Raw genomic sequence first — 144,179 nt, 5'->3', positions numbered from 1 at the left:
TTCTACTCTTACAAACCCTAGGAACTACAAGTAAGCCTGCAGTCTGAGAGCGAAGCGCTCTATTGGGGTGATATGGTACTATGAGGTCCCTAAGATAAGATGGGACCTGATTATTCAAAACCTTATAAGTAAGAAGAAGAATTTTAAATTCTATTCTAGAATTAACAGGAAGCCAATGAAGAGAGGCCAATATGGGTGAGATATGCTCTCTCCTTCTAGTCCCCATCAGTACTCTAGCTGCAGCATTTTAAATTAACTGAAGGCTTTTCAGGCAACTTTTAGGACAACCTGATAATAATGAATTACAATAGTCCAGCCTAGAGGAAATAAATGCATGAATTAGTTTTTCAGCATCACTCTGAGACAAGACCTTTCTAATTTTAGAGATATTGCGCAAATGCAAAAAAGCAGTCCAGTCCTACATATTTGCTTAATATGCGCATTGAAGGACATATCCTGATCAAAAATGACTCCAAGATTTCTCACAGTATTACTAGAGGTCAGGGTAATGCCATCCAGAGTAAGGATCTGGTTAGACACCATGTTTCTAATATTTGTGGGGCCAAGTACAATAACTTCAGTTTTATCTGAATTTAAAAGCAGGAAATTAGAGGTCATCCATGTCTTTATGTCTGTAAGACATTCCTGCAGTTTAACTAATTGGTGTGTGTCCTCTGGCTTCATGGATAGATAAAGCTGGGTATCATCTGCGTAACAATGAAAATTTAAGCAATGCTTTCTAATAATATTGCCTAAGGGAAGCATGTATAAAGTGAATAAAATTGGTCCTAGCACAGAACCTTGTGGAACTCCATAATTAACCTTAGTCTGTGAAGAAGACTCCCCATTTACATGAACAAATTGTACTCTATTAGATAAATATGCTTCAAACCACCGCAGCGCAGTGCCTTTAATACCTATGGCATGCTCTAATCTCTGTAATAAAATTTTATGGTCAACAGTATCAAAAGCAGCACTGAGGTCTAACAGGACAAGGACAGAGATGAGTCCACTGTCTGAGGCCATGAGAATATCATTGGTAACCTTCACTAATGCTGTTTCTGTACTATGATGAATTCTAAAACCTGACTGAAACTCTTCAAATGCATAAGATACTGACATCTGGTGGTTTGTATGTGCACCACAAGTATCTCATTGTATACGATGGGTTTTTTGGGGAGAAAATATCCCCAAATATCAAATATGATACACTTGGCGTTATAGGGTTAAAGCAGGGTACATTGCCAAGAATGCACTGAGTTCAGTAGTCTTTATTTTTTCAAGCATGCTCACATTTACACCTGGAAGCTGTCCAGTTTGATAGTGAAGCATTTTTTCTTCATAGACAGGGTTACCAACTGTCACGCATCTGGTGTGACACTCGCGCTTTCAGCATCAATCTCACACTCTCACACACAAGCAAGAAATGTCACACATTAAAAATTTCTCTTGTAAATTTTTTGTTGATGACTAGATTAGACTAGACCAGACCACAGCCCATTGTTTCTTAATGAAAGGAGAGGATCTGTTTACAACATTCTCACTGCGGTATTCTGTGATCGTTGATTCGCTGAAAATTTGTCACCTGATACATCAGCAGTGTGTGAAGAGTTCAGAGACAGTTCAAGAATAGCTTAGGAGCTTATGGTTCTGAGTCAGCCACTGATGATGGATAGAACATTTTGGATGCCAAAGTAAGATAATAAATAGCCTAACAGTAGCCTAATCAGTCTAATTGTGTGTTGAGATAGTAGGCTACAGACTTTAACTAGTTGCAAACTAGGTAATTTAAAGGACATTATTTACTGTCCTGGTTAGCAAGTATTCATGATTGTAAGTCTATCTGTGCACATGCTCTGAAAATGTGTGGTCGCTGATGCAAATTATTGATAATTATTACTGATGGAGAAACCAAAGCATTTTGAACCACTGAATCAATATGAAGCATTTGTGTTGAAATGGTTCAGTGTTTGAACCATTTGATACAGTTAAATATGGAGCCATCTGCTGGCCAGTCTTTAACATAGCACTTTAACAGTCAGGTGTTTACAGACATTAATAATATGCTTGTGTTATAATGTGATTGTGCCATCATAAACAACTGTATGTAATAGAAATATAAATTGTGAAATGTTTGTTCAACTACGGACTGTTATGACCATTGCTGTACAAAATGAAGGGGATTTGGGGGCTTCAAAGGATTTTATTTAAAAACAAGATCATTTCAGCGGTGTTAGGCTCGAGTCTGTTCCTCCTCTCCACTTCTGGACTCGGGAACACAAGAAGTTGGCATGTGAAGATAGATTTTCTCCAGCTTGTAAAGAGTTGGATGAACTGCTGCATCCATTCTCCCTAACTCTCCTTGCAAATTCACTGCAGAAAATGGTTCTGGGGAGCATTAGTATGACTAAAACCCTTCAGCTTCTGGGACTCTTCGCCACCCAGACCCTCCAACCAGGGCTCGCTTAACCTCCAGCCATTTTAAGCATTTTTCTTTATTTGCCTCTCACATGCCTGTAGATGAGCTTGCTGAAATAAAAAAGAAGGATCATGCACATGGAGAGGAGAAGGATCAAACAGAGTTTCCTTTCTATTATTATTTTTATTAGTAAGCAAGGACAGTTTTTTTTTATGTAAAAATTAGGGTCAGGGTTACAAAAAATTCTGGTGCACGCTATGCGCATGCAGAGTCTCACTCCAGCCATGGTCACAAAGTTAGGAACCCTACATAGCACGCCTGGAGCCATTGCAAGTACTACAGGCAGAGCATCTCTGTCCCATGCGGAAGAGGTTTTGCAGTGGTAAGTCCAGTACCCTGTGGCCCCAGGAGGTGTGGAGTGACCACAGAGGATACAGATGTTCCACCCCACAATAAGGTGTACCCAGTCAACCTGCACGTAGAATGCAAACCAGCCCTGTGATCATGAGATAGGACATCATCCCTATGTGGTGGATTTCTGAGGGCATGATCCAACAAACAGATGCTTCAGTGTTGAAGACCATCAGGGTGAGAGGCGTGGAAGTCCCGAATGAGGTCTTTGTCCAAAACAAAATGAGACGAGATCCAGAAGTGCTCCTTCAGACCATACACTTCCCAGTCAACCAAACACTGGATCCCCCAGCCCCTACAATGAACAGAAAGGAGCCGCCACACAGTGAACACTGGACCACTGTCGACAAACCTGGTGGATGGAGGGGCCTCAGAACAGAGCATGCTGGACTTCACTGGCTTCACCTAACTGACGTGGAATGAGGGTGAACTCACACAGCCATGGGGCGTTAAAGCCTGACAGCCACTGGATGAACAATCTTGGAGATAGGAAAGGGTCCAACAAACCAGGGAGCGACTTTTCTGCAGTCCAACCATAGCAGCAAGTTCTTGATTGATAACCAGACCTTCTGGCCTGGAAGATGGAGTGGGAGTCCTCTTGCAATTCACAGCCGTCTTCTAGATTGCCGACAATCTGACAAGAGACTGGCGGGCCTGCTCCCAGGTTCTCCTGTACCTCCTCACCAAAGCCAAAGTGGACGGGACCGGGGGAGTCATAATATGTCTTTTTTTTTTTTTTTTGTCTTTTAATTCAATTAATTCCATTTATATAGTGCCAAATCACAACAAAGTTGCCCCAAGGTGCTTCATGCAAGTAAGGTCTAACTTTACCAACCCCTAGAGCAATCACACAGGTGAAAGTGGTAAGGAAAAACTCCCTCTGATGATTTGAGGAAGAAACCTCAAGCAGACCAGACTCAAAGGGGTGACCCTCTGCTTGGGCCATGCTACCGACACAATTGACAATACGAATACAGAGGAAATTTGGGAGTCAATGCTAATGCACAGGATGGGAAGCTTGCAGAAGAAGACATCCACTCCCATCTCTAGATGGAGCCACACCTCAGACAGAGAGAGGGAAAAAAACAGAATCAGGTGGCAGAAAGACAACAAATACAGTACAATTTGTCAGCATTAAACAACAACAAAACAAAAGAAATGCTAAGGCCACTAGCCCTAAGCTTCACTAAAAGACCCAGTCTTCAGATAAGTTGAGGCCACGGTCCACTCTGTTTACTAATAAAATGAAATTAAAAGGTCAGAAAGCATAGTAACATACTATGCCAGTATGCTAGCCATACAAAAGGGAAAATAAGTGCGTCTTAACTGGACTCATTCCACAAAGCAGATGCACGACAAGAGAAAGCTTTGTGACCCACAGACTTTTATTCGCCCTAGGGACACAAAGTAGTCCTGCACCCTGAGAACACAGAGCCCTGGTTGGTATGTAGGGTTTAATTAGGTCAGCTAAGTAGGGATGTACTAGTCCATGAATAATTTTATTGGTTAATAATAGAACATTAAAATCTTTTAAATTTGTTTTATGTCACATTCAAACATGGTACTTGATGCTCAGCATCACAGTGACAGCCCATTCAGCCATGTGTGGTGCAGCGCAGCTCTGAGATGCACTGACTCACTGCATAGCTCACCTGAATGGGCTGTTACAGACACATGGTCTTGCCATAACATCACGTGCAGCTGCGCTGAGCCCTGCCCCTTGGCAGGTTAAGCACTCTGAGTGGTGCGCAACTTATGCCCATAATGTGCATGATATTACAGATCCATTTTGAATCCACCTCATGTGTCAGAGGTTGTATCTGTAATATCATGTTAACATGGCTATTAGACCCAATCCAGATGGTTGCAGTGCATGTCAGCGCATCACGGAGATGCACAGTGCCTGTGATCATGGTGTAACGACCAGAATGTGCATGATATCACACATCCATTGTCAGTCATCCAATCTACACGTGCAACAAATGCAGCAGATTGTCACTCGTGCATCGGACTGATAAGTCATTCCCGCAGGTACAGATAGAAACAAAAGACAAAAATTTGCTGTATATTTGTATTGTATATTTGTAGTGACCCTGCTTTGTTTTTTACTTTGATTTAGTCTTTACCACTGAACTTCACTACATCATGTATTTTTGAATTGTGCCTGTTTCTTGGACCATGCCTCAGTCTCTCGTCTACTAACTCCACTTCGCTGCTTGACCACCCATGTACCAAATCTCTACTTGTTTTGCCACATTAAACCTTTTTTCTTACTCCATCAGTGTGTTAGAGTTTGGATTTGTGTCCTACCCGGTTTGAGCCATGCCTTTGACAAGCCTTTGAATGAAACTTTGAAGAAAAGGGAGGAAAAACAACAAACAAACCAAGCCTGTGGCGCCAATGAGTGCATGCTGACTTCAAAAATGCACTTTGTTTTTGATGCTATTTGGGGTTTTCTGTTTCCTGTTTTTTCAGCTTGGCAATTCTTTGTAAGAGCCTTGTAACTGTTAGAAGGGCCGAAGCAGTGGGTCACCCTTCTGAGGCTGATCTACTTGAGGTTTCTTCCTCAAATCATCAGAGGGAGTTTTTCCTTACCAGTATTGCCTGTGTGCTTGCTCTAGGGGCTGGTAAGCTTAGACCTTACGTGTGTGAAGCGCCTTGAGGCAGCTTTGTTGTGATTTGGTGCTATATAAATGAAATAAATTGAAATGGAATTGAAAGTGTAAAAAATACAACAAACAAATAAAAAAGAAAAAAAAAAACTGGGCAGATGGACGGACACCAGGATGAGGATTGTCAGTCCACCTCATTTGTCAGAGGATGTTATCTGTATCATCATGTTACCATGGCTGTTAGACTCCGTCCGGATGGCTGCAGTGCATGTCAGCATGTCACAGAGGTGCACTGACTCGCTGTTACACATGGTGTATTCGGTGTGATTATGCAATGTTCACATCTAGTGCACATAATGATTGTGTGCCATAAACTTTGCATATTAAAATATTCCTTTTGCGTGCCCTGAACAGGATACAAGGGTGAGTGGGGAGGGGGAGTTGGGCTCATCAGGGGCACAATCTGGATTTGGCATGTCTGATGCATTTCGAGGTTCCCTCGAATGTGAACAGAATGCTCCACATGCAGCATGAATGTGGTACGACTGCCGTTTGAATATTCCCCAGTTTGAATGCAGCATGACAGTTGTGTGCATGTTCTATACATCTGTGCTGGCTGTGTGAATAGGGCAGATTTTGTAAAGTGCCACATGAATGTTGTACGATGAGTTCAAATGCAGCTCAAATCGCACGACTGTTGTTCAAATGTCCATTTGTATGGAATTCATACTCATTCGTGCTCTAGTGTGGCGGTGAGGATGATCAAGACATTTGGCGAAAATTCGACATCCTCAAACAATTCATACAGCCCCTCAAACACAGTATGTATTTCAATTTATTTAGTTTATATAGCACTAAATGACAACAAAGCTGCCTCAAGGCACTTCACACAAGTAAGGTCTATCCCTAGCGCAAACACACAGGCGACAGTGGGAAGGAAAATGGTTTGAATGGTTCAAAATGAGTACGAATTGCCAAACGAATCTCGTACAGCATTCACACAGCAGTCAGAATGTGGTACGACTGCAACTCGACCGCCGTTTAAATGTTTGCCAGTATGGGCACAACACGAATGTAGAGTGCATGTGCTCTGGCTGCACAAATGTCTCGAATGCTGTACGAGGCGTTCGAGTGCACCTTGAATTTGCACAACTGTTGCATGAATCCTCATTCGTATGGCATTTGGGCTCATTCATGCTCAAGTGTGATGGGGGTATAACCAATGGCATCACTCCTCCAGGGACACTTTGACAGTCAGCAGTTCACGGTCACCAATGTTATAATTTCACTCAGCAGTGGATAATGTCTTGGCCATGGGTGCAGTTTACCATCAGTGGGGCTAATCTGAGAAAGGACTGCCCCAATCCCAATGTCTGAGGCGTCTACGAACTGCCGACTGGGATCCAGGAGGAGCAGCAGCAGAGCTGACATGAAATGCTGCTTTAATTCCAGCTGCATTGCATTCCAGAGACCAAACAAAAGACGTATGGGCAGAGCTGAGATTATGTAAAGGTGAGGCTAAAGTACTAAAATTACAAATGGGCTTTCTAAAAAATGAACAAACCCTAGGAACCTCTGCACCTCCTGGCTAATACGTGGCGTGGTCCAGTCAGCCACAGGCGCTACCTTGGCCGGGTCCATCCTGACCTCCTCCTCAGTCAGCACAAACCCTAGAAAAGATACCAAGTTTGTGAAATTTGCATTTGTCCGCTTTCTTGTACAGCTGGTTCTGGATTAACCACTCAGCTACAGAATGGACATGCTGTCCATGGATCTCATTTGGGGAGAAAATCAGGATGTTGTCCAAATATACAAAATGTACAGCTGTGCTCAAATGTGTACATACACTGGCAGAATTTTAGATATCTTTGACATTTTTCTGAGAATATGAATGGTAACACAAAAATATTTTTTCTCACTCATGGTTAATGATTGTGTGAAGCAGTTTATTGTCAAACAACTGTGTTTCCTCCTTTTAAATCATAATGACAACAGAAACTAACCAAATAATCCTGATCAAAAATTTACTTACCGCTGTTCTTAATACCGTGTATTGACACCTTTAACATCAATGACAGCTTGGAGTCTTTTGTGGTAGTTGTGGATGAGGCTCTTTATTTTCTCTTATGGTTAATAGGGTTCTAAAAATAAATAGTTTGCACCATCTGTCATGCTTAGTTATCATGTTACAGGGTAACATATGTCACATGTCATAGAATCCAATGGTCTTTGACCTTGTTTGACCTTTACTTTGGCGACCAAACATTCAACACAGTCAAAACTATTCCATTTATTAATCCTTTTGCTTCAATCAAGATTTTGTATTTTTATTTTTTTTTACTGAAATTGGAGCAACTTTAACTTTTGACCCCTCCTGTAGAAACTGAAACTGATGTTTGTCACTATTTTTGCCATTTTTACCCCATAACTTCAGACCATTCAGTCATAGATAATCCAGCAATCCCTTTTTGGAATTGTTATGATCAAACAAGTAATGTGGTATAGTTTTCAACATGATTAGGGGATTTTTACATTTCAACCTCTGTGACCTCATTGACCTTCATTGACCTCTACCTGGCTACAGCTGCCACCCTGGGATGGCTGGACTACATTTTTGTGTAGGCCATGGTACACTGAGGCTGGATTCTAAGTATCGTTTCGTCACCTTAAGTGATGCTTATTAGGTCAAAATTGATTATTGGCTCATGGACTAAATTTAGAAACTATGACTTTAGTTTGCCATTCCAGAGGCATGTTCCCAGATGTCCATGTAACATTGTGTCAACCATGACAGACTTCAGCATTTCAGGACAAATCTCATCCACTCCCAGAAACATGCCACTGAAAAGTTTAATGCCTCATTGAATTTTGCCAGGGAGATAGCACCCCTCAAGGTTTCACTTGGGCTCAGGATGCCCTGTTTTTTGTTGTTGTTGTTGTTTGTTTGTTTTTAATTAGCTCACAGTTTGCTGGAATATGCATGGTTTATTATTAAAAACAGCAGACAAAAAGAAAATTCTGAAATAAAAACACAATTGTCTGGACACACTTTCAGTCAGTCATAAAGTCATAAAATCTGGAGTCACCCTGTATGTGTTAAGCAACAGAGCTTGAAAACATTTTCATTTGATTAACCAAAGTGAACTATTTTTTGAATACTTTGTTTGAAAACTCAAATGTCTTTAATATTTCCCAGTATTTGGTGAAACCTTGTCTGAACTCTTTCAAATAATATAAGCTGTACTTTGAATCCCTTTTCTTTTAACCCCCTACCACCTGCCTCATTTTGGCTTAAGTAGCTCACAGATAAAAAGTAAAATTTCCCATCGATAGGATATACAGGCTTAGAAGGGGTTAAACCCTCAGGGGTCCAGAAGCCATGGGTTTAGATTTGCTGGTGAGTCCACAGAGCAGTTGAGAGTTAATAAAATCTAAAAGTGTAGTCGTCTCTCCAGGCATTATTTATTTATTTATTTATTGGAAGATTGCTGCAGCTGAAAATTTGATTTGACAGCAGCTTTCCTAAAATGTTGCAAGGCATACAGCAATGCTTTTGATGGGTTTTGCTTGTTTCAATAAAATCATGGCAAAAAGTGCAAATTGCAAAAATAGTTGTTTTGTTATTTTTTTATTATGGACTTATTAGAAGAATTTTTTGCAATATGCAAGCATAAAATCCAATTTCCCCGTTAACAGTGAATGCAGCATAAACTTCAAATCTTGCACGTCTGGGCTGGGTGTGGCATGACCAGAGGTGTAAAACTCCGACTTCAGAAAGTAAAAGTCCAGCCACATATTTGTTCAATCGTCCTAATAAACCAGCTGATTGTAATTAGTTCAGTTCTTCAGGCAGAGTGGGTGAACTAATTATTGAGATCACCTGTTTTAGGTGCACAGGTAGAAGCAACACATGGGAGGGTTTTTGCTTTCTGAAGCTGGAGTTTTACACCTCTGGGCATGACACAGGTTGTAGTTGGACACGCTTTGCAGACTTGCAGGCAGAGACCCAGACAGCAAATAGATCCGGGCCGGATGTAGTCCAACATCTGGTACCAATCCTTAAAACAGATCCGGTCCAGACAGTTTTTGCACCCTGGCCCAGATCCAGCATGGCTCCGCTTTACAGTTCTGGAACAGATCCAGACCAGATCTGAACTGGATCTGCAAAAGACCAGCCGTTTACAGACCATATCTGGCACGGATCTGGGGCAGATGTGGACCGCATCACAGCACCGTGGCAGGAACAAGTTTTACAGGGGTAAGTTCCGTGGATCCGAGGAAACTGATTTGTATCTATAACACACAGATCAGTGTCCCTGGACTTATAAAACTTGATTGTCGTAAAGAAACAAACCGCTTTGCAATAAAATTTAAAAAAGCCTCAGTGACGATCACGATTACAGAGTACAGAGTTTACAACCGCTAATGGATAGTTTCTACCGAGTGCAGATAAAATTGCTTATCGTTATGCCCCATGTTCCTGCCACGGTGCTGTGATGCGGACCACATCTGTCCCAGATCCATGCCAGATATGGTCTGTAAACGGTTGGTGTTTTGCGGATCCAGTTCAGATCTGGTCCGGATCTGCTCCAGAACTGTAAAGCGGAGCCATGCCGGATCTGGGCCAGGGTGCAAAAACTGTCTGGACTGGATCTGTTTTCAGGATTGGTACCAGATGTTGGACTACATCTGGCCCGAATCTATTTGCTGTCTGGGGAGATAAGGAAAAAAAAGGGCTTAATCAAAAAACACAAGCAATGGTATGGTACACAGAGAGCAGTCAGCGGGGCGGTGGTACAGACAGTTGAGAGGCAGGCTCGTAGTTGAACAAACAAGCATGGGTCAGGTTCACGGAGTAGCAGAGATCTGAGAAAAGGTCAAAAAACATGAGGAAAACTGGACTGAGAACAAGGATGCGAGGTTGTGAAAGAATTTCGACAAGCTTGCAGGGAAGTGAGGGACTGTGAGGGCTTAAATGCAAGGGAAGTAATCAGGGTGTGATGTGAAGCAGGTGTGGGGAAGGTTCTGGAAGGGATGTGACCAGATAAGACAGGTGGGCATGACAGACAAAACAAAGTGCAAGTGACACCACCCACAACCAGCAGAGATAAAAAGAACTGAAAAACCACAAACTGAAGTGCACATGTGACAGGACCCAGAAAATAAAAAGCAGAGACTTAACTAAAAACAGAACTCACCATGTGGCTAAATTTTAAAGGGAAATACAACAAATGACTATATTGACATACAGAATGCAAACACAATGAGAAAATAAAAAGCAAAGACTAAACTAGAACAACAGATGATATATCATATGATCAAAACAAAACAGATATGTGATACACTAATGATAAAGTGGCAAACAGGCTATTGACTAGATAATAAATGATAACAAAAAACAGGGGTAATAAAATAATGCAATAAATAAAACAAACTAACAGAAAAACAGAAAATTCAATAAATAACAAACACAATTTAATCAGATAAGAAACACAAGAAAATAAATAATAACCAAAACCTCTGACTAAAGCATAATACAATCAATGTGATAAACAGAACAAAACTAAGGCTAAAGCAACTTAAGGGACCAGAGAATGAAAGAACACAATAAATAATAAAGCAAAACTAAATAAGTGTGGCAAGCAGATGATACACAGAGTAAATGAAACAAAACCAATTAAAACCGAAGCAAGACCAAGAAAACCTGACATGACATGAGAAAAGACACAGAAGGCTCAGATCCTGGAAGTGGACCAGAGTCCAGAAGCAAAACAACTGACCCTATGACAGCACATTAATTTCCTTAATGTCCTTCATGTGCTGCTGCCTTTCTTGGCCAGCTCACCCTTGCAAAAGAGATTTCGGTCTCAATGGGTTTTCTACCTGGTTAAATAAAGGTCATATATGTCATTTATAAGATCTCACCCTGCCGAGAGCCGTGTTGAGAGTCCACTCCCACAGTATAACCCACTGCTGAGGGTTTGGGGTGGACAGATGCGTGATGGCCATGGACACAGACCCCCTCCACCCGCCTCCCCAGTTACATGATTGAGGGTCTTCTGTCAGCCATCAAATGCCCCTGTGCTCTGCTTCCCCCACTTCTTGCCACAACCACACACAAATTTAACATACATTTCCATATTTTTTTCTGTTTTATGGTTGAAATCAGTGATGCTGGTAATGTGTTACTTAGTCACACATTACCAGCATCACTTGCCCAAGTCCACTATGGTAGTATTCAGTAGAAATTGTGTCACTGTCCAAATACTAATGAATCTGACTGAATATTTGGCAACATAATTAGTGGTGTTTCATGCATATCAGTGTCTCTCTTCACATAAAAAATCAGACTAGAGTAATGCTTTACTTAGTAACGCATTACTCTAGTCTGATTGTTTTTTTTTTCCAGTAACGAGTAATCTAACACGTTAATCTTTCCAAATCAGTAATCGGATTCAAGTTACTTCTCCATGTCACTGTGTATTACTATATGTTTGCATTGTGGGTCAATCGCAGCAGTAAATTTAGCTCGTGGGCAGGATATCGGGGTTTGACTGAACTGCCCGCTTTCAGCGAGCTGCGAGCTTTTCCTCAACAGTGCCCATCTCTCAAAGCATGGTGACGACAGCCCACCTGCACTGAGCTCTGAGCTTTACAAAGATATTTTTATGTTTTTTCTCCTTTATTTAAAACTTTGAGCCACTCTGTGGGTCCTCGCTAAAAACAGCTGATCCGTGACACATGAACAACTAACACTTTTTCTTCCACCCAAATATGTCTAAACTCTCTTTCTGATGACGACATGACATAAAAATGCTGATATAACTTTCTTACCTCTCAATCTGGTTGTGTTTTCTGCATAAATAAACGTTATTCATTCCTGAAATGCTAAAGCAGGGGCAAATCCAGATGGAAAGGGGGCGTGGGGTGGGCGCGGCCCCCCACAACACCCGTAGATTAAAGGTCCACCTTTGAAGCCATTTTTTTACTACTACTAATACTATTCATAATAATAATAATAATAATAATAATAATTTCAACAACTAAAATATGTAGAGAGAATTATAAACAATGTAGCTTTACTGTTACATTGATGTCAACAGTTAAATATGAGGTCAAGAAAGACTAACATTTATTTTATTAAACAAGTATTTATGTTCATTGAAGTCAAGAAAGGGTGACTATAAAGTGAGTATTTGTTGTGTGGGCCGCCAGAAGAGGAGGTACTGCTGGCCCACCACCAGAGGGCGCCCTGCCTGAAGTGCGGGCTTCAGGCACGAGAGGGCGCTGCCGCCATGGACACAGCCGGGGGTGACAGCTGTCGCTCATTACCTCTTGACAGCTGTCACCCATCTACTCAACATCATCTCACTCCATAAAGACCAGACGCCATCTCCACCTCGTTGCCGAGATATCATACTTCATAGGAGGTACTACTCTCAGCCTTTTTTTGAGATTTATAAATCTGTGATTGTGAGTGTTTGCAGGAGAACCGGTCGTTTTGGTGGAGGCTGTGCATGACGGCGCTCCTTTTCCTCTGAGACCACTGCAACGTGTTGAGTGAGAGGTGGAGGTGGCATTCCCACCGTTGTTGTTACTGGGTGTACACACACCCACACTTGACTGTCTTTGTTCTTCGCCAGCAGTACCAGATCCGACAGTCGGGGACGGTGATCACCTGGGAATTCGGGACTTGGCGGCTCCAGTATTCACCAGGTTCTGGGGCGGCAGAAATCGTGTGGTTCCGGCTCTTCTCAGGACAGACGTCTTCTATCCTCGAGCCTGCCCACACGTCACCTCTGTGTATTGACTGTGATGATATTCTGTGATTGTCTGTATGTTTGTTGTGCACATTCACAACATTAAATTGTTATATTTTGGCTCATCTATTGACCATTCATTTGCGCCCCCTGTTGTGGGTCCGTGTCACTACACTTTCCCAACAGGATATCTCGGCCAGCGTCATGGACTCCGAGGGGCGTCACCCGGCTGTTGAACGACCAATGGGAGAGCAGGGAGCGCAGGCGTCTGCAGGAGACGTGATTGGTGAGCTGCAGCACATTCTCACCACCTTTACGGCTCGGTTGGATCAAATGACTGAGCAAAACATCCTCCTGAACCGCAGGGTGGAGGCTCTCTCTGCACAGATGGCGGCGAGTGCTCAGGGCGCTGCTGCGGCTCGTCCTCCTGCCGACCCTGTGCAGGATATAAACGTTCCACTGGTGGTTCAACAACCCCTCCCACCATCCCCTGAAGCATACATAAGCCCTCCTGAGCCGTACGGAGGTTGTGAGGAGATGTGCGCAGACTTTCTTATGCAGTGTTCGCTCGTCTTCGCACAACGTCCCGTCATGTACGCGTCAGACGCTAGTAAAATAGCTTATGTGATTGCTCTGCTTTGGGGTAAAGCACGCGCCTGGGCTACGGCGCTCTGGGAACAGAACTCACGGTTGTTATCAGCATACACTGGGTTTGTGGGGGAGTTCAGAACAGTGTTTGATCACCCTAACAGAGGAGAGACCGCTTCAACTGTGCTGCTGTCAATGAGACAGGGATGCGAGAGCGCAGCCGCTTATGCAGTCAACTTCCGCATCGCGGCTGCGAGGTCCGGCTGGAATAACGTTGCGCTCCGCGCCGCCTTCGTAAACGGACTGTCGTTGGTTCTGAAGGAGCTCCTGGTAGCTAAGGAGGAACCGCGGGATTTAGATGGGCTTATCGATCTCGTTATACGGTTAGACAATCGGTTGGAGGAACGCCGTCGGGAGCAAGGCGAAGGACGTGACCGGATATGCGCCGCCCCTCTCCCTTCCGGTTTCGATAAGGCGCCGCCCTCCCCACGCTCCACAGCCGCAGCGCTTTGTGGGGCAACAGCTCCCCCTGCTGACGTTGTTAGGGAAACGCACAGGGCCAAAATGGGGAGGCTGATCCGTGGAGAGTGTTTTCTCTGCAGCTCAACTGAGCACACACAGAGAAACTGCCCCAAACGGCCAAAACGACAACAACCGCCCTTAGAGACTGGGCTAAGGAGGGGTCAAACCATTCAAGTGAGACACACACAAATTGCCACACGACTCCCAGTCACAATCCTGAGCGGGGATTTAACCCTTCAAGCCCGAACACTGGTGGACACGGGGTCAGAAGGGAATCTGCTAGACAGCAGATGGGCAAGGGAGGTAGGGCTCCCTCTGGTGGCGCTTCCTTCGCCATTGCAGGTGCGGGCACTAGATGGCACCCTCCTCCCTTTACTCACACACAAGACACAACCAGTAACTCTGGTAGTGTCTGGAAACCATCGGGAGGAGATTGAGTTTTTTGTGACTCCTTCTACCTCCCGCGTGATTTTGGGCATCCCATGGATGTTGAAGCACAATCCCCGGATTGATTGGCCGTCTGGGGTGGTGGTTCAGTGGAGCGAAACCTGCCATCGGGGGTGTTTAGGATCCTCGGTTCCTCCTGGTTCACAGGCTAAGGAGGAGGTCAAAGTCCCTCCCAATCTGACGGCAGTGCCGGTTGAGTACCACGATCTTGCTGACGTCTTCAGCAAGGATCTGGCACTCACCCTTCCCCCGCACCGTCCGTACGATTGTGCCATTGATTTGGTTCCAGGCGCTGAGTTCCCGTCCAGCAGGCTGTACAACCTCTCACGACCTGAGCGCGAATCAATGGAGACCTACATCCGGGACTCATTAGCTGCCGGGTTGATCCGGAACTCCACCTCCCCGATGGTGGCAGGTTTCTTTTTTGTGGGCAAGAAAGATGGCGGACTTCGTCCATGTATTGATTACAGGGGGCTGAATGAGATTACGGTTCGCAACCGATACCCGTTGCCATTGTTAGATTCCGTGTTCACCCCCCTGCATGGAGCCAAAATCTTTACTAAGCTGGATCTTAGGAATGCGTATCACCTGGTTCGGATCCGGAAGGGAGACGAATGGAAGACGGCATTTAACACCCCGTTAGGTCACTTTGAGTACCTGGTCATGCCGTTCGGGCTCACCAACACCCCCGCGACGTTCCAAGCCTTGGTTAACGACGTCTTGCGGGACTTCCTGCACCGATTCATCTTCGTATATCTGGACGATATTCTCATCTTTTCTCCGGATCCTGAGACCCATGTCCAGCATGTACGTCAGGTCCTGCAGCGGTTGTTAGAGAACCGACTGTTTGTGAAGGGCGAGAAGTGCGAGTTTCACGGCGCGTCTTTGTCCTTCCTGGGGTTTATAATCTCCTCCAACTCCATCGCCCCTGATCCGGCCAAGGTTGCGGCGGTGAGAGATTGGCCCCAACCAACAAGCCGTAGGAAGCTGCAACAGTTCCTCGGCTTTGCTAATTTCTATAGGAGGTTCATTAAGGGCTACAGTCAGGTAGTTAGCCCCCTGACAGCCCTGACCTCTCCAAAAGTCCCCTTCACCTGGTCGGATTGGTGCGAAGCCGCGTTCAAGGAGTTGAAACGACGGTTCTCTACTGCGCCAGTTTTGGTGCAGCCCAACCCTAGCCGCCAGTTCATGGTTGAAGTGGATGCCTCTGACTCAGGGATAGGAGCCGTGCTGTCCCAGAGCGGAGAGACCGATAAGGTTCTTCACCCGTGTGCCTACTTTTCCCGCAGGTTGACCCCGGCTGAACGGAACTATGACGTCGGCAATCGAGAACTCCTTGCGGTGAAAGAGGCTCTTGAGGAGTGGAGACACCTGTTGGAGGGAGCGTCTGTGCCATTCACAGTTTTCACTGACCATCGGAACCTGGAGTATATCAGGACCGCCAAGCGGCTGAACCCCAGGCAAGCCCGCTGGTCACTGTTCTTCGGGCGTTTCGACTTCCGGATCACCTATCGCCCCGGGACCAAGAACCAGAGATCGGATGCCTTGTCCCGGGTACACGAAGACGAAGTCAAAACAGAGCTGTCAGATCCACCGGAGCCCATCATTCCGGAGTCCACTATCGTGGCCATCCTCACCTGGGACGTGGAGAAGACTGTCCGGGAGGCCCTGGCACGGAGCCCGGACCCTGGAACCGGTCCGAAGAACCGTCAGTACATCCCACCAGAGGCCAGAGCTGCAGTCTTGGACTTCTGTCATGGTTCCAAGCTCTCCTGTCATCCAGGGGTGCGAAGGACCGTGGCAGTTGTCCGGCAGCGCTTCTGGTGGGCGTCTATGGAGGCCGACGTCCGGGAATATATCCAGGCCTGCACCACCTGTGCCATGGGCAAGGCAGTACATAAGAAGGCCCAAGGGCTCCTCCAGCCGCTGCCGGTGCCTCATCGCTCCTGGTCCCACATCGGCCTGGATTTCGTCACGGGCCTCCCGCCGTCCCAGGGCAACACCACCATCTTCACGATAGTGGACCGATTCTCCAAGGCGGCCCACTTCGTGGTCCTCCCGAAGCTCCCAACAGCCCAGGAGACAGCAGACCTCCTGGTCCACCACGTCGTCCGTCTGCATGGGATACCCTCCGACATCGTCTCTGATCGTGGTCCCCAGTTCTCCTCACACGTCTGGAGGAGCTTCTGCAGGGAACTGGGGGCCGCCATGAGCCTCTCGTCCGGGCACCATCCACAGACGAAAGGACAGACAGAGCGGGCCAACCAGGACTTGGAACAGACCCTCTGCTGCGTCACATCCGCGCACCCGACGGCCTGGAGTAACCATCTGGCCTGGATCGAGTATGCGCATAACAGCCAGGTGTCTTCTGCCACCGGCCTCTCCCCATTTGAGGTGTGTTTGGGGTATCAGCCCCCGTTGTTTCCCGTGGTGGAGGGAGAGGTCGGTGTGCCCTCGGTCCAGGCCCACCTGCGGAAGTGCCGTCGGGTGTGGCGCTCCGCCCGTTCTGCCTTGTTGAAGGCCCGGACGAGGGCGAAGACCCATGCAGACCGCCGGTGATCCCCGGCCCCTGCTTACCAGCCCGGGCAGGAGGTGTGGCTTTCCACGAAGGACATCCCCCTCCAGGTGGACTCCCCAAAACTTCAGGACAGGTACATTGGCCCCTTCAGGATCCTCAAAGTCCTCAGTCCTGCCACAGTGAAGCTCCAACTCCCGGCTTCACTGCGGATCCATCCGGTTTTCCACGTGTCCCGCATCAAACCTCACCACACCTCACCCCTCTGTGCTCCCGGACCGGCGCCGCCTCCTGCTCGGATCATCGACGGGGAGCCAGCTTGGACGGTGCGCCGGCTCCTGGACGTCCGTCGGATGGGTCGGGGGTTCCAGTACTTGGTGGACTGGGAGGGGTATGGACCCGAAGAACGCTCCTGGGTGAAGAGGAGCTTCATCCTGGATCCAGCCCTCCTGGCCGACTTCTACCGCCGACACCCCGACAAACCTGGTCAGGCGCCAGGAGGCGCCCATTGAGGGGGGGGTCCTGTTGTGTGGGCCGCCAGAAGAGGAGGTACTGCTGGCCCACCACCAGAGGGCGCCCTGCCTGAAGTGCGGGCTTCAGGCACGAGAGGGCGCTGCCGCCATGGACACAGCCGGGGGTGACAGCTGTCGCTCATTACCTCTTGACAGCTGTCACCCATCTACGCAACATCATCTCACTCCATAAAGACCAGACGTCATCTCCACCTCGTTGCCGAGATATCATACTTCATAGGAGGTACTACTCTCAGCCTTTTTTTGAGATTTATAAATCTGTGATTGTGAGTGTTTGCAGGAGAACCGGTCATTTTGGTGGAGGCTGTGCATGACGGCGCTCCTTTTCCTCTGAGACCACTGCAACGTGTTGAGTGAGAGGTGGAGGTGGCATTCCCACCGTTGTTGTTACTGGGTGTACACACACCCACACTTGACTGTCTTTGTTCTTCGCCAGCAGTACCAGATCCGACAGTCGGGGACGGTGATCACCTGGGAATTCGGGACTTGGCGGCTCCAGTATTCACCAGGTTCTGTGGCGGCGGAAATCGTGTGGTTCCGGCTCTTCTCAGGACAGACGTCTTCTATCCTCGAGCCTGCCCACACGTCACCTCTGTGTATTGACTGTTATGATATTCTGTGATTGTCTGTATGTTCGTTGTGCACATTCACAACATTAAATTGTTATATTTTGGCTCATCTATTGACCATTCATTTGCACCCCCTGTTGTGGGTCCATGTCACTACACTTTCCCAACAGTATTGGCAAAATGGGTTATCATTTTCATGTTGTGGTGGCAGGGAGTTGTCGGCAGCTGCTAAAAGTAAATAATAAAGTAACTAACAATCTAAAAGAGAAAAATTACTGGTGCAACACAGAAATAAGTGCCGGAAAGTTTAATAAGGTGCTGAAAACAAAAATATACAACGGCACTAACGTTTCGACGTGAGAGTCACATCTTCCTCAGAGTTCTGCAAAGACAATGATGGTACAGCTTAAATACTAATAAGAAGCAGGTGTCCTAATTCTTCCAAAGGGGCATGACCCTCCGTTAGACACAACATTCACTCAATTAGTAATCAGTTCATGATTGGAAACACACTGTCCCAAAACAAACATGACTAAAACCAGAATAAAAATCAGTTATTAGAGAAAAAAGTAAATTTTAGTTCTTCATTCAGACCAAAAGGTTCCAAGGTGCCTAGGTGTATATTTTTGTTTTCAGCACTTTATTAAACGTTCCGGCACTTATTTCTGTGTTGCACCAGTTATTTTTCTCTTTTACAAATTAGTCCTATCTGGTTGCACCAGATTTGTTTGTGCTATACAGAAGCACGGTGAACTCTTCTCTTTTTTGTTCTAACTAACAATCTAACTTTGTTACTTTTAAAACTGAGTAATCGGTAAAGTAACTAAGTTACTTTTTCAAGGAGTAATCAGTATTCAGTATTTAAATTACTTTTTCAAAGTAACTGTGGCAACACTGGTTGAAGTACATGGCGTTCAAGACTGACTTGGAAATCCATCACCTGATGTGGCTGAAAAAGCGATTATTCCTATTCAAAATAATACATAAATTTAATTTGCCAAATTATTTACAGGCAATGAAAACACCAATGGTCACAAATCCTAAATGATTTAAGCAACATTTGTAAATCCTGTTGATTTTTCCACTGAAATCTGGTTGGCTCTCACTGCGGTATTGTATCACTTCCTTTTCCGGAGCACAGCGGTGTTTTTCTGTATCTGTTAGCTGTTTAATCTGCGCAGTTAGATTGATCTAGTTATCTAGATTACGATTTGTTTCCCAGTGTAATCTTTACGTGCCTTAACTAAAGCACTCCTTCTGCTGAATCACCTCTAAATTATTTACACATTATTCACTTTGCGTGTTTTTAGGAATCCGCTAGCTTAGCGTAGCTACTAGCTCTTAGCCGATTTAGCATGGCGGCTTCTCCTGTCTCTCCCGCACTTTTCTGCTCTGGGTGTGAAATGTTTAGTTATTCCTCGGCCTCCTTTAGCAGTAACGGTACTTGTAATAAGTGTAGCTTATTCGTAGCTTTGGAGGCCAGGCTGGGCGAATTGGAGACTCGGCTCTGCATCGTGGAAAATTCTACAGCTAGCCAGGCCCCTGTAGTCGGTGTGGACCAAGGTAGCTTAGCCGCCGTTAGTTACCCCCTGGCAGATCCCGAGCAGCCGGGAAGGCAGGCTGACTGGGTGACTGTGAGGAGGAAGCATAGCCCTAAACAGAAGCCCCGTGTACACCGCCAACCCGTTCACATCTCTAACCGTTTTTCCCCACTCGACGACACAAATGCCGAGGATCAAACTCTGGTTATTGACGACTCTGTTTTGCGAAATGTGAAGTTAGCGACACCAGCAACCATAGTCCATTGTCTTCCGGGGGCCAGAGCAGGCAACATTGAAGGAAATTTGAAACTGCTGGCTAAGGCTAAGCGTAAATTTGGTAAGATTGTAATTCACGTCGGCAGTAATGACACCCGGTTACGCCAATCGGAGGTCACTAAAATTAACATTAAATCGGTGTGTAACTTTGCAAAAACAATGTCGGACTCTGTAGTTTTCTCTGGGCCCCTCCCCAATCAGACCGGGAGTGACATGTTTAGCCACATGTTCTCCTTGAATTGCTGGCTGTCTGAGTGGTGTCCAAAAAATGAGGTGGGCTTCATAGATAATTGGCAAAGCTTCTGGGGAAAACCTGGTCTTGTTAGGAGAGACGGCATCCATCCCACTTTGGATGGAGCAGCTCTCATTTCTAGAAATCTGGCCAATTTTCTTAAATCCTCCAAACTGTGACTATCCAGGGTTGGGACCAGGAAGCAGAGTTGTAGTCTTACACACCTCTCTGCAGCTTCTCTCCCCCTGCCATCCCCTCATTACCCCATCCCCGTAGAGACGGTGCCTGCTCCCAGACTACCAATAACCAGCAAAAATCTATTTAAGCATAAAAATTCAAAAAGAAAAAATAATATAGCACCTTCAACTGCACCACAGACTAAAACAGTTAAATGTGGTCTATTAAACATTAGGTCTCTCTCTTCTAAGTCCCTGTTGGTAAATGATATAATAATTGATCAACATATTGATTTATTCTGCCTTACAGAAACCTGGTTACAGCAGGATGAATATGTTAGTTTAAATGAGTCAACACCCCCGAGTCACACTAACTGTCAGAATGCTCGTAGCACGGGCCGGGGCGGAGGATTAGCAGCAATCTTCCATTCCAGCTTATTAATTAATCAAAAACCCAGACAGAGCTTTAATTCATTTGAAAGCTTGACTCTTAGTCTTGTCCATCCAAATTGGAAGTCCCAAAAACAGTTTTATTTGTTATTATCTATCGTCCACCTGGTCGTTACTGTGAGTTTCTCTGTGAATTTTCAGACCTTTTGTCTGACTTAATGCTTAGCTCAGATAAGATAATTATAGTGGGCGATTTTAACATCCACACAGATGCTGAGAATGACAGCCTCAACACTGCATTTAATCTATTATTAGACTCTATTGGCTTTGCTCAAAAAGTAAATGAGTCCACCCACCACTTTAATCATATCTTAGATCTTGTTCTGACTTATGGTATGGAAATAGAAGACTTAACAGTATTCCCTGAAAACTCCCTTCTGTCTGATCATTTCTTAATAACATTTACATTTACTCTGATGGACTACCCAGCAGTGGGGAATAAGTTTCATTACACTAGAAGTCTTTCAGAAAGCGCTGTAACTAGGTTTAAGGATATGATTCCTTCTTTATGTTCTCTAATGCCATATACCAACACAGTGCAGAGTAGCTACCTAAACTCTGTAAGTGAGATAGAGTATCTCGTCAATAGTTTTACATCCTCATTGAAGACAACTTTGGATGCTGTAGCTCCTCTAAAAAAGAGAGCTTTAAATCAGAAGTGCCTGACTCCGTGGTATAACTCACAAACTCGTAGCTTAAAGCAGATAACCCGTAAGTTGGAGAGGAAATGGCATCTCACTAATTTAGAAGATCTTCACTTAGCCTGGAAAAAGAGTCTGTTGCTCTATAAAAAAGCCCTCCGTAAAGCTAGGACATCTTTCTACTCATCACTAATTGAAGAAAATAAGAACAACCCCAGGTTTCTTTTCAGCACTGTAGCCAGGCTGACAAAGAGTCAGAGCTCTATTGAGCTGAGTATTCCATTAACTTTAACTAGTAATGACTTCATGACTTTCTTTGCTAACAAAATTTTAACTATTAGAGAAAAAAATACTCATAACCATCCCAAAGACGTATCGTTATCTTTGGCTGCTTTCAGTGATGCCGGTATTTGGTTAGACTCTTTCTCTCCGATTGTTCTGTCTGAGTTATTTTCATTAGTTACTTCATCTAAACCATCAACATGTTTATTAGACCCCATTCCTACCAGGCTGCTCAAGGAAGCCCTACCATTATTTAATGCTTCGATCTTAAATATGATCAATCTATCTTTGTTAGTTGGCTATGTACCACAGGCTTTTAAGGTGGCAGTAATTAAACCATTACTTAAAAAGCCATCACTTGACCCAGCTATCTTAGCTAATTATAGGCCAATCTCCAACCTTCCTTTTCTCTCAAAAATTCTTGAAAGGGTAGTTGTAAAACAGCTAACTGATCATCTGCAGAGGAATGGTCTATTTGAAGAGTTTCAGTCAGGTTTTAGAATTCATCATAGTACAGAAACAGCATTAGTGAAGGTTACAAATGATCTTCTTATGGCCTCGGACAGTGGACTCATCTCTGTGCTTGTTCTGTTAGACCTCAGTGCTGCTTTTGATACTGTTGACCATAAAATTTTATTACAGAGATTAGAGCATGCCATAGGTATTAAAGGCACTGCGCTGCGGTGGTTTGAATCATATTTGTCTAATAGATTACAATTTGTTCATGTAAATGGGGAATCTTCTTCACAGACTAAAGTTAATTATGGAGTTCCACAAGGTTCTGTGCTAGGACCAATTTTATTCACTTTATACATGCTTCCCTTAGGCAGTATTATTAGACGGTATTGCTTAAATTTTCATTGTTACGCAGATGATACCCAGCTTTATCTATCCATGAAGCCAGAGGACACACACCAATTAGCTAAACTGCAGGATTGTCTTACAGACATAAAGATATGGATGACCTCTAATTTCCTGCTTTTAAACTCAGATAAAACTGAAGTTATTGTACTTGGCCCCACAAATCTTAGAAACATGGTGTCTAACCAGATCCTTACTCTGGATGGCATTACCTTGACCTTTAGTAATACTGTGAGAAATCGTGGAGTCATTTTTGATCAGGATATGTCATTCAAAGTGCATATTAAACAAATATGTAGGACTGCTTTTTTGCATTTACGCAATATCTCTAAAATTAGAAAGGTCTTGTCTCAGAGTGATGCTGAAAAACTAATTCATGCATTTATTTCCTTTAGGCTGGACTATTGTAATTCATTATTATCAGGTTGTCCTAAAAGTTCCCTAAAAAGCCTTCAGTTAATTCAAAATGCTGCAGCTAGAGTACTGACGGGGACTAGAAGGAGAGAGCATATCTCACCCATATTGGCCTCTCTTCATTGGCTTCCTGTTAATTCTAGAATAGAATTTAAAATTCTTCTTCTTACTTATAAGGTTTTGAATAATCAGGTCCCATCTTATCTTAGAGACCTCGTAGTACCATATCACCCCAATAGAGCGCTTCGCTCTCAGACTGCAGGCTTACTTGTAGTTCCTAGGGTTTGTAAGAGTAGAATGGGAGGCAGAGCCTTCAGCTTTCAGGCTCCTCTCCTGTGGAACCAGCTCCCAATTCAGATCAGGGAGACAGACACCCTCTCTACTTTTAAGATTAGGCTTAAAACGTTCCTTTTTGCTAAAGCTTATAGTTAGGGCTGGATCAGGTGACCCTGAACCATCCCTTAGTTATGCTGCTATAGACGTAGACTGCTGGGGGGTTCCCATGATGCACTGTTTCTTTCTCTTTTTGCTCTGTATGCACCACTCTGCATTTAATCATTAGTGATCGATCTCTGCTCCCCTCCACAGCATGTCTTTTTCCTGGTTCTCTCCCTCAGCCCCAACCAGTCCCAGCAGAAGACTGCCCCTCACTGAGCCTGGTTCTGCTGGAGGTTTCTTCCTGTTAAAAGGGAGTTTTTCCTTCCAACTGTAGCCAAGTGCTTGCTCACAGGGGGTCGTTTTGACCGTTGGGGTTTTACATAATTATTGTATGGCCTTGCCTTACAATATAAAGCGCCTTGGGGCAACTGTTTATTGTGATTTGGCGCTATATAAAAAAATTGATTGATTGATTGAACTCCACTATGGTGATATTCAGTAGAAATTGTGTCACTGTCCAAATACTAATGAACCTGACTGAACATTTGGCAACATAATTAGTGGTGTTTCATGCATGTCAGTGTCTCTCTTCACAGAGGCTTGAAGGCACTGAAGGAATATTTTTGTTCATATGTGAATTAGCAGGTGTTATTTTCTCTGTAATGTCATATAAGTGATTCCTGTTTATCTTAGGTGAAACCGAGCATGTCTGCTCTGCAGGAATTCATGATGCGTGGCCACAGCCAGCAGTGTTCCTTTGTCTTTTTGAAAACAATGTGACATCTGGTGTTGCATCTGCTGTGCACTGCCAACATGTGAATGCAACATTGCACCTTGTGAAAACAAGTCAAAAGGCCTGATTTTTTTTCAGGGCTTTTGTTGCAGAAATGCATGAATGTGTCTCCTGGCTGTGGGTTGAGGGTAGGCTATCTGAATATATACTTACATATTTTCACTCCTAAATTTCTTTATAATAATATAACTTACTGTTCAAACATTCATGCGTATAAAACTTGAGGAGCAAATAGTGGTCGGATTATGTTACCCTTACCTAAGTCTGACTCTGTGACAAGGGCAGTATTTTATACATCAATTGCATATTGGCGCACTCTTCCAGGAGAGATTAGTGCCATTAAAAGTAAGGCTGGTTTTAAATTGAGACTAAAAACATATTTGTCATATTTGATTGATTGAGATTACCACATCAAATTGTGTAATTTGTATGATGTTTTCTTTATTTTTTATTTGTAAATTTTTATTAAAAAGACGTATTTCATGAACTGATAATGTAATGTTTGATTTTGTATTTTATTGTCTGGACCCCAGGAAGACTAGCTGACATTTTGGCGTCAGCTAATGGAGATCCTTTTAAATAAACAAATAACATTTGTGAAAGGTTAGTATTTATGTGAGCAGACACCACTTCACTCAAATACACCGGCTTGCTGAGCTACTGTGACAATTGTAGCACGCCCCAATATCCCTTCGCAGAGTAAACACAGGTATGTGGACAAAAATGTTCTTTAATCAGAGTTTTAAGCCACTCACGATTACAGACAAAGAACAGTCCAATAGTAGTCAAATCCAAAAATGGTTAAGCAAATCAAGGTCGGTTACCAGCACAGGGCCGGGGCACACAGAACAGTCAAACCTTCCACCAGCATTCGAGGGAGCAGGCGAGAAGACAAAGTCGAGTTCAGGCAGCAAAAGGTCGGCAACACAACACAAGGCTTGGCAACACAACATAATCTGACACAGGCGGGGAGGGGAGAAAGTAATGTAATTAAACACTGGGAATGAATGAGGGAAATTAGAGACAGTTTGGCAAAACATACAGGAAGAAGTACACCAAGAAAATGTGGTCACCAAAATAAAATAGGAAGTGCACATGCATGTCAGAACTGTGACAGTTACTAACAGTGCACAACAAAGATAACATCTGTCAAATGCGCAAAATGCCATGTATTGTCCATTATGCATTTTTCTCTTCATGAATATACAGTTCCGGTTTTGTCCACTCGAGTGCATGAAACTGTGGGATGGAGCATTTAAATTGGTGATGTCAAAAGGAAATTATTTTGTACTGATAGCATATGTATTTTTGGCATTAACTTACTGCACGAGACAGAAGATTCTTTCAGCACAGAGGCTGCATGGATTAAAAAAATACCATTAAAAACAACAATCCCCTATTTCAAACATTTATCTATTGTTCCAGCCAGTGGTGCCAAAAAGGGGACAATAAGGAGAAGGATTCTAGGGGCCCATGATTGACAGGGGCCCAAAGAGGCCCGTAATGCAATTATAATACTGATAAAGTGGTGGCCCAGTACGATTTCTCTTGATAGGGCCCAAAATCCCTGGTCCCACCCATGGCATGTTAGCAAACAGGTGAAGAACTATGTTATGTCCCACCAGTGGAAAACACAGAACTATGCATAAAGATGTCCGCATACATTCCACGGGCAGAACACACCATAATTATTCACCAGTTTGCTAAAGTGCCATGGATGGAACAAGAATTAAATGTTTGAAATAGAAGATTGTTGTTGTTTTGTTTGTTGTTTTTTAAGAGTGCATGAACACGCTTAGTTCATGTGTAACAAATGTGCATACCTGCAAGTCACTGATTTAAGTTCATTTTGCGCTTACAGCTATTAACATGCAAAATCCTTATATACATACTGCTGCCTATGTCATGCTACCACACACTACCAGTTGTACATTTATTTGTAGTAAATCACTTGCAAAATTGTGCCCAACCCAATATACAAAAGTTTGGATATACAAAAGACCTGGCACCATCACTGACAGGACTTAGTTTTCTTCTTAAGACAAGCAACATAAAGTTTCTTTTCTGTTGCAAAAGTCCAATGCACAAACTATATAGAATCAAAACAATTTATTAATAAAGTGACAAGCTCAGCTTGGCCACTTTCTGCAGCGTGTGAAGATCATTCTAATGAAGTCAAGTGCAGAAATCCACTTTCCCATCAGCTGGAGTTTTAATGTGCAGTCAGCATCTTCACACACACCTTTTACACACTTGCTCTCCTTCACCCTCTCTCCTTCTGCCTCAGCACATGCTGAACCCATTCAGCGCTCTTTCTCTGTCTCTCCCATTTTACCTTTTTTCTTCCTCTCTCTGCCAATCTTTTGTTTGTTTTTTTTTTTGGATTGCTACCTCAGCTGCCCGTGCAGGGTGACTTGCTGTTTTAGCTACCGGCTCACTTCACCTCGTCATCCATTTTCTAGATTTCTTCACTTTCATATTTATTAAGCCCGCTGAGTGGCTGTAAATGTGTTGTAAAATGGGGAGCAATCAAAGAGATGAAGATTCATTATAGGACACAATTGCAGGACTCAAATAAGGTTTACTATCAAATAAGTTTTAATCCAAAACCAGGTGGATGTCAGTACATAGAAAGGCAGATGAGAAACAGCAGTGGCTTCCAAAACATGTGACAAAAGTGAGCTCTAATAACAGGCAAGAGCTTCAAAACATGGCATGGCAAAATGACAAATAACGACTGTCGGAAAAGGCTGGTAGCAAAGACACAAAGGTACAACAAACTGGCGAAGACATAAGTGAAACAGGAGGCTTAAATACAGCAGGTAGTGAAGAGGGAAAATGAGGAACAGGTGTGCAGAAACATTCAGGAAATGAGGCGTGGCAACCAGAAGAGAAACACATGCAAAATGAAACCTCAGACACAAGACAAGAGAATTCAGTGAGCACAAACACAAACAAAAAGGCAAGCAGATTACAAAACAAAACATATACACAGTCTCAAATGACATATATACAGGTTAACCTCGTTAACTCACGTTTGCGTAAGTGGTGCTTAGGTTTTACTCACGGTTCTATTTGTGGACCTTGAAAATTTAGTCTATTGTATAAAAGTCAATTTTGATTTGATCATTTTTGGGAGGGATCGTCAGTGTGGATGATTCTGGATGATCATTTTTTTCTTCCTCCTCAACTGATGCAGGTCAGCGATGACAGGGAATGATTCTGTGTGGACAATTCCTGATGATTCAGAGTTTTAGGATGTGACCTTCTTCTTTAGATCCTTACTGCCGGTTCAGACTGGGCTGAAATTTATACACATGCTGGCCACACGCACGTGCCACACTCGCATCCAAAAACTTTGAAACATCCAGAATCGTCCACAATGACAAAACCCTCATCGCTGACATATAGCAGTCAGGAGTCACTTTTGATCAGGATATGTCATTCAATGCGCATATTAAACAAATATGTAGGACTGCTTTTTTGCATTTGCGCAATATCTCTAAAATTAGAAAGGTCTTGTCTCAGAGTGATGCTGAAAAACTAATTCATGCATTTATTTCCTCTAGGCTGGACTATTGTAATTCATTATTATCAGGTTGTCCTAAAAGTTCCCTGAAAAGCCTTCAGTTAATTCAAAATGCTGCAGCTAGAGTACTGACAGGGACTAGAAGGAGAGAGCATATCTCACCCATATTGGCCTCTCTTCATTGGCTTCCTGTTAATTCTAGAATAGAATTTAAAATTCTTCTTCTTACTTTTAAGGTTTTGAATAATCAGGTCCCATCTTATCTTAGGGACCTCATAGTACCATATCACCCCAATAGAGCGCTTCGCTCTCAGACTGCAGGCTTACTTGTAGTTCCTAGGGTTTGTAAGAGTAGAATGGGAGGCAGAGCCTTCAGCTTTCAGGCTCCTCTCCTGTGGAACCAGCTCCCAATTCAGATCAGGGAGACAGACACCCTCTCTGCTTTTAAGATTAGCTTAAAACTTTCCTTTTTGCTAAAGCTTATAGTTAGGGCTGGATCAGGTGACCCTGAACCATCCCTTAGTTATGCTGCTATAGACTTAGACTGCTGGGGGGTTCCCATGATGCACTGAGTGTTTCTTTCTCTTTTTGCTCTGTATGCACCACTCTGCATTTACTCATTAGTGATTGATCTCTGCTCCCCTCCACATCATGTCTTTTTCCTGGTTCTCTCCCTCAGCCCCAACCAGTCCCAGCAGAAGACTGCCCCTCCCTGAGCCTGGTTCTGCTGGCGGTTTCTTCCTGTTAAAAGGGAGTTTTTCCTTCCCACTGTCGCCAAGTGCTTGCTCACAGGGGGTCGTTTTGACCGTTGGGGTTTTTCAGTAATTATTGTATGGCCTTGCCTTACAATATAAAGCGCCTTGGGGCAACTGTTTGTTGTGATTTGGCGCTATGTAAATAAAATTGATTTGATTTGATAGCAGCCGGAGGAGGAAGAAAAAAAATCCCAAAACCACTCCAGATGAAGAAATCATCATCTAGATTCATCTGCACTGATGAAGCCCTCATTGATGATGTGCAACAGCAGGAGTAGGAAGAAAAAGATCCCGAACACACTCCAGATGAAGAAATCACCATCCAGGAAGGACTCATGCTTCAGATGGTCAAAACTACTGTAATATGGCAAGGGAAGCTGATTTTAAGTTTTTAGGTCAACCTCAATAACTTGCGATTTTCATATATATATATATATATATATATATATATATATATACGAGGTCTATTAGAAAAGTATCCGACCTTATTATTTTTTCAAAAACCATATGGACCTGTTAACATTTTTGTAATAGACTCATAGTTATAATCTTTGTAAACAGAAAAAAACTGCTTGTACAAAAAGCATCTCAATCCTCTACAAACAAAGGAAAAACAGCCCCAAAAGGAAAAAGAAAAAAAAAAACATTTTCTTTAACACCATACCAATATGTGGGCAATATGACCTAAGTCATCCAGAGGCATACATTTTTAACTTCAAATTTTAACCAAACTAATTTTGGACAAGTTATTTAAAATTACTGTCATGTCTGAAGTTTCATAAAGTAAAAATATCAGATATACGTTTTAGTTTTAAAGTAATGTGCTAACTTTTAAGGTTTTGTGAGCACATGCTCTGCCCCGCAGTGCATTTTGGGTAGGATGATGTAATCTCAGTACGTCACGACAGGACAAATGCATTTCAGACACTCTGTTCAGGCTCCACGGACAACAGCATTAAACTCTAGTGCCTAAAACTCTATTGAATATATTCTCTGCGTTTAGACGTTGATTTTTTTTAATTGCGTTTGTTAAATTCCACGCATTTTAAATGTGAGCAGACAGGGATTATCTAGATTTTGTTTTGAAAGCCTCTACTGCCATCTAGCATCTACTGGCCAGTAGTGTTCATGGCAGTGTCTGGGAACCAGTAGATGGCAATGTTCTATTTATTTTGACCCCGGTTATGTCAGATGATTGTCAAATCAACTTTTTTGCTTTGCAAATGGCTTTTTTTTTTTTTACAAATGAAGTTTAAAAACAAAACAACTGCAAAATGATGATAATAATAATAATAATAATAACATTATTACAAGACAGCTCTGCAGTGTTTGCACAGGCACAGTGCGAACGTTTGGATGCTGCTTGTAGCTTTCAGCAGCAGGATAACCTCACGATGGCCGACCACAATAATATATCAAACAGGTTTGATTCTCATTCGACCATACGATCGGCAATCAGGAGGTGGTCATCAGATGTTGACTGCAGCTTGATACTCCATGAACACTACACGATGCAGGACGCATGATTAACCTGAAACTTAGTCCAAAAAATTCCTGCATGAAAAATCATCTTGCACACTGTAAAGCACGTTTTACAACATCAAATGAATGTTGTAAAGAGAGAATGTGGAGAGAATGTGCGCATGTTTGCGATGACACTTCCAGGGCTCCGTAAAAATGCCTGTTTTTACAAATAAAAAAATGAAATATTTTACAAAAGCACATTTAAACACCAACACATGACAGACGTCACATTAACGTGTTGGTTTACATAATGAATGACTGAACCAATCAGTGTTTAGCAGAGGCACTTTTACCCATCACCACATCAGAATTAGTGCATTATTCAACATTAAAAGATATATGTTATATTTTAACTTTGTACAAATGACAGAATTGACATTAATGGAGTTATTCTCTCGGTATTAATGTTATTTATAAATAAACACCATAACTCAACATGACTTTATTTTTCAAGACCTCCGCATGACTGGAGCTTTGTCACTGATAGAGAGTTGGCTTTATGGCTGCTCTTAGGGTGCTTCTGTGTTGAGAGGGCTATAATAAACAAGAGCTTCCAGTAGGAGCCAAATGTTGAAAGTAAAAAGTGTGGTCTCATTGTTTGGGTTTTGGGGTGCTTCTGTGCTAGGAGCGCTGTAATAAACAAGAGCTTCCAGCAGGGACAGACTGTTGAAAGAAAAAAGTGTGGTCTTATTGTTTGGGTCTGTTATTTTTACTATTATTAGTCGTGGTGGGCACAGATAACCAACCAAAAAATTAACTTTGATAACAGATAATCAGATAACTGAAAAGTTATCTTGAATAAAGATAAAACAATAAACCACCCAAAAATGTATCGGAAGTTACAGATAACTGATAAATACCAATATTACCGCTGACACATCTACTAGTAGTACAAATTTAATAGCTTACAATAATAAAAACAGACCCCAAAAATAAAACCACACTTTTCTTTCTACATTCTGCTCCTGGTGGAAGTTCTTGTTTATTACAGAATTCCCAACAGAGAGACACTCCAAGAGCAGTCATAAAGCCAACTCTCTATCAATTATAACGCTCCGGTCAGGCGCAGGTCTTGAAAAATAAAGTCATGCTGACTTATGGTTTTGATTATAAATAACATTAATACCGATAGAATAACTCCATTAATGTCAATTATGTCATTTGTACAAAGTTAAAATAAAACATATATCTTTTAATGTTGAGTAATGCACTAATTCTGAGGTTTTGTAACAAACAGACAGATCGCAAAGGATTCTGGGTAAAAGTGCCTCTTTTTGGAGCGAGGCGGAGGGGTAGGCGAAGGGCTACAAATCCCTCCGTTTGGAGGGGTAGGAGAAGCTTACTGCTGTCTCTGAAAAAACAAACATGACGCCAAAAGAGCCGCACAAATGAAGCGGCTTTCATTACAAATTACGCTGTTTAGAAAGTTATAACTTGCCAAAAAACTTTACAGGCAGTTGTCTATGACAGCAGCGTGTCTGCTGCTGGATGCATGTTGCATATGTTGTCGTTCTGACGAATATCGTAACGTCGCTCGTGCACTGCGTTATAATGCATATACACACGAACGCTACAATAAGACACTTTTATATCTCACAACGGAGAAAATCATGATAAAGTGTAAGCACGTTAATTTGTATGTTCATAAATCTTTGTATAATATCAATCCCTGCTGTTGGATTTCAAGGTCTGTAACGTGTGTGTATTTTGTAAACAAACGGAGCCCTGAACACACTCATCTAATAAGCTTTCAGGCAGAAAATGAAAAGTTTCATCAAGGGGAATAAGTTGGAAAATATATACACACACACATGTATATGTGTAACACATAACCTGACGTCCTAATAGACTGATATTATTTGTCAAGGAAATTTATAAAGGAAATAAGGCTGGATGCAAAAAATGGGAGAATTTGAAAAAGAAATAAGGTTGTAATTCCATTAAAAAAGTGAAACTTGTATAATGTATACATTCATTGCTCACACAAAAAAACCATTTGCAAAGCCAAAAAGATGATTTGACAATCATCTGACATAACCGGGGTCAAAATAAATAGAACACTGCTATCTACTGGTTCCCACACGCTTAGTGAACACTACTGACCAGTAGATGGCAGTAGAGGCCTTGAAAACAAAATTCCAGATACAGTAATCCCTGTCTGCTACATTTAAAATGCGTGGAATTTAACAAACGCAAATAAAACCAACATCTATAAACGCAGAGAATATATTCCAGAGAGTTTTAGGCACTAGAGTTTAATGCTGTTGTCTGTGGAGCCTGAACAGAGTGTCTGAAATGCATTTGTCCTGTCGTGATGTACTGAGATTACATCATCCTACCCAAAATGCATTGCGGGTCACAGGATGTGCTCACAAAACCTTAAAAATTAGCACATTACTTTAAAACTAAAACATATATCTGATATTTTCACTTAATAAAACTCAGACATGACAGTAATTTTAAATAACTTGTCCAAAATTTGTTTGGTTAAAATTTCAACCATAAGTTAAAAACATATGCCTCTGGATGACTTAGGTGATATCGGCATCCTTTTGGTATGATGTAAAAGGAAATGTTTTAATTTTTTCTTTTGGGGCTGTTTTTTTTTGGTCTGCATACGATTGAGATGCTTTTTATACAAGCGGCTCTCTTCTATTTGCAAAGGTTATGGCTGTGTCTGTTATATAACTTTTAACAGATGAATGCTAAATTAATTTTAAAAATGCTTGTTGTTGCTGTTCAGCTTTGTTTATTTTGTTTATCGGTTTAAAAGTTATCGGACAAAGATTAATTGGAAGATAATTGGTCCGATAATGGTTTTTAAAGTTTTCTAAAAAGATAATCCGATAAAGAAAACATAATTATCTGTTATTGGATTATCGGAAGTGTGCCCACCACTGATTATTAGAAGCGATTAAATTTGTTTTACTAGTAGTTGTAAATGTGCCAGAGATAATATTGGAATTTATCTGTTATCTGTAACTTCCGATACATTTTTGGGTGGTTTATTGTTTTATCTTTATTGAAGATAACTTTTCGGTTATCTGATTATCTGTTATTGAAGTTAATTTTTTGGTTATCTGTGCCCACCACTGGCGCGAAGCCTCCGCTCGGCTTTCCATGACAAAATCTCTTGTTAAAAGTGAAATTTGCTGGAAAATGGTTGATGTCCAGCTCTTGTGATAACCAGAGAAATTGCACACGATGGTCACAGATCCATACAGCCATCCATTTAGAAATGAAATGGTCGCTCAGCCTGTCGATGGCGGCTTCGGAGCGTGGCGCACCACCAGTCGCTCTGGGCCATCCTTAAAGCGACAGTAACACTCCGTAATCTCTTTGAAGCCCATAAAATTTTCACCAAAAACCATCTGAATTTCTCGAATGGTGTCCACTTCAATGTCCCTCACAGTTTCTGAAAAATTTTTGATCAAGCAAAGCGGCAGTCTCTGAGCCATTCCTAAACAATGAAAAAACGACGAGAGGGGTGGACCACTCCTCACTCAAAGCCTGCTCACAGGCGAATGACACAACACATGCACACGAAGGTTCAAGCTTGGCTGACGCAACCACACGCAGTGTTGCCACAGTTACTTTGAAAAAGTAATCCAATTACTGATTACTGATTACTCCTTAAAAAAGTAACTTAGTTACTTTACTGATTACTCAATTGTAAAAGTAACTAAGTTAGATTACTAGTTACTTTTTTAGTTACTTTCCCCAGCTGCCGACAACAACCCACGTCAACATGACAATACCTGTTTTACCAAAACTCACTTTATAGTCACCCTTTCTTGACTTCAATGAAAATAAATACTTGTTTTATAAAAAGTAAAATAAAGACCTCTTTCTTGACCTCATATTTAACTGTTGACAGCACTGTAACAGTAAAACTTGCAATTTCAAACCCACATTGTTTATAAATGTAACTATTAAATTCTAACATTTTTCTAACATTTAAATTCTCTCTAAACATTTTACTTGTCAAAATTATTATTATTTTAAGCAATATTAGTAGTTGTAGTAAAAAAACGGCTTCAAAACTGGACCTTTAATCTAGGGGTGTTGTGGGGGGCACATCCTTGCCCCACGCCCCCATTCCATCTAGATTCGCCCCTGCTTTGGCGTTTGAGCACAAAGAATGGATAACATTTATTTATGCAGAAAACATGACCAGATTTACAGGTAAGAAAGTTTTATTGCGTTTTCACATCATGTGGTCCTCAGAAAGAGAGTTTAGGTGCATTTGAGTGGAAAATAGTGTTAGTTGTTGACGCGTTGCAGAGGATCAGCTGTTTTTAACGAGACGATACAGAGCGGCTCAGCTCAGAATTCTAAATAAAGGAGGGAAAAAAGTATAAAAATGTCTTTGTAAAGCTCAGTGCAGGTGTGCTGATCACCGCGCTTTAAGAGGTGAGGACGAGTCGAGCAGCTGCAAAAAAACGCGGATGAAAAGCTCACAGCTCACTTAAAGTGTGCAGTTCAGTCGAACCCCGACCTCCTGCCCACAGACCAAGTTTAATGCTGCTATCGACCCACAATGAAAAATAATAGTAACGCACAGTGACATGGAGAAGTAACTTTAATCTGATTACTGATTTGGAAAGATTAACGCGTTAGATTACTCGTTACTAAAAAAAGTGGTCAGATTAGAGTAACGCGTTACTAAGTAACGCGTTACCGGCATCACTGACCACACGTGATTCAAATCCATATGGTTTTTGAAAAAAATAATAAGGTCGGATACTTTTCTAATAGACCTCGTGTATATATATATATATATATATATATATATATATATATATATATATATATATATATATATATATATATATATATATATATACTCAACAAAAATATAAACGCAACACTTTTGGTTTTGCTCCCATTTTGTATGATATGAACTCAAAGATCTAAAACTTTTTCCACATACACAATATCACCATTTCCCTCAAATATTGTTCACAAACTAGTCTAAATCTGTGATAGTGAGCACTTCGCCTTTGCTGAAATAATCCATCCCACCTCACAGGTGTGCCATACCAAGATGCTGATTAGACACCATGATTAGTGCACAGGTGTGCCTTAGACTGCCCACAATAAAAGGCCACTCTGAAAGGTGCAGTTTTATCACACAGCACAATGCCACAGATGTCGCAAGATTTGAGGGAGCGTGCAATTGGCATGCTGACAGCAGGAATGTCAACCAGAGCTGTTGCTCGTGTATTGAATGTTCATTTCTCTACCATAAGCCGTCTCCAAAGGTGTTTCAGAGAATTTGGCAGTACATCCAACCAGCCTCACAACCGCAGACCACATGTAACCACACCAGCCCAGGACCTCCACATCCAGCATGTTCACTTCCAAGATCGTCTGAGACCAGCCACTCGGACAGCTGCTGAATCAATAGGTTTGCATAACCAAAGAATTTCTGCACAAACTGTCAGAAACCGTCTCAGCGAAGCTCATCTGCATGCTCGTCGTCCTCATCCGGGTCTCGACCTGACTCCAGTTCGTCGTTGTATCCGACTTGAGTGGGCAAATGCTCACATTCGCTGGCGTTTGGCACGTTGGAGAGGTGTTCGCTTCACGGATGATGCAAAGGAGATGTGTTGCACTACATGAGGCAAATGGTGGTCACACCAGATACTGACTGGTATCCCCCCCCAATGAAACAAAACTGCACCTTTCAGAGTGGCCTTTTATTGTGGACAGTCTAAGGCAGTGTTTTTCAACCTTTTTTGAGTCGTGGCACCCTTTTTATATTTACAAAATCCTGCGGCACACCACCAACTAAAATAATATTATAATGCTATTACCTCTGGTTTTGCGCAAAACCCAATTATCGCAATAGAAAATCGATACAGAAAACATCGCATTTCGAAAATCCTCAAGCATTTTGTGCTCTGATCTCAAGTAGGGCTGTCACGATTAGAAATTTCTGGAGACGATTAATTGTCAGACAAATAATTGCGATTGACGAATATATTGTCTATTTTTTTTTCTTTTTTTCCCCTTCTTTATATTCTACTGTTGTAGTATAATTACACAACTCTGGAAGAACGTTTGGCTTCTGTGAGTGGAGAAACTGGGAATGGTGCAACATTTTTATTTTTTATCTTCATTTTACATACAGTCCCAACGTTTTCTGATTTGTGGTTGTTTCTGTTGCATTTCTGAAATTGTTTCTCCTCATCAGTCACATTTTGTGCTTAAACACTACATTAAGCTCAAGACTGAACAAATAAATACCTTTGGAAAATAACAGCTGTTAAAGTTCAGAGTTCTCACCTGCTTTTTGTGATCTGTGCGTCTGAACATTTTTTTTTGTGTGTGTGTATCTCAGTTCATTCATATATTCTCATTTTTTAAATATGTTTTTAAAGATATTTGACCGTTTATTTCATCTCATGATCTCATAAATTCAGCATACGACGCGCACATGGTGTGAACAGGACGGTAACGGTAGAATCAGACCTTTAGAGAAAGTTCAGAGAGAAGTAAAAGCTTCACGTTTTCGTTTTGTCAACGTTCACTCCATTTAAAATCCTCTCTCTGCTCCGCGCTCGCTGCGCACTGAACGTGTCCCTCACCCACCCCCTCCCTCGCAGTCTGCAGCCTGTTAACTCCGCGCGCGTGCACACACAGGCACAGACACACACACCAACAGCTCCGCATTTTAGACGGCTTTTGAAGGAGACGGCACTGTTTTAATCGGCCGTCAGCCTCCTTGTTATTGTCCCGCCTTAAGACGAGAGCGAGGCTGCAGCACAATGACGTCAGATTCTGAGTCGTTTTATGCTTTGTGGATAAAATAAATAATTCACGGTAATCGCGAATATGAAAAATAATCGCGAATATGAAAAATACCCACGGCACCCCTGACGATCGATCACGGCACCCTAGGGTGCCGCGGCACCCCGGTTGAGAATCACTGGTCTAAGGCACACCTGTGCACTAATCACGGTGTCTAATCAGCATCTTGGTATGGCACACCTGTGAGGTGGGATGGATTATCTCAGCAAAGGAGAAGAGCTCACTATCACAGATTTAGACTGGTTTGCGAACAATATTTGAGGGAAATGGTGATATTGTGTATGTGGAAAAAGTTTTAGATCTTTGAGTTCATCTCATACAAAATGGGAGCAAAACCAAAAGTGTTGCGTTTATATTTTTGTTGAGTGTATATATATATATATATATATAGGAAGCTCCAAAGTAAGCTCGTTCCTGATTAAGTCAACCACAAACATTATCCCTGTACCATCAAGCCAGTAGCATGTTACTGAATCACGGCCATTCAACATACAGATAATATATCTCCTTTCTCTTTGTCTTTTCTATAATCACTTCTGTTTAAGACAGTCTTAAGGTCCGTTCCGGTCACACGACACTTAACAAAGGGCAACTAAGCCCAAACAAAACAAGAAATCTGGACTTTAGTTGACTTTCGTTGACATTATTGAACCTTTTTGCAGCTTCGTTCCTGCAGCTGGTGCTTCATCAGGATTTTTAAACTGTTGAAAAATTTGAACGAATGCCACTGAGAACCTCAATTTCATTTTCTGTAGTTCCTGACATTTTTTTTCGTTTGCTTTGTTTTTGTAACAGCATTTAGTTTGACTTTGTTCAACCAGCTGAATGTTTTCACACAGTACAGAAGCCTGTTTGTGAGCACTTTGTGGAGGAGAGATGCATCTGCTTTCTCTGCGGCAGTGCTAGTGTGAAGTGTGGGGCTTCTGCTGCTGCATGTGAGGTGACGAGTCCTGCCGTGGTCATGCCGTGGTGCTGGCCGGCCAGGAAGAATTTGTCATCCTCCTCTGCCAGTGCACGGCAGTCCATGATTGTGGTATTGTTCCAGCATTGTGCAGACCTGAGGAGAGAGTTGCTGCACAAAAAGTCTGGCCGGAGCTGCAGCATTCTGTCCATGAACTCTGAAGGGCTTGCTGTCCTCGAGCCCATGCAGAGAGAAGAGCCTGCTGGCGCTTTCAGTCTGACAGTTCAGAATTTTCAAGGAAGTGATCCTTGATCACTGCGTATTTTGTTCGCAGCGAGGGTGGGGAGCTTTGTAGGAGCACGATCAGCCTTGTTTCTGTGGAGTTGCAGACGGCCGACACGATCATTGATGGCTGTGTATTTGTTCACAGCAGGGGGCTTTGCAGGAGCGCGATCAGCCTCATTTGTTTCCGTGATGTTGCTGACAGCCAACACGATCATTGATGCTGTGTATTTGTTAGCAGCAGGGGGGCTTTGCAGGAGCGCAATCAGCCTTGTTTGTTTCCGTGCCACTGAGGTCCAACATGACGTTAGAATATTTTGTGTCATCTGCTGTGATCTCTGAGTGAATTGCGCCTTCGTTTGTGCAAACCAGGTGGCAGTTTACAGAAGCAGGACGTTGAGCCATCAAGTGTGGAAAAAGTTCCAGCAGCAGTGGACATTCGCGTGTGAACAGCTTTGACCCACAGAGGTGTGACATGAAAACAGAAAACCCAGTATGATCAGCTGGAGAGAAGGTGAAGCACGTGCATGTGTGTGAGTGTCTGATCCATGTACACAGCGCCCGTGCATGCGTGACCAGAACTGGTAATCGACAGCGCTATCTCTCTCCCCCAGCTCCCCTCTTTCTCTCTCTCCCTCTGTCTCGTATGCGCACATTTCAGGTGTACAGACAGTGATTAGAGTTTTGGTATTTGAGAGATTTGAGAAATATTTGCTGTGTTTGCAGTGTGTATAATTTTGGTGGAGTATTTAGTGTGTGTGGTTAGTGAGGTGGTGTTTTTGTTTTGCAGAAGTGAGGCATCTTATGAATGTTGAGCAAGAGCTTCAGTTTTTTTTTTTTTTTTTAATTGGAGCAAGACGGAGCATGCAGTGTATTGTCAGAGTCTGAACCAGACAGTGAGGATTTTGATAATAAAGGAGATGATCCCTCTTTTGTTCTGGACAAGCAACCAGAGCAGGTGGATCCACTGACGTGTGCACAGATCTCCACAGTGGGTCAGATCACGCTGCTGCTTGCAGTTGAGCTCCATCCCAGCACAGAGTCCTGGAATGCAGAGATGCAGACACACACTGCTCCAGCTGTGGCTCCAGGTGCGTTTCGTCTAAAGCGTTGAGATCACCGTTAGCTTCGGTTTCATTTTGTTCCTCTTTTGTCCCTTTTGCACTCCTGATTCGCAGGCTATTACTTGATACAGCTCATTTGTCCACCTTTTCTCAATGATTTGTGACCTTTGTACTTTTTTCCCTTTGTTCATGAATCGTCGTATGCTGTGTGACTGGGCCATGAGTCTTCTTAAAACCCCTCCTCCCTCCTCTTAACAGTTTGGCCCCATAGGAGCTCTCTTAAGCCCTAAGATGCTTTGTGAACAAGATTTATCTTACCAAAGGAAAATTCTAATTGTCCTTTCACACATAACATGATTAAGGCCAAATGGCGCACGAAGGAGGATTTGAATGCCACTCGTGAAAATTCTGCCTCAAACCCCTCATACAGCAGTCGTCACCATTCAGCCACAGCACATGCACTCTCCATTTGTGTGTTGTTCATGCTGGAAACCCATTCGAATGGCGGGCAAGATGAGGTCACACTGCCATCTGATCTGCTCGCAACATTCGGACAGCATGTCGAGCAAAGATTGGACAAATTGTGCTGCGGCCAAGGGGCTGCACAAAATCATCGACCACATTGAACCCTGACTGAATGGGGCGATCAAACCAGCTTTTACACCAGCGGCCAAATGACGGAGAATGGCGGGTGGATACCAATTCAACCCACTCTTGGCCGGAGACCAAGTGCCTCCCACGAACATCCAACGCTACTCGCGTGGCACTTAGAAAATGCATAGCCATTTGTGTGCCCAACATGAAAATAGAGCGCAGGTGACCGCTTTTATGCTGCAGTCAAGGTGGCAAAAGCTCAAAGAGCAGTAAGTGTTTTGTACCCACCCCCAAGCAACACAAATGTGTGCAAGTGTGCCCCTCCCCCCCGAGCAACATGAATGGTGTGTCAGTGTGTTGTTCCCCTTCCCCTCACACACCACGTTCCAACATTGTTGAGGTGCAGCTGAGGTGGTGATGGCTCAAATAGTGACCAGAGTGTGATCACTGTCCAGCACAGCGTGCACATCTGGACAGCTGTCATGTGCATGATGGAACAACTGACAGCTGTGGAGGTAGCTGACCACATCCCATGGCCAGTGACTGTGTTCCTGAGGCTTGCGAAAGCTGGCGAACACATACTGTCACATGTGCTCAAATCACCCATGTGCAAGGCACGGTAGTGCACCTGTGTCTGCAAATGATGATGACATGGGGAAAAATAAAAACATATATCATGTTTGGAACACAATTCAGCTGTGCCTCAGTGTGCACTGTAGACACCATCAGCCAGGCTGCCCCATGTGAAAATATCCATCTGATCTTGTGAATGGCCAGCTGGGGAAGCAAATGTCACGTCCATCATTCATTCATGTCAGTTCATTAATTCCTTCTTTATGTCCATGGCCATAGTACATGAACATAAAGGAACAAAAGGGTGCTAATTCTTGTATTGTCTGCTATTTATAACATAAACGAAATATTTTAACGGATGAAATCCATTTGTTTACTCACTTCCAACACAGACCATCAAGTCATCAAGAATCAATTTCACATCATTACTAGTAACATGGTTGTCTTACATTTAAACAGTATATTCATTGTTCTTATAATGTTTTGTGCTCTCTCATTAATTTGCCATCACACATTTTCTTCACTTTATGTACATTTATATGACATTTAATTGATTCCGCTGCTATGTGAGCGCAATGTGGTATCACATCTCTCACCTGGTCGCACTGTGTTTGTGCGCGTGCACATGAGCATGTAAGAAACCATTCCCACCGGATTATATGGCATCCATGCACAGCTGTCCAACCATCTGACCCTCCTGACAGCGGCTGGAATTTTTTGAAGTTTGCCAATTCGGGGGTTTTTAGGCTTTTTTCGGCAAGTTCCGGCCTCATTCGCCCAACTTCATGTTATGTGTGAAGGGGCTATAACAAATGTCTATGAATTCAGGGAATTCTACGATTTTTCTTAGAATAACGTCACCAGGAGCTACTTTTAGGTGCTTTGTGGATATGGGCCCAGGTGTGTAAATTGTTAAAGGAAGTCACTGTCAATATGGCTACAGGTCTAGATAATCTCACTGTAATATTCATGAAAGACAGTGCAGAGGCTATTGCTTTACCCATCTCTCACATTATAAATATGTCTATACAATATGGTGAAATTCCTGATGATCTGTAAATGGTGTGAATCGTACCACTTTATAAGAAAAAGTAAAACTGAGGTAGGTAAATAGACCAGTATCAGTACTTAGTATTATATCAAAGATTGTCGAGAGGGTTGTTCATGAAAATTCAGTAAGGTATGTCTTCTATAATACATTCCAATTCTAAGGTAGACCTATACTAGTGTATATTCAAGTATATCTAAATATCTAAAATAAAGAAGAGTAGAACAGAGTAGAGTAGAGCCACTTAGATGCCTGATCTTGAGAACCAGGGATGGTAAGTTGAAAAGCTTTTTTATCCCATGGGAACTCTCCCTTCCCACCTATGATTATATATATATATATATATATATATATATATATATATATATATATATATATATATATATATATATATATATATATATATATATATATTACAACCTAAGATTTTATTCAAGTTCCAGTTTTTAGATTGTCTTATTATAGTGGCATCTGTTCTGTTTAATGCATCTGCTTGATCATGTAAAAGCTGATTTTAATAAAGATAATTATACTGCCATTATTGTGTTGGACTTGCAAAAAGCATTTGGTATGGTAACCTGTTGGGAAAGTGTAGGAACACGGACCCACAACAGGGGGCGCAAATGAACGGACAATGGAGTAAGTCAAAATAACAACGCTTTACTGTTGTGAATGTGCACAACGAATACAACCAATTACAGAAATGGACAAAAGTCAATACACAAAGGTGTCGTGTGGGCAGGCTCGAAGATAGGAGACGCCTCTCCAAGGTAAGACCGGAACCACACGGCTTCCTCCGCCACAGGACCCCGGGAATACTGGAGCCGCCAAGTCCCGAACTCCCAGGTGGCCACTGCCTCCGCGTGTCGGACCTGGTACTCCACCTCTCGTTGGAACAGTAAACCAATAACTAGCTCAGTCAAAACTGTGTACTCAGTAGGCTTTGATATGTTACCTCTCTGGTAGAAACGATATCTCGGCAATGAGGTGGAGATGCCGTCCTGCTGATATACCCCACTGATGATTGCCGTCAGCTGTCTCAGGTGATGGGTGACAGCTGTCACCGAGGCTGCTCCCGTGAGGCGGCGGCGCCCTCTGGTGATGGTGGGCCAGCAGTACCTCCTCTTCAGCGGCCCACACAACAGTAACCACGATGTTCTTTATTTCAAATTTAAATGTATACGGCTGGTCTCTTTCAGTAAAATGGTTTGAGTCATATCTCTGGCTGAATGCAAGTTGTCAATGTGGATACTGCACTCTCAGTTGCTCAGAGTATATCATGTGGAGTCCTACAGGGCTCTATACTCAGGCCACTTCTTTTTTATTTTTATGAATGATATGAATGCTTAAGTGAAGCCTAAGCTACTACTGTTTGCAGATGACTCAATCTTGCTTGCCTCGGGAAACGATATATCGAAGGTAGAGGAGACATTGAGTGAGGAGCTTGAAACTGTCCATCAGTGGTTAATTCAAAATAGATTATCTTTACATCTTGGTAAAACAATATTGTTTTGGTCTAAAAGAATGCTATAAATGTGAAGTGTAGTGGTAATGACACTGCATCTTGATTAACCCTCTGGGGCGATGCCGTCGTATATGAAGGCTGAGTACAAGTTTTACTAAATTATAAATAACTTTTTATTGATATGAGATAGAAACTTACTTTTTTGCTGAAAAGTAAACTCTGTGGACTTTCAAGCCAACCGTCCACCATGTTTGCACTCCTCAGAGAAGCTGTGTGATGACGTGCAATGTGAGTGTCCAATCAGAACTGGTTCATGGTCACATGGTTTTCCAATATCCAATTGTAGGGCAGAGCAGTCTCACATGGTAGGCCAAAGATTGTTAGGAGCAGCAATGTGTTATTCTTTGGCAAGTGAATGATGTTTGAATAGCCCACTGGCTGCTGGCTCCATGCATAAAAGTGCAGCGCTGCGCATATGAATGGGGGGGTGTTAACAGGGCCTCAAACTGTGAAGATAGGTTGTTTACAGTGCAGGAACACATTCAAACTCCATGGAAGTAAAAAGACTGTGAAGTAAGCCTTTGTGTAATAGCAGACAGAAACTGCTTTGAGATGTGGCATAAAGATAAACAAAATGCATAGACCATTTTGTATATATCGTTCAAAATGTGCATTTGTAATTATTGTCTGAACCTTTATTTTGTAAATTATTTTGCACAAGAACCCAAACTACCTTTATAAAGTGTCAAAATAGTTGTTTATTATAGTTTGCTGTGTGTTTTGAATAAATTTCTTATTCCTGATTGTAAACCTTTATTACACTTATAAACACCACTATAGCATATTTATATTCTGAAAGTACAGGTTGTCCTGAAAAAAGAGACATACCACTTGATTGTGGATGCAGAGTAAGCTTTTAACAGCAATAATAAAACATTTATGCCAGGAGAGTTAACTGTCCAAAAAAATGCCCTCGGACCCCAGAGGGTTAAATAAGTTAATTTATGACACAATTTGCTTACTCATGAGATGTTGAAAGAAAGTAGTGAGATAAAGCTTAAAGACTTTAAGAAAATAAATCTGATTTGAATTTAGTGATGAAATTTTAAGCCAATTATTATTAGGAAAATTATTCAACAAATATATGAATATGTTTAAAAAGGAGCCACTTTGCATCCATTGACAACAAAACCCTTTTTCTGGAACCTTTAACTGGGTCACTTAGCTGATTCGTTGAAGAGATGGTTCGGATGAACCATCCGCCCGTCATTGATATGTTAGGCTCTTTGTAGCGTGAGCTCACTTGGCTTAGGAGTTAAACCAGCAGTCTCCCAGGCAATCCCAAGGCTTCACTGTCGGCTGGTTTTACTGACAGGATGGCTGATTGGTGACGTCCGTCGTCAGCTTGCTGGAACTCAGAGGTGGAAGGCATTTGTTGAAAATGGGTTCTGGTAGCTTTTAAAAAGTTTGTTGGAGCCAGATTAAAAGTCTTGGTGAATTTAGAAAAAAAAACAATTAAGAGCAGCGTTGTAAAGTACAGAAAAGGAAAGTCGCTTTTCTGTAAATTCTGTATTATTTTGTAAAGTTCAGGTCAGAAGTTCTCTTAAAAATCTGAAAGACTTGATGAACCTTAAAATCGTCAGGCTGTTAATTTGTTAAAAGTTATCAAAAAATGAAACAATGAATGAAGCCACGTGGTAGCTTAGCAAGGCCAGGATGGGGCCTTGTTGACCAAAAAATAAAATTAAGCATTTTAAGAAAGGAAGAAAGAGAAGAGGGAAGAGAGGGCCTTCCGAGAGAGAGAAGAAACTGTTCTAACTTTTTAAAGGGGACTTACGTCATTAAACTTGGCCCATTTAGGTTGTGTAACTTTACAGAAAAATTTATGTGCGCAGAAAAATGATTCAACTATTTAAACACTTTAACTATTTGGCATACTATTTGTTCTAAGACATTTTTGGGATAAATATAACATTTTTAAAGGCTTAAACACATCCAACACACACCACTTGGTTAACAGAATATTCCATTATCAAAATATGGATAAGTCAGACACATCACATTTAAACACAACAGCAATTACAAAGAACACATGTCAATTAAATGGAATACATGCAATAGAAAGAATACTGATGCATTTTTTATTTTAAGCAATGGTCTTTTCCTTCAATGAGACCTAGAGATAGCTAGTTGTCAAGGCTCAAAGTTTATGGACACATCTTATCATGGAAGAGATCTTCCTGCAGTCTTGAAATTTTCTGGCCTTGGTGTGAGGCCAGAAAAGGTGGATTCTCCTGGCCTGGGGAAGTTCAGATTCTGATGTGAAGTAATTATAATGTCATGTAATTCACAGTGACCGGAATTTAACCGATAAACAAGCAAGGGCTCCTTTGAAGCTCTGAGTCACAGTTCTGTTGTGATATGGGGTCCAAAGTGGAGGCCCACGGGGGTGTCTCCAAAGCTTGTCTCCAGATGGAACCAGGAATTTCCCAGTTAGGAGTGAAAACACAACAGTCCTCAGTTCAAAACCTCAGGATTTTTGTTGAGAAAGGATTCATGTATTTATTTAATTATGGTGAAGTGAGGTCATGTGCTACACCTGGTAAATGCTACTCGCAGAACACACATTGGTTATGAACAGTTCAGTGTGGTTGGTGTCTCACCTGTGGAGTATAGAGATGAACAACTGAAAGTTGGTCATATATTTAATGTGGTGAATGGCACTACTCCAGATTATCTCACATTCAGTGTACAACTGGTTCAAAATCAGCATGACTACAGAACAAGAGCTACTGAAGCATCATATATGGTAACAAGAGTTAAGGATTTTGGAGAGTTATTTGATTTGTATAGAAATTTGTTTGCAGAATAGTCTGCCTCAATCAGTCACATTGTGTCAGGCAAAATGTAATTTTAAAAGACAAGTTAAAGAATTTGTATGGCGTAAACTGCAGCACCAAAAAATGGTGTGTAAATTTATTACTAGTTTTTTCTGATCATTTTAACTTGCGGTTATGGCAAAATAGCTTTGTAAAATTAAATTTGTTGTGTATTTAGCTCTTTTTAATCTAAATATGCTGCTTATATAGATGTTTATTGTTTTTTTTATTTTTTTAATATGTTGTTTTTAATCCTGTTGTAGAGGACCACATTGGAAATAAGTGTTTATGCTTTAATGTGCTATCCTCACTTTTATTTTTTTGTACCTATATTTGTATAGGTATGAATTGTCCCAAATAAATCCAGTCCAATCCATAAGCTGCAGTGCCTTCCAAATTAGTAAATAAAGGAATAAATAAATAATGTGACTTATACTACAAAAAATATGGTAATAGCCAGTGCATGAGTGTACTCAAGTGCTCCCGTGGCCACACTGGTTTCCATCATGGCTTCTGCTCTGCTTCCTGAGCGGATTGGGTGAGACGCCCCTCCTTTTTTTGTTGTTTTTCTTAATTCACAACCGTGATGGCCCACATGGACTCTAAAATGTGCGCATGTGTGCTGTCCAGCCTTGGGGCATGGAAACCTTTAAAGAATGAAGCACAAACCAAAGTATGTCCAACGTTCTAAACAAAACTTATTACAATATGTTTTTGCTGTTGTTTCGTGTTGGTTTTGTTTTGTTTATTCTGTGCAAAAATGTTCTGGAATAGCATTTGGTCAAAGGCAATAATTTAACACCAAGGTTTCAAACTCACAAACTACAGGCTAGGGATGCACGAGTACACCACTATCTGTATCTGTTCAACCATCTAAATTATCTGGCTCTGTACTCAGAGTGGGTGGGGCATAAACCAGAAGTGGGGGTGGTTTAACTGGAAATGGGTGGGGCTTAAATCAGTACATTATTTTAAGCCTGTGACAGGACTGAGCGGAGGCGAGACACAGACAGAGGCTGGACACAAATGCAGGCTCACAACAGGACGTATGCGTAAAGGATGGTTTAATTCAGACCTGGGTTCAGTAACAGGAAGGCAGTCCGCGGAGCAAAAGTACCGGGCAGGGACAAGACAGAGGACGTGGTCAAAAACAAGCAGGGTCAGTACACGAGCAAACAGAGTTGTCAGGGCTGAGGCAAAAGACAGGATCCGGTACACAGAGCTGAGTCAAAAAACACGGCTTGGCAAAACAGGACGAGACAAAGTGCTGGTGAGTGAACTCAACAAACGAGCAGGGAGGAAGTGAACTGAAGCCGTTTAAATAAGAACAGGTGTTAATAAGATAATGAGGTGCACGTGGAGGAGGAAGGGCCTGGAAGGGGGCGTGGTCAGGTGACAACTAAGAGGCAAAAGAGATGCAGAAAGGTGGTGACAAATGGGTAAGTAAATGACAGATGAATGGGGCGTGGCCAACAGTGATGACAAAGTGCAGGTGCGGGACATGAGAGTGCAGTGATCAGAAAGAGACTGATAATGAAACTGGACATGACAACTTAGAGACCTGAGAGAAGTGCAGACAAAGAATGACAGGCAGGTGCAAGTGAGCGGTGACGAGATTACAGACAAGACAACTAGAGATCATACAAAGAAAAACATGAACAGGAATCTAAAGTTGATCAGGACTTAAAAGCAAACCAGAAGATGATAAACAGAATAATGGGAAATAACACACTATGACAAAACTAAGTGGAACAGACAGAGAAAACCATAAGAAAAACAGAAACTAAGTGATAACAAAACCTGGCATCACAGTACTACATATTACAGACATGAGAGCAACAAAAATAGGCAAACAATAACTAAATGATAAACCATGAAAACACAGACTAATAGAACAAAACTAGAACGGAACTGGAACATGGCTGAAGTATAAAAGTAACAGAAGAATGTGCCAAAGCAAAAATAGAACATAGAATAAACATGATGAAGAAGGCAATTAATAAAACAATGCTGGGGCAAAAGGAACAGAACCAAATAAAGAGGGAAAAATAAGGGCTTAAGCCTGGAACTGGGCGGGGCATGACAGCCTGAAATTGATATGGGTTGATCAGAAGTTGCTATATGTATTGTTTATTTGAAAACTATTTACAGAACAGCCTCCACTTTGAGATTCAAATCAATGTTTTTGATCACAAAAGTAAGAGAACTATTTACAGAACAATTTTTTAATGAAAAGTGTATTAATGAATATTTACAGAACAGCGTCAGAATTGAGATTCACTGTTTTTGATCACAAAAGTAAATTAACTATTTACAGAACAGCCTCAAAATTAAGATTCAAATCAATGATTTTGTTCACAAAGTAAGAAATGATTTACAGAACAAGTTTTTTATGAATTCAGAACATGAATATTCGTAAGTGTATGAATGAATATTTACAGAACAGCCTCAAAATTGAGATTCAAATCAATGTTTTTGATCACAAAAGTAAGAGAACTATTTACAGAACAAGTTTTTTATGAACTCAGAACATGAATACGCTTAAGTGTATGAATGAGTAGCAGAACAGTCTCAGAATTGACATTCAATGTAGTAGGAAATTATGAACTACTAAGTATGCATGAACAAGAGTTGTCATACTCAACAAAACTTTCTTTTTTTATTACTATTATTATTTTTTTATTTTGTGATCAAACTGTGATTTTTTTCAAATTATTTATTTATTTTTACTACCTAACATTCTTGGCAATTTTTTTCCACACAAAGTTAAACAATGTTGATTGTGTCTGTGCGTGTCTGTGTGCATGTGTGTGTGAGACTGAGTGAGAGAGAGAGAGAGAGATAGATAGAGGTTGTTCTAAGACTGTTTATTTTTTAGTGATCTGTGTGAACTTGGTGATTCATGCAAACATCCAGTGATGGCAAACAGGGAAATTATATGTCAACCTTGTTCACTGTATTCATATCAAAAGCACCGCGTTCAGTACAAGCAAATTTTTCCAACTAACTTCATATCACCAGCCAAACTAAGAGCAAGCAAACGTTAAAAAAAAAAAAAAAAAAAAAAACGACCGGAGTGGAGGCAGTGACTGACACAACACGAGCCATTTTCACCTCTGTCTTGTCAAATGTACCTCGTACGTTCACCAAGTAACTTTACATACCATACAAACCAAAATAGTGGTGAATTGAAGAAAACCTAAGGAGTACTGAGAGAGCAACATGAGGTAGAGTAAAGCCAAGCACAGAGAGAGAGAGATCAGTTCCTGTCTATGTGTGTCCAAGAGCGACATCTGGGTGTAGAGACATGTCTGTGTAGGGAGGGGCAGGCACGCTGTGTGACTGGCCAATCACAGAGCATGAAGACAGTCAGTTACCCAATCAGGATTGTCCTTCAGCACGAGCACAGATATTGATGAGTTTTACTGGTATCATGCTTGTGCTCGTTAAAAATGCTTTATCTATAATGGATACTTGTCTGAAATGAGTATCCAGCTCAACCATACTACAGACACATTCAGCACCTATTTTCTGATTGACTGAATTGGCTTGTGTGTAAACCTCACCTATTTGAATGTTCCCTCCTACAATTTTGTGCACTCCAGTAGTCACATCTAAAATCGCATATTTATAAAGTAGACACTCTAAATGGGCAATATGTTTTAATTTGTGCATTTGATGACTACAAATTTCACTGTGCTCTGTTAAAAACTCAGCATCCAGGTGCATTTGCAAATGCAATGGTGGCTGTGCATGGCATTTTCGGAAGCATAGAGATGCGCCGAGTCCAATGATCACCAAGACCAATGACTGAAAAGACAACAACAAAACTGTGTAATGTATCAGTTTTAGCGAAGAAAATACTTGAGAAGGAACTTCACAATGCACAGTATTATAAATCGTTCCACAGATGTGCTAAAATTTCAGTAAAGATTTTTAAAGATTTGTTGTGTGAAAATATGCAGAAACATTTTGCTGTAAAATTAGGTTTTTGATGCAAGAGGCGTGTTTGGAGGTTACATGGGGTATTGGCCTACACACAAACCTTGAAACACAAAACAGTAAAGCAAGCCCCTTCGGGTTTTCACTGTTTTCACTCAGTGTTGCCACAGCAGATCCGAGGTGGAGCTGCATGTTGATTTGGCACAAGTTTTACACTGGATGCCCTTCCTGAGACAATGCCACATTACATGGAGAAAGTGGCAGGGGTGAGGTTTGAACTACGAACTTTCCCCAGTGAAATCAAGTGCACTAACCACTGAACAAATGCCAATGAGAGTTTTTTTTTTTTAAGATGGCATTTTAATACATTTATCTTTTCATGAGCTGGATAGTCACTGTTCATTATATTTTTTTAATTGGCTCTGTTGGTGTGTTTGTTTATGCTGGGAAAAAAAAAAACACTTTTGTGTCATGTTATTTATTGATGAATTGAAGAAAGGAACAAATTGTCAAAACAACCATTTTGACCAAAGAAGACATGTAAAATCTATGTAAAACATATTTTTGTCATTAAATCTAATAATGTCATCTTTTGTCCATTGGTTTCTATCCATCACTGAAGGCTCACCGCTCTATTCCTAAAATATTTTCAGGAGTTACAATGAGGAATTTTGCTGAGACCAATCCAACAAATGGAAAATTTTCCATCACCACATGCCCACAGTAACCGCACTTTGGTGCCTTCATTACTTTGAGTTCTTTGCTGAAATATTTCTCCCTGTCCTCCTGTTCATCCTGAAATCTCTGCTCACATTCTTCCAGTTCTTTTTGGAAATGCTCCACTGTAGCTTCAAGCTGTTTGTTGTAATTTTCCTCTCGGGTCAGCAGCCCATTTTTAAATCAAATATCTCAAACTGCGAGCGCTTTTTTGAGATAATCGTCTTTGGCCTTCATCTGTCTCTGGTAGTTCTGCTTTTTCATTTGCAGGCATTTGTCTTGGCTTCCAGCATTTTTTTATATTCATACTTTGTGTTTTCAAGCTCTTTGATGAACTGACAATAGCTCATTTTGAAGTTACTTTACACTGGCCTGTATTACTGGCTCTTATCGAGCAGTGAGTGAGTAAGCAACAGAGCAGCAGAGGAGCGAGTGAGCAGCAGAGGAGATGGTCGGCATTTGTACAGATGGCCGTACTGTTTGTTACAGCCCACAGCCATGTTTGGAGTCTGCTGGCAGGGCCAGGAGCCATGTCGGTGTCCCCATCGAGACCCGAGACCCATTGGAGGCGTCCAGCCGGGTCCGAGGCTCGTCATGGCCCGTCAGAGGTGACCAGCCAAGCACAAGGCTTGTTGCGGCCTGTCTGAGGTATCCAGCCAAGCCCGAGGCTCATAGAGGCCCATCGGAGGCTAAGCTAAGCTAGTTTAGCCTTGGTAAGCTAGGTTTCATTAGTTTGGGAACAGCAGTAGTGTGATTTGTCTTTAATCAAGATCTACTGCATCCCGTAAGCAACATGACTTAAAAGATCTTCAAAAAGACATGGACAAATTAAAGGAGTCCATGAACATGTTATCTGCAGAAATGGCTTCTTTGATAAAGCAGAACCACATTATCACAGAACTGCTGGGAGAAATCAAACAGCTAAAGCGACAAAATAATGAAAATGAACAGAAATTTTATATCTGGAAAATCGAGTGTCCGACTTGGAGGAGAATTGAAGAATGAACGATGTCATCATCTCTGGATTAAAAATCAAACCAAGGTCCTTTTCACAAGCGGTAACGGGAGTTATTGCTGAGGGTGGCAGTCATGAGGAAACCGCGGAGGAAGAGGTGACAGTGTTCCTCCGTAGTAAACATATTGACATTAACAACAAAAATATCGAAGCATGTCAAACTTTGCAGACTTTGACAAGACATCCACTCCAGTAATCATCGTTCATTTTGCAAATAGAAGGCACAAGGTTGAACTACTCAAACAGGGAAGGAAGTTGAAAGGCACAAACGTTTATATCAATGAACAGCTTACTAAAAATAAGGCAGGCATCGCCAGGAAAGCAAGGCTGCTTAAAAAACAGAGCAAACTAAATTCAGTCTTGGTCACAAACTGTAAGGTTTTTATCAAACTGAAGGATGCACCTGAAAATGCCAGAGGACTGTGTATTAGAAACATGAGTCAGTTGGAAGGCTTTTAATAAGGATGTTTTTTCATTTGTTAAGGGACGAATTTTGAGACACTCTAAACCCTGTTTAGATTTACACCGGGAAGTTAGTTGTTCTATATTGCTTTTCTCGTACTGTGGATTATGTTTCATTTAATATGACAACTGAGTTATCACAACTTACTCCTGTGAGTAAGATGAGTTCAATTTAAAAATTTTTGAAGACACAGAATATAGATTTCATAATATCGAAAATAATATTGATCCTGATTGTTGTTTTTTTTTCGTGAAAATATTACTCCATCCATCCATCCATCCATCCATCCATCCATTTTCTTCCGCTTTATCCGGAGTCGGGTCACAGGGGCAGCAGCTCAAGCAAAGCCGCCCAGACCTCCCGATCCACACACACCTCCCCCAGCTCCTCCGGGGGAAACCCAAGGTGTTCCCAAGCCAGCCGAGAGATGTAATCCTTCCAGCGTGTCCTGGGTCTTCCCCGGGGCCTCCTCCCAATGGGACGTGACCGTAACACCTCTCCAGCGAGGCGTCCAGGGGGCATCCGGAAAAGATGCCTGAGCCACCTCAACTGACTCCTTTCGACGTGGAGGAGCAGCGGCTCGACTCCGAGCTCCTCCCGAGTGACCGAGCTCCTCACCCTATCTCTAAGGGAGCGCCCAGCCACCCTGCAGAGGAAACTCATCTCGGGCGCTTGTACCCGCGATCTCGTTCTTTCGGTCATGAGCCAAATCTCATGACCATAGGTGAGGATCGGAACGTAGATCGATCGGTAAATCGAGAGGTTTGCCCCCCTACTCAGCTCTCTCTTCACCACGACGGTCCGATACAGCGACTGCATCACTGCAGACGCTGCACTGATCCGTCTATCGATCTCACGCTCCATCCGTCCCTCACTCGTGAATAAGACCCCGAGATACTTAAACTCCTCCACTTGAGGCAAGGACACTCCACCGACCTGAAGAGGGCAAAGCACCTTTTTCCGATCGAGAACCATGGCCTCGGATTTGGAGGTGCTGATTTTCATCCCGGACGCCTCACACTCGGTTGCAAACCGCCCCAGTGCACGCTGAAGGTCCTGATTTGATGAAGCCAACAGAACCACATCATCCGCAAACAGCAGAGACGAGATTCTGTGGTTCCCAAACCAGACCCCCTCTACACCCTGGCTGCACCTAGAAATTCTGTCCATGAAAATAATGAACAGAACCGGTGACAAAGGGCAGCCCTGGCGGAGGCCAACGTGCACTGGAAACAGGTTTGACTTACTACCGGCAATGTGAACCAAGCTCCTGCTGCGGTCGTACAGGGACCGGATAGCCCTTAGCAAAGGATCCCGGACCCTGTACTCCCGGAGCACTCCCCACAGGGTGCCCCGAGGGACATGGTCGAACGCCTTCTCCAGATCCACAAAACACATGTGGACTGGTTGGACGAACTCCCATGAACCCTCGAGCACCCGATGGCGCGTGTAGAGCTGGTCCAGTGTGCAGCGACCAGGACGAAAACCACATTGCTCGTCCTGAATCCAAGGTTTGACCATCGGTCGAATTCTCCTCTCCAGTACTCTGGAATAGACCTTACCGGGGAGACTGAGGAGTGTGATCCCCCTATAGTTGGAACACACCCTCTGGTCCCCCTTCTTAAACAGAGGGACCACCACCCCGGTCTGCCAATCCAGAGGCACTGTTCCCGATCGCCACGCGATGTTGCAGAGGCGTGTCAGCCAAGACAGTCCCACAACATCCAGAGACTTAAGGTACTCAGGACGGATTTCATCCAGCCCAGGAGCCTTGCCACCGAGGAGCTTTCCAACCACCTCGGTGACTTCTGCCTGGGTAATGGATGAGTCCGCCTCTGGGTCCCCAGTCTCTGCCTCCTCTTCGGAATATGTGACGATGGGATTGAGGAGATCCTTGAAGTACTCCTTCCACGGCCCAACAACATCCCCAGTCAGAGTCAACAGCTCCCCACCCGCACCATAAACAGTGCCGGTGGAGAGCTGCTTCCGCCTCCTGAGGCGTCGGACGGTTTGCCAGAATCTCTTCGAGGCCGACCGATAGTCCTCCTCCATAGCCTCCCCGAACTCCTCCCAGACCCGAGTTTTTGCCTCTGCGACCTCACGGGCTGCGGTATGCTTGGCCTGCCGGTACCTGTCAGCTGTCTCTGGGGTCCCACCTACCAACAAAGATAAGTAGGACTCCTTCTTCAGCTTGACGGCATCCCTTACTTCCGGTGTCTACCACCGGGTTCGGGGATTGCCGCCGCGACAGGCACCAGACACCTTGCGACCACAGCTACGAGTCGCCGCATCAGCAATGGAGGTGGAGAACATGGTCCACTCAGACTCCATGTCTCCAACCTCCCCCGGGATCTGGGAGAAGCTCTCCCAGAGGTGTGAGTTGAAGGCCTCCCTGACAGAGGGTTCTGCCAGTCGTTCCCAGCAGACCCTCACGATATGTTTGGGCCTGCCAGGTCTGACTGGCTTCCTCCCCTCTCAGCAGATCCAACTCACCACCAGGTGGTGATCGGTCGACAGCTCTGCCCCTCTCTTTACTCAAGTGTCCGAGACATGTGGCCGAAGGTCAGATGATACGACTACAAAGTCGATCATCAACCTCCGGCTCAGGGTGTCCTGGTGCCATGTGCACTTATGGACACCCTTGTGCTCGAACATGGAGTTTGTGATGGACAAACTGTGACTAGCACAGAAGTCCATGTGGGTGTTGAAATCCCCCAGGAGAACAATGGAGTCCCCAGTCGGAGCGCTATCTAGTACCCCTCCCAGGGACTCCAGGAAGGTCGGGTACTCTGCACTGCCGCTTGGCCCGTAGGCCGAGACAACAGTGAGAGACCTGTCCCCGACCCGAAGGCGTAGAACGCGGATCTCTCGTTCACCGGAGTGAACTCCAACACATGGCGACTGAGCTGGGGAGCAATAAGCAATGCAACCCCAGCTCTCCGCCTCTCCCCATGGGCAACACCAGAAAAATGAAGCCCCAACCCCAGGCCTGGCTCCAGGGTGGGACCCCGTCTCCGCCATACCGGGCGACGTCTCGGTCCTTGATCTTTCACTGGTCATGGAGGTTCTGAGCTGCCCTTAGTCTGACCCGTCACCTAGGACCTGTTTGCCTTGTAAAATATTATTCATCACTGTAAATACTTTACTGAAGAACAATTGAAGGACTATTCTTTGACAAATGGAATTTTCTCCATAATACATTTTAATAGCAGAAGTTTTCTCATGAACTTTTCAAAAATTCTGTGTGCTTAAAAATATCCAATAAACATTTTTCTATTATTGTAATTACTGAGACTTGGCTGAGAGAGGAGCTGGTTGACTCTGTCCAGCTTGAGGGTTATGATTTTTTTTTTTTTTTTTTTTTGCCACAAATAGGATAAAAAAAAGGGGTGGTATCGTGGCAGTTTATGTATGTTAAAATTATCAAAGTGAAATTATACAAAACATGTCATTTTCTTTGTAAAATATTATGGAATATGTCACAGTGGAAATTAAATGTAAAATATCAAAAAACATAATTATAAGCTGTGTTTATAGAGCTCTGGGATCAAATATAGATATTTTCATTGATAAATTGACTGAAATATACAACACAATTAATAATAATAATGATCTTTTATTTCTCTGTGGAACTTCAATATAGATTTCCTAAATCCTCATGATCGGTTACAAATAACAGAATTGATTAACTCTGTCTTTTGTGTATGATTGTACCCAGTGATCACACATCCAACTAGGATAACTATGAATACTTCAACACTTATCGACAATATATTAACAATTGCTGCTGTAGGGAACATAACAGGTGACTACTCATTAGTGACGTCAGTGATCATTTGCCAGTTTTCATAGCTTTCAAATCATCAGTTGATAAAAATGAGCAAAAGGAAACCGCAAAACTCAAAAGGAAAATAACTGATGTTACTATTGAGAACCTCAGAAGGGACTTAATACATCAAGACTGGTGTGATATTTATAGTGAGGATCTTGACAAATCATATGAATTATTTATTTCCATTATTTCCAACTTGCATGACAAACATCGTCCATTTGTGCCAAGAATTGGAAATATGCAAAAAAAAAAAAAAAAAAAAAAAAAGATAAACCCTGGGTTACAAAGGAACCCCAGAATGCATGTAAAACATTTTTTTTTTGTATAAGCAGTTTATAAAATTCAGAACAAAAGAAGATGAAAGAAAATATAAGGCATACAAAAACAAATTAATGAACATTATGCAATTGTGTAAGAAGCAGTATTACTGCAATTTATTGGAAAAAAATAAAACCAAATTTATTGGCACTTGTAAGATTTTAAATTAAATAATTAAAAAGAAAAAAGTTGTTAAAGATAGTCCAACTTATTTTCATTCAGATTCTGACAAAATCATAAAAGAAAATCAGGTATTGCTGATCATTTCAGCAATTATTTTGTTAAATTGGGGGTAAAAACTTGTCAAATTCAATTGTATTCTCAAAAACGTGCTCTTTGGACAACAGCAAAACAATTAATACAACTCTGGATTCAATGTATATTATATAAGCAGATGAAAATGAAATTATTAACATAGTTCATAAGCTAGAAGGGAAAAAATCAACTGACAGTGATAACCTTGATATGTTTTTGATAAAAAAAATATCATCGATTGCATTGTAAAACCCTTTACTTATATTTGTAATTTGTCATTGATGACTAGGAAATTTACTTTCAAAATGAAAATAGCTAAGGTGATACCACTATTCAAATCTGGTGACAAACATGTCTTTTCAAACTACAGGCCAATCTCATTGTTACCACAGTTTTCAAAAATTCTGGAAAAGATATTTGATTTCATAACTAAACATCATATACTCAGTGAACAGCAGCATGGTTTTAGAAAAAAATCGTACTACTTCACTGGCTTTAATTGATTTTGTTGAACAACTGACAAATGCAATAGAGAAGAAATACACTGTTGGAGTTTTCTTTGATTTGCAGAAAGCATTTGATACCATAGATTATATCGTGAGCCACATTTTGAAATTTTAGAACTTGGTTGATTATATTACGATACAGACCATGTAGAAAGTTAATGATACTCTTGCTTCAACATGTCCAGGAACTGTTTAAAATGAGGGAGTCCTGTTATCATCTGAGAGGAACATTAGTATTTGACAGCTTAAAGATTCAGACGACTGTAAAAAGTCATTGCGTCTCTGTAAAAGGTGTTAAAATCTGGAAAAACTATACTGATAGTATTAAATTATCTGATACTTTGGCTGGCTTGAAAAGACTTCATAAAAACAATATAGTTACTTAATATAGTACGATAAATTAGGTTAACTGACTTTGTTACTGTTCTTCTGTTTTATCTGTGCATTATATTGCTGTTTGTTCTGCTGTGTACAGATATTTTAGTTTACTGATTAATCTATATTGTCTCTGCTTGTCTTTCTTGTCCTTTTTTTTTGGTATTTGTTGTTATGAGTGTACATATATGTGTATATAGCAACTGGTAAAAAGGGTGGTCGCTTATACGAGGGCTGTCAATAAAGTAACGGTCCTTTTTATTTTTTTCAAAAACTATATGGATTTCATTCATGTTTTTACGTCAGACATGCTTGAACCCTCGTGCGCATGCGTGAGTTTTTCCACGCCTGTCGGTGACGTCATTCGCCTGTGAGCACTCCTTGTGGGAGGAGTCGTCCAGCCCCTCGTCGGAATTCCTTTGTCTGAGAAGTTGCTGAGAGACTGGCGCGTTGTTTGATCAAAATTTTTTCTAAACCTGTGAGACACATCGAAGTGGACACGGTTCGAAAAATTAAGCTGGTTTTCAGTGAAAATTTTAACGGCTGATGAGAGATTTTGAGGTGATTCTGTTGCTTTAAGGACTTTTCACGGTGCGAGACGTCGCGCAGCGCTCTCAGGCGGCGTCATCAGCCTGTTCAAGCTGAAAACCTCCACATTTCAGGCTCTATTGATCCAGGACGTCGTGAGAGAACAGAGAAGTTTCAGAAGAAGTCAGCTTCAGCATTTTATCCGGATATTCCACTGTTAAAGGAGATTTTTTTAATGAAAGACGTGTGGACGGGTCGTCTTGAGTGTGAGCCATTGCGTCAGTGCGCACACACAGCGGAGCTCATCTGATCCATTATAACAAGATGTTAAATCTATCATAAACATACTTTTACACTTGTTTATATAGAAGGCATGAACATGCAACTGTTTTACCAAGCTATTACAATAAAAACATTACAAATAATTACCTTTTAGGTTGTTCCAATTATGTTCTGTACTTCAGCGTATGAGGCAGAGAGTGGAAAAAAAAACGGTGCAAATTAAACAGTTCTCTGTGATTCCAGAAGTGATTTGAAGTGTTTTCACTGCCAAAGCATGACAAAAATGATCAATTCACTACAAAATAATACAGTGTCCAGTGCACAAAGTAAGTGGGATTGTCACGACGAAGTGCGCGAGGGGGCGGAGCCAAAATAACCTGTCCTGTCCTCGTAGCCGCCAGGTGCTCAGATAATGGGCTTTTAACACCCTCATCCTCACAACCATGCCTCTAAAATCCTTGTTTGTACTCGTAGTACCTTGTACACGAACTGCCCCATGTTGTTGTTGCTAAATTTTTAACTTCTTGAAATTAGCGCCACGCTCAGAGATGAGCCTTGTTAGCCAAATATTCTGCCTCTCAGCCTCTCAGAGCCACTATTCTCCCATGATTGTTGAATAATTGGACTCATACCAAAAAAACATGCTAGGTGACTCATTGTTCATCCTTCATTATTCAGTGGGACCAGGGCTTTACTGAATCACTGCTATTCAACATATGGAGAATGTCTCTCCTTCCTCTCTTTGGTTTCTTAAGCGTCCTCCTCCCTACTCTTACCAGTTTTTCACCTTAGGCGCTCTCTTAAAGGCTAAAGCCTGGGTCCCACCGAATAATGAAGAATAAAAAAGGAGCCACACAGCATGTTTTCTTTGCTACCAGAGGGTTTCTTCAACTATCGTGGTGGTTTCATGGCTCTGAGTGGCTCGTAGAAGCGTTATCTTCAGTTAACGAGGCTCCTCTCTGAGCGTGGCGCTAATTTCAAGAAGTTCAAAATTTAGCAACAACAGTGTGGCGCAGTTTGTGTACGAGTTACTGTGACGGCATAGAGGCATTTGCGTGGTGCTTACGTGTTAGCTAAAAGCCCATTATCTGTGCACCTGGCAGTTACGCAGGACCTGAGAGGCTATTTTTGGAGCGGCTCTCCTCTTGCGCATACAATTCCACCTGGTCTGTACGCTGGACTGTATATAAAATAATTATTCTGTAGCGGATTAATCATTTTCTGCCAAACCTTGGATGCTGAAAACACCTCTAATCATTTCTGGAATCACAGATGACTGTTTCATCTGGACGCTTTTTTCCTCTCTTTCCTACTCCATGTGGAATATATTTTGAACAGCTTAAGGTAACTATTTTTAATGTTTTTATACCTTAATAAAACAGTTCCTAGCCGTAAAAGTATGTCTGTTGTACAGTAGTGTTCAGAATAATAGTAGTGCTATGTGACTAAAAAGATTAATCCAGGTTTTGAGTATATTCCTATTGTTACATGGGAAACAAGGTACCAGTAGATTCAGTAGATTCTCACAAATCAAGACCAAGCATTCATGATATGCACACTCTTAAGGCTATGAAATTGGGCTATTAGTTAAAAAAAAAGTAGAAAAGGGGGTGTTCACAATAATAGTAGCATCTGCTGTTGACGCTACAAACTCAAAACTATTATGTTCAAACTGCTTTTTTAGCAATCATGTGAATCACTGAACTAGTATTTAGTTGTATAACCACAGTTTTTCATGATTTCTTCACATCTGCGAGGCATGGAGTCAACCAACTTGTGGCACCTTTCAGCTGTTATTTCACTCCAAGATTCTTTAACAACATTCCACAGTTGATTCACATTTCTTGGTTTTGCTTCAGAAACAGCTTTTTTGATGTCACCCCACAAGTTCTCAATCGGATTTAGGTCCGGGGATTGGGCAGGCCGCTCCAAAACATTAATTTTGTTGGTTTGGAAGCAAGATTTTGCTTGTTTACTCGTGTGCTTGGGGTCATTGTTTTGTTGAAACACCCATTTCAAGGGCATGTCCTCTCAGCATGACCTCTTCAAGTATTTTGACATATCCAAACTGATCCATGATACCTGGTATGCGATATATAGGCCCAACACCATAGTAGGAGAAACATGCCCATATCATGATGCTTGCACCACCATGCTTCACTGTCTTCACTGTGAACTGTGGCTTGAATTCAGAGTTTGGGGGTCATCTCACAAACTGTCTGTGGCCCTTGGACCCAAAAAGAACAATTTTACTCTCATCAGTCCACAAAATATTCCTCCATTTCTGTTTAGGCCAGTTGATGTGTTCTTTGGCAAATTGTAACCTCTTCTGCACATGTCTTTTATTTAACAGAGGGACTTTGCGGGGGATTCTTGCAAATAAATTAGCTTCACACAGGCATCTTCTAACTGTCACAGCACTTACAGGTAACTCCAGACTGTCTTTGATCATCCTGGAGCTGATCAGTGGGTGAGCCTTTGCCTTTCTGGTTATTCTTCTATCCATTTCGATGGTTGTTTTCTGTTTTCTTCCACGCGTCTCTGGTTTTTTTGTCCATTTTAAAGCATAGGAGATCATTGTAGATGAACAGCCTATAATTTTTTGCACCTGCGTATAAGGTTTCTCCTTTCCAATCAACTTTTTAATCAAACTATGCTGTTCTGCTGAACAATGTCTTGAACGTCCCATTTTCCTCAGGCTTTCAAAGAGAAAAGCATGTTCAGCAGGTGCTGGCTTCATCCTTAAATAGGGGACACCTGGTTCACACTGACTGCAAGCACTTGGCGACAGTGGGAAGGAAAAAGTCCCTTTTAATCCACAAGTATATATAATAAAGCGGCCACTTCATTCTGTATGCAGAACGGTACCGCACGCAAAAGAGCACTTTTGCAGAAATAAATGGACGAACACAAAATTAAAAGTGATCACAGTGTAAAAATGACTGTGTTTAAAGTCAGGGGAAAAATAAAGCCAGCAAGTCACGGATGGATTTTAAGCCAGTGAGACTGAGCACAGAGGCGGCTGTCCAAGAATGGAACAGCAGCGCGTGCGCAAAAGAGTGCTTTTGCAGAAATAAATGGACGAACACAAAGTTTATAGTGGGATTATGGTGTGTGTGTTTAAGAAGAAATAAAGCCAGCGAGGAGCACAGAGGCGGCCCTGCAGGAACCCTTGGTCTGGTTCTAGCTGGTCTGGTGCAGTACAGGTGGACAGCAGCCTGGCGTACAGCACACAATCACGGGACTGTACTAGAGCATCTATTTTTGGACTACGTTTAAAAAAATGTGACATCTTTAAATGCTGCTGTGAATCTGTGAATTGAAAACCCATATTTTAAAGGGACCAGGTGTGGGAGGGCTGGAGGTTTGGACCAAATCCATGTCTAAACGTGCGCCAACATGGCGTTATCAGGGTGCTATCACCCCACTACGTGGCTTAGTGTGGCTGATGCGAGCCATTTGAGGCTCTAATGACAGGTCGGTCGTGGCTCACTAGAGGCTGCTACGTGGCACATGCGGGGTACAGAGGCACATAGAGGCACCTTCATAGTGGATACGTGATAGATGAAAATGTTGGTCATTCTTCGAATAATCGCTGACACACCCATGCATGGCTCATTATTCATCCATCATTATTCGGTGGGACCCGGGCTTAAGATGCTTTGTGAATACCCTTTATTGTACCAAGGGAAAATTCTAAGAAATGTCTAAGAATTCAAGGAATAAGATTTTTCTTAGGATGACATCACTAAGAGCTGCTTTTAGCCTTGGATGCTTTGTGACTATGGGCCCAGGTCACTATCCTTTACAAGCATAAGACAGATAATGACTTCAATAAACTTGCTTCAGTCTCAATGACTCATCTGGTGTCAGTCCAGTCATGATTCATAGTCTGTTTCATTGGGACTCTAATCTGTACCAGGTTATCTACTCCAATCCGTCAATGTGAACAGTGGAATATATCATATTTTCTAGAGTATACATCAGGTAAAATAATTATTGGTCAACTGTTCATCATCATTTCTTAGTAAATATATTTTGAAAGGTCTTACCGACTTGAAATTTTCATTAGATGTCCATAATAACCCAAATAATCCACACATGCAAAGAAACCAAAACAAATAAGTACAGAAATTAAGTTATATGTAATAAAATGTAAGAACACAGGGGAAAAAAAATATTGAACACGGTTACTGAAATTTATTTAATACTTTGTACAAAAGTCTTTGTTCATGCCACACTGACATCCTGTCAGAGCACATTCAGCCACAGACTGAGACAACTGAAGTGCACCACAGAACACCACAGGAGGTCTTACCTACCTGTGGCAATCATATGATCCAATATAACTCCTCCCCCTTCTACAGGATGAATACATGATGACGAAACAGAGTTATTCAGAGTCATTCAGTTACTCAGAGTTATGTGCAATATTGTTGAACATCTTGTGCAAATCTGTTAAAAACATTGTTTACTGTTACTGTTTCGGTACTCTGGCAAAATAATTTCCTTTGAGATAAATAAAGTTGATCTTGTTTTTATTCTTATTTGTTGGTAATACCGCTTCAAGATACCTCCTGTTGGGAGAAACTGGTCACATGCATTGTGATTCTGGCCCATTCTTCCACACAAACAGTCTACAAATGTTGAAGATTCTGTGGAGCTCTTCTCTGAATTCTGATCTTTAGTTCGTTCCACAGATTTTTTTTTTTTTTTTTGGATTCAAGTCAGGTGATTGGCTGGGCTATTCTCGCAGCTTTATTTTCATTCTCTGAAACCAGCTGAGAACTTTTCTTGGCTGTGTGTTTGGAATGAGTTTAACTGGAATGTTCACCCTCATTTCATCTTCATCAACTTTGCAGATGGCAGCAGATTTTTTTGACAAAAATGTGTCGGTACATTTTTCCATTCATCCTTCCTTCAATTATATGAAGTTTGCCAGTGTCACATGCTGAAAAACAGCCCCGCACCATGATGATTTGTCTCCAAACTTCACTATTCATAACATGTTTTTGGCCCGATGTGTAGTGCCATATGACCTCCAAACATGGTGTGTATTATGACATCCAAAGTGTTCAATTTTGGTCTCATTTGATCAGACTATATTCTCCCAGTATTTCACAGACTTGTCTAAATGCTGTGCAGCAAACTTTAAATGAGCTTCAACATGCTTTTTCTTCAGCAATGGAGTCTTTTGTGGTGAGTGTGCATACAGGCCATGGTGGATGAGTTACTACTTTTTGTTTTCTTTTTAACAATTGCTCAGTTGCTCTCCACAAGTGGTCCTTGGCTCTTGGTCAACTCTTCTGATAATTAGTGTCACTCCTCTGTCAGAAATCTTGGAAGGAGCACCTGGCCGTGGCCTGTTTATGGTGAAATGATGTTCATTCTGATTCTGGTTTACAGCCCCACAGTGCTCACTGGAACATCCAGAAGTTTAGAAATTGTTCTGTAACAAATGCCATCACTGTGTTTTGAAACAATAAGGTTGCAAAGATCTTGAGAGCGCTCTTTGCTTTTACCTATCATGACATCTTTTTTGTGTGACAGAGGACAAGTTGGGACATGTCTATCTCGGCTTTCAGTGCTTACCAGATGAGTGAGTATAAGAGAAATTGTGGAGAGCTGGGCTTGTCCCAACTTGTCCTCTGGCACTCCAAAACGGAGGTGTTCCTTTGTCTCACTCCATCAGCGGCTCCGTCGTGACGCGCGAAGCCTCCGCGCGGCTTTCCATGACAAAATCTCTTGTTAAAAGTGAAATCTGCCGGAAAATGGCTAATGTCCAGCTCTTGTGATAACGAGAGAAATTGCACACGACGGTCCAGGCTCCACACAGCCATCCATTTAGAAATTATGTGGTGGTTTCTGCCTCTCGATGGCGGCTCGGAGCACGCCGCGCCGTGCGCCATTGTGGGCCGTCCTTAAAGCTGTAGTAACACTCCTTATTGTCTATGAAGCCCGTAAAATTTTCACCGAAAGCCAGATACATTTTTCGAATGGTTTCCAGCTGCCTGTCTCTAACAGTTTCTGAAAAAATTCTGATGGAAAAAAGCCCAAATCATTCCGCCATTTCCTCGCAATGAAACAACGACGAGAGGGGTGGACCAGTGGTCACTCAAAGCCTGCCCACAGGTGAATGATGCAACCGACAGGCCTGGAAAAACTCACGCATGCGCACGAAGGTTCAAGCTTGGCTGACGTAAAAACATATGAATCAAATCCATATAGTTTTTGAAAAAAATAAAAAGGTACGATACTTTTCTCACAGACCTCGTATGTTAAAAATACATTCATGACACAAAAAGTGAAAACACTTATTTCCAGTGTGGTCCATTTAAAATCAAATGACAAAATAGAAGTAATAATAAAAGAAAATATAAATATTTATAATAAAGATAATAATATTAACAGTGTCTATATGATAACATAAACATGAACAATTTATAGATACATTAAGACAGTAAATTATCATAAAATAATTATGTAGATCAAGCCGGGTGTTACTGAGTCACTGTCATCCTACATATGGAGAATATCTCTGCTTCCTCTCTGTCTTTTCTTCCATCTCCTCTGATTAAGACACTCAGGATTCTTAAAAGTCCTTCTCCCTACTCTTACCAGTTTGCCACCTTAGGAGCTCTCGTAAGGCCTAAGGTGCTTTGTGGACAACTTTCATCTTACCAAGGGAAAATCCTAAGAAATGTCTAAGAATTCAAGGAATTCTAAGATTTTTCTTAGAATAGCATCGCTAGGAGCTATTTTTAGCCTTAGGCTGCTTCGTGGATATGGGCCCTGGTGTATCACATATATTCACAACACAAACACTGCTTTAACCATCAGAAACAAAGAGCTAATTAATGTTTTTGTTACAAGTGCAATCTGCTTCTTTAAGTAACCGAACAGACGATCATATGTGAGGTGAACATACCGTACAACATAATTAAAATGTAATTTAAACTCCTTTTTGAGTGTATTTTTAAAAGAAACTTACCATTAATTTCTTTCTTGTTATAAGAGCTATCATTGCACTTTCACATAAGTCCAAAAATTGTTGCTACTGTATTTCATTCTGTTCAAACAAGATAACCCTCAAGACTGGGCATGATACCCTGTAGCCTATTTTAAGTCCCATGACCTAGACTGTGTGGAGCCAGAGTTGGTGAGGGTCAATCGCCATGCCTCCCCAAGACTTTTGTTCAATCGGAGACACGTCTGCACTCCAGCCAGTCACTCCCTCAGCACAGAACCTTGACGTAGACTCTGCATCCCCTCAGCTTATCATATCAGGACTCCTTCACTCTGCAACCTCTGATTACAGTCGCCAAGGGTTTTTTGTTCCATCATCCAGTCATGGACATAGACTAACCCTGCTCTGCACTCCCTTACCACCACCATTCATAAAATCATAACTAAACTCCAGTCACCCACTGTCTTGACTGATCCAGTTTCTAAACAGGTGCTGATTTCCGGACTAACGCAGTCAATAGTTTGCCACCATTTTTCCCCATCACCAGACACTCTTCCCAGCTCTCCCATATCAGGGATCTACCATCACAGCAGCTAGAACCGGCTGTGCTTTCCCACAGGTAGTGTCACTGAACTATCTGCAGCACGGGCAGACCCCAGTGAAAAAGAAGGAAGTGGCAGTCCAAATACCACGGAGAGAACACCCGGCATCCCGTGGTGAAGATGAGAGGACTTCAGCCAGTGCCAGTAACAGGGCCAGTCCACTGCCGCACTTAGTCTCGGGGGGGGGTGTCTTAACCCTTGTGCTTTGTAAGACAGGTCTGTGGGTGGATCCATTGATGCACCAGAAGACTCCCAGGGGTCTACAGTTTCAGCCTCTGATGCCCCTCCCACGAGCCAGGCCTCCTTTGCAGCTGGCAGGGTCACCGGGTATTCCTCTGCCACAGTCCCAGTGGAAGTCACCAAGGGGTCCCCCATCTCAGCTCATGATGATGTCGCAGTGTAACACCCTGCTTCTGCCCCTGAGGGAAATACAGCCTCTGTATTTGCTCCGTAATTGGACTCTGTAGTGGAGCCATTTCTCGACTCTGGGGTGAACAGGGAACACCCTGAATACTGTGCCATGTTTTTTCAGGCCGGAGGGAGATCCCATTGGCAATCTGGTGGACATTGCAGCTGCTGGTCCCTCAATGGTAGATTTTCATCGAGAGGTCGACTATTTCGGACCGTAATGATGCCACCACGGGTCTGGAGGAGCGGGAAGCCTCATCAGCCAGGATCCCACTTATGGTAGCTCCTGCTCTGTTCACATGGGCATCAGGACCAGCCATAGAGGAGCCATCAGCCCCTCTATCGGAGGGTGTCAACGGGTACCTGCCTGCCCCCGCAGCAGAGGAAGTCAACAGGGAGCCGTCAGCCCCCATGTTGGATGATGTTGATGGGTAGTTGACAGTCGGTGAGGCGGGGTTGGATGTCCCCACTCACACAGACATCAGTGGTGCAGAGCTGGGCGACCCCGTTCCACTTACGATGGAGAAATCTGGTGGGCCATGCAGCTGCCTTGCTAACTCAGTTAAGAACTCCGGAGAACCACACAGTCACACTTCTGCCTCAACAGTGGCTGTTGGCCTGCCTACGAGTCAGTCTCCTTTTACTGTAACACCCTCCTGCCAGTTGAGGAGCTGACATCTCTTCTCTTCCCAGGACTCCGGCCCGTCGATGGACCAGCCCCCCTTCACTCCAGTAAACTCCAGCTGGCTATTTAGCCAGACTCCTGTCTCCATCGATGCCTGTATCTGACTGCTTGAGGCTGTACTATGACCTGAGGTTAGGCTTCAACTCGTAACTTTTCAGCTTTGGTGTTCTAGTGTTTTGTGTAATCATTTCCCTCCACACATGCTTTTGTTTGATTTTTTTTTTTTTTTTTTTTTACATCACCTATAAATATTAAATACAAAAAATATTAAAGCACCTTGAACTTTGGATATCACTGTCACCAGCATACTTAATTATGGGGTGGGTAAGATCAAGGCCAAGGGTCACCAACCCTTTTACTGGGGATCATCTTCCTAGGACGTTTTTCAACTATCCCTACTTTGCACACAGCTAATCAACTAAATCAGGTATACTCAGCCAATCGAGAGCTCTCAGACACCAGACTTTATAAATCCACCATGGTTGCAGCAGGCAGATAGGGAAACCATGCAGTGGTTAGAAAAACTCACGTGTGTTTTTTCATTACCCAAAGCACAACAAGGAAGTGTCAAACATGCAGAGACAGAAATGCTGCAGCCAAGCAGTCATATACAAATTGGATCTGACTTACTAAGATCCCAGATAAGAAATGCAAATTTGCTTGGGAAATTCAAACTTTTGCATATTGGGGCGAAGACAGTTTTCAATTTCAATTTTTCAATTTTTTTTTATATAGCGCCAAATCACAACAAACAGTTGCCCCAAGGCGCTTTATATTGTAAGGCAAGGCCATACAATAATTATGTAAAACCCCAACGGTCAAAACGACCCCCTGTGAGCAAGCACTTGGCTACAGTGGGAAGGAAAAACTCCCTTTTAACAGGAAGAAACCTCCAGCAGAACCAGGCTCAGGGAGGGGCAGTCTTCTGCTGGGACTGGTTGGGGCTGAGGGAGAGAACCAGGAAAAAGACATGCTGTGGAGGGGAGCAGAGATCGATCACTAATGATTAAATGCAGAGTGGTGCATACAGAGCAAAAAGAGAAAGAAACAATGCATCATGGGAACCCCCCAGCAGTCTACGTCTATAGCAGCATAACTAAGGGATGGTTCAGGGTCACCTGATCCAGCCCTAACTATAAGCTTTAGCAAAAAGGAAAGTTTAAGCCTAATCTTAAAAGTAGAGAGGGTGTCTGTCTCCCTGATCTGAATTGGGAGCTGGTTCCACAGGAGAGGAGCCTGAAAGCTGAAGGCTCTGCCTCCCATTCTACTCTTACAAACCCTAGGAACTACAAGTAAGCCTGCAGTCTGAGAGCGAAGTGCTCTATTGGGGTGATATGGTACTACGAGGTCCCTAAGATAAGATGGGACCTGATTATTCAAAACCTTATAAGTAAGAAGAAGAATTTTAAATTCTATTCTAGAATTAACAGGAAGCCAATGAAGAGAGGCCAATATGGGTGAGATATGCTCTCTCCTTCTAGTCCCCGTCAGTACTCTAGCTGCAGCATTTTGAATTAACTGAAGGCTTTTTAGGGAACTTTTAGGACAACCTGATAATAATGAATTACAATAGTCCAGCCTAGAGGAAATAAATGCATGAATTAGTTTTTCAGCATCACTCTGAGACAAGACCATTCTGATTTTAGAGATATTGCGTAAATGCAAAAAAGCAGTCCTACATATTTGTTTAATATGCGCTTTGAATGACATATCCTGATCAAAAATGACTCCAAGATTTCTCACAGTATTACTAGAGCTCAGGGTAATGCCATCCAGAGTAAGGATCTGGTTAGACACCATGTTTCTAAGATTTGTGGGGCCAAGTACAATAACTTCAGTTTTATCTGAGTTTAAAAGCAGGAAATTAGAGGTCATCCATGTCTTTATGTCTGTAAGACAATCCTGCAGTTTAGCTAATTGGTGTGTGTCCTCTGGCTTCATGGATAGATAAAGCTGGTTATCATCTGCGTAACAATGAAAATTTAAGCAATACCGTCTAATAATACTGCCTAAGGGAAGCATGTATAAAGTGAATAAAATTGGTCCTAGCACAGAACCTTGGGGAACTCCATAATTAACCTTAGTCTGTGAAGAAGATTCCCCATTTACATGAACAAATTGTAATCTATTAGACAAATATGATTCAAACCACCGCAGCGCAGTGCCTTTAATACCTATGGCATGCTCTAATCTCTGTAATAAAATTTTATGGTCAACAGTATCAAAAGCAGCACTGAGGTCTAACAGAACAAGCACAGAGATGAGTCCACTGTCCGAGGCCATAAGAAGATCATTTGTAACCTTCACTAATGCTGTTTCTGTACTATGATGAATTCTAAAACCTGACTGAAAGTCTTCAAATAGACCATTCCTCTGCAGATGATCAGTTAGCTGTTTTACAACTACCCTTTCAAGAATTTTTGAGAGAAAAGGAAGGTTGGAGATTGGCCTATAATTAGCTAAGATAGCTGGGTCAAGTGATGGCTTTTTAAGTAATGGTTTAATTACTACCACCTTAAAAGCCTGTGGTACATAGCCAACTAACAAAGATAGATTGATCATATTTAAGATCGAAGCATTAAATAATGGTAGGGCTTCCTTGAGCAGCCTGGTAGGAATGGGGTCTAATAAACATGTTGATGGTTTGGATGAAGTAACTAATGAAAATAACTCAGACAGAACAATCGGAGAGAAAGAGTCTAACCAAATACCGGCATCACTGAAAGCAGCCAAAGATAACGATACGTCTTTGGGATGGTTATGAGTAATTTTTTCTCTAATAGTTAAAATTTTGTTAGCAAAGAAAGTCATGAAGTCATTACTAGTTAAAGTTAATGGAATACTCAGCTCAATAGAGCTCTGACTCTTTGTCAGCCTGGCTACAGTGCTGAAAAGAAACCTGGGGTTGTTCTTATTTTCTTCAATTAGTGATGAGTAGAAAGATGTCCTAGCTTTACGGAGGGCTTTTTTATAGAGCAACAGACTCTTTTTCCAGGCTAAGTGAAGATCTTCTAAATTAGTGAGACGCCATTTCCTCTCCAACTTACGGGTTATCTGCTTTAAGCTACGAGTTTGTGAGTTATACCACGGAGTCAGGCACTTCTGATTTAAAGCTCTCTTTTTCAGAGGAGCTACAGCATCCAAAGTTGTCTTCAATGAGGATGTAAAACTATTGACGAGATACTCTATCTCACTTACAGAGTTTAGGTAGCTACTCTGTACTGTGTTGGTATATGGCATTAGAGAACATAAAGAAGGAATCATATCCTTAAACCTAGTTACAGTGCTTTCTGAAAGACTTCTAGTGTAATGAAACTTATTCCCCACTGCTGGGTAGTCCATCAGAGTAAATGTAAATGTTATTAAGAAATGATCAGACAGAAGGGAGTTTTCAGGGAATACTGTTAAGTCTTCTATTTCCATACCATAAGTCAGAACAAGATCTAAGATATGATTAAAGTGGTGGGTGGACTCATTTACTTTTTGAGCAAAGCCAATAGAGTCTAATAATAGATTAAATGCAGTGTTGAGGCTGTCATTCTCAGCATCTGTGTGGATGTTAAAATCGCCCACTATAATTATCTGAGCTAAGCACTAAGTCAGACAAAAGGTCTGAAAAATCACACAGAAACTCACAGTAACGACCAGGTGGACGATAGATAATAACAAATAAAACTGGTTTTTGGGACTTCCAATTTGGATGGACAAGACTAAGAGTCAAGCTTTCAAATGAATTAAAGCTCTGTCTGGGTTTTTGATTAATTAATAAGCTGGAATGGAAGATTGCTGCTAATCCTCCGCCCCGGCCCGTGCTACGAGCATTCTAACAGTTAGTGTGACTCGGGGGTGTTGACTCATTTAAACTAACATATTCATCCTGCTGTAACCAGGTTTCTGTAAGGCAGAATAAATCAATATGTTGATCAATTATTATATCATTTACCAACAGGGACTTAGAAGAGAGAGACCTAATGTTTAATAGACCACATTTAACTGTTTTAGTCTGTGGTGCAGTTGAAGGTGCTATATTATTTTTTCTTTTTGAATTTTTATGCTTAAATAGATTTTTGCTGGTTATTGGTAGTCTGGGAGCAGGCACCGTCTCTACGGGGATGGGGTAATGAGGGGATGGCAGGGGGAGAGAAGCTGCAGAGAGGTGTGTAAGACTACAACTCTGCTTCCTGGTCCCAACCCTGGATAGTCACGGTTTGGAGGATTTAAGAAAATTGGCCAGATTTCTAGAAATGAGTTTTGAGGGTGATTTAGAATAAATGTTGGCAGCAGAGTGCAAATGAGGATTTTTTTCATGTTAATGGCTGTAAGTGCAAAATAAAATTAGATCAGCCACATAAGATAAATTACTGAACACAGATGCAGCATCTCTTTATGCAGATCTAATATACATTGAAGAAAACTCAGTGCACGAATAGCTGTATAGTTATATTTTTCTCATGCTGTCTACAATATATTTGCTGTCATAATTTTTTAAAGCTGGACTCATTTTTTTTAACTGATTACACTCGCTGTTACTCCATCCTCTGGAAGGCTCTTCCATGGATCTATCACTCTAATTCTAAATGAGAATCTCCTCAAATCCAGATGTATACTTACTTGTAAATCATTTCTTTCTGTGGCTCCTACTGTTGTCTTCTGATAATGGGAGATCAGGAGTACATTCACTTGCAGTATGTGTTTTGTGCTTTTTTTGTGCCTGAACTGTGAATCTGAGCATGTTCATGCGCTGGTAGTTAAAAAAAGGTAAGAAAAACAATGTTCTTCTTCAGACATTTGATGAATGTTGCATCTGTGGTGTTTTGGCAGGCCGGTTGGTGATTGTGCGGTGGTCTGCTGGGGAAATGCTCAAAGAACTGCATGAAAGGCTGTCTGTCTGTTTCACCGGCAAAGTGTGGCACAACTGCTCATCACATTTTAAAATACTATGACTAAAACAAGAATAAAACAAAACTATTGGACACAGAAACTGGATGTCAAAATATGGAATCCTTGAACAAGGTTTAACACAAAATTATTAATCGGCTAATATAATGGAGTAGAGCAAGTAGCTCAGTGGATAAATAGTTGGCCTGCCAATATGTAGATCTGGGTTTGAATCCTATTTGTGCTCCCTGTCTCTGTGTGTGTGTGGCCCATCTGTGAATGGGTGTCAGTCCTGGTGGGGAAGTAAAGCCCTGTTTACACATAGACGGTAAGAGCTCCCGGAAGCGTCCCGGAAGAGTTTTTGGCCGTTTTAAGGATCACACGCCGTTGTTAACGCTGGCACTAGAGGGCGTGGCTTAGTTCCGGCTTTACCGGGAATCATCGCAAAAAAATATTCAACATGTCGAACGGCGGTCAATATAAAAACCTGCTGCATGCAGGCCTCTCACCCGCAGCCAGCTCCAGATATTTTTGCAGAGAAGCTCCAGTATGCCTCCTAAAAGAAAATTGGCAATGGCAAGGACTTACCAAGAGGTCTGGTTCAGAAGCAGAGGGTAGCCCTGTGGTGGAGACGGAGCAACACGTTGAGGAGGGTAAAAGGAAGGAAAATAAAAGGCTGAGTATGATCTCCCTCCCCCTGCAGTGACAGAGGCATGTATTCCTGCTGCTTCAGCCTATTATACTCTGGGGGTGGTGCCTATATGCAAAAGTTCCTGGAGTAACACAGGATTTGCCTGGATAAATCCAGCGGCACACGGCATTATCAGCGGCAGCAGAACACCGCCGTTCTCACGCGCGTCTTAACCTGCGATTGTAAAGGATAGAACTGGGTATTAACCCCCGTTGCCTGACGTGTGCCGGATGCTATGGCGTCAAAACGCCGCTTTATTCGGCGGATTTAGCTGCGTTTTATTTGCATATTTGCGGAGAGTACGGCGGCCAAAACGCCGGCGAAATGCTCTGCCCCTTTCCACCGCGAAAACAGCCGGAACTACCGTGAACTTCAGTCTACGTACTGCCCGCCGACAAAACCGTCTATGTGTAAACTAGGCTTAACTGGTGTCCAGACCAGGAGGAGGTATATGCTCTCATCTGCTTCACACTGCCGAATACATCAGTAAGCACCGGCACCAACACAGTTTACATGGAAATCAGCTTTCCACCTTAAAATCAGGCTTCTTTCTTTATATATACACAAAGATTTCTAGATGAGTGTTATTAGAAATGCTTGGTGGGCACTTAGTAGATTGTATCCAACCTCTACAACCCAGCTTGGTGTTCAACAGTGGTAACCACTACTTTTCAGCATTTAACATTATAAACTACCCACAGCCAGACTGAATCATCATGCATTTAAGAATTTAGCCAATAAAAAAGCAGCTGATGTGGACTGAAACATATCATTTCAGAAAACCCTTATTACATGAAGTCGATGAGCTGCTTACAAGGCCGACCTTCCATTTAGTAGAACTCATGATGTGTGGGGCTCATGACCAAATTTTTCTTAGGGCCTCAATTTGACTAGGGGTAGTCCTGCCTGCCTCAATAAAAAGATAACAACAAGAATTCAAGTTAATATTTGCAAATCTCGGGCATAAAATGCTAACATTGGGAAGCTATCAAGGTTCAGATAATGTTGAAGTACACATAAAAGAGATACTAACAGTAAATCTGGGAAGGTCTGGGAAGGTGTGAAAACCATCACAGACCATAAAACAAAGACTAGAGACACAGGCGAGACAGTGGAGAGGGCGAACTTAGCACTTCTTCAGTCGGTCCATGCTCCCTATCCTCTTCCTCACTGCACACATCTCTCCTTACCTCAGCACATCTCCTCCCAGACATCACAGCAGCAGCCCCATCCTCCTGCTCTCTCACCTTAACACAACCTCCTCCATACATCACTGTGGACAGAGTCAGAGGCCAGCAGAGGAAGCTTCATGCCAGGAAAGTGGCAGGCACAGACAAGATGTGTCCCTGTCTACTGAAGACCTGCGCAACTGAACTGGAAGAATCGCTGCAATGTATCTTCAACCTTAACCTGCAACTAGGGAGAGTGCCCACCTCTGGAAGACTTCATGCATTATTCCAGTTCCTAAGAAGAACAGGCCCAGTGAGCTGAATGACTTCCTCACTTTGGCACTCACTTCACATCTGATGAAGACATTTTAGTGGTTCTTCCACAACTTCCTCAAACCCCAGGTGCAACAGGCCCATGACTGTCTGCAGTTTGCATATAGTGTAAGTGTTTGTGTGGAGGATGCCATCCTCTAACTGCTACATCGAGGCCACTCACATTTGGATAAGGGAAACAGCAGCGTGAGGATTCTCTTGCTGGACGTCTCGAGTACCTTCAACACCATCCAGCCCCTTGTGGTGCAGGACAAACTGAACAGGATGTGAGTGGACCCCTGCCTGGTCACTTGGATCTCCAGCTACCTCACTGACAGGCCGCAGTATGTCAGGTTGAGGGACATCACGTCTGGCACTGTGATCAGCAATGCCAGAGCACCTCAGGGCATTGAAGACAAAGGAGCTGGTCATTGACTTTGGGAAGTCCAGATCAAGTCCGTGACCAGTTCTGATCCAGGGACCTGAGGTGGATGCTGTGGATTCCTACAAGTACTTCGGGCTGTGGCTGGACAGCAAACTGGACTGAACAACCCACACCGACCACCTGTACAGGAAAGAACAGAGCAGACTGTACTTCCCAAGGAGGCTGTGGTTGTTTAACATCTGCAGGAAACTCTTGTGGATGTTCTGCCAGTCCGTAGTAGCCAGTGACCTCTTTTCCACCGTGATGTGCTGGGGGGGCACATCCAAGAAAGACACGTGCAGGCTGGACAAACTGATACTACACTTTTGATACTCTGTGTTCTTCTTACCCTGTGTGCTACTATACAATGCTTCTGGAACCTCAATTTGCCTGAGGGAGTCTTCCCAAGGGATCAATAAAGTTCAGTCTAATGTAATCTAGATTTTGTTGAGGAGCTCCTTAGAAGTAAAGTTGGAAAAGATTCTGTCGCATGCATTGCAAAGTGTGATAAACTGCGAGATTCAAAATGGCATTGACCAATGACCACTGCTATGCTAGTTCATCTTGCAGTACGTCTAAGGGCCCGGTCCCACTGGGGAGAGGATTAATTGCGCATGAATTGAGTATACAGATTATGGGCGTTCGTTGTTGTCTGCAACAAAATTGGCCAAAAATGACAAAATGTCCCAGTATGAATTACGGATATAATAATAATGTATAGCGAATATATGGGGAACAATTATGGATCTATAAAGCATGTATTGAGGAAACAGATCGGATGCATTGCGATTATCACGGAAATATTCCAGATGTATTGTGAATGCATCGCGCACGTGGTGGAAACAGCGGTTGTATTGCGCGTGCGCGGCATCTGCATTGCGGTCAGTCGGGCTCTTGGCATCACTATTCACACCAACACCACATCCTCTGGAGCAATTGCTGAACTTGGACAAGTTGATTGGTATGTTGTCGGATGGCAGCAACTATCATACTACGTCTTTGGGTATTCATAACTACATCTGTACGTCTCCACAGCTGGACTGGCAATGACTGGCAGGTATGTCGATTTCTGTTTGTTATGCAGTCACAAATTGTCCGCAAATCAGATGTAAAGCAGGTGTAAGACAAATGCTTTATTCGTGGCCAGTCTGTCTGCATTCACTACAACTTATTTTAGTTTGTGATGTGGACGTGATAGGCACGCAATATATCCATTTTACACACTGTCCCAGTCTGTTGCCAAGCCGCAATATCCCATCCGTTGCCAAGCCGCAATACCCTGTCATTTGCGGAAATCAGCGGATAACAGCGGATAACAGCAGATATACAGCGCATAGACTGACTATGTATTGTGTATGCATTGCGTATGTAAGGCAGATGTCATCCGCAAGCAAAAAGTTTTGCAACTCAAAAATCCTGGCAACAGAAAAACATGCCTCTGCGGATAATTGCGGATGTGTGCGGGTGTCGGCTGACTCATACAAGAATTTTCCTTGGATATTGTGGATGTTTAGCGAATATAAACCAAGTTTGTGCACAATTCATATGCAAATCTTCCTAAACGCCAGTGGGACCAGCCTTAAGAAGATCCACCAATTAAACACACACACACACACACACACACAGGTCAGATCTGGGAACATGTGTGGGTTGCAACCCCCAGACTAACTATAATAAAAACTCCTAAAATAAAAGCATTTTGTAATTTTTTTTTTCAAGTCACAAAATATGTAATAACAGTATGTAATAATAACACTGTTAGTCCGGCGGCCTAGGGGGTGAACCTTGTTTTGACGGATAAAGTTTTTTCTTTGCAGTTTTAGATTGCTCAGGGGATGGGATTCAAGAAAACAGGGGGTGGCCTCTTGCCATCCTTGACCATTTTCAGAGATTAACCCATTTATGCCAGAAACAGGCAAATTGTTTAAAAATTCAAATCCACTATATTTAATGTATTTCTTCATTTCCTTTTTTGCAAAAAAAAAAATAAAGATAATGACAAGATACAACTTCATACTTCAGAATGTGAGCTTATTGTTTTATTGAGCAAATCTTAGCCCCTTTACAGCTATTTGCACAGATTTTTTTTTTTTTTTTTTTTTTTTTTTTTTTGTAATTTGCCGAAATTGTTGATACATGAAGTGGATGGTGTAATGCCTTTGTTTTGACGATAATTGGTGATACAATATCATTATAAGTATTTAAAAGTATATAAAGTGAGGTTTTCTACCATTTAACCCTTTCCAGCTAAAACACCATTACTAGTAATTACTCATTTCTCATCTCTAACCTACTGGAAAACATCTCTGTGCACCTTAGTGTCCATTTTTAAACATACATGTATTGTAGACAATACAGTTCCAATCTTAATGTCTAGAATCACTTCTGTTCCCTGCAACACCTGACACTGTAGCAGGCACAGAATACTGTGCATGTAGGCAAGCCAAGTTTTTTGCAAGTGCACATTTTGGAGCATGGTTTGTCACTTTTGCATCCACAATGAATGAGTTGTAAGATGTTGTCTGGAACAAGTTTCACATCCTTAGGAACAGTTATAGGACTTAGCGACTTTGACTCCAACTCCTTTTCCCAGCAAAAGTCCTCTGGGCTTAACTCTGGGGAATTGTTCGTCTGTAATGATTTCCAGATAATTGTTTGATAATGTGCCCTTTTAACATTTTCTGTAAAAGTGGCTGTGGTTGGTGGCAGTGAACACAGTTTTGGTGACGATGTGCAGCCTTTGCCATTCTTTTTGGCCCATACATATAATCGTGTTTGTGACATGGAAGAACTGTTTGAGAGACCATAGCAAGCAGAAATGAAGCTGGTTGCTTGGCTCATCACTCTGTCCATTGAGGAAGTAGGATCTCCAATTGCTGACAAGTCTTTCCCTGCTTCAAGAACCCTCTTTAATGTAGCTTTCCCAATGCCAAAGTAACTGCCAACGGTATCACATCCAGACAGGGCATGTGCAGCATGTGAGCACTTGACATCGGCAACAGTTCTTTCCTTACATGGGGATTCCATCACCACTGGTACCTGAAGCTTACATAACTGGAAATAGTACATCAAGAGCACAAATACATCAGTGTCATCAGATACAACTGAAATGCTCTGTGCTTCTCCTGCATACCGTAGAACCTGCTGGATAATAATGTTGTCAGCCTCCTCATGTGATGTTTCAAGATCATTTCTCAGTCTGATTTCCTCATTTTCAATTTCAACTGGGCAGGTTTGTTCACCAGTGACCACAAGTTTGTGCACTTTGTGCTCTCAGTGTGGAAAGTTCTGTCTGCAACTAGCTCATCAAAAATTATTTCAATGAGCTGCCTTTTATTTTCTGAAGCACTTAGCAGCACCTTTTGTGCTGGTAACGTAGCCCTCAAGCTCAGCTGGAAGACTCGAGTTGCTCCAGTCTCTCGTCCACTCCATTGCAACTGATTTTGTGCTGAATTCACAATAGCAATCGAACACTAAATACACGACTATGTTCCAAATACTTCTGAATACGTATTTTCACATTGACTATATCAGGGGCGGATCTAGCCATTTTGGAGCCCTAGGCAAAATATAGACATGGGGCCCTCATTCTTGAAACACACACACATAAACCAAATAACCATCCCAATACCCTTGCTTTAAATTGAGATTAAAGAATCACAATAAACCAATAGTGCACTGCCACTAACTATGGTCTCAACACAATGGTCTTATATTAACTCTCCACATTAAAAACAGTTTCAGATTACTCCAGCATTTGCCAAAGTGATGTGTTTATTATTCAGATCAAACCAGAGAGAGAGAGAGAGAGAGAGAGGGAGGGAGGGAGGGAGAGCTCACAATCTCCATGTGTTAATGAAACAAATACATGTGAAATCAAATATTTCCACTGCCAGAGATACAAAATGATCTTACGCTTAACAGAACTAGAATACAAAATGGATATGAGTCCATGAAAACCGCTATTTACATTTAAACAGGACTGAAGAAAAGATTTTGTGTGTGGGCAGGAATAACAGTGGCTGTGTGGCTGTGAGAGACAGGCAAAGCAGTGGTTGAGTGTGTGAATGAGTGAGTGAGTAACAGGTCAATCAATCAATCAACTTTTTTCTTGTATAGCGCCAAATCACAACAAACAGTTGCCCCAAGGTGAGAGAGAGAGAGAGAGAGATTGGGTTTGCAACTAGTTAAGTTCTCAATCTTCAAATGTCCATTTTCCATGTTGCCTTCACCATTTCATGTGAGTGAGTGAGTGAGTGAGTGAGTGAGTGAGTGAGTGAGTGAGTGAGTGAGTGAGTGAGTGAGTGAGTGAGTGAGTGAGTGAGTGGCAAAACAGTGTGTGTGTGTGTGTGTGTGTGTGTGTGTGTGTGTGTGAGTGAGTGAGTGAGTGTGTGTGTGTGTGTGTGTGAGTGAGAGAGAGAGCGAGACAGAGAGCGCACAAGCATTTGTAAACGCAAAGTCCTACTGTTGTCGTCTTCTCAAAAGTCTTCATATCATAGAAAAGTGGTGAGCAGCAGTATGGAACCCAAACTGAAATAAACACACATAAACACAGCATTAGAACAAAAAACACTCACTACACTGTGTTTCATTTGTCAATGATCTTTATACAACAGGAATGTACTTTGTCAAATCAAATACCTTGTTCAGCCAGGGCTAACTGATAGAAGGTGATGTTCATCCGTCTTTTCCCTTGTTGTCTTCTCACTATGACAAAAAACAACACCAGGTCAATCATGGAGCATTAAAAATAAATATCCAACTCAAGTCAAGTCAAAAAATGTTTTTTTAATGATTACCTTCTCTTTGTCCCTCTCTTCCTTTTCTCTGTCTGTATCCCTGTTACTCTTCATCTGTGTCCCTGTTTTGCCTTCAAGTCTCCTCTCCTTTGTGCCTGTCTCACTCGGCTCTTCTTCATGTACTTTTCCTGCCCTTTATCAGGTCTCATTCTCTCCTTTGTGCCTGTCTTACTAGTCTCTTCTTCGTGTTCTTGTCCTGCCATTAATACACGTTTCTATTGTTTTTTAACTTTCTGAACTTTCTTGGGTTTTCAACAGTCTCATTCTCTCTCATTTCAGGTTGAATCATCTGACATCACTTGTGTATAGCTGAGAGGCCTTGTATACATTCTACAGTCTGACCCTGCGAGCTTTGGCTTCTGCAAATCTTGTGATCACTGAGTCCATGTCCAGTGTTTTTGTGATTTCATGCTCAATAGAGATAACAGCAAGGGCAGACAGGCGGTCTTGAGACATGGTGGATCTCAGATAAGTCTTGAGTCGTTTTAGTGATGAGAAACTTCTTTCGCCTGATGCCACAGTCACAGGGAGACTGAGCAGTAGTCTCAGAGCTATACTCAAATTTGGGTAAGTGTCAAGGATGTTTTCCCTGTACACATAATCCAGCATCTGGAAAGGCGAAGAGACATGTGGGGGAAATGCTTTGACTGCATGAATGATTTCCTGCTTTAGGTCCCCTGCATCAACATCATTCATTTTCTTCTCGAGCCTGTGGCAACATTCCTCTAATTCCTCTCCCTGCATGGCATTTTGCATCTGGTCAATGGAGTACAGAAAGCCATATAGCTCAAAAACAGCCTCCATGTGTGAAAATCTCTCCCTGACTGTCACAAGGGTTGTGCCCACCATGTGCAGGAAAAACTCTCTTTTGAAAAGCTCTTCTGCAGTACACACTGTCTCCTCTCTCCCCTCATACTCAAACTGCCTTTTTTTCCTTCTCTGGCGCATCTCTGGCCAGGCCATCTCCAAATCAATCCTCTCTGCTATCTCCCTGGCATCTGTTTTAGCAGAGTTGAATCCATCCTCTCGATAATCTTTCAGAAATGCTATCACTGCAAGGACCTCACTTCTCATTACCTCCACTGACACCTTGGGGCTCTGCAAGACCTTGCTGACTTTGTTGATGTGAAAAAGGACATTGTACCACACGACAGTACTCACCAGAAAAGGCCATTTCTTCATCTCTTTGTGAATGCTGTAAGCACTGGAGGCACATTCAGAGTCCTGCTTCTCCTCTACATACTCCTTCAAAGCTGTCAGGGCATCCAAAATTTCAGGCAGCTGGTATCGGACAGCTTTCACAGACTCCACCCTAGCCTCCCATCTTGTTGCACAGAGAGGTTTAATGGAAAAATCCTTCACATGTTTTTGGAGGATTGTCCAACGGTGAACTGAAGCACTGAAAAGAGCATACAGTCGCTGTAACAGTCCAAAAAAACTTAAAGCTGTCACAGAAGACTTGGCAGCATCACCAACCACCAGATTCAATGTGTGGCTGGCACATGGGACACAGAGTGCTTTGTTGTTAAGCTCCAGGATTCTGCTCTGGACCCCCTGTTTCTTCCCCTGCATGTTACTGCCGTTGTCATAGGATTGCCCACGACAATCAGCAAGATCCAAATTTAGCGTCTGCAGGTGTCCCAAAAACAACTTGAGTAGGCCTTTCCCAGTTGTGTCCTCTGCCATGAGAAAGCCAACAAAGTGCTCATGAATGGACACTCCTTCACCAGGCTTACAGTCCACAATCCTCAGCACCACGGACAGCTGCTCATCATGGCTGACATCTGGGGTGCAGTCCATGATGACACTGAAGTATTTGGACTTCTTCACCCTCTCCACTATTGTTTTCGTCACGCAGCTTCCGACCAAGCAAATCAACTCATTTTGAATCACTTTACTGAATTAACTCTCAGCGACTGCTTTCTCAGCTACCCTGTTCACATGGTCCCTCATTACAGGGTCAAACTGAGCCATCAGTTGAACTTGGCCTAAGAAATTGCCATTGCCATGCTCATACAGCTTCTCTGAATGCCCTCGAAAAGCTAAGTTGCGCTCGGCCAGATGTGTAATAATGGCAGTCAGTCGTTTCAGAATCTCTCTCCATTTGTTCACTTCGTTTACAAACAGCTCTTGGTTCACATTATCTATAGCTTTACCTGTTTGAAGCCGTTGATGAAGTGTTCGCCAAGCAGCCATATTCGCAAGATGATCGGCAGACTTCTCGTGATCGTTTAGTAAGGCTGATAAATTTTTCCAGTCGTTTGTGCCATCGGAGCTGAACCGCTGTTTGTTGCAATCTCCAAACAGCCGACAACAAAAGCAAATACTGCGGTCTTTCGTCTTGCTGTACACAAGCCAGGACCTTTGGATTTTTTCGCCATTCTTCATGTTCAAATAGTAGTACGTGTTTGTAAATCGTCTGCCCTGTTTGTTCTGGGGGAAATCTCCTCGTATTTGCACTGGTCCTTTCTGTACAATTGAACAACGCTCGGAGTCTGTCAACTTTTCTGGCCAATGTGCAGGGTCGTCGCCTAATATTATTAAATTGTCTCCACTGCTGCTGGTGGTTAACTGCTGAGGTGGCGTATGCCTACTCACCACCAAATCATCTTCGTCTTCATCTGCATCATCCAGAGTCACCTGTTCCTCTTCTTCGGCTTCCATAGCCACCTCTCCTTCCTCCTCCACTTCAACATTTTCCTCAACAGCAGAGCCTGAGCATGTTGCAAGTTCAAGAGCTACAGCGGATGCTGTAGCAGCAGGAGGTGTAAAAAAGGATGTTAATTTCGGCAGTGCATCTGCAATTCTTTTGCTTTCTGCCCGTTTCTTTCTTTTAGCATAACCGCTTTCATAATTCCGCTTCATTTTCACTGAGTCGCATACAGTTCCCTCTGCTTTGGTTTGAAGTCACGTCATGTCGCATATTGCTACATCATCATATTATGGACTAGTCCAATGCACAACGGAGGGGGGTATGTGTGCTTAGACAACTATTATTTAGACATTAATTCAGTATTGTGCTGATATTTTATGTTTTTTTTATATATAAATATGTTTTGTTACTTTACATCAGTAACAAATTAAGATTAGTTTTTTTGTGTATTTACTGTGGCTGGGATGGTCAGATTTGGGGGCCCCTATGGAGGGCAGATGTGGTTGAGGCCCTAGGCGAATGCCTAGGTTTGCCTAATTAAAGAACCGCCTATGGACTATATAATCTGCTGTCGTTCCATCTGCTGGCCAATGAATTGTCCACAAAAGGGCAGAGCCATCAAACACTACCACTTCACTACCACTGCATTTCACTTCACTATCACGACCACTGCATTTCCACCAGACACTTCAACTTGGAGCAGCCTCTTCAAAACAGATTTGTTTTTGGAGATGCACAGGCCATGTTCTGTGAACATAGCAGTTGGAACGGGAGCAAGCTCATGAGATATAACATCCTTGATATCAATTTCAACTGCATTTGACTGCAAACCTATCAACGTCTGAGGGCTTATTCTTGATATTGCATTATTTTGCATGATAGTTGTATCTGTGAGACAGAAATGACTCTGAAAGGGTTAAACTGCTGAAATAAGTTTTAAACATGTATCGGGTACCTTTCAACTAGTGAATCAAACTATATTCTGGCAAAAGTCTGCAAGAGAGAACAATTTAATCCCATTATGTTGTGCTAGTTACAGTGTAACAATATTTCCGGGCCAAAATCGGTGTGTTAAGACAAAAAGGGTTAATATCGGAAATTGCTCAAGGGGGGTAAGGGGCCACCTCCCTGATTCTTTAAATTCAAACCCTGAACTCCCAAAATCAGCAAAGAAAAGAACTTTATCCGACAAAACAACACTGAAAAAAATGCTACTTTGGATCAACTTAAAAAAATTGATGTAACAGCTAATTTTTCCACATTTCAGGCTCTGTTGACCCAGTAAGTCGTCAGAGAACAGAGAACTTTCAGAAGAAGTCGGCATGAGGAGTTTATTCGGACATTCCATTGTTAACGGACATTTTGTAATGAAAGAACGTGCGGGCAGAGTCGCATGTCGGGCCGGACCCGACCGCGGGGGGTCGCGACAGGAAAAACACCTCCGTTGGAAACCTTAACGGGCAAGTTGGAACATGCCCAAGCTGTTAAACAATTTCTCAGTTACTCACTTGTTGAAAGCCATCAAAAGCCGCCCGAATTTTACAAATGGTTTTCAACACAGAGGTGTTTCTCCTGTCGTGGCGCAGACACAGACGACTCGGCGAATTTGTCTTTCATGTCTTTCATTAAAAAATGTCCTTAAACAGTGGAATGTCCGCATAAAGTCCTCATGCCGGCCTCTTCTGAATCTTCTCTGTTCTCTCACGACGTCCTTAAATTAGGATGTTTTCAGGTCGAAACAGGCCGACGACGGCGCCTGGAAGCGCTGCGTGGGAAGTCCTTACAGCGACAGAAACACCCCATAATCTCTCATCAGCTGTTAAACTTTTCACCGAAAACCAGATGAATTTCTCGAATAGTGTCCACTTGGATATTCCTCACAGGTCCAGAAAGCAACGCGCGCCGTCTCGAGCAGTGTGTGAAACAAAGGAATTCAGCCGAGAGGGCTGAACCACATCTCACTCAAGGCCTGCCCACAGGGAAATGACGTCACCGACACGCGTGAAAAAACTCACGCATGTGCACGAGGGTTCAAGCATGATTGGTGTAATCACACGTCATTCAAATCCATATACGAGGGCTGTCCGTAAAGTATAGGTCCTTTTAATTTTTTTTTAAAACTATATGGATTTCATTCATATGTTTTTACGTCAGACATGCTTGAACCCTCATGCGCATGCGTGAGTTTTTCCACGCCTGTCGGTGACGTCATTCGCCTGTGAGCACGCCTTGTGGGAGGAGTCGTCCAGCCCCTCGTCGGAATTCCTTTGTCTGAGAAGTTGCTGAGAGACTGGCGCTTTGTTTGATCAAAATTTTTTCTAAACCTGTGAGACACATCGAAGTGGACATGGTTCGAAAAATTAAGCTGGTCTTCAGTGAAAATTTGAACGGCTGATGAGAGATTTTGAGGTGATTCTGTCGCTTTAAGGACTTTTCACGGTGCGAGCCACAGGAAAAACACCTCTGTTGGAAGCCTTGAGGACAAGTTGGAACATCTCCAGCTGATAAACAATTTCTCATATACTCACTCCACTGAAAGCCATCAAAAGCCGCCTGGATTTTACAAATGGTTATCAACACGGAGGTGTTTTTCCTGTGCCGCCGCGCCGCGTCGGCTGCGTCCCGACGCACAGACCCGTCCGCACGTCTTTCATTAAAAAAATCTCCTTTAACAGTGGAATATCCGGATAAAATGCTGAAACCGACTTCTTCTGAAATGTCTCTGTTCTCTCACGACGTCCTGGATCAATAGAGCCTGAAATGTGGAGGTTTTAAGCTTGAAACAGGCTGATGACGCTGCCTGAGAGCGCTGCGCGACGTCTCGCACCGTGAAAAGTCCTTAAAGCGACAGAATCACCTCAAAATCTCTCATCAGCTGTTAAAATTTTCACTGAAAACCAGCTTAATTTTTCGAACCATGTCCACTTCGATGTGTCTCACAGGTTTAGAAAAAATTTGGATCAAACAAAGCGCCAGTCTCTCAGCAACTTCTCAGACGAAGGAATTCCGACGAGGGGCTGGACGACTCCTCCCACAAGGAGTGCTCACAGGCGAATGACGTCACCGACAGGCGTGAAAAACTCACGCATGCGCACGAGGGTTCAAGCATGTCTGACGTAAAAACATATGAATGAAATCCATCCATATAGTTTTTGAAAAAAATAAAAAGGACCTATACTTTACGGACAGCCCTCGTAGTTAAAAAAAAAATAAAAGTGTCAGTTTCTTATCTAATAGACCTCGTATGTTTGCCTTCATTTCTCTGATTGCAGATGCTAAAATTCAATGTGACTTGTGGATTTTAATGAAAATTTGTGGATATTTGGTCCTTGTCCCATTTTTTTAGCAAATTGTGTTGGTAAGCTGAATTTGCCTCAGAATTTTCTTTTATTTTGTTCTTCAGTTTCCATAACATTTGATCTTTTGACATCACTTGTATCTGATCGATGGCATTTTTTTTTTTTTCTGTTATGTGCACATAGTTAAGCCATTCTTCCATTCTGCTTCACTAAATTTTCACCCAGGTGGCTTCTTTCATTGAAAGTGGTCTTAAAATGAAATGCTGGTATCTGCTTTATTTTTTTGTATAATGTTACAGGCATATAACAGTGACCAAAGACCAGACTCCTCATCAGATTCAGTCAAAGCCATTCACAGTTTGACTAGACTTCCATAAGTTATTAAGGCTTTTCCTGAATTACAGTTTGCTCATAGCCACAGCTAGTGGAGATCATGCAGAAACTTTACAAGTCAGAAAAAGGGCTTGAAGGAGTGACTGGAAAAAAAAAAAAAAAAAAAAAAAACTATGGTAACTCTGCCATGTTGTAACTGATGTAAACAGTGCACTTCCAAAACTATTTTAGTTCACAGTTCATGTTAAATATATCAATGTGCTTTTTTAAATTTAACATTTATGTTTTATGTATCATTTAAAATGAAGTATTTCACACACACACTCACATGCTGTGGACTTGTACTGGGGTAAACACAGAATTAATTTAACACACACTTGAAAAGATGCACAGATCTTTTCATTTCACCATATATCTGCTTTGCATTTATAATTAAGTGCCTGAGGATGTACATGGACTGATTAATGGCCCTTCTTTGTGAACGCCTAATAGTATGCAGAATTTATGCATTTACGCTTTGAATACCAACTGTGCTCAAGTCACATGAGTCAGAACAGCACCGTCCTCTGCACTTGGTTTGAGACAATATGTTTTGCACTGCAATTCTATGGTTTTACTGAATGTATGAAATTGTGCAATTCTGCATTTCTCATTTTAACGTTTGAGCTCTGCTCTTTGCAGCTCCATCCACAGCATCTTTTTTCCTGATATACCTCCACATTCCTCCTCTGCACATGCCAAAATAGCTCACATGTACACACACACACTGAAAAATGTTAATTTGGCCAAGTTTCTCATATTGCAAAGCATCAATCATTGCATTGGGAATTGTAACCAAATGTCATCACTTGCACGTGTAGTTCTGTCATCATGACATAATTATGGAATTTTATTATGGTTATCTTGTCAAGATTATCTTGACAAGATAACCATAATAACAATTATCTTGACAAGATAGTAATAATTATCTTGTCAAGAATTGTATTATTATCTTGTCACAAGTGTAGAAATTGTTCAGTATGATCAACTCAAAATACTTCATCCCTTGTGTATATATGACTTATAAATTTAGGAGCAGACCGAAATACTGGCAACTGTAGTACTTTTTGCATTGAGATTGGAAATAAAATGACTCCATACTTCTGGAAGGGTCTCTACATGGCACTGATCTTACAAGAAAATGTCTGAAATATACGACATTTCAGTAAAACATTTCATTAAATTTTGTGCCTGTCCAGGAGTAGATTCTAGTATTAAATCTGTGAATTACTGAATTAATTAAAAACTGTTTTTTTTTTTGTGAAAATGAGAATTATTTGGCTTATTCAGGCAGGGTTTCAGGTTTTTTTTTAAATTAATTTCTTTCAAGCCTATGCAGCATGTTATGCAAATTAAAACAATAACAGGAGAATCTATTGAACAATAAGCTAACTAATGTAAATTATCAGGTGAATCAGCTAGAAGGCACGTTGGTACTTCAGAAATTAGCTGTGAAAAGGCTAAATTGTACACAGAGGCACGATTTCCTTTGCCAGGATTTTTGAGCTGCATAAAATTTTGGTTGTGGATGACAGCTGCCTTACATACACAATACATACACAGTCTATGAGCTGTATATCTGCCGTTATCCGCTGATATCCACAAATGGGTATTGCGGCTTGGCAGCAGAACGGGACAGTGTGTAAAACGGATATATAGCGTGCCTATCATGTCCACATCACAAACTAAAATAAGTTGTAGCGAATGCATACAGATCACAAATAAAGCGTTTGTATTACGTCTGCTTTGCATCTGATTTGCGGACAGTTTGCGAATGCATAACAAACCGACATGCCTGCCAGTCATTGCCAGTCCATCTATGGAGATGTACAGATGTAGTTATGGATCCTCAAAGATGTAGTGTGATAGTTGCTGCCATCCAACAACATAGCAATCAACATGTCCAAGTCCAGCAATTGCTCCAGAGGCTGTGGTGTTGGTGTGAATAGTGATGCCGACAGGCCAGAGTGTGCTTCTTTTATGACTGCAATGCAGATGCCGCGCATGCGCAATACAGCCGCTGTTGCCGCTGTTGCATTCTCAATACATGCGTTATACATCTGTGATTGTTCATATATTTGCTATACATTATTAATATATCCGTAATTCATACTGAGACATTTGTCATTTTTGGCCAATTTTGTTGCAGATGACAACGATCACCCATAATTTGTATATTCAATTCATGCGCAATTAATCCGCTCCCCAGTGGGACCGGGCCTTTAGATAATTTAACTTTCAACTGAGTTAATGCAACAAGAGTTCTCTCGTTAAGTTGAAATAGCTTTAGGTACGTGGAAATGACTTTAAGGAATCTATCCAAATTGTTACATCACTTTTTCTCATTGAGACAGTGGTTCATTTTTTTTTTAGTGTGCATCATTATATTTGTTTGTTTTGGTGCTGCTGTGTTATAGGTGCAAAAGTGTGTGTGTGTGTGTGTGTGTGTGTGTGTGTGTGTGTGTGTGTGTGTGTGTGTGTGTGTGTGTGTGTGTGTGTGTGTGTGTGTGTGTGTGTGTGTGTGTGTGTGTGTGTGTGTGTGTGTATCTTTGCACCCCTGTATGTCTCTCTGCTTGTAATATCATCTATGTAGCGCCCCTCAATGTATGTTATGAATTTACATAGGAAATACGGCACCAACCACATCACAGAAGTTTTGAATAGGGATGAGCAAGTACACTTTTCCATATTTCATTTGATATGGGAATACAGTAATCATTTGTTGTTGGTTGAGTGCAGAATTATCTAACAGATTAATCTTGGGAACTGATGGGGAGATAATTCAATTCACATTCAATGGTCTTAAAAAAATGTAAAGGTTAATGACAATTTGAACATGACACCTTGGAGTCTTTAAATTGTCCGTAGGTGTGTGTGTGGGTGTGTCTGTGTTTGTTTGTCTGTTTGTGGCCCTGCGACAGACTAGCGTCCTGTCCTGGGTGTACCCTGGCTCACGCTCTATGACTGCTGGGATAGGCTCCAGCCCCCTGCGACCCTTAATTGGACTAAGCGGTAGAAGATGGATGGATGGATGGATTTATTTATGGAATAATCTTTATGCCTCCACACGGGACACCATTAAATGTAATGTATTTATTTATGGAGGCACTTTGCTTTACATATATTCAGGCCTCGCAACAGGGAACCATTAGATGTAACGTTTATATACTAAAATAATTTATTACTGAATCGCCCACACACAGGGAACCATTAATATGTAGCAATTTATAGTGAATGAGTAGTTAAACTCCCAAACTGAATTAGATTGGGACTAGGACCAATGTAATGGGTCACCAAAATAATTAATTTAGGGTTTAATGCTTATTATTTAATTATTAATCGGGGCACCACCTATTATTCTTTTTTCTAGCATAGGTACTATAATTTAAACATTAATTTAGCAGTCTCAAATGAATTAATCCATCTCGATTTAATTTAATCAATCTCTGATCTGAAGTCTGAATTCTCACGATACGGTTGACCAAGAGTTTCCTTCTGTACACAAAATAAACCACAGCAGAAAATATTTACAATTTATACAAGAAATGAACATTTTACTGGCATTTTATGGACAGGGATGAAAAATAAGTTCATTCATGGAAACAATTTTCTTGGTCACTCATGAGATGTTGGAAGAAATGGAGATAAAGCTTAAAACTTTAAGTAAATAGATCTGATTGGAATGTAAGGATGAATTTTGAAGCCAATTATGAAGAAATATATTAAACAAGCATGAATATGCTTAAAAAGGAGCCAAAGGATTAAAATTAGCCACTTTGTATCCATAGACAACAAACCCTTTTTGTGGAACCGTCGACTGGGTCACTTAGCTGCTGTTGAAGAGTTGTTTGGATGGTCTGATCTGTCCATCGTGGATATCCATGCTCCGGGCAGCGTGAGCTCACTTGGGTTGGAGAGGTTAACTCAGAGGTGTCCCCAAGTGATCCCAAGGCTTGAGTTGGCTGGCTTTGCTGACGGTTAGCTGCTGGGTTGAAATCAGCTCCATTGTCAGCTTGCAGGAACCCAGAGGTAGAAGGTGTTTGTTGAAAATGGGGTCTGGTAGTTTTAAAAAAACAATTGTTGGAGCCAAATTAAAGTCTTTGTGAATTTAGAAAAAAGTAAAACTTTAAGAGCATTGAAAAATTATAATAAAAAGGAAAAGTCACTTTTCTGTAAATTCGCTCTTAATTTGAAAAGCTCAGCTTGGACATTTTCTTAAGAATTCAAAAGAACTGATGCACCTTAAAGCGTCAGGTTAAACTTTAAGTCTGTCAAAAGTAAAGAATGAATAAATGCCACGTGGTAGCTTAGCTTAGCTTAGCAATGGCCCTGGGGCCAAAAATAAAAATTAAGCAGTTACAAAGAAGAAAGTAAAAAGAGAAGAAGGCAGAAGGTAGAAGCGGGCAGAAGAAGGGGCGAGCGAGGCTCTGTCCTAACTTCTTAAAGGGGGACTGACGTCACCAAACTTCGCCCATTTGGGGTGTGTAACTTTACAGAAAGCTTCATGTCCTCAGAGGGCAGACAGAAATGATTAAACTATTTAAACACATTAATTAATTTGCAATATACTATTATTCTAAGACACTCAAATGGACACATTATTCATTGTCACTTAAACACATTCTCTGGGTTAAAACAAAATACTTCATCAACATTTGACAATGGAGGCAGAATCACACTTAAACAACATCAGTAGCAAGAACACATCAATAAATGGAATGATTACATGCAAAGCATTTTGTTTGAATAATCACTGCAAACAAACATAAGTCTTTAGATATAAATGAAAGAAGTACTGATCTAAAATTTTATTTCAAACCAAAGGTCTTTTCCTTTGCTTTAAACCTCAAGATAAAAGCTGATTGTCAGGACAAAGTTTATGACCAGTGTTATTATGGGGGAAGGGATATTGTCTTGCAGTCTTGAGAACATAAGGTGGGTTCTTCAAGCCTGGAGAAGCTCAGATTCTGATGTGAAGCCATTATAATGTCATGTAATTCATAATGACCAAAATTTAACAGAGAAAAGGCAAGGGCTTTCCTTTGAAGAACTTTGAATTACAGCTTTGTTTTTCCTCTGCAAAGCAGTGTGGGACCATCGGGGGACGTCTCCAAAACTTATCTGAAGATCTTCAGATGACTTAGGAATTTCTCAGCTGGGGGTGGAAACGCAATCTCTGTCTCCATTTGTTTTTGTTGTTGAGAAAGGATTAATATATTTGATTTAATCAGGGCATATCGAGGCCATGGCGCTACATATACTCTGGAATATACATAAGAAAACGTATATCACACAAACACAGGATAGTGGATAAAAGCTTGCATACCCACAAGCATAGGAGAAATGGATTCATTTTGTTAGATAATAACAGTCTGGGGTGGGCACACACTATATGACACAAAAAAGCTTTCTCCTGCTCACTGAAACACATACAGAAGAATATTTCAGTGATAAATGTAAGCCTGAGCTCTTATTGATCATCTCCTTTTAACTTGCACTGGTGGTGTCCAGTCGGCTGCTCCCGTTTGGTATTCGGGGTTGCCACAGCGGATACAGCCAGATCCGCACAGGTAGTTGGCACAAGTTTTACGCCTGATACCCTCCCTGACGCCCTCCCTGATGCAACTCCAGTTTTACCTGAAGAAACACACACAGTCGCTGGTGTTCCCAAAAGGTCTCCCATCCCAGTACTAGCCAGGTCCCGCACTGCTTAGCTTCTACGATCTGATGGGATCAGGCTTACACAGAGCAGATCGGCTGTCTCCTCTTAACTTGCACTGCTTTATCAAATGTCTCTCTGTTCAAACTTCCATTGATTCATTTTCGAAGGCATTTAAAACCAAATCTTTTTGCACACAACAGTTTTAATTCCGACAGCTTGCATACTGTGACTCATCGCATACATTTTCTTTTTTGTTGTCACCATCCAGCACTTTTGTAATTTTTGGAGCCTTAAGTAAATTTTTTGTGCAAGGAGAGGTGTGATAGGTGCCATGAACAGCAGCGGAAAAGTAATATGGTCATTTAAAACTATATTTCTTTTGAAGAACACACAAGTTGAGCAGCTGTCTCAGTGTCACTCCCTCTGTCACACGGACAACTTTACATACTAATTAACTCTTTTCAGCGCTGTCTGAGCATCAGTTTATGGCCAGTTTTACAGACTGCACATTTTTTTTTAACTTTCTGTCACTTTAATGTTGACAAGTACATATAAATTTTACATAATTCTTCGTAAGTTCTGAAACCTGTCACATATTTGCACATTTTATATCATCTATCAGTTCCTCTCACACTTATAACTCAGATTGTGCAAAAAAAAAAAAAAAAAAAATATATATATATATATATATATATATATATATATATATATATATATATATATATATATATATATATATATATATATATATATATATATATATATGAGGTCTGTTAGAAAAGTATCCAACCTTTTTATTTTTTTCAAAAACTATACGGATTTGAATCATTGCATCAGACAAGCTTGAACCTTCGTGCACATGCGTGAGTTTTTTCACGCCTGTCGGTTGCGTCATTCGCCTGTGAGCAGGCTTTGTGTGAGCAGTGGTCCACCCACTCGTTTTTTTTATTGTGAATAAATGTCTGAACGATTTGGAGCTTTGCTGCATCAATTTTTTTCCAGAAACTGTGAGAGACCTCCAGGTGGACACCGTTCGGAAAATTAATATAGCTTTTAGGGATGATTTTGTGGGGATTATGCAGATTAAGGATTGTTACTGCCGCTTTAAGGGCGGCCCACAGCATCTGAGAGCGCGCCGCGCTCCGAGCGCCGATCGACAGGCTTAAACCCCGCTGAAACAACCAGATCATTTCCAACGTGAAGGCTTTGTTGATCCGCGACGTCGTCTGACTTTCACAAAAAGGCAGGAGACGTGGACATCAGCACTTTTTCGGCACATTCCACTGTTACAGGAGTTTTTTTCATGGAAAGAAAAGCGGAGGATTGCGCCACCGTGCCGCTCATGGCGCGGGACAAAACCACCTCCGTGTTGAATGTGAATTTGAATTTGAATGTGCAACAACTTAAAATTTAACTTGCTCAGTGAACATAATAAAATTACAGAAAGTATTTTCACCCAAGTAAAATGTATTAATGTACCCAGAAACAATTTTGCTGAGTGACCTAAATGTAAATTTGTTGGGTCAACATGGTGAATTTGCATTACTGTTATTTACGGGTCAGGCCAACTAGATTTGTAAGGGTAAATGTAAAAAAGAAAAAAAAAACAAAAAAAATAAACAGTAAGTCCCTTTGGGTGCTCGCTTGCTTGTGCTTGGGGTCGCCACAGCAAATCCAAGGTGGATCTGCATAAATTGTGCTGATCCAACACAGCAAAGTTAAGATGACATGTAACTACTATTTTAAAAGTAGTTGTAACTAATTACAGGGCAGGGGTGGCAGCCAAGTGGTTAGTGCACTTGGTTTCAGTACGAAAGGTTCCTGGTTCAAACCTGACCCCTGCCACATTTCTCCATGTAATATGGAGTTGCATCAGCAAGGACAACAGGTGTAAAACCTGTGCCAATTCAACATGCACATCCACCTCAGATTTAATGTGATGACACTGAGCGCAAACAAGGGAGCAGCCGAAGGGACTTACTTTTTATTTTGTTACATTTAACCTTACAAATCTTGTTGGTCGTAACCATGGTAATTGAGTAACAGTAATGCAAATTCATCATGTTGACCCAACAAATTTAGATTTAGGTCTAAATTTACTTTGTCAAATCTAGTTGACCTGAACCATGGTAATTAGGTAACAGTAATGCAAATTCATCATGTTGACCCAACAAATTTACACTTAGATTACTCAGCAAAATTGTTTCTGGCTAAGTTAACGCATTTTACTTGGGTGGAAATACTTGACTTTTTTTTTTTTTTTTTTTTTTTACAGAGAGAAAGACAGAATGAGAGTGTGCCGTCTATTTCTTCAAGACATAGAGCTGTGGTTACTGTGTCAGTCCTTTCTCCACTTGCTGGACTTTTGGCCAGTTGGAATGCCAGAATTCCACAGCTGCAGGAAAAATAAATGACATGCAGAGGACAAAATGAAAAACAAATGTACAAATAGTGGTAAAGTTTGCATTTGCATTTGCATTATATATCCAGATGAGGCCATTTCTCACATACATATAAGTTATGATGTCATGAAGTCATAACGGTGAAAGCTCAATGAGGATACACAGGGACTTTCTGTATACAGAAGGGAGATCATACACCAAGTTTCAGCTTTTTACCAATTTTTTCCAAACCTTTTGCTCATTTTAATTGGACTACACCCACAAGGACCCCACACAAAGCCTGGAAGAACATGCAAACTTCACACAGACAGAAACAGGTGGGAAGCAATCACAGGACCTTCTTGTTGTGATGCAGCAGTTCTAACGACTAAGCCACCACAACATGAAACAACATGCTGCAATTGAATTGCTTTGAATGAGTGCTGTCTATGGTGATGCCTGTGTGGATGTCAGTACAGTCAAGAGGTGGGCGAGGAAAAGGTGCAAAATCCAGTCTGGACAAGTCTACATGACTAGGCCCGTAGCAACAACCAGAAATGCACAGCATCAAGTGCGCTGGCAATGACAGAGTCTTCACAGAATTTTTAAAAGATGGCAACACTGTCAACTCCAAGCGATAGCTCCAAAAACTGCATTTGGTGTTTTGCAGTTGTGAATCTCTCGCTGTCTGGCGGTCCGTGACTCACACGAGAGATCAGTTTCAGCAGAGTTCCGGTGTCAGGAGCTCAACACTCACAGTGTAAACACATCTCGTGAAATATGGACAATAAGACAACATGGGGGCACAGCAGAAGTCCATCACAGGTACCACACCTCCTCCAGATAACCCTCTCAACTTGCTCAGTTAACGCCATCCACATCAATGCTCTGCCATTGTTTATATGCGCTGTGAGACAGCGGAACTCTGCTGGCACTGCGGTGCATTCTGGGAAGCGCAGGTGGCCACCAGGGGCATTATGGGAAACGTTCAAACACCAACATTGAACTAATTATGCACAGTTGTAAGTAGCTGTGAGCTGCTGGTGCTGAAAGAAGACACACGATTTCTTCACAGACAGGATGCAAAAACTTGTCTGGCAGTCTGTGTGAAGGCAACAGTAATGACATGGCCTGAAAGAAAACATTCCCAGCTTTACGCAGATACAGTATGTGATCCACATGAGTATCTTGATTGTTACTACAATAATTCAATAGTAGGCAGAACGTTTCAGCAGACCCTGTGTATTACTTTCAGGGTATGCTGCGTTTACACATAATGATGACAAGTCACGAATGCCACGAAGTATACATTCTTGGCCGCTGATCACGAATGTGATGATTCAGGGCAGAGCCATCAGGTGTCCTCAGGAACCGCTGCAACCTGTGACCACGTGTTATGATTAATGGCACATGTTGCTGGCGAATTATCAGGAACCATTACACACGGTCAAGAATAATGATCCGCGCTGTTGTGTGCTGTTCTGCGCTATTGCGTGTAACAGTGCATCGTTACATTCTGTGATGTTGTGAATGAGGCAAATTGTCTCCACACACACACCTATATCCATCCATCAGCTACTGAACAATTCAGAGCACTTGAGTTTGTTCCTCAAAATCCACAGCAGAACTTTGTGACTGCATGCTTAGTTGGGCTCTGTGCCATGGAGTAGCACAGAAAGGAGGAGGAGACAGAGAGAGCCAGATGTGTGGCTCCACGCGGCTCTCATCTTGCGCATTTTTACAAACATCAGGCACAGCAGCAGTAGCAGGTGGGACACCTGCAGGAGCGCAATGATGAGCATTAGAATGAGACTTTTAGCCGACTTGGTGTCACTGTCCTTCTTCAGCATACTGCAGCAATGAAAATGAATGTGGTGCAGCAAGGTTTTCTTGTGCGCACGTCAGAGAAAAATGCTGTCTCGCTCTATGAAGGATCACCACTATGGATCAACATGCTCAGGTGCAACCTACACAGTATGAGGTGAAATGAGGGTGGTGCGTGACATTCGTGGAAGATTTTTTGACAGACAAAAACATGCTCCATGAAAATCACGAATATCACGCACCAACATGCATTATTAAGAAATCTATTCAGATGCGTTGTCACATTAAGAATGTCAGGAATGTGCCAAGAATGACGCAAATATGATATTTGTAATGCATCCTGCCTATGTGTAAATGCAGCATAAGAAAAGGCAAAAGTCAGGAAAAGCACAGCGACTGGCACTGTCGATCACTCGAGCTAGTACAAGAGGTCAGTTGATGAAGTCCAAACATCTCTTCCTTGAGATGACACTCAGGCACATGAGTGCTGACACTGTGACTGTTATAAATTGGTTTGGCCACCGTCCATCATATTCTGGAGTACTGAAAGTGGAAACTGTGATCCGTCAAGGTATTACTGATAGGGTCAGTGGTCTTCCAAACATAAGTCATCCTGAGAGTAATAAAGTTACCCACTTGTGCTAATTTTAACATAAGAGAAGAGGCCCATCTGGTTGCAGTATCTGCATGTTGAATTGGCATAGGTTTTACACCGGATGCCCTTCCTGACGCAACTCCACATTACATGGAGAAATGTGGCAGGGGTGGGATTTGAACCCAGAACCTTCTGCACTGAAACCAAGCGCATTAACCACTTGGCCACCACCCCTGCTCTTTCTTTTTTTAATACAAAAAAAAGACATAGTTTACAAAAGCACATTTATTTGTAAACCAACATGTTACATTGATTCACTTGTGTTATTTTTTAGATATAATGAATCATTCAACCAATCAGTATGAGCGGAGGCTTAGTTTACCCATAATCCCTTTGGACATCTGTGTGTTAATGTTAAAATCTTCAGAATTAGTACATTATTTTAAAATTAACAGATATGTGTTATATATCACTTTGTACATTTTAAGAGTTTACATTAATGCAGTTATTCTATCCGGAATAATTTTATTTAAAAAGCAAAACCATAATTCAAACCTGCTTTCCATTTCAAGACCCCTGGCTCATCGCTGGGTCACTGTATACTCTCAAGGTAAATGATGCTTTTCTCCAGCAGGGGGCAGAATGCACAGCTGTTTGGGTTTGTGATCGTCTTTGATTCTATTAGAAGCTCTGGCGGTGTTTAAACTCAAAATCGGCTTGTATGAGAGGCAAAATTGAAAGTTATCGGTTCGCTGTCGCTTCTGATAAGTTTTTAGACAGTTTAGCATAACAAGTTAACTTTTCAGTTAGCTCATTACCAGTGATTAAAGCTAACTTTTTGGTTAGCTGTGCCCACCACTGATGATAGCTATAGCACTGTTCAACATTATCCAGCCTGTGACAGAATACAAAAGACAGCTCTGTTATTTTTAAACACAAGAAACTGAATCCTGTTTTGTTCAGAACAAAGCTGAAATATTCTTCATAACAGAACAGAGTTCTCAAACCCTGAAGTAGAAGCTAAAGCCTTTAAATCTAACACGTTGTGGATCTACTGCAAAGGATTTGTGAAAATTCCACGAGGGTAAGCTGGGTGTCTTTTATAAAACTATATGGCTTCAGTTTTTCCCAATCACAGACACTGCTACAGTTCAACACATTCTGAAAATTTCACAGGAAGCATCCAGCGAATTTGTTTAACAATGCACAATAGTTACATTCCATATAGTTAAAACTTTTTAAATCATAACGACAACAGAAACTACTCAAATGTCCCTGATCTAAATTTTACATACCCCTGTTCTTAATACAGTGTATTGCCCCCTTTAACATCAACGACAGCTTGGAGTCTTATGTGGTAGTTTTGGATGAGGCTTCCTGATGGTAAAGCTACCACTAAATATGTCTTGGACTTTATTTACATCAATTACAAATACAAACAGTATGACACTCTATGGTAGATCTGCATGGAGTTGACAATTTTCAAAAACTGAGTGTGCAAGAAGGAGAAGAGTGAGGAATGCCACCAAGACACCCAGCCCAGAAGAAGGATAGGCTTATGTGGCTATGACTGGAGAAATTATGCACAGTGCAAACTTTGCATATTGTGTCCCCAGTTATACAGTTTCATGATGAAGTGTTACAGAGGAGGATTTTCTTAAAAAGAAGACCTGAAGGTTTAGCTACAAACTGGCAGAAGGTACATCTGAGATGCAAGCTGAGATTTGAGGTTTTGGTGAAGGAATATCCTTCTCTGCTCTACTCCACTATGAAGCCAGGCGTCACCCTGGTAAACGAGTGCTGCAACGGACCAGGAACAAACAAGTAAAATCCTAAACAGATATACACAAGGGGCCCGAACCGGAACACAGAAATGATAAGACAACAGAAAGAACAGAGCAAACAACTCATAGTGAACGGAGAACGAGGAAATAAAACCAAATCACAGGGGGCCGGGCCCACAGACAGACACTGACAGATGCCTCACTTATAAAGACTTACACATTTCATTTAATTTGAACAATAATACTGTATGCTGTCATAGCTAAAATAATAACTTAGTCACTGCCAAAATAAATGCAGGGGCATGAGGAATGAGACATGGAAAAATAAACTAAGGAATGGAGAAGCCATAATAATGGCTACAGAAAACTAGTAGCAGAGTAAAAGAGACACCAGCCAACAGATCCGGTGAGGAGGAAAAAAGGAAAGAACGGAATGTGATTGCCAGTATGAGTGCATATAGGATGGATTTTCAGGAAACACTGGAAATGTTACTTAGGTTAGTATGTACAGATGATTTGGGTCGCAGTCAAGCAAAACATAGCTCAACAACATGTTTGCCATAAAACGGCTTGAAGGATTTTCACTAAACGTTGTGGGAATACTACTTGCATTAGTGTCTATAGACGATTAACTTTTGAAACACTTTCAAGCAAAATATTGTCCAAAATCACATTTACTATAATATCTCTGCTATTGATGTGGCTCGAGACTTGATAAACCCCACAACCTTCTTGCTGTGAGGCAACAGTGCTAACCACTAATCCACCATGCAATCCCTAATGCCTGTCATTTTTGTTTTATTATCACCTTTTATTTCCTCTATTCCTCTATGTCCTCTATTCCTCTATGAATGAGCAAGACTATTTTTTAATTAACATAGGCCATCAAATATGGCTATTGGGTTTTGCAAAAGGCTTTGTGTCCGTCCGTCCATCTGTCCATGCATCTGTCCATCCATCTCTCTGTCTGGCCATCTGTCTGTGTTCAGCATGAGTCCAGTCCTATTACTGCCACAGTGTTCAAATTACCAGGGAAAATTATTGGACACAGACACTGGACAAGTGCAAAGATGGCACCTTAACCTATTTTAAGAGGTTAAAAAGTCACATTCTCTTTGAATCTGTTCAGTTTAGTTTTTGAGTGGCGGAGGTGACAAACAGAGTAGAAGTGCACTGTGACGTCACAGGCTGGTAGCTAGCTACAAACTCGATTTTGTTTGTGTTTGTCATATTATGTAAAAGCTAGCGAGAAATACACACGTCTAAAAGTGAAAACGCTGTTTTTGGAACTTAATACCTCTGAAGTGATTTAAAAGACATTTTGCAAACACTGGTGTGCACGCTAACATCTGCTAACTCAAAGCTAACTTCAAGTCTTTTCAAAAGACTGGCAGCACAGTGGATTAGTGGTTAGCACTGGTGCCTCACAGCAAGAAGTTTGTTGGATCGATTCCCGGCCTTTCTGTGTGGAGTTTGCATGTTCTCCCTGTGTTTGCATGGGTTTCCTCCGGGCACTCCGGTTTTGTCCCACAATAAAAACATGCCTATTTAGGGTCTGCTCCTTTCTCTGCCCCTGACCAAGGCAGCATCTACGAGGTCTGTTAGAAAAGTATCCGAGTTTTTTATTTTTTGCAAAAACCATATGGATTTGAATCACGTGTGATTGCATCAGCCAAGCTTGAACCTTCGTGCGCATGCGTGAGTTTTTTCACGCCTGTCGGTTGCATCATTCACCTGTGAGCAGGCTTTGTGTGAGCAGTGGTCCACCCCTGTCATCGGATTTTTATTGCGAATAAAATGTCTGAATGATTTGGAGCTTTGCTGCATCAAATTTTTCCAGAAACTGTGAGAGACCTCCAGGTGGACACCATTCGGAAAATTCAGATGGCTTTCAGGGACGATTTTATGGGGATTACACAGATTAAGGAGTGCTCCAGTCGGTTTAAAGACCACCCACAGCATCTGAGAGCGCGGTGCACTCCGAGCGGCGATCAACAGGCTGAAACCCCGCTGAAACAACCAGATCATTTCCAAAGTGAAGGCTTTGTTGATCCGGGACGTCATCTGACTTCCACAGAAATGGCAGAAGACGTGGACATCACCACTTTTTTCGGCACATTCCACTATTACAGGAGTTTATGTCATGGAAAGAGAAGCGGAGGGATGCGCCATGGAGCTGCTCATGGCGCGGACAAAAGCACCTCTGTGTTGGTCTCACAGGACGGCTTTCGGTGGCTTTCCAAGAAATTGTGAATGAGCTGGACATGCCAGGACATGTCCTGCGAGGCTTCATCACGGTGTTGCTTTGCGCCATGTGGCTCCATCCGGACGCGCGAATTTCTCCGCACGTCTGTCTCAGTGTGCCGAAAAAGTGCTGATGTCCACGTCTTCTGCAATTTCTGTGGAAGTCAGACGACGTCCTGGATCAACAAAGCCTTCACTTTGGAAATGAACGACACATTCCACTGTTACAGGAGTTTTTGTCATGGAAAGAGGAGCTTTGGAAATGATCTGGTTGTTTCAGCGGGGTTTCAGCCTGTCGATCGGCGCTCGGAGTGCGCCGCGTTCTGACACTGTGGGCGGTCTTTAAACCGGCCGGAGCACTCCTTAATCTGTGTAATCCCCATAAAATCATCCCTGAAAGCCATCTGAATTTTCCGAATGGTGTCCACCTGGAGGTCTCTCACAGTTTCTGGAAAAATTTGATGCAGCATAGCTCCAAATCGTTCAGTTTATTTGCAATAAAAATCCGACGAGGGGGGTGGACCACTGCTCACACAAAGCCTGCTCACAGGCGAATGACGCAACCGACAGGCGTGAAAAAACTCACGCATGCGCACGAAGGTTCAAGCTTGGCTGATGCAATCACACGTGATTCAAATCCATATGGTTTTTGAAAAAAATAAAAAGGTCGGATACTTTTCTAACAGACCTCGTATATCTGGAGTTGGTCCCCGGCTGCTGGACTGTGGCTGCCCACTGCTGTCAGTGGTTAGATTGTGTCTAAGTGTAATTAGGATGGGTTAAATGCAGTTTTGTTGCATGTATAAGATTCTTGAAAGATTCTATTCTATTCTATTCTACTTTATTCTGTTGTATTCTATGTAAAAGCTAGCAAAAAATAAACACTTCTGAAATAAAAAACGCTGTTCTCTTAAGTGATTTAAAAGACATTTTGCAGATGCAGTGTTGCCACAGTTACTTTGAAAAAGTAATCCAATTACTGATTACTGATTATTCCTTGAAAAAGTAACTTAGTTACTTTAGTGATTACTCAGTTGGAAAAGTAACTAAGTTAGATTACTAGTTACTTTTTTAGTTACTTTCTCCAGCTGCCGACAACAACCCTCTGCCACCTCAACATGACAATGATACCTGTTTTGCCAAAACTCACTTTATAGTCACCCTTTCTTGGCTTCAATGAAAATAAATACTTGTTTTATAAAAAGTAAAATAAAGACCTCTTTCTTGACCTCATATTTAACTGTTGACAGCACTGTAACAGTAAAACTTGCCATTTCTAACCTACATTGTTTATAAATGTAACTATTAAATTCATTCTAACATTTAAATTCTCTCTAAACATTTTACTTGTCAAAATTATTATTATTTTAAGTAGTATTAGTAGTTGTAGTAAAAAAAAGGCTTCAAAACTGGACCTTTAATCTAGGGGTGTTGTGGGGGGGGCATCCCTGTCCCATGCCCCCATTCCATCTGGATTCGCCCCTGCTTTGGCGTTTGAGCACAAAGAATGGATAACATTCATCTGCTACTTGTATATGACATATTTAACTGAAATGTCTGATCCAGACAACCAATGATTTAAAGACTCCGTCTGGGCCTTCAAGTGAGGTGATGGCATCCATGGAGTGAACCTGGGACGCTGGGATTCACTGCTGAACCCTCTGGAGGTGTTGTGGGCTTATCAGCGAAACACTCGAGAAGGAGGGCACCTTCACTCAGTTGAAACCCTGCACTCAATTGACCATGACTCGGTGGTGCCTGAAGTATTCATTAAGGGATATCAACACCAAGTCCTATACAACAGATCAGATAAAGGAAAATCATGAAAATTATCAGGGGTGCCCAAACATTTGCATGCAACTGTAAAAAAGATATATATATATGTGTGTGTGTGTACAAATTGTACATAAGATAGTTGGATCAGAATAATTAATTAAACTGAAAATTAGAAAAAGCACAATGTTCATACCACCGAGGGTATTTTAGCATTGCGTTATATATTTTATATATCAGGCTGGATGGTCAGGAATGGCAGGACACAAATGCACAGCTCAAACAGACCGCTCTGGTTTTTAGAAGACTTTATGATTGTGGTTAGCACAGGTAGGTACACGAGTAAGCAGTCCAGAAAAAACAACAGTACAAAAATCATCAGGCAAACAGGCATGGTCAAAGCAACAAGCTGGAGGTCAGGTACACACAAGGAGGCAGGCAGGAATCATCAAATCAGAAACAGGTGTTCATGGAAAGTACTAGAACCAGGGCATGGCCAGAGAGAGAGAGAGAGAGAGAGAGAGAGAGAGAGAGAGAGAGAGAGAGACACAAGAGTAACAGAGACAGAAAAACCCAAGCAGGAAAAACTGTCAGAGTTGTTCAGAGTTGGACCTGAAAAGAACAACTCAGTTAACACAGAAAATAATCACGCAGGGGACACTGAACTGACGAGCGTCAACCTCCACCAATGACCGTCTTGTCCGCTCTGAAGGGCCCATCTGCCTCTCATATTTATTGAAATAAAGTTACATACAAGCATATAGGGGCGACAATAATGCAAAACAAGAAAAAGACACAGAGTCTGGTCTCACGTCAATATGAAAACTGTTATGGCTTTGAGCCTTCAGTCTCCTAGCCTTCCCATAACAACGTTCAGCCCTGAACCAGTGTGCCGGTCACACCGCTCTTCCGTCAAGGCTGACCCACTAATTAAAGATGCACATCTGTGCTTTAGCAAAAACATAGCTTTAGCAAAACAGTCTGCACATTCACTAAGCCAAAGATCATCTGTTCACTTTCCCGTGTAAGCAGTTGTAATGATTATTTGAACAGTTCAGTGTATATGATTGCTTTAACAATAAGTGATTAATTAAAAGAGTAATGGTACCTGAACCCTCACACAAAATAGAATCTCTATGAAAATAGAGAACAGAATCAAAGACAAGATCAAAGACAGCACATCAAAGTAAAGACATTAAATGTGATAATCATATTGCAGATATATAGAAAACCCTGTCAAAAACCCAGCAATAGAATAAACAAACTGTTGGGTATTTTCTCCTCCAAACATTCTTAAAACCTTTAACAAGACAAACAGAGTCAAGAAACACCAGCGAGACAGAAAGTCAAATTTAGCTCGCGAGGAGTGCAGACAGTCCGTACACGTAGTACCACTGAAAGCACTGGGGACTGCTGCGCATGCTCACTCTTTTTATTAGGAAAACCTACCCACATTGTGAAACTTGTCCTAAGGGGGGGGTTCGCATGACAAGTTTCCTCCCGTAATACAAAACATCTCATGGCACGTATGCCAATGGTTGCAGCTGTGTGGAGAAACGGTTCCTTTTGTTTAATCATATCTTTGAAGGTCAGCACATCTCGTTCTTGCAGGCTCTTCTGTTTGCACTTATCATCTGTTCTGCAAAAGCTTGGAGTGTCCTGTTTAAAACAGTAAGCATTTGTACAGCATAAGGTCAAAATAACCTCCATCTCTTCACTCCCAGTCGTTAGTGGCTACAAAAACAAAGTTGTGCTGTCAGTGTAATAATAACAAGTACATTCTCAGGGTTACGTTAAGACAGGTGCAAAACAGCTCAATAACATTTCATCAGAACAAAGACAAAGGAACAAATGTTTAACAGTGATAAAAATATATATATATATAAAATCTTTAACATTTCCCTCCTGTTATCGCTTGTTAAACATACAGTAGGCATCACCTAGCTTAGCACTTCTTTTGAGATTTTCACTAAGAGGTTCATCATGGTATGTTCTACAGGCTTACACCCCAGAGGTTATGTCATCATTGTCATCATCATCGGTGTCTGGGTCATCATACTTCCATTGGTCTGGGTACAGGTCATGAGAGCCCTCTTCCTCCTCGTCGTCGTTTTGCCCCAGGAGTGGATATGAAGCTGGTCCCCCTCCTGGTCCTGGACCTATTGCTGTGGTTATCATTCTATTTGCAAGGCCTCGAAGACATGGAATACAACAACATCCACACAATGTTAGAATCGCAGCAAATACTGCTATAGACACTAATAGTGAAGAAATCAAAGACCTCCATTTTCCCATCCCTTCCAGCCACCAATCCCAGCCTTCGGTGTTTACTCCACTGTGCTCTTTCATCTTCCTGTTCAACGTCCTCAGACCGTCGATGGCTTGAGTGAGGCTGCCATCTGCAGCTGTGTTGTTGGGAATGAATGTGCAGCATTGTTCTCCGAACATGGCACAAACACCTCCTTTCTCTGCCAACAACATATCCAGAGCAATACGGTTCTGGAAGGCCATAAGGGACGTGGCTTCTAACTGTGAATGGACAGCCTTAAATCCTTCCTCAGTCCAATTTCCTAATTTCTGCACATTGTAGTGGATGTAGTTTATTCTGTCCACGTTCTTATTAATTGAACACCACCAACAGATGGAGGATTCGAATCCAGCTGCTATTTGATCAACCAGTTTATACTCGTCAGGCACTCCTCTGGGGACTCCTATCGCATCAATATATGTTGGATCTCCCACTCCTTTCCAATCTCTTTTTACTCTATGTCTGGCTATGCCTTTCTGCCAATCTTCAGGAATAAGAGAAGCTGCATATGTCATAACGTCTTCAGGGGTCATGGGTATAGCTTTAACTGGTAACAATAATGATATTAATGCACAATAACCTGACACATTTCTTGGCAGTCTGTCAAAGATTCTGTTATCACCACACCACCACCATACATCACTTCTACTGACAGGTTTGAATGTGGAATTACTATGGACCACATCCTTACACCAGGCAGTGTGGTTTAAGCTACCCAAAGTCTTACTTGTCCCTGTCAAGTTTACACATGTATGGTTAGCATGCCCAACTTTGCTTGAAAATAAAGGTTTAATCTTAGTCAATTTGGTCAATGGATAGATCTTGTCCCACTTAGAACAATTGTTGTTTGCTGCAATGTATGTCTGTGTCATTACAGTCAGCAGACAGTCTTTGGGTAATGCTGCCGGTATTACCTGTAATATAGGTCTGGGTCCCATACATACAACACAGTCCTTCTTTGTAGCTAGTCCTGCTTGTTCTGCCATTAAAAGCCAATTATTATTTTGTCCACTAATTCCTGTAGTTACTAGGAACCAGTCATCTGTTTTCATGTCTTTTGTATTTCTTATGGATGCACCCTTTGTCCTGCTGAGCTCAGTCATAACTGGTTGCTTTAATGTCTTGTTAGCTGTAGCCATGATATTATCTTCACACAATATCAGGGAGAAGTAGGGGTCAGACCCTGTTTTGTGGACCCACAACAAAAACAACCAACATTCTGGATCCGGTGTTCCTGGTGGGATTATGGATTTGTTTTTTGTATCCACTGCAATCAGCAAGCTATCCTCTGTTTGATACATTTTGAGGAATTGGCTTTGGTACTTAGCCCACCCGGTTTGTGCCCATCTAGGCGTCCATCTGTCATACCTATCTGCCACCAAGGTCTCCCATCTCTTATCCTGTTGATCATTTGTCATATACCAATCATAGCCACTATACCATGATCCCTGTTGATCATCCTGTGTCCGTGTCAAGGATGTAAAAGGGACTTTGATTACTACTGAAGCATTTCGGGGAAAGCAGGCCTGTACACCAAATTGATATGCTCTTTGTTTACTACATCGATGCCCTACAGGTATAAGTGGATTGGGGTCTTTGTCCTCTCTTTTTGGCCTATTTAGCTTGTTGATGTGTCCTGTATTGTCGTGTCCGACACTTATGGCTTTCACTAATAAGCCTAATCCAAAAAAAGAAAAGTAACATAATAAGGACTGTCCATGGGGTCCAGGGACCCTCGTTCTTTTTGTTTTTTACTTTCGTCATTTCTACACACTACAGCACACCTATGTTCAGAACAGTGGCTTCTTAATGTCTTCTGCTAGCTTTCGTGTCTAACCTGGATCTTAACACCAAGCTCACACACTATTACTAGTCTTATCCTACTGCTCTTACTGTTTGTCTGTGTCTGCAGAAATGACTTTCTTACAGTGAGTTAAATGAATCCATGTACTTCTTTCCCCAATTTTCAAAGCTGTGGGTGTTGTGAGTAGTACTTCATGGGGCCCTTCCCACTTAGGTGAATGCCAGTGTTTTCTCTTGATGCTTCTTATCAACACCCAGTCTCCAGGTACCACTTTAGGGTCATCCTGTGGAGAAATGGGATCATCAGTGTTTGAAACTCTCCCTCGTTGTCTTTCTAACATCTTCCTCATGTAATCTGCCAAATTGGCTTCCTCAGGTACATCCCAAATTTGCCCATAATATGGCAATCGGTATTTTCTGCCAAACAATGTTTCATACGGTGTCAACCCCATGGTACTAGTTATGTTTATATACATTTTTACCAAATCTACACAATGTGTCCATGGTCTGCCTGTTTCCTCCATTGTCTTCCTAAGTCTGTTTTTTACTGTCCCATTCATCCTTTCCACTAATCCGGCACTTTGTGGATGATAAGCACAATGATTTTTGAGATTAATCTGTAGCGCTTCTCCTACGTATTGCACTATTGTATTAACAAAATGCGCTCCATTGTCTGAATAGACTGTTTCTGGTATTCCAAATCGTGGAATGATGTCTTTGCACAATGCTTTAGCCACTGTAAGTGCATCTGCATGTTTTGTGGGGAACAATTCTACCCATTTTGAGAACGCATCAATTATGACTAAACAAAATTCTTTTCCTTCATGTTTACTCAGCTGTATATAATCCATATGAATCACTTGAAAGGGATATTGTGGTGTTGGAAATTTGCCTCTTTGGGGTCTCAAATTACCCTGAGTTGTGTTTTGCACGTCATGCATGCTCTACAATGCTGTTTTGCATATGCATCGAACCCATAAAGACAAAAAATAGATTGTAATTGCGACATCATACCCCCTGATGAGACATGCGTCACGCCATGGCTCATGATAGCCACCCATTTAAACATATTTTTTGGCAATATGGGTTTCTTTTGTGGTCATAAGTACAATTCATTTGCGAATGTAGCTCCTTTGTTTAACCACATCTGCTTTTCTTTCTCAGGTGCCTGCTGTTGCATCTCAGCAAGCAGTGTGTGACCTAAATGCAAATCTGGAGTGGTTTCCTGTACAACAAAAATAGAAGAAGCTGCTGCTGCCTCCTTTGCTGCTCTGTCAGCAAAATCATTTCCTTGTGAAACTATATCAGAGCCTTTGGTGTGAGCCGCACATTTGCATATAGCAATGTTCTGTGGTAACTGCACAGCTTTCAGTAGTGCTGTTAAAAGAGTGGCATGAGTCACCGGCTTTCCAGATGATGTCACCATTCCACGCTCTTTCCACAATTTTGCAAACACATGCACTGTGCTGAAAGCATACTGGCTGTCTGTATAAATTGTTACAGCCTTTCCTTTAAATAAATGACAAGCTGCAGTTAGAGCTACTAATTCAGCTGCTTGTGCTGAGAATGATGATGGCAACGAAGTAGAATCCAATACTTCTGAATTTGTGACAACAGCATATCCAGATTGTGTTTGTCCATAAGCATTTTTAGTGGAGGATCCATCCACATACACAATTGTACTGTGTGGGATGGGCGTATCCAAAAGATCAACACGGGCCTTCATACAGACAGTTGCTACATCAAGACAATTGTGCGGCTCACCATCCTCAGGTAAAGGTATCAATGTGGATGGATTCAATGTTGTACATCGCTCTACCGTAAGGTGTGGTTGTGATAATAGCAAGGACATGCACGAAAGATGTCTTGCTGGGGACAAAAAGCTCATGTTTGTCTGCAACAGAAGTGCAGAAACTGCATGTGGAACTTTCAATGTCAGCTGATGGAATAGAACAACATTACTGCTACTTTGAACAGCCATAGAGGCTGCAACAACAGCTTGTACGCATGGTGGTAGAGCACTTGCCACTGCATCCAATTTAGATGAGTAGTAGGCAACTGGCCTTAATTTTGAGCCATACACTTGTACCAAAACACTAGTCATGAACTTATTCTTACAATCAACTGTTTGAATGAATGGTTTACTATAATCTGGTAGTGCCAAAACTGTGGATGACACTAATGTTTGTTTGACTTTTACAAAAGCTTCCTCAGCATCTTTGTTCCATTCCAGCACAGTTGACATTGAAATATCATCTTTGTACATCAAATCAGAAAGTGGACTAGTCAATTCTGCATAGCAAGAAATCCATGCCCTACAGTAATTTGTCAGTCCAAGAAATGACATCATCTGTTTTTTAGTTTGTGGTTTCGGAGCATGTAAAATCGCTTCCTTTCTGTCAGACAGGATCGTGCGCCCTGTGGCTGATAATTCATGTCCTAAATATTTTACTTTATCCCTACACAACTGAACTTTGCTTTTACTCACTTTGTGGCCATTATCAAATAAGAAACACAATAATGCTACTGTGTCAGTTATGCAGTTTTCTCGTGTGTCAGAGGCAATCAAAATGTCATCAACATACACTAATAGTTGGCTATCTGCCGGTGGAACGAAATTGGCTAAACATGCTGACATGACTTGAGAATAAATAGTTGGACTCTCTGCGTAACCCTGCGGTAATCTGGCAAATGTATATCGTTGTCCTTTAAAGGTAAAAGCAAACCAGAATTGACTATCTGGGTCCACTGGTACAGAGAAAAATGCATTACTGATATCTATTACAGAAAAACAACTAGAATTTGATCTCAATGAGTTTAACAGTGTGTGCGGATGTGGAACACATGGAGCTCTTTTTACTACAGCAGCATTTACAGCTTGGAGATCCTGTATCATTCTCCATCCTACTGAGGGCGGAGTCTTTTTTACAGGAAATATGGGTGTGTTACATGGTGAATCTGGACATGGTACTATAACTCCTGCTGTTAACAAATCCTCTATTACTGGTCTGATTCCTTCAATTGCATCAGGTTTCAATGGATACTGTCTTACACATGGTCTGTATTCTGTTTTTGGTCTTATAACTACAGGTTGTGCATTTTTTATCAGTCCTACGTCTGAAGGACCTGTTGTCCACAATCCTGATAGTACTGAAGAGAGAAGATCATCTTCTTCAGGACTCAACTGAAACACTCAGGATTGTGAAGTGGACACATCAATATGTGTTCCGGCTGTCAGCACCAATGAGACATTAACTGGCACTTTATACAATTTAGTTGATGGACTGAACTCCGTTCGTGGTCCAACTCTGCTCCAATCAGTGGCTGACAAAGCTGTCATGACTGTCAGTCCCAATTCTTGCCATTCTGTCAAATATGGTTTACAAAGTGACACATGTAATGGCATACCTGTGAATCTCAATTTTAAAACATCTTCAGTGGCACCTGTCACTGTTATGACGGCTGTTGAGTTGCCATCATGAATCAAATCTGTCATTGTCAGCTTCATAGGTGAGATGTCTTTCAATTTGTTTTCATAGTCACCATCAGGACCTGGAGTGTCTTTGTGCCACATTGTGACATGCAGGTCAGGTGGCGACATTGTTCTTCATCTTCATGTGTCTCATTCATTGGTGGTGCAGACGGTAATTTTGTATGACTACGAGTTTGTGGTTTTCCTATTTTTATTTTTGGTTTTACTGCTAAGTCATAATGCTGTGGTTCGTCCTCTACCTGAGGATATAATGATTTTCCAGACGGTCCTGCCGCCTGTTTCTGAGGTTCTTGTTGTACTATTACATCTTCCTCTGCTTTCCCTACTCCTTTCTTTTTCCTCATTTTTTCTAGTCTCCTTTTCTCTGCTCCTTTCTGTCTGTTCTGTGCTTCCTCTTCCCAAACTGCCACTAAATCACCCCCTACTTGCTGTTTTGTTTTTTGTTTTTCTCATCACCTTTATGTTCCTTTTCTAACCTTTCCTTCAACTTCTGAATACTAGTCAGGTTCAGTCGTCCGTCAAAGTCATGTTTATTTATCCAGGTCTCCAATTTCTTTGTTGCTTTTGGATTTTTTGCTTCCATAAATTTCCAGTCGTCAGTTGATAAATTTTCCTTATTTTTAGACGTCTTTCCCCCCATTTTTATTATTATTCTTTGTTATAATTTGGACTTCAGACGGGGGCACACCTAGGGTGTTCTAAATCTGAAGTTTTCACTTTCTTTGGACGTGACAATTAATTTGCCGTCGTGTGGTTGATTCCTTTCACCTCCCCGTAGGAAGCGGAATCACTTGCCTCTGCTTCCACACACGGTTGACACTTACGTTGTCCAAAGTATTACACTTTCACACAGTTATTTTATTTACACAAATACATAGAAACACTTTTAATAACCGTACGCGTATTCTTAGGCCAGGGGAGCTCGCCCTCCCGTGGAATTTAACTAATGTCCTGCATTAGGGGACTCCACCGTCCCTGCGAGATTTAACTGCCTTTTCACTGTGCACGTATTTCTACCCGGTATTTCCTTTACGTATTAAAACAGAGGAGTCCGTACCCTCCTTCGGAATTTAACTACGTGCGTTCCTCGCTACCGTAGAGGAGTCCGCCCTCCTCGCGGAGTTTAACTGCTTTACATTAACAGACGATTCCACGCCATCGTTTACGGAGTTTAACTGTTTATGTGATCTACCGGTACGCGTATATAAACAGAGGAGTCCGCACCCTCCTTCGGAACTTAACTACGTGCGTTCCTCGCCATCGTAGAGGAGTCCGACCTCCTTACAGAGTTTAACTGTGTTTCATTAACAGACGATTCTGTATCATCGCTTGCGGAATTTAACTGTTTATGTGATCTGATCACCATTCACTCAGTACTGTTACAAAGAAATTCTACTCACTGACTCGACTTCCTGTCTGTCCTCTTCGGGAAAATCTCGTCAACCAGACGATGCCAACGGCGGTCGACAACTGCAGACACGATCAATCGATCGGACCTTGGCCAAGGATTTACATCTGGACTTGACGACCCCCGCCGGACACCTCCGGTATTGTTGAGATCCCGGACGTAGCCCCCAGTCAATGTTGGGTATTTTCTCCTCCAAACATTCTTAAAACCTTTAACAAGACAAACAGAGTCAAGAAACACCAGCGAGACAGAAAGTCAAATTTAGCTCGCGAGGAGTGCAGACAGTCCGTACACGTAGTACCACTGAAAGCACTGGGGACTGCTGCGCATGCTCACTCTTTTTATTAGGAAAACCTACCCACATTGTGAAACTTGTCCTAAGGGGGGGGGGGGGGTTCGCATGACAAGTTTCCTCCCGTAATACAAAACATCTCATGGCACGTATGCCAATGGTTGCAGCTGTGTGGAGAAACGGTTCCTTTTGTTTAATCATATCTTTGAAGGTCAGCACATCTCGTTCTTGCAGGCTCCTCTGTTTGCACTTATCATCTGTTCTGCAAAAGCTTGGAGTGTCCTGTTTAAAACAGTAAGCATTTGTACAGCATAAGGTCAAAATAACCTCCATCTCTTCACTCCCAGTCGTTAGTGGCTACAAAAACAAAGTTGTGCTGTCAGTGTAATAATAACAAGTACATTCTCAGGGTTACGTTAAGACAGGTGCACAACAGCTCAATAACATTTCATCAGAACAAAGACAAAGGAACAAATGTTTAACAGTGATAAAAATATATATACAACCCCTGGCAAAAATTATGGAATCACCGGCCTCGGAGGATGTTCATTCAGTTGTTTAATTTTGTAGAAAAAAAGCAGATCACAGACATGACACAAAACTAAAGTCATTTCAAATGGCAACTTTCTGGCTTTAAGAAACACTATAAGAAATCAAGAAAAAAAGATTGTGGCAGTCAGTAATGGTTACTTTTTTAGACCAAGCAGAGGAAAAAAATATGGAATCACTCAATTCTGAGGAAAAAACTATGGAATCACCCTGTAAATTTTCATCCCCAAAACTAACACCTGCATCATATCAGATCTGCTCGTTAGTCTGCATCTAAAAAGGAGTGAACACACCTTGGAGAGCTGTTGCACCAAGTGGACTGACATGAATCGTGGCTCCAACACGAGAGATGTCAATTGAAACAAAGAAGAGGATTATCAAACTCTTAAAAGAGAGTAAATCATCATGCAATGTTGCAAAAGATGTTGGTTGTTCACAGTCAGCTGTGTCTAAACTCTGGACCAAATACAAACAACATGGGAAGGTTGTTAAAGGCAAACATACTGGTAGACCAAGGAAGACAAAGCGTCAAGACAGAAAACTTAAAGCAATATGTCTCAAAAATCAAAAAATGTACAACAAAACAAATGAGGAACGAATGGGAGGAAACTGGAGTCAACGTCTGTGACCGAACTGTAAGAAACCGCCTAAAGGAAATGGGATTTACATACAGAAAAGCTAAACGAAAGGCATCATTAACACCTAAACAGAAAAAAACAAGGTTACAATGGGCTAAGGAAAAGCAATTGTGGACTGTGGATGACTGGATGAAAGTCATATTCAGTGATGAATCTCGAATCTGCATTGGGCAAGGTGATGATGCTGGAACTTTTGTTTGGTGCCTTTCCAATGAGATTTATAAAGATGACTGCCTGAAGAGAATATGTAAATTTCCACAGTCATTGATGATATGGGGCTGCATGTCAGGTAAAGGCACTGGGGAGATGGCTGTCATTACATCATCAATAAATGCACAAGTTTATGTTGATATTTTGGACAATTGAAAGGATGTTTGGGGATGATGAAATCATTTTTCAAGATGATAATGCATCTTGCCATAGAGCAAAAACTGCAAAAACATTCCTTGCAAAAAGACACATAGGGTCAATGTCATGGCATAGGGTCAATGTCAACGAGCAGATCTGATTTGATGCAGGTGTTAATTTGGGGGATGAAAATTTACAGGGTGATTCCATAATTTTTTCCTCAGAATTGAGTGATTCCATATTTTTTTCCTCTGCTTGGTCTAAAAAAGTAACCGTTACTGACTGCCACAATCTTTTTTTCTTGATTTCTTATAGTGTTTCTTAAAGCCAGAAAGTTGCCATTTGAAATGACTTTAGTTTTGTGTCATGTCTGTGATCTGCTTTTTTTCTACAAAATTAAACAACTGAATGAACATCCTCTGAGGCCGGTGATTCCATAATTTTTGCCAGGGGTTGTATATATAAAATCTTTAACACAAACTAGAACCAATGAAATACACAAAATAACAGAACAAAATAAAACAGACAACCAAACCCAAAACTCAACTCCTGACATTATGTTACTTATATTGTTTTATCTTTTTACCTTATAACATATGGCATTTGTATTATTTTTACCTGAGGCCAAAATATGGCCTTAGGGTATTGCAAAGACGTGACTCCATCCGTCTGTCTGTCCATCTGTCTGTGCTCAGCATAAGTCCATTCCTATTGCTGCCAGGGTCTTCAAATTCACAGGGAACATTCTTGGGACACAGGCCTTGGACAAGTTTAAAGGTGGCTAACCTTGACCTATTCTAAGGGGTGAAAATGTCACATTCTTTCTACACACTGTTCCATTGATTACACGCTGATATGGCTGAGGGTATTTTAACGTTGCATTATATTTTATACTTATACTTGAGACAGTAAACATTGCATTCTTATGATTTGTAGTTACATTGCTTTGTTTCCTATTTAGGAAACAGTTTTTAATTAACTGGTTCATTTCAATCAAATTACATGCTTTTGCTTTGTTTTCTATTTAGGAAACAAAGCAGTGTAACTACAAACACACACCTTCCTGCATATCACTTTTACTTTCCACATCCGGTTATAACTCTGCATATTTTTTCCTACATAAATCATTAGAACTTCATCTAATCACACATTTAATTCCAATACCTTTGTGCTTTCTGAAACTCCCAACACAGGGAAACATGAATCATGTAATTTGATTGAAATGAACCAGTTAATTAAAAACTGTGTTCCATTTATTGGATATCAATTTTTTTGAGCTCCTGCCGGCATTGATGGACCCACGTGGGCTGCCTGCAGCTTTGATCATTGTGAAGAACAAAGCAAGTCGCCTTGTGTGGGCCACTGATCCTCTAATGAAACAAAATATGGAGGACACCTGAGAGATTTCATGTACATGAGGTGCAATTATTAGTGAATAATAGCTTTGTTTAGTTTTTGAAGAATCATGCTGTGATTTTAAGGTCAAGTGAACCCACACAGCCACCCATCTGAGCCATCAGTTATCCACATATTCCTTCTTATCTTTACTGACACCATTAGGTAGAATGCTAATTACATCTCCTTGGGATATGTGGAAATGATGGAGAGCTTGAAAGGTAGAGTTGAAATAGATACTGAGAAGTACGAAGAGAGACAGGTGACTGGGTTTTAATGCTCACAGAAATAATTATGCATTTGAATTTTTGGCACTACTATTAATTTCTGAGCGTGAAGTTAAATTGTGTTCAAGAGTTAGTCCTGCAGCCTGCAAAGAAGTCCTTTTTGCATGGTGGTGGGATTGGCACTCAGGCTAACGTCAAAGGCCTCTCAAAACAACACCAGAAGACAAGGTCACTAGTTTCAACACTCCTTGGGAGGAACTCTCCTGCTGCTTTCCATGGAACTCATTTTTTGAAAAGAAATGAAAAAAGCACTAGAGAGCATGAAGCATCATGGCTTTGGAGGGTGACTAGTGCAGGGCTGAGACATCATCCACTGTATGGTGGTACCCAGATCTGAATTTGAAGCAGGTCATGAAGGTGGTCACCTGGAAAATCCTTTCTCTCTTCAATGATGACCATCCATCCTTGGAAAAGCTCTACTTTGGAGTAGCAGCACTCTTTGAGGTTGGACTGCTGGCTCAAATGGCACTCTTCTAATTAATGCAAGGTTGTATTTGCTCTCTTACAACCCAATTTCAATGAAGTTGGGATATTGTGTAAAATATAAATAAAAACTGAATACAATGATTTGCATATCCTCTTCAACCTATATTCAACTGAATACACCACAAAGACAAGATATTTAATGTTCAAACTGATAAATGTTATTGTTTTTGTGGAAATATTTGCTCATTTTGAAATGGATGCATGCAACACGTTTCAAAAAAGCTGGGACAGTGGTATGTTTACCACTGTGTTACATCACCTGAAAATTTGCAGATCATTGTATTGTTTTCATTTACATTTCACACAACGTCCCAACTTCATTGGAATTGGGGTTGCACGTCTATTACCTGTCAAACACTTCTGTTAGTTTGTAAATGCAACCACTGTGAGTTTTAGCTCATTATTTTTACTCCTGTGTGAATATTAGGAGTGGTTAGCACGTTCATTAGCAGTTAGCTTGTGCTAGCTTGGCTACACACTTGGATTTTCTGGTGCACAAATTACATTACTCTCTGCATTAATCTTGCATGATGCTGACAGAAAGTGTGGCTCTTTTAGAGAGCTGTGTCCGTAAACTAGAGCAGCTTCTTAATTCAATGGAGTTACATATTACGGGCACTTAAGCTTAGTTAAGCTTAGTGTCAGGCTGGCTAGCATGTCTGTTAGCTATAGCTTAGCAACTCCAGCTAAAGACAGTGGCATTCAGCCTGTTGTTAGGCAGAAGAAGTCATGTAGGACTTGGTGCCCACTTGTGGTATCCAGATCACAGTCGCCAGTGCAAACTGTGAACTATTTTTCAGTCTTGGAAAACAACAACATTTATCATTGCAGCGACACATCAACTGTTCAGCTTCAGTTGAATTTGGGGCCAAACTACCTGACTTCTTAGCATCACTATTGGAAAATAACCATTCAGTAGACAGTCTCATGGACAAATTAAACTCAGCGCTCACAACCACACTCAACATGATCACTCCATGTATATTAAAACATAACAAAACAGAGTCGCCTTGGTTCAATGATTACACTCTAAAAAATGAGCCGCTGTCTCAATGAAAAAGTGATGTAACAATTTGCATAGATTTTTTTTTAAGTTATTTCAACTTAAAGTTATTTCAAGAAGTCTTGTGGCATTAACTCAGTTGAAAGTTGAAAAAACTAAGTTGAAATGACTTTAAAATCTATGCAAACTTTTACATCAGTTTGCATCAGTGAAACAGGAAATGTCAAATGTTGAACACTTTCTGGAGCTATAGCAGAGGATATTAACCTGTTTTTCATTGTTGTTTTTGCACTGGTATGTTTATCCTCTGTAAGGTTGTGTAACTTTTTGTTTGTGTCAATTAAAAAAGAAAAGACAAAAAAGAAAGAAGAGATCTGGAGTATTATTAGGTAAGCTTTAAAGAGTGGCACAGATGAGTGGAGGAAACATTCTTTCTTTTATTTGTTTTTACTGTACACACACCCGAAAGGTTACAACAGTGGTGATAAGGCTGACTGTGATATCACTCTGCGTAGGGCACTATGTGTTCCATTTAATACATATTACAACATCCCCTCTGTTTAGCTTGGAAACTTCATAACTTGAATAAATCACAATACAGTGTGTTATTAGTCTTATAGAACAGACAAAGAATAAAGATGTTGGCACATCTCAGGTGTCCGTTACATCACTTGCATTTAGGATTACTTAGCAATATTCAAGTCTAAATCAAACGAATGACTTTTCTCGGTTTTATATGAACATAAAAATAAAATGATAAAGGAAAGATTTGTAAACAGTAGATTGTAACACTGCTTCGTTTTCGTTTTTTTTTTTTTTTGACAAAGTCTTTGTAGTGAACAGGTTTGGATACAAGTCGGCCATATTTGGTACGTGTTTGTGGCAAACTGTTTTGCTTGTCATTGATCTTGTGTGGCTCACATGAGGGTTCAGTGTCTTTTTCGGCCTGGTCATTTTGATTTTTACGAATCTCAGTTTGTTGTGGTTCTGCCTGTTATATGTCGACGCGGGTTGAGGAGCGGACCTGCGTCAGACGGAACCCAGCGCTACAAATAACCAGAAAAGCGGTTCCAAAAACAATACATTTATTTCACCCACTGGTGCATAAAACGTGTAAAAACAGAAATAGCGTCCTTCTGGTAGAGTGAAGGCTGGCACGCTCTCCAGCGCCCAAAAGGATCGAAGCCCGGCGCTCCTGGACCCACTACCACCGCCAAACACCCCCCAGGTGGACACGACAAACCGACTCTCTGCAAAGCATAGAAGAGGTGAGGTAAGTTAGCAGTTACAACTAATATCCTTCAAAAGACACACACTATCAGCAACACATACAGGTCTGTATTTTAAGCTTTATGCAAATAAGCAGCTTCTCACAACGGGTGGAGGACCACTTGTCCGCATGCCACAGCAGTGAGAAGCGAGCTGCACAATCCTCATCACAATTCAAGTATACTGCGTAACAAAATACCAAGTTACTATCAACAATTAGTCAAACACTTAATCACCTTTGATGTGTGCTGACAGCATGTGTCCCTCACCCTTCCTTGCTTCACGGGCTTGATGTGTCAAACCCAGGCGCGGTCCTCAGCGTCTCACAAACGAACATCACAAGGTCGAGTTCCCGGCAGTTCTGCTTGAATCACAAATGACTTAAATGCAGAACGCCATCCAATTATCTGCTTCAGCTGTAAGTCTTTAAGGTTGCATGTGAGCACCATTCACAGGTGCTGCACATGATGTTGATGAGGGTGAAGGATTCTTCAGCCACCACCTTCTCCACAGACAAATCAGTTCTCATGCCACCTGGAGAGCAAAGAAAAGAAAAGAACACCAAAATATCCAGCCACACCCCCCAACACATAACACTGCCAGGTTTATCCTTCTTGTGTTGACCTGCATGTTTGGTTTAAACAGTTCACGCAGATGGCTCCTGCAGCGTCTGAATCGGTTTCCGTTTGGTGTTTGTACAGTGTAGCTCCTTGGCTCACTGCTCTTTTCCACAACAGTCGCTGGGTGCCACGTTCCCCTTTCCTTGTCTAACACAGTGACATGTTGTCCTGGATGGAGCAGTGGTGGTTTTCTGTGGCTGTTTTTGTCATGATGTTCCTTCATGTTTGTTGTTCATTGCTCCAGGTGAAGTCTGTGTTCCTCTTTGCCAGGGTCTGTTCGGCTTGGCAGCAGGGTGGTGACAGGTCTGCCAAAGATGAGCTCTGCGGGTGATGGTAGTTTACTGTCAGTTGGTGTTGCTCTGATCTGTAGCAGTGCCATCTGTAGGTTTCCACCATACTTCAGAGTTTTCTTGACAGTTGATTTAATGTGTCGAACATGTCTTTCAATAAATCCATTGCTTTTTGGAAAATGGGGTAAGCTGGTGACATGTCGGATTCCCCAGTTTGTTATGAATTTTTTGAAAGCTTCTCCTGTATACTGTGGTCCATTATCTGTCATTATTTCATCAGGACGTCCAAATAATGACATATACATTTGCATCTTTTGTGCTACTGCATGACTGGATGCTGTGAGTATTTCCTCTACCACAGGAAATTTGGAATATCTGTCCACCATCAATAAATACTGACGACCACTCACTTCAAACAGATCTGAGGCTAGTGACTGCCATGGCTTTGTTGATACTTTGTGTGGATGAAGGGGTTCTTTTGGATTTGCATCCTGGTATTCTACACACACACTGCAGGATCTGCACATCCTCTCAATGTCCTCATTCATTTTTATCCAATACATGCTTTCTCTTGCAAGTCGGCGTGTTTTCTCAGTTCCTTGGTGGCTTGCATGTAGCTGTTCTAGCATGCTGTTAGTCATGGAATCAGGAATGAGTACTTGTCTGTCTTTGAATATGACCCCTGCCTCGATTGCTAGTTCATCCCTAAAAGACCAGTAAGCGCGCAGAGTTTTTGGCAGCTCACACATTTTTTTCTGGCCATCCTTTGTGAATCACCTCCTTCAGTGCACTGAGTCTGAGATCCTCCGTTGTTTCCTCGTGGAGGATGTTCTGTTTCTCAGGTGATAAGTTTATCAATGCTATAGTGTGCATTTCAGGGTCTTCCATTTCCAGAACTACTCCATCTATGCGCTCCTCTAGCTCTACCTCATTGCTGTTTTCAGGGTTAGGCAGTCAGCTTAGACTGTCAGCGAGGGTCATCTGCCTCAAAGTTGTACCCCTGTACCTGTACTATCGTACGCTGTAGCCTAGGTGGAGCAGCATGGAGTGGTTTTCCACATATGGTGACCAATGGCTTGTGATCTGTGATCACTACGAGTGATTTCCCATAGAGGTATGTGTGATAATGCTGAATACCATAGACAATGCCAAGCATTTCTCGCTCTATGTTGCTGTATCTAGACTGTGTCTGTAAAAGGTTTTGAGCGAAAGGCGATGGGTTGGTTGTTTTGCACAAGAGCGACGCCTAAGCCTTTCTGTGATGCGTCTACTTCAAGAGTTAGAGTTGTGCTTGGATCATAATATTTCAAGCATGCATCTTCAGTGACCATTGTTTTCAAGTCATCAAAACATTTTTGATAGCTGGGGTCCCAAGTCCAAGGTACATCGTTTTTCAGTAAGCCTCTTAAGGTGTGTGCTTTGTCTGCATACCTTGGAATGTAGGGTGAAAGGTAGGAAAGCATCCCAATAAATCTGTGTAGCTCATCTTTGTTTTGGGGAGTTGGCATTTTCTGAATGTCCCTGATTTTTGCTGGGTCAGGTCTAATGCCGTTGGCAGTGTACTGATTGCCAAAGAATGAGATCTGGTTTTCTTTTATGGTGCATTTGTCACTGTTGAACACTAAGCCTGCCTTAGCTGCACGTTCCATCAGACTGGTTAGGTTTCAGCCATGTTCTTCCTCATTCTCCCCGTAGACAGCAATGTCATCGGCTTTGCTGACCACACCTTGTAATCCTTCCAGGATTTAGTCCATCTTGGCCTGAAAGATATCTTGGGACACACTTAATCCAAATGGCAACTGTTTCCAGAAATACCTGCCGAATGGAGTACAGAATGTGGTCAAGAGTTGTGACTCTTGGTCCAGATGCACTGACCAATATCCTGCTTTTGCTGAATATTTTTGCATTTGCAAACTTTGGGTTGAGTTCCTCCACAGTTGGGATCTTGTGTGGGCATCTCTTTAAACAGTTGTTCAGTTTCTGAGGGTCGAGACATATCCGTAGAGAACCATCTTTTTTAGTGCTGTACGCCAGACTGGAGCACCAATCTGTGTGCTCTTCTATTTTACATAGCACATCTTGGCCCACGAGACTATTAAGTTCTTTTTGGAGTTTGTCTTTAATGTGGATGCTGCACTTGCATGGTGGGTCTTGAAATGGTTCGGCACCTTTCAGCAGAAGTTTTGCAGTTCCACTGAAGTTTCCAATTTTGTCAAACTGGTCTGGATATGTTCGTTTCAAATCCTGCTGTAGTTATGTGTTTTGGTGGTTTGGCTTTCTTTGTTTTTGTAGTGGGCTGTTTATCAGTCTCTTTGTTGACTGCTGTGTTGGCATTGACAGTTACAGAGTCCACATTTACGGTAAGTTTTAGTGCTTCTCTTGTGGGTAGTCCAACTATTGCTGGTCCTGGTACATCCACAACATAAAACTTGGCATTGACCCATTTTGAGTCTTTCCACTGGTATGGAAGCGAGACAAAGGAACACCTCCGTTTCTGCGTGTCAGAGGACAACTTTGGACATGTCCAGCTCTCCACAATTTCACTGATACTTACTGGACTGGTAAGCATTGAAAGCCGAGATAGACATGTCCAAACTTGTCCTCTGACACGCCGAAATGGAGGTGTTCCTTTGTCTCGCTTCCAAAGCGAATTGGTCTTTACGCGCGAAGCCTCCGCGTGGCTTCCCATGACAAAATCTCTTGTTAAAAGTGAAATCTGCCAGAAAATGGCTGATGTCCAGCTCTTGTGATAACCAGAGAAAGAGCACACGACGGTCTCGTATCCACAGAGCCATCCATTTAGAAATGGTCCGGTGGCTTGTGCCGCGTTGTCGCAGCTCGGAGCGCGGCGCGCCGAGCATCCTTAAAGGGGTCCTTAAAGCTGTAGTAACAGACCTTATTCTCTGTGAAGCCCGTAAAATTTTCACCGAAAGCCAGATAACTTTTTCGAATGGTTTCCAGGTGCCTGTCTCTAACAGCTTCTGAAAAAATTCTGATGGAAAAAAAGTCCTTTTCATTCCGCCATTTCCAGACAATGAAAATCCGACGAGGGGGTGGGACCACGCCTTCCCAAGGCGTGCTCACAGGCGAATGACGTCACCGACAGGCGTGGAAAAACTCACGCATGCGCACGAGGGTTCAAGTGTTGTGTGGGCCACTGAAGAGGAGGTACTGCTGGCCCACCACCACCAGATGGTGCCCTGCTTGGAGTGCGGGCTTCAAGCACGAGAGGGCGCCGGAACCAGTGGAGTGACAGCTGTCACATCATCACCACCAGCTGTCACTCATCTACGTCAACCACCATAAAAGCCGGACTGCAACTCCACCTCCCCGCCGAGAAATCATCTACCATACAGGTAACCGTCTCTATTGAGGTTTCTCTGCTAAACTGAACTGTTCTTTGCAGCCGTTTGCCCTGTGGTGTCCTTATCGGAGCTGGAGTAAGGGTGTGACCGCGATGACTTCGCATCACGCTCCATATCAGATAAGTGGTTACACAGGAGCTGCACGAGTGTGTGATTGGAGGTGGAGGTGCTCCCTCCTAACTGAACACAGACTGTGGGATTACTGAGTGTGCGTACTCACACTCATCAAACTGTTTCTGTTCTCTGCCAGCAGTACCGGGTCTAACTGCTGAAGACAGTGGCCACCTGAGGCGTGGGGCTTGGTGGCTCCGGTGTTCTTCAGATCCGTTGGTGGTGGAAGCTGTGTGGGTTCCGGCTCTTCTATCACCAGATGTCTTCTATCTTCGAGCCTGCCACACGCCACCTTGTGTATGATTGACATTCCGCACTACTGTTATTGTCTGTACTTCGTTGTGCACTTCACAACATTAAATTGTTACTTTTTGGCTTATCCATTGTCCGTTCATTAACGCCCCCTGTTGTGGGTCCGTGTCACGACACCTTCCCAACAGGATTTCTCGGCCAGCGTCATGGATCCCGAGGGGCGTCAACCAGCGCTTGAACAGCCAATGGAAGAGCGAGGTGCACAGGTGCCAGCAGGAGGCGTGTTAGGTGAGCTGCAGCACATCTTAACCGCCTTTACTGCTCGGTTGGACTTAGTTACCGAGCAGAGCATTATTCTCAATCGAAGGATGGAGGCTCTCACCGCCCAGGTGGAAGTGCATGCTCAGGGTGCTGCTGCAGCACCTCCTCCTGCTGACCGAATGCCAGAGACAGACATTCCACTGGTCGTTCATCGAACCCCCCCACCTTCCCCTGAAGCATACATAAGCCCTCCGGAGCCGTACGGAGGTTGTGTGGAGACGTGCGCGGACTTCTTGATGCAGTGCTCACTCGTCTTTTCACAGCTTCCCGTCATATACGTGTCAGACGCTAGCCGGGTGGCTTACGTTATAAATCTGCTTCGAGGAGAGGCACGCGCCTGGGCTACGGCGCTCTGGGAGCAGAATTCACGGCTCCTAATGATTTACACTGAGTTTGTGAGGGAGTTCCGACAGGTGTTCGACCACCCTCATAGAGGCGAGACCACTTCAAGCGTGCTGCTGTCGATACGACAGGGGTGTCGGAGCGCAGCGAAGTATGCAGTCGACTTCCGCATCGTGGCAGCGCGGGCCGGCTGGAATGCTGTTGCGCTCCGCGCCGCCTTTGTAAACGGACTGTCTCTGGTCCTTAAGGAGCACCTGGTGGCGAAGGACGAGCCACGGGATTTAGACGGGCTTATCGACCTGGTTATACGGTTAGACAACCGATTAACAGAACACCGACGGGAGCGAGACAAAGGCCGTGGTCAGGCACAAGCCGTCTCTCTTCCTCCCGGGTCCGAAAGGGAGCCGACTTCCCCACGCTCCACAGCCAGGGCTCTCCACGTGACGACAGCGCCGGTTGCTATGGAAACAAGCAGGGCCAAAAAACGATCAGATTAGAGACAAAGGAGGCTGATCCGTGGATAGTGTTTTCTCTGCAGCTCAACCGAGCACATACAGAGAGAGTGCCCCAAACGTTCAAAACAGCAGCACTCGTCCTTAGAGTTGGGCTAAGGGTGGGTCACAATACCCACGTGGGGAAACCCCGAAAATCTGCACGTATCCCAGTCACGATCCTGAGTGGGGATCTAACCCTTCACGCCCCAGCACTGGTGGACACGGGGTCGGAGGGGAATCTGCTGGACAGCAGATGGGCAAAGAAGGTTGGGCTCCCTCTAGTGGCCTTACCGTCACCATTGTCTTCCACTAATCACACACCAGACACAGCCCGTGACTTTGGTTGTTTCTGGGAATCACAGGGAGGAGATTGTGTTTTATGTAACACCTTCTACCTCCCGAGTGATTTTGGGTTTTCCATGGGTGTTGAAACACAATCCCCGGATTGATTGGCCGTCTGGGGTTGTGGTTCAGTGGAGCGAAACCTGCCACCGGGAGTGTTTAGGATCCTCGGTTCCACCCGGTGGGACAGCTAAGGAGGAGGTTTTAGTCCCCCCCAATCTGGCGGCGGTGCCAGCCGAGTACCATGACCTTGCTGACGTCTTCAGCAAGGATCTGGCACTCACGCTGCCCCCACACTGTCCGTACGATTGTGCCATTGATTTGATACCGGGCGCTGAGTACCCGTCCAGCAGGCTGTACAACCTCTCACGTCCGGAACGCGAATCAATGGAGACCTACATCCGGGACTCGTTAGCTGCCGGGTTGATCCGGAACTCCTCCTCCCCGATGGGTGCTGGTTTCTTTTTTGTGGGCAAGAAGGACAGCGGACTCCGTCCATGCATTGATTACAGAGGGCTGAACGAGATCACGGTTCGCAACCGATACCCGTTACCTCTGTTGGATTCAGTGTTTACGCCCTTGCATGGAGCCCAAATTTTTACAAAATTGGATCTTAGGAATGCTTATCACCTGGTTTGGATCCGGGAGGGAGACGAGTGGAAGACGGCATTTAACACCCCGTTAGGTCACTTTGAGTACCTGGTCATGCCGTTCGGCCTCACCAATGCGCCCGCGACGTTCCAAGCATTGGTTAATGACGTCTTGCGGGACTTCCTGCGTCGGTTTGTCTTCGTATATCTAGACAATATACTCATCTTTTCTCCGGATCCTGAGACCCATGTCAAGCATGTACGTCAGGTCCTACAGCGGTTGTTGGAGAACCGGCTGTTTGTGAAGGGCGAGAAGTGCGAGTTTCACCACTCTTCTTTGTCCTTCCTGGGGTTCATAATCTCCTCCAACTCCGTCGCCCTTGATCCGGCCAAGGTTGCAGCGGTGAGAGATTGGCCCCAACCAACAAACAGTAGGAAACTGCAACAGTTCCTCGGCTTTGTGAATTTCTACAGGAGGTTCATTAAGGGCTACAGTCAGGTAGTTAGCCCCCTGACAGCCCTGACCTCCACTAAGGTCCCCTTCACCTGGTCGGATCGGTGCGAAGCCACGTTTAGGGAGTTGAAGCGCCGGTTTTCGTCTGCACCAGTTCTGGTGCAGCCTGATCCTACTCGCCAGTTCACAGTGGAGGTGGATGCCTCTGACTCAGGGATAGGAGCCGTGCTGTCCCAGAGCGGGGAGTCCGATAAGGTCCTCCACCCTTGTGCCTATTTTTCCCGCAGGTTGACCCCGGCTGAGAGGAATTATGACGTCGGCAATCGGGAACTCCTGGCGGTGAAGGAAGCTTTTGAAGAGTGGAGACACCTGTTGGAGGGAGCGACGGTGCCCTTCACGGTTTTCACGGACCATCGGAACCTGGAGTACATCTGGACCGCCAAGCGGTTGAACCCCAGGCAAGCCCGCTGGTCACTGTTCTTTGGGCGCTTTGACTTCCAGATTACATACCGCCCCGGGACCAAGAACCAATGATCGGATGCCCTGTCCCGGGTGCATGAAGAGGAGGAGGCCAAGGCCGAGTTGTCAGACCCCACAGAGACCATCATCCTCGAGTCCACTGTCGTGGCCGCCCTCACCTGGGACGTGGAGAAGACCGTCCAGGAGGCCCTGACACGGAACCTGGACCCGGGGACCGGCCCGAAGAACAGACTATACGTCCCACCGGAAGCCAGAGCTGCCGTTTTGGACTTCTGCCATGGTTCCAAGCTCTCCTGTCATCCCGGGATGCGCAGGACCATGGCGGTAGTCCAGCAGCGCTTCTGGTGGGCATCTATGGAGGCCGACGTCCGGGACTACGTCCAGGCCTGTACCACCTGTGCCAGGGGCAAGGCTGACCACAAGAGGACCTCAGGACTTCTCCAGCCCCTACCGGTGCCTCACCGCCCCTGGTCCCACATCGGCCTGGACTTTGGCACGGGCCTCCTGCCGTCCCAGGGCAACACCACCATTCTCATGATAGTGGACCGGTTCTCCAAGGCAGCCCACTTTGTGGCCCTCCTGAAGCTCCCCACAGCCCAGGAGACAGCAGACCTCCTGGTCCACCACATCGTGCGTCTGCATGGGATACCAGCGGACATCGTCTCAGACCGTGGCCCTCAGTTCTCCTCTCAGGTCTGGAGGAGTTTCTGCAGGGAACTGGGGGCCACTGTGAGTCTCTCGTCCGGGTATCACCCGCAGACCAATGGACAGGCAGAGCGGGCCAACCAGGAGCTGGAGCAGGCCCTCCGTTGCATTACCTCCGCGCACCCGACGGCCTGGAGCACCCATCTGGCCTGGATCAAGTACGCCCACAACAGCCAAGTGTCGTCTGCCACCGGCCTCTCCCCGTTTGAGGTGTGTTTGGGGTACCAGCCCCCACTGTTTCCACTTGTGGAGGGAGAGGTCGGTGTGCCCTCGGTCCAGGCCCACCTCAGGAGGTGCCGCCGGGTGTGGCGGACTGCCCGTTCTGCCCTGTTGAAGGCCCGGATGAGGGCCAAGGCCCATGCAGACCGCCGGCGTTCCCCGGCCCCTGCATACCAGCCCGAGCAGGAGGTGTGGTTGTCAACAAAGGACATCCCACTTCAAGTTGACTCTCAGAAACTCAAGGACAGGTATATCGGACCGTTTCCCATCACCAAGGTCCTCAGCCCGGCCGCAGTGAAGCTACGGCTACCAGCTTCACTGCGGATCCATCCTGTCTTTCACGTGTCTCAGATCAAGCCTTACCACACCTCACTACTCTGCACCCTTGAACCTGCACCATCTCCTGCCCGGATCATCGACGGGGAGCCGGCATGGACCATGCGTCGGCTCCTGGACGTCCGTTGCAAGGGTCGGGGGTTCCAGTATCTGGTGGACTGGGAGGGGTATGGCCCCGAGGAACACTCCTGCGTGAAAAGGAGCTTCATCCTGGACCCGGCCCTCCTGGCCGACTTCTACGCCTGGCACCCGGACAAACCTGGTCGGGCGCCAGGAGGCGCCCGTTGAGGGGGGGGTCCTGTTGTGTGGGCCGCTGAAGAGGAGGTACTGCTGGCCCACCACCACCAGATGGCGCCCTGCTTGGAGTGCGGGCTTCAAGCACGAGAGGGCGCCGGAACCAGTGGAGTGACAGCTGTCACATCATCACCACCAGCTGTCACTCATCTACGTCAACCACCATAAAAGCCGGACTGCAACTCCACCTCCCCGCCGAGAAATCATCTACCATACAGGTAACCGTCTCTATTGAGGTTTCTCTGCTAAACTGAACTCTTCTTTGCAGCCGTTTGCCCTGTGGTGTCCTTATTGGAGCTGGAGTAAGGGCGTGACCGCGACGACTTCACATCACGCTCCATATCAGATAAGTGGTTACACAGGAGCTGCACGAGTGTGTGATTGGAGGTGGAGGTGCTCCCTCCTAACTGAACACAGACTGTGGGATTACTGAGTGTGCGTACTCACACTCATCAAACTGTTTCTGTTCTCTGCCAGCAGTACCGGGTCTGACTGCTGAAGACAGTGGCCACCTGGGGCGCGGGGCTTGGCGGCTCCGGTGTTCTTCAGATCCGTTGGTGGTGGAAGCTGTGTGGGTTCCGGCTCTTCTATCACCAGACGTCTTCTATCTTCGAGCCTGCCACACGCCACCTTGTGTATGATTGACATTCCGCACTATTGTTATTGTCTGTACTTCGCTGTGCGCTTCACAATATTAAATTGTTACTTTTTGGCTTATCCATTGTCTGTTCATTAATGCCCCCTGTTGTGGGTCCGTCTCACGACACCTTCCCAACATCAAGCATGTCTGACGTAAAAACATATGAATGAAATCCATATAGTTTTTGAAAAAAATAAAAAGGACCATTACTTTATTGACAGACCTCGTACATTTCTCACTCACTGTGATTGAGTAGAACTGTTTATGGTACATATCTTCTTCACTGGATTCGCTGGTTTGTATGGCATCAGTGTTAGCTTTGCTTGGTTTTTTGTGGTCATTTTGGTATGACTGGCGCTGGCAGTTCTTTTTGTGATATTTACTCTTTGACTGTTGAAACTTGCTTCTCTGATGCTGGCTGGGGTGCTTCTGTTTAAGCTGTTGTTTCCCTTTTCTGCAGCATTTTGCCCAGTGTCCCTTAAGTCCACATATGCGACACTCATCATTGAATGCAGGTTATTGGCGCCGTTTATGATCTTTACCACTTTTTTGACTTGGCATATTTTCCTTGCTCATTTAGCTTCATCTGTTATTTCTTCATCTTCTAGGTACAGACACATTTTCTGTTTGAACAACGAGATCACCTCGCTCAGATCCGGGTCGGACCAGTTCATCACGGGTAGATGCGATGCCATGTCGGTTTAGCTTAGCTCAGTTAGCTCGATCGCTCGTTCCCACGGCGGCAGTAATTATCCTCAGACAATACTCGCCGTACTCATGTTGGGCATGGAGAGTTGTATTTTTAGAGTTCGCAGATCTACTTTTACCGCTGCCACCATGAAGTATTATTAGGTAAGCTTTAAAGAGCGGCACAGATGAGTGGAGGAAACAGTTTCTTTTATTTGTTTTTTACTGTTACCGCTTCCAGTGAACCACACACACCCGAAAGGTTACAACAGTGGTGATAGGGCTGACTGTCATATCACTCCGCGTAGGGCACTATAAGTTCCATTTAATACATATTACAACAAGATCTTGCAGGAATAGAGGAGATCTCTTGGGAATTCACTGCACAGTCGATACTGAACCACGAAATGCTAAATGTTGATTCGACATTGAGAATCCTTGTGAATCCGAAAGTGAGAAGCAGCACACATCTTTACAGCACATGACGTCAGTTAGTGACTATTTATTATGTATATAGCATGACGTTTTTAGCCATGCTAATGCTCCCCAGAAGCATTTACTGAAAATAAACTGTGAACCTCAGTGAGATGGTGAAGAATTTCCAGGCATGTGAGATGCACCGTGATAGGTACTGTGATATGGAAGACAAGCTGTTGACCATGCAACATGTTCTCCCTCTCCACCTTGCTGACGGACCAGGGCTGCTGACTGCTTCAATTTGGCACCAACGAGGTCGCAGGAGCTGCCAGAATGAAGTTAAAATCAACGACAAACTTTCTTAGGGGCTCCGACTCTGAATTTATTAGGGTTTACTCCCGAGTCTTTTCCTAAAGAGGATATCTACAAGACAGCAGACGTTTAAAGAGATCACCACCTCTCTTCCCAGGAGCTCCTTCCTCTGCAAGCAGCCATTGGCTCCTGAGGTCATAGCTCTTCTGTCTTCACTACCAGTTTTCTGGCAGATTCGCCATTAGCCATTGCTCGTGACCCTGAGCACGGACCTTACCAGGTGCTACCAGCCAGGCAAGCTGGACCTGGGGCTCACAAAGGGCAGGGGTGACCACACCCTGAGGGACTTCTGTGCTGTTACACTGTATGTGAGGCACATTCAATCACATCTTAATCTTAAAGAGGCCAAACTATTAAATATTAAAATTCACTACATATTAGGGTGCCAGCGTGAGAGGCCAAATTATTACATATTAAAATTCACTACACTGTGTTAGTGTAAAACAGATTCCTTCCTGGAAAGTTTAGTGTTACTACCACTCTGAGGAGTTAAAAGCCCACCAGATGAAGTGCATAGTCTGGTATTGATCCACACAGCATGTTTCCGTGAAACACAAGACTGAAGATGAGGAAAAAATCTCTGTTTTTCCCCGAACACTTGCTGGAGGTCATCCAGTTTGTCGCAAAGTGAGCGCCCATTGGAGAGGAATTTTCCTGGAAGAGGTGTACGAAATCCTCATTGGTGGAGACATAAAAGTGTGCCAGCATGTTTCCCTCTCCTCTGGCATTTCACAAGGGTGAGAGCACCTTTGAATGTCCAGAAATTTTACAGATGAAAGAAGAAGGGTAGATAAAAGGTCTCACTGAGTTCTTAATGGAGGTGACATGGTGGCTTAGTTGGTTGGCATTGTTGCCACACAGCAACAAGGTCCTGGGTAGCTTCCCACTTGGTCTTTTCTGTGTAGAGTTTGCATGTTCTACCCGTGTTCGCTTGGGTTCCTTCCAGGTGCTTCGGCTTCCACCCACTTCCAAAAACATTTGGGTTAGGTGAATTGGAAATTTTAAATTTACTGTGTGTGTGTCTGTCTGTCTGTCTACAACTGGCCCTGCAATAGACTGGCATCCTGCTGGGATTCTTACATGTCACTAATAATCCTGATACCTTGGCAAGAAAATGGAGATTCAGTTTCAGGGTGTTACGGTTGAGCCGATAGAGCCAAAATAGGACCCATTTTATGTTGTTCACTGTTGGTTTTTTCTCAGTTTTCTTTCCTCTGTCTCACGGCACTAGTCTCTGTATTTTGTCTTTTCTTTTTTCTTTCATTATCAGGATTATTTTCTGTCTTGGTTTTTGCCATTCAGTCTTCTTGCACTCTGTCACACCCACCTGAACTTTCCTGTTTCTTCTGTTTGCCACGCCCTCTTCCTGATTTGTCTCACACACCTGTTCTCACTTTCCTCATTGCTGCTCTTATTATTTAAGACCTCTGTTTTCACTCATGCCTCGCCAGTTTGTTGATTTTCATAGTGCTCATACCAGCTGTTTTCATAGTTCTGCCTCATCTTGCCATGTTCTGACCCTGTTCCATTTTTGTGACAGTGTTTTTGCTACTGCCCATGAACTTAGTCCACTTGTGTATAGAACTGCGCTTGCTCTTTTTGACAACCCCTGCATGCCAGCTACCTGTACCTCCACTTCATTGATTGTCAAACTGTGTACTGAATCCCAGCCCATTTTACCAATAAAGCCTTTCTACTCCAACACCACCATCTGAGTTTTTGCATTTGTGTCTCACAACCTTCTGTGCCAGGTCACTTCGAGCTCATGTCACAAGCACTCTATGATCAATGTATAGCCTCTCACATCTCCAGAAGGGGCCTTCAAAGCATTCTTGTTCATGTCTTATCAAATAACCCAGAATTTCCACCAGTCAGACCCACAGGACCAGGGGACACAACACAACCCACAGTGCACTGTTCCCACAGTGTCACCTGGAGGATAAACAGAGACACACTCCAGTGTGCAAATTACCCCTTTAACAAAATAAAGGAATTATAATTTATTTTCCTGTTTGTTATAGTTAGTCAAAAAACAAAATGTATTTTCCAGTTTAATCTGTTAACATATTCCTTTACTAATTACACAATTGATAGTGGGTGGTTGAGGTGATCCATCTGTGGCAAGCTCACACTCACCATGAGCATATGGTGAGTGTATGCAAACATCCAACCACAACTGTATGTTAATTATAAGCTCGGGAAGACAGATGAGTCTTTAATCTGGATTTAAATATCTCCACATAATCACTGTTTTATCTCACTGGGCAGACTATTCCATGGACAAGGTGCATGACAAGAAACGGCTCTGTGAAATGTTGACTTCAATTTAATTTCAATTTCAATTTATTAATTTATATAGGGCCATCTCACGACAGAGTCTCCCCAAGGTGCTTCACATAACACACAATTTATAACAACAGAGTAAATTAAAATAAAAAAGGGCATGATAAAAAGGTAAAACACAGTAGAATAAAAAGAGGCAAACATAAAAACAGAATAAATTAATGATAAGAGTCTAAAAAAGTGTGTCTTCAGTCTTGATTTAAAAGTCTCCACCGTGTCAGACTGCCTTATAGCTGCAGGTAGATCATTCCAGAGAGTAGAGCCACGGTAGGAGAAGGCTCTATACCCCACAGACTTCTTATTCACCCTTGGAACACACAGAAGCCCTGCAAATGCAAGGGCAGTGGCGGTACGTAGTGCTTGACCAAATCCGTCAGGTAGGAAGGAGCCAGTCCATGAACAATTTTATAGACCAACAACAGGACTTTAAAATCCGATCTGGCAGAAACCAGAAGGCAATGAAGGGACGCCAGAATGGGTGTAATGTGGTCAGTCCTCATAATATCTCTGATGTGGAGGTCAAAGGACAACATAGGATCTTCTTTACCTTTGGAACACACAGTAATCCTACCCACTGACAATGCTTAGCATGGGTTGGTGCATACAGTTTAATTAGATCTTCCAGATAAAGAGCCACCACTTCATGGATGATTTTGTATGTTAGCAGAAAGACTGCAGATACTGTATTTGCACTTGCATTCAATGAATATTTACAAAGCTCGAATGTGGTTGATATTTGACTTCTTGTGTGTGAAACCAGTCTGTTTCCAATTACTGAGCAGCATTAATTACCAAGCAGGACTTGGTACTGCAAAAAAGAGCTACGAATACATGGAAGCACACAAATCATTAGAACACAAAACAGAATCAAAACAGCAAGGAGAGGAATACAAGTTTTCAAAAGGAGTTGCCACCAAGTTCCAGATGTGAACCAAGACCAAAAGTCCCAGCTCTTGGAATGCATGGAGGCCTGCACAATGTCTCTGGTAGCAGCCATTTCAGTGATGGCCTTTTGAATGGCCCCGCCGTCAGCAGTGTTGTCTGGGATGTAGGTGCAGCATGCAGTTCACACCATCACGCACACACCTCCTTGTGGTGCGGTTAGGAGGTCAAGAACCATACAGTTCTGTAGCACCATTAGTTGTAGAGTGGTGAGTTCTTCCGAAGTGGCCTTCGTGAAAGCCAATGACGAGTTCCTGAACTGTAGGAACTTGTATCTGGTGAATTCAAGTTCTCTTCTTACACTGGAGATTCCAAAGTGTGGAAAGAGCGCAATGGCAATGTCTCGTCCTGTGGAGAAGATATGTTGATCTGCTGGGATTTCTTCATATCCTCGCTTGGTCCAGTGATGATATGGGTGGAGTTGGTCTGGTAGCTTGAGGAGCTGGTCTTTTGGGATGTAGACCAGCTCTTGATGCGGAATCATCAGGCTGCAGACTCCTGACCAGTTGTTAGGTAAATTGGCATATATGCTTGTGCCACACTGCCAATAATAGTCTGTCAGGACTCTGGTGCCTTTTGATGATGGAGCAATGGTCAAACACCAGCACTTGTAGGGGACGTCTTTACACCATGCTCTGTCTGGCTCATGTACCTTGTTTGCCACGGCAAAGCTGGTTCAGTTACTGCTACAGTCTGGACTTAAAGCACAGCGTAGGAAAGCCGTCTCACTGACGTATGCGCAGCGGGTATAAGTACTCTTACAGAGTGAGGGTGGTATTTCACCTACTTTATTCATTCCATTTCCTGTCACACACACAACACATATCGAGGACCCCATGGTGGGCGACATCCCTCATCACCTGGGGTTTGGCCAGTTGCGGCCAAGCCGAGTACTCTGCGTGTCTTTGACTCTTGCGGTTAGAAAAGATTAGGGGTCTGGATGTCTTGAAAGGCTTTGAATAGTCTGCCTGTGCCATCGTCTTTCCATCACCAGGGTGTGTTATCACCCCTACCAGACATCTGATGGCCACGTCCCTAGGAAAAGTAGCATAGATGTCGTGGCGGGATGTTGACTTTGGCATGCGAGCACAGACATAACAGTTGGTCATGTTGTTGGAAGCGGCAGTGTAGTTGACAAAGCGCCACCACGTTACCTTGGTAATGATGCATTAAGGTGCCATTAGGATGTGCTTCAGAGCGGCGGTGTCTGTCTTGGAGTTTGCCTCTTTTCTCCCACTCTTTGGTCAGCCACCACATAAGAAGTCCAATCAGTATCCCACACACTTAGACCACAACACAACAGCTACCTTTGCAACACCGGTGACAGCAACATCCCTGCTGCCGTTCTCCAGCCGGAACACGGCGCCCCACCAGAGCGTCCTCCGGTAGCATTGTTGCTCAGAGGGTCTGGCACATGCTGTAGCTTACAGTGGCTTAGGTGGATCCAACTGGTTCGCTCAGCAATCTTCACAGCGGTGGGTGTCGTCAGCAGCACTTGGTATGGCCCTTCCCAGCACGGACTGGACCAGCACTTCCTTTTGATGACTTTCACAAACACACAATCACCGGGCTGAACCAGTGGACTGACCTTCTTGTGCGTCTGCTTTGAGCGGGTATTGGCGTGTTCTGGGTCTCCAGTCGGTTTTAGGTTTCAACTGCACTGGAGCTATAGACTTGATAAGTCCCACATCAGTGGGATCTTTGACCCAAAGTGTTTCAGGGAGGTCTGCAAGATCAACCTCCTCCTCTGCTGTTAGCAGAGTACCAGCTTTTCTGGTCAGGATATGTCAAAGTCATGAACAGCAGGGTGCGCACTAGTGAGCAGCCCCAAAGATTTGCGGTAAATTTGAGTGGGGGGCTAACCTCTCAGCCTTCCTCATCTTGGTCCTGATAATCACAAGCACATACAGCTTGGGTCACAAACTGATCTAAATCTTTCCAATGCAGAGTCTGAGGCTTACACAGTGACATGTGAGGGCTCCATGGCATGAAAAACAACAAGTTCACTTCAGGTGATAACACAGCGTCAGTGCCTGCAGTGGACTTCCTGTCTGTGTAGAGATAAGGAATGCGGAGGGCAGCTGGGTCATGTGACATAAGTTTTTCTTGATAAGTACAATCAGGCTGCTTTGAGATGTACATGGTAACATGTAACTTTTCAGCCGACATAACGTCATACACACATACACAAAACATAACACACTTTCATCATCCTCCTTTCTCACAAACATTGCCTTAGTCTCTGCGACTCCTTTCCTTCTTTTCACACATTGTTCCAGCCACAACCTTGCTACTTTCAGCTCTTCCTCTTTCTGTCCCTTCGCTTTCCCTGTCTTCCCTGCCACACTCACTTCTAACGTTCCCACATGCTTCCAGTCCTCCAACTTCAGCTTCCCAGAAACACCATATTTCCTCTTCCACTTTGGCAAACAACTTAACAGTATCAGGATTTAAAGACAACATAAATTTCACATCTCCTGTAAGTCTAGGTCTCCCTTGGAACAACAACAACAATTGCCCATAATGTCCAGAACTCACTGTTTGCTAGAATGCATTCACTGTTACTGTGGTCCTTCAGCGCCACATTCTCAAAGGGTCATTTCAGCATGACCATGCTAAAACAGCTGTATAACTTAAAAACTCCACACCTTACTTGTTTTGCTGACTCCGTTCCACTCGTCTGGGTCCGGATGCTGTCAATCCGCCGTTGGCAGTCGGAGGTGACTCTAAATCACGGGGCCTGGCGAGAAACGACCCCCTCCCAGGACTATGCTTCAGTCCCACTATTAAGGACCAGCCGTTGACCGGGCTTCGGCGTGTCTTCCTCCTCCTGTCAGCGACTGGGTATGTTGGCAACCAGGCGGAAACACCAAGAAATGTCAGGGTCAAACACCTTTAGACACCAAAGAAAGAATGGACACGGGATGCAGCAAATCTTTTTTGTCACCTTTGCAAAGAAGAGCAGTCTCAGAGCACACAGTCTCCACCTCTCTCTTCTGCTGTCTCTCTTTGCTCAGCATCTTTTATCACTCAAAAAAACATGCTGTACAAACAGGGCGTGATTGTGTAGTTATTGGTTATAGGCTCACATGAGTCATACAACATGTCAGTTACCTTGAGTAGAGGCACATGTACAACATCCTGTGCAGCTGTTGAGCAAAGATCAATTAAAATCCTTTCTTTAGGATTGTTGACTTATACTCCCTTCTACTCCCATCAAACAACCCATCTTCAGGCAGGATGTGAAACCGACTGGTGCTCATCAGTTCTGTTACTTATTGACTTCCCATGGGAACTTTCCTCGTTGCAGGGCTCAGCAGTCAGCACGGACGTGTAACACAGCACAGTACAGAAATATAAGCATGAGATAATGAAATACTGAACAAGTGATAATATATAATGCTGAACAAATGATAATAAGAACATAATTTCCATGGTAATATGGTAATAAGAGCATAATTTCTCTGACAGTTAGTAATGAACAACAATCCTTGCAAGCACCTTTCCTGGCACAGAGAGCAGTGTAATGCCTCTGTAGTTAGTATAATTCAGGTGATGTCCCTTTCCTTTCCAGAGTGGGACAACAAGTCTTTACTTGCAGTCCATCGCAGTCATTCTTGTCTATCAGATTGAAACAAAGGTCGTTTGCAATACTAGGCGAACAGCATCTCCATTTGCCTGAAGCTCCTTTATCACCAGATCTCTGGAGCTTTCCCTGCCCTCAGCTATTCATGCCTTTGTAATGTCATCAACATTTGGTGGTTCACAGAAGGACCAGCCTTAAGAGCCTTTCATACAAAATGCATTCTGGGCATTAAACGTGTCACGCATTGTTCTAAAATCCATTGTGTTCAATGAGAAGCATCGCATTTTTGACACATCGCACTACAACATGTCAAAAATGCGATGCTACGAGGTGACATAGCTTTGTGTGTCCAATAGAAACGCCGCACCTAGCCAAAACACGAAAACTAAAGAGTGCAGAAATGTACACAGTAGTTTCCTGAGGAAAATCCTTCCATTTTCCGAGACAGCCATTCATGCTTTCATCAGCTCCAGACTTGATTATTGTGATGCACTTTATTCGGGCATTAAATCCGTCGTCTCTTGCACGTCTCCAGTTGTGGCAGAATGCTGCTGGTCGTCTTGTTGACAAACACTTTTAGACGTGAGCATATTACGCACCATCCTGTACTCACTCCACTGGCTTCCAGTTCGTTTTAGAATTGATTTTAAAATTTTAATGTTTGTTTTTAAAGCTATTTATGGCCTTGCAACTCCCTACTTGTCTGAAATTTTAACTTTGCGCACCTACAGTAGGACATTAAGGGCGTCTGGCCAGCTTTACTTAGATGTTCCAAGGTCAAGATATAAACGCTGGGGTGATCATGCTTTCGCGGTAGCTGGCCCGAGACTGTTGGAATGAGCTACCTCTTGAGTTACGTACTATTCCTGACCTAGCACTTTTTAAATCTAAGTTAAGACTTATTTATTTAAACTGGCTTTTAAACACTTAGTGGGGAAGGTGACATGTTCTGTTATTTTTATGTTCTTTTTATGTGTGTTTTAAAATTTTATTTTATATGGTTTTATTTTTTGTAAATTTGTGTTTTTAATGTTAAGCACTTTGGACACCAGTCGGTGCTGTAAAGTGCTTTATAAATAATGTTGATTGATTGATTTTTTTTTTACCTCAAGAGTAGTTTGATTACTGTACATTTTGAAGTGAAAAAGTTTCTTACATTAGAAAACTTATAATTAAAATAGTCTTAAGTAAAAAGAAAGAAATCTTTGTTCATCTGTGAATTAAAAACGTAACTTATCTGGTGTTGTTTCAGATGGGATAATTCTTGAGTAACATTATAATGAACCTTGGACATTTATTTTTCAGACAAATAAAATAGCATTAAAAGTAATGTGTACATTTATTTAAAGTAGAACTCATTCATTCATTCATTCATATCTGCATTTCAACCAGGAAAAAGACACCGTAAATAAATAAATATAAATACTTATTATAAACACAACAGGAGATGATGCAATAATGAGTGCAGTGTGTCTGTCACTTAGGATTTCTCATTGTGACATAAACCTTATGATGAATATTTCAAACTTTAATTATGCCCTCATTGACTATGTGAGTGCTTTTAATGTTGTGATCAGGACAGAGTATTTTCTAAAATATGAATTTGACTATTCTAGTCCTTGTGAAATTGTGCACAACAGGAGCGGGCCGTCTTCTACCTGTGCAAGTGTCTTATTGACTGAACTCTGACTTCATGGACATGTTTTAATGATTCATTCATTTAAATGTTAAAATATAAAATGAAACAGCTTTTTCAAATAATAAAATAGTTGCTCTTCATAGAGCCTTTGTTTTGATGATGATGAATACTTATTGAGCAAGTTAAAAACATTTATACATTGCGCACATTCATCTTTGAAATCTGTACATTACTCAAAGGGAGTAGAATGAAGTAAAACTTACATTTTCTACCCCCTTTCACATGTTTTATTTTTGACTACGCAGACAAGAATAAATAAAAAAATTTTGAGCTCATATATACCTATATAAACACACACCTTGCATTATACATATCATCATGTATTTACATAAATACACTACCTCTATACACAAATACCCTTGCATACACCAATACACACACTAGATTCAATGAGATTTGACAGTATAACACTTTTAACCCACATACATGCACCCATGGGCACCCAGCCCATGCATGCATGCACGCACATTTACCTATATTCGATTAAACTTGATGATATATATATTTTTTTTTTCTTCCCACACACATGTATCACGGGCAACTCGTGTGCATTCATATTTCCCATACGTTCGTCATTCCCAAATAATATAACAGTTTAGATCCACAAACATGCACACCTGTATGTATACTAAGAATTATGTTATTCAGTTTTTTTTAATATTTTGAGTTTTAAATTTCTTTTGAATTGATGTACTGTAGTACATACTTTGATGTCCTCAGTTAGATTATTCCATAAATCCACCCCATGTCTCGTAAGGCACATTTGTTTCATTGTTGTACGAGCATACTGTTTTTTTAAATTATATTTCCTTCTTAGATTGTAAAACTCTTTTTTGGCCCCATAATGGTTAATAAGCTCGGTCCTGTTACTTATGCTAAGCTGCTAGCTGCCAGCACGCCGCCTACTTATAGCCGACTACTTGTAGTTGCCTCACCGGTCACACCACAATGTTTCCCCGCCGGACAGTTCTCTCTGGACCAGCCACTCAGGCAGTTTTCCCCACCAACCACTCTCTCTATACCTCAACCTCTCTCATCGCCCGTCCACTGCTACCTCAGTTAGCTACATGGGCCAACCTCGCTCCTCCGCCGCTGCCTCGGATAGCGCGCGGGCCAACCTCGCTCCTCCGCCGCTGGCCATCAGTTAGCTCGCAGGCCAACCTCGCTCCTCCGCTGCTGCCATCGGTTAGCTCGCGGGCCAACCTCGTCCCTCTGTCGCTGCACTCGGTTAGCTCACGGGCCAACTCACGCCTCCGCCGCTGCCTCAGTTAGCTCGCGGGCCAACCTCACTCCTCCGCCGCTGCCTTGGTTAGCTCACAGGACCAACATCGTCCCTCGCCGCTGCCTCGGTTAGCTCACAGGCCAACCTCGCTCCTCGGTTAGCTCAAGGGCCAATTCGCTCCTCCACGCTGCATCGGTTAGCTCGCGGGCCAACCTCGGCCCTCCACCGCTGCCTCGGTTAGCTCAAGGGCCAACCTCGCTCCTCTGCCGCTGCCTCGGTTAGCTTGTGGGGCCAACATCGTCCCTCTCGCCGCTGCCTATCGTTAGCTCACGGGGCCAACCTCGATCCTCGCCCCGCTGCCTCGGTTAGCTACAACAAGGGCCAACCTCAAGCCCTCCGCCGCATGCCTCAGTTAGCTCGCGGGCCAACCTCGCTCCTCCGCCGCTGCCTCGGTTAGCTCACAGGCCAACCTCGTCCCTCCGCCGCTGCCTCGGTTAGCTCACAGGCCAACCTCGCTCCTTGGTTAGCTCACGGGCCAACTTCGCTCCTCCGCCGCTATCTCGGTTAGCTCACAGGCCAACCTCGCTCCTCGGTTAGCTCACGGGCCAACTTCGCTCCTCCGCCGCTATCTCGGTTAGCTCACAGGCTAACCTCGCTCCTCGGTTAGCTCACAGGCCAACTTCGCTCCTCCGGTTTCAAGTTTCACCTCTGACATCATTTCGCTGTATTCCCTGACACGCACTTAGATAACCTGTACTTTATTATCTCATCATTCTTTGTTTCTGTTACAGCTGTAAAGCTGTGGGCTGGGAAAGTTTCACAACACTACTTCCTCCTTTTGTCGGTCTCCTCTTTTAAAGGAAAATTACAGAAAGGTAGTTGGCTAAATATTTTGCAGGACGCCTCTCCTGATGGCTCCCTTGACGACTCTCCTGATCCTCCTGATTTATTTAGAAGCATTGCAGAAGGTGTTAGTTTTCAGAGACGACAGGTGAGCTGGATTCTCAGGACATTTAACTAGATGAAGGTCTCCACCTCAGCTTGGGCATCTTGAGTTTTTTGAGACACTTTCCTCACATTTTGAAGAGCAGAAATGTTTCTCTTCTTCTGGACTTCAGGGTTTGGTGTTCAGCTCCATCACTGGAGGTTCTGAGGTGAATCTGTATTTACAAGGTTCTCTGCACAGCAAATGATGACGTGTCCCTGATGTGGGACAACTGACAAAATATATTTCTTAAAATATAAAGAAACATGAAACAGTTAAAAAACTAAAATATCTAAGTTATTTATAGTTAAGACTTTTCTTGTCACAGCGGTAACAATTAAAATCTCTGTAGCTTTATTTGGTAAAAATAAAAAAATAGATTGAAGAATTTACAAATATAAAACATTCACTCAGCTCAACTGAGTAATTCTGCAGCTAAAGGCAGAAGCTCTGTTACTCAAACTGGGAGTTTGTACATATTCCAAAGTGAGGAATTTCAGATTGAGTGGGTCTGCTCAATAACCCTGGCCTCTGTGTCTCGCTCTGCCCGGGTCTGTGGCCTAAACACCTGCTGCTGCTTGTGCCTCTGCCTGGTGTCACAGTATGTTCGTCCTGAGATCTGATCAGTTCTCCATTGGCTTAGTGTCACTCCGAACAGTCGCTGAACAAAAACGTCTACCAGCAGGGTGATGGGTCACTGATTCTTCTGTTTTTGTCTCTTAATATAGTGGTTATGACTTTTTCCAAGCAAATCCAAGATGGTGACTGTCCTGCTTGTTCACCGGGCTCTTGAAAAGCCAGATAGTAATGTAGGAATTCCACCCCCCACCCATTGCATCCAACACGTTCAACACGTCCAACGCATCCAACGCGTTCAACGCAAAATAATCAAATGATGTGCGCTTCACAGAAGTAAGGTCTAACCTTACTAACCCCCAGAGCAACAGTGGTAAGGAAAAACTCCCTCTAAGGAAGAAACCTCAAGCAGACCAGACTCAAAGGGGTGACCCTCTGGGCCATGCTACAGACATAAATTACAGATCAATTCACAAAACGAATATACAGGAAATGCTGTTGGTGCACAGGACAGGAGGGTCTCCAGCACAAATACTACACCCATCTCTGGATGAAGCTGCACCTTAAACAGAGAGAAAAAAACAGAATCAGGCATCAGAAAGACAAGAAATACAGTATAATTTGTCAGCTTTAAACAACAAGAAAAACAGGAAATACTAAGGTGATTGCCGGCCACTAGCCCTAAGCTTCACTAAAAGACCCAGAATTTAGGTAAAGTTGAGGCCGCGGCACGCTCCGTTTCCTAATACAATTCATTTAAAATAGCAAAAAGCATAGAACTATACTATGCCAGTATGGTAGCCATACGAAAGGGAAAATAAGTGTGTCTTAAGTCTGGACTTGAAAGTCTTCACAGCATTGAAAGTCTCCACAGAACAATACGTTCTGAAGAATGTGTTTAGCGTGAAAGGCCCATTACACAGCTGCCTAAAGTATCCAGCCCAGTGGGACAGTACAACAGAGGCATCTGTCAGGAAAGAGCAGTCCACCATATCCAGAATGTGCATCCATATCAAGTTCTGATTTTCATGTTTAAAGGCTATAGTCAGTGCAGAGTCTGCAGAGATCCAGTCTACACATGTAGACTGGATAGGCATACTCCCAGCCCCCCAGGATCCTTGTGAGAATGAAGAGCTGGTCAGTTGTTCCACGGCCAGGATGGAACCCACATTGTTCCTCTTCAATCAGAGGTTCGACTATCGGCAGAACCCTCCTTTCCAGCACCTGGGAGTAGACTTTACCAGGGAGGCTGAGTAGTGTGATGCCCATGTAATTGGCACACAGTCTCTGGTCCCCCTTTTAAAATATGGGGTCCACCACCCCAGTTTGCCACTCCTCAATACAATGTTGAAGAGATGTCTCATCAAAGACAGCTCCTCACACCCAGAGCCTTCAGCATTTCTGGAAGGATCTCATCAACCCCCGGGGCCTTGCCACTGCGGAGTTGTTTGACTATCGCAGTGATTTTTACCATGGAAATTGATGATGATATCCCAAACCGCTAGCAGCTCTGCCCCTACTATAGAGGTCACTCCACTCTGATGCAGGAGTTCCTCATAGCATTCGTTCCATTACAATAACCTGATGAGCAATATTCATTATGTTTGTTAAAAATATTATTTGTTTCTTTACTTCTGTTTTTAATACCTTTTGTTTTGAATAAATCATTATCATTTTAAAAACTTATTTTGTTTATTCAGTTTGTCTGTTTAAATTTACATTAGATGGCGCCCTGCTTGGAGTGCGGGCTTCAAGCACGAGAGGCGCCGGAACCAGTGGAGTGACAGCTGTCACATCATCACCACCAGCTGTCACTCATCTACGTCAACCACCATAAAAGCCGGACTGCAACTCCACCTCCCCGCCGAGAAATCATCTACCATACAGGTAACCGTCTCTATTGAGGTTTCTCTGCTAAACTGAACTCTTCTTTGCAGCCGTTTGCCCTGTGGTGTCCTTATTGGAGCTGGAGTAAGGGCGTGACCGCGACGACTTCACATCACGCTCCATATCAGATAAGTGGTTACACAGGAGCTGCACGAGTGTGTGATTGGAGGTGGAGGTGCTCCCTCCTAACTGAACACAGACTGTGGGATTACTGAGTGTGCGTACTCACACTCATCAAACTGTTTCTGTTCTCTGCCAGCAGTACCGGGTCTGACTGCTGAAGACAGTGGCCACCTGGGGCGCGGGGCTTGGCGGCTCCGGTGTCTTCAGATCCGTTGGTGGTGGAAGCTGTGTGGGTTCCGGCTCTTCTATCACCAGACGTCTTCTATCTTCGAGCCTGCCACACGCCACCTTGTGTATGATTGACATTCCGCACTATTGTTATTGTCTGTACTTCGCTGTGCGCTTCACAATATTAAATTGTTACTTTTTGGCTTATCCATTGTCTGTTCATTAATGCCCCCTGTTGTGGGTCCGTCTCACGACACCTTCCCAACATCAAGCATGTCTGACGTAAAAACATATGAATGAAATCCATATAGTTTTTGAAAAAAATAAAAAGGACCATTACTTTATGACAGACCTCGTACATTTCTCACTCACTGTGATTGAGTAGAACTGTTTATGGTACATATCTTCTTCACTGGATTCGCTGGTTTTATGGCATCAGTGTTAGCTTTGCTTGGTTTTTTGTGGTCATTTGGTATGACTGGCGCTGGCAGTTCTTTTTGTGATATTTACTCTTTGACTGTTGAAACTTGCTTCTCTGCTGGCTGGGGTGCTTCTGTTTAAGCTGTTGTTTCCCTTTTCTGCAGCATTTTGCCCAGTGTCCCTTAAGTCCACATATGCGACACTCATCATTGAATGCAGGTTATTGGCGCCGTTTATGATCTTTACCACTTTTTTGACTTGGCATATTTTCCTTGCTCATTTAGCTTCATCTGTTTTTTCTTCATCTTCTAGGTACAGACACATTTTCTGTTTGAACAACGAGATCACCTCGCTCAGATCCGGGTCGGACCAGTTCATCACGGGTAGATGCGATGCCATGTCGGTTTAGCTTAGCTCAGTTAGCTCGATCGCTCGTTCCCACGGCGGCAGTAATTATCCTCAGACAATACTCGCCGTACTCATGTTGGGCATGGAGAGTTGTATTTTTAGAGTTCGCAGATCTACTTTTACCGCTGCCACCATGAAGTATTATTAGGTAAGCTTTAAAGAGCGGCACAGATGAGTGGAGGAAACAGTTTCTTTTATTTGTTTTTTACTGTTACCGCTTCCAGTGAACCACACACACCCGAAAGGTTACAACAGTGGTGATAGGGCTGACTGTCATATCACTCCGCGTAGGGCACTATAAGTTCCATTTAATACATATTACAACAAGATCTTGCAGGAATAGAGGAGATCTCTTGGGAATTCACTGCACAGTCGATACTGAACCACGAAATGCTAAATGTTGATTCGACATTGAGAATCCTTGTGAATCCGAAAGTGAGAAGCAGCACACATCTTTACAGCACATGACGTCAGTTAGTGACTATTTATTATGTATATAGCATGACGTTTTTAGCCATGCTAATGCTCCCCAGAAGCATTTACTGAAAATAAACTGTGAACCTCAGTGAGATGGTGAAGAATTTCCAGGCATGTGAGATGCACCGTGATAGGTACTGTGATATGGAAGACAAGCTGTTGACCATGCAACATGTTCTCCCTCTCACCTTGCTGACGGACCAGGGCTGCTGACTGCTTCAATTTGGCACCAACGAGGTCGCAGGAGCTGCCAGAATGAAGTTAAAATCAACGACAAACTTTCTTAGGGGCTCCGACTCTGAATTTATTAGGGTTTACTCCCTCTTTTTCCTAAAGAGGATATCTACAAGACAGCAGACGTTTAAAGAGATCACCACCTCTCTTCCAGGAGCTCCTTCCTCTGCAAGCAGCCATTGGCTCCTGAGGTCATAGCTCTTCTGTCTTCACTACCAGTTTTCTGGCAGATTCGCCATTAGCCATTGCTCGTGACCCTGAGCACGGACCTTACCAGGTGCTACCAGCCAGGCAAGCTGGACCTGGGGCTCACAAAGGGCAGGGGTGACCACACCTGAGGGACTTCTGTGCTGTTACACTGTATGTGAGGCACATTCAATCACATCTTAATCTTAAAGAGGCCAAACTATTAAATATTAAAATTCACTACATATTAGGGTGCCAGCGTGAGAGGCCAAAATTACATATTAAAATTCACTACACTGTGTTAGTGTAAAACAGATTCCTTCCTGGAAAGTTTAGTGTTACTACCACTCTGAGGAGTTAAAAGCCCACCAGATGAAGTGCATAGTCTGGTATTGATCCACACAGCATGTTTCCGTGAAACACAAGACTGAAGATGAGGAAAAAATCTCTGTTTTTCCCCGAACACTTGCTGGAGGTCATCCAGTTTGTCGCAAAGTGAGCGCCCATTGGAGAGGAATTTTCCTGGAAGAGGTGTACGAAATCCTCATTGGTGGAGACATAAAAGTGTGCCAGCATGTTTCCCTCTCCTCTGGCATTTCACAAGGGTGAGAGCACCTTTGAATGTCCAGAAATTTTACAGATGAAAGAAGAAGGGTAGATAAAAGGTCTCACTGAGTTCTTAATGGAGGTGACATGGTGGCTTAGTTG

This window comes from Thalassophryne amazonica, chromosome 11, assembly GCF_902500255.1.
Source record: "Thalassophryne amazonica chromosome 11, fThaAma1.1, whole genome shotgun sequence".
Lineage (NCBI taxonomy): Eukaryota > Metazoa > Chordata > Actinopteri > Batrachoidiformes > Batrachoididae > Thalassophryne > Thalassophryne amazonica.
The sequence above is the reverse complement of the archived record's forward strand: the minus strand, read 5'-3'. Positions refer to the sequence as shown.